This window comes from Ornithorhynchus anatinus, chromosome 7 (assembly GCF_004115215.2).
Source record: "Ornithorhynchus anatinus isolate Pmale09 chromosome 7, mOrnAna1.pri.v4, whole genome shotgun sequence".
Classification (NCBI taxonomy): domain Eukaryota; kingdom Metazoa; phylum Chordata; class Mammalia; order Monotremata; family Ornithorhynchidae; genus Ornithorhynchus; species Ornithorhynchus anatinus.
This window is the reverse complement of record NC_041734.1, coordinates 55,382,940-55,501,860: the sequence shown is the minus strand read 5'-3', so window position 1 is coordinate 55,501,860 and position 118,921 is coordinate 55,382,940. Positions and strand designations below refer to the sequence as shown.

General features: G+C 44.4%; 2 protein-coding genes across 3 annotated transcripts; both read right to left on the bottom strand.

Moving 5' to 3' along the window:
- Positions 1–18,747: 18,747 nt before the first annotated feature.
- BCAS2 (BCAS2 pre-mRNA processing factor) lies at positions 18,748–25,637 on the bottom strand. The gene is made up of 7 exons (XM_029069856.2): positions 25,525–25,637; positions 25,340–25,432; positions 22,821–22,891; positions 21,123–21,284; positions 20,354–20,404; positions 19,943–20,023; positions 18,748–19,166 (listed from the first exon to the last, which is right to left on the bottom strand). Exons 1-7 carry the CDS (start codon positions 25,615–25,617, stop codon positions 19,040–19,042), a joined length of 678 nt encoding a protein of 225 aa, XP_028925689.1. The 5' UTR covers positions 25,618–25,637; the 3' UTR covers positions 18,748–19,039.
- Positions 25,638–31,690: 6,053 nt separating this feature from the next.
- DENND2C (DENN domain containing 2C) lies at positions 31,691–112,183 on the bottom strand. Of its 2 annotated transcripts, none has more exons than XM_029069547.2 (19): positions 112,111–112,183; positions 72,697–73,756; positions 71,983–72,131; positions 70,979–71,091; positions 69,778–69,948; positions 52,513–52,609; positions 47,735–47,779; positions 45,288–45,475; positions 43,870–43,979; positions 41,228–41,297; positions 40,627–40,704; positions 39,099–39,239; positions 38,705–38,853; positions 37,751–37,928; positions 36,910–36,951; positions 36,110–36,215; positions 34,901–35,140; positions 34,312–34,398; positions 31,691–33,830 (listed from the first exon to the last, which is right to left on the bottom strand). In XM_029069547.2, exons 2-19 carry the CDS (start codon positions 73,527–73,529, stop codon positions 33,799–33,801), a joined length of 2,829 nt encoding a protein of 942 aa, XP_028925380.1. In that variant the 5' UTR covers positions 73,530–73,756; positions 112,111–112,183; the 3' UTR covers positions 31,691–33,798. The 2 variants fall into 2 exon arrangements, with proteins under 2 accessions (XP_028925380.1, XP_001507775.2); XM_001507725.4 differs by lacking the exon at positions 112,111–112,183 and adding an exon at positions 75,775–75,862.
- Positions 112,184–118,921: the final 6,738 nt, after the last annotated feature.

Genomic DNA, 118,921 nt, shown 5'->3' with positions numbered 1-118,921 from the left:
TCACCCACAGAGCCACGCTGCTTCTCTATAAATCGGGGAGGAGGTGTCGGAAGGAGCCTGCCTCCAACTGAATAAGTCCTCCCCACAGAGAAAATGATTGTGGAGCCCAGGACCCTTGGTCAGCGTCTGTTGGTAGTGGCTGCAGCTGCTGCCCTTGCCAATAGTTCCAGCCCTCTCCCCGGGCCCGCTCCAATCCAATTCCCAGCTTAGCCTTCTTATGGGCAGCCCTGGAAGGGGTTGGCAGCTGCAGCAGGCGGCAGCGGGAGCACATTACACAGGGGATGGGGGGTGGGGAGGGCTGGGAGGCAGAAGAATGAAGACACAGGGAGAATATTTGCCATGGGAGCAAATGAGTTCTCCAAGGGAGTGGGCGTAGATAGTAGACGGGGACCCAGAATTGAGCTTTGAGGGATTCCCACAGTTAGGGGTTGGAAGGCGGAGGAGGAGCCCGTGAAAAAGACTGTGAATGAGCAGCCCGAGAGATACGAGAACCAGGAGAGGACAGTGTCAGTGAAGTCGAGGTTGGAAAATGTTTCCAGGAGAAGGGGTGGTGGGCAGTATCAAAGACAGCTGAGAGGTCGAGGACGATTAGGATGGAGTACAGGCCGTTGGATTTGGCAAGAAGGAGATAATAATAATAAATATATTTGTTCAGTACTTACTATATGCCAAGCGCTGTTCTAAGCACTGGGGTAGATTCAAGCTAATCAGGTTGTCCCACCTGGGGCTCCCAGACTTAATCCCCACTTTAGAGCTGAGGTAACTGAGGCACAGAGAAGCGAAGTGGCTTCTCCAAGGTCACACAGCAGACAAGTGGTGGAGTCGGGATTAATAATAATAATTTTGGTATTTGTTAAGCGCTTAATATGTGCCAAGTACTGTTCTAAGCGCTGGGGTAGATACAAGACAATCAGGTTGTCCCACGTGGGGCTCACAATCCCCATTTTCCAGATGAGGTAACTGAGGCCCAGAGAAGTTAAGTGCCTTACCCAAAGTCACACAGCTGGCAAGTGGCGGAGCCGGGATTAGAACCCACATCCTCTTACTCCCAAGCCCGTGCTCTTTCCACTAAGCCACACTGCTTCTCATCGGTGACCTTTGACAGGGCAGTTTCTGTGGAGTGAAAGGAGTCAAGGACTGTACAGAAAATTCCCAAGGAAATAACCCTGCACATGAGAGGAAGCAACAACCTTGACATTCTCAAGGTGGAGTAAAATAGAGAATTCATTCATTGAAAGGTTCAGCCCATTTATAAAGGGCTAACATCCATGAAAACCATTCATAACATAGAAGTACTATTTATCAGCACCCATCAGCTGAATCTCTGTTTTGCTTTTCTTCCAGTCCCTTCTGCGTCACCCTGACTTGCTCCCTTTATTCACTCCCCCTTCCCAGTCCCACAGCACTTAGGAACTGTAATTTATTCATACTAAGGTCTGTCTCTGTAGACTGTAAGCTCCTTGTGGGCAGGGAATATGTCTGTTAGATTGTTAGACTGTACTCTCCCATATGCTTAGTATAGTGCTCTGCACATAGTAAGTGCTCAGTGAATATGACTGACCGACTGCACATGTATTTTCTGTCTCCGGGGGTTAAAGATACTTCCTTGTGCTCCTTCTTCAGGTCTCCTTATCCATCAGCAAAGCAGTGGTATTTACTGAGTGCTTAATGCATTCAGAGCACTGTACTTGGGAAAGTACAATACAAGAGAATTAGCAGATGGGTTCCCTGTCCATAATGAGTTTACAGTCTAGAGGGGGAGACAGACTTTAATATGAATAAATCGTTTAAATAATAACGATGGCATCTGTTAAGCGCTTACTTCGTTGCCAGGCACTGTACTAAGTGCTGGGGTCGATATAAGCAAATCAAATTGGATACAGTCCCTGTCCCATGCTCACAGTCTCAGTCCCCATTGTACACATGAGATAACTGAGGCACAGAGAAGTGAAGTGACTTGCCCAAGGTCACAGAGCAGACAAGTGGTGGAGCTTTGGTTAGAATCCATAACCTTCTGACTCCCAGGTCTGTGCTCTATCCCCTATGCCATGCTAATATGTATATAAGCGTTGTGGGGTTGGAGGTGGGGTGAATATCAGATGTCCAAAGGACAGTGTCCTTATCTCAATTTGCTCATCAAAAAGCTACTGCGGGGCATGGCGGGAGGAATGACTGGAGTGCCCTTAGGTACTTGTGCATCTTAGATTGTGTCCCAGGGAGGTGGTGAGGGTGAAGGAGGAGGAGGAGGATCCCCAGCTCTTTTTTATAGCAAGGGAAATCCCTGGTCCTGACTGCAAAGAGAGGGATTCCCCACAGTAGGGGAATTCTCTCTCTCTCCATTGTATCTCTAGGGAATTCTCCCTCAAGCCACCAATACTCCACAGGGAAATCCCAGGGGCAACCTATGGAGGAATAAAGGCAGTGGGAAACTTGGGAATTGGGTTGAATTTCCATTTTACCTCTCCCAACCCAACTTGGGTCATTGCTCACCAACTCCTGAAGAGAGGTAATTGTCTGGAATCTACCTTGCCGTCGAGGGAGCTGCCGTGCAGATTGGGCAAAGAGATATGAGTCTCTTTTGATTGCTCTTTTAAACAATGGTCAAATGGGTGGCAACAGCCAAAAAAATTTAGGCATCATCAGAAAGGAGGTGTGGGGGGGGGCGGGTAAAGCAAATGGCCCAGTGTTGCTGTTATACGTAACCATGGTATGTCTATACCCAAAATATCGCCCATTATGCCACTAGGACAAACGCACAGAAAGAGGAGTCACGGGACGGACCCAGAGCCAGATGTTCAGGCAAGATTTGATGCCACCCACAGAAACAGTTGAGGAATTCAACAGATGAACTTGAATCACAACAGTACACTAACCCCAGCTGAATAAGGTTTCCCTGCAGGTTCTCCCACCAGCCCAGCAGGCTAAAACCAGCAGCAGCTACTGCCAACAGCAGAGAGGCCTCTTCCAGTCCACGGCCAGTAGGATTGAGACCAAACAGATGGTACTGCCTTTGCAGACTTGTGCTGTGGAACTGTGGGATTCTGGCTTTTGGAGGACACCAGATGAACCAAGGTCAGGCCTGAGAGAACTGCTGCCTCCAGCCCTAGATCTGACCCCAGGTTGCTGCTTCTGGAACCATCAGCTGAGCTTGCCTGCTGCTCCCCAGGACATGAGGTCCCACAGACCCTCAGAAAGTCATCCAGATATGAGATGTGAGAGAATGAAATTCTCCTCTAGACTGTGAGCTCGCTGTGGTCAGGGACTGTGTGTCTACCAACTCTTTTGGAGAGTCCTCCCCCAAGTGAGAGCTCACCTCCTCCAGGAGGCCTTCTGAAACTGAGCCCCCCCCTTTCCCTCTGCTCTCCCTGCTTCCCCTCCCCTCTACACTGTGCTCATTGTATATATTATTTATTACCCTATTTGTTAATGTATAATGTTAATGTATATCTCCTTGATTCTATTCATCTTGATGTTGTCTCGTTTCTGTTTCGTTCTGTTTTGCATTGCTGTCTGTCTCCCCGGTTTAGACTGTGAGCCCATCATTGAGCAGGGATTGTCTCCATCTGTTGCCAAATTGTATATTCCAAGTGCTTAGTACAGTGCTCTGCACATAGTAAGCGCTCAATAAATACTATTGATTGATTGACTGCAGTTCTGGGCATCCCATTTTAGGAAGGAAATAATAGAGTCAATCAGTCAAACAATTATATTTCTGTGTGCAGAGCTTTGTGCTAAGCCCTTGGGAAAGAACGATACAAAATCATTAGTTGCCATGATCCCTATCCACCAGGAGCTAGAAAAGAGCCACCTAAATGACTGATGGATATTCCATTTGAGGTTAAACTCAAAAGTAAATATTTCAGTCTCCAAAGATTGCAGGCTCAGAGGAGACATGAATGAAGGCAGGGGCTGTGTTCACCTACTTGACTGTACTGCATTTGCCCAAATGCTCAGGACGGTGCCCTGGACACAGTAAACGCTCAGTAAGTAAATACCAGTCAGTTGCATTTATTGAGCACCTACTGTGTGCAGGGCACTGGACTAAGAGTTGGGGAGAGTACAGTACAACAATAAACAGACGCATTCTCTACAATGAGGTTATAGTCTAGATGGGGAAGCAGACATTAATATAAATGAATAAATGACAGATATGTATATAAATGCTATGGGGCTGGGAGGGAGGAATGAATAAAGGGAGCGAGTCAGGGCGATCCAGAAGAGAGCGGGAGAAGAGGAAAGGAGGGCTTAGAGAAAGGCTCTTGGAGGAGACGTGCCTTCAATAAGGCTTTGAAGGGCGGGAAAGTAATTGTCTGTGGAGTATGAGAAGGGAAGGTGTTCCAGGGCAGAGGCAGAATGTGGTCGAGAGGTCAGTGGTGAGATAGATGACATGAAGGCAGAGTGAGAAGGTTAGAGAAGCAGCGTGGCCTAGTGGCAAGAGCACAGGCTTGGGAGTCAGAGGACATGTGTTCTAATACTGGCCCTGCCACTTGTCTGCGTTGGGACCTTGGGTAAGTCACTCAACTTCTCTGTGCCTCAGTTACCTCATCTGTAAAATGGGGATTAAGACTGTGAGCTCCATGGGGAACAACCTTGTATCGACCCCGTTTGTTGTCTGTCTCCCCCGTTTAGACTGTGACCCCGTTGAAGGGCAGGGATTGTCTCTATTGCCAAATTGTACATTCCAAGCGCTTAATACAGTGCTCTGCACATAGTGAGCACTCAATAAATATGATTGAATGAATGAACAAATAAATACGATTGAATGAATGAATGAACAGTGCATTAAGCACATAGTAAGCACTTAACAAATGCCATCATCATAGAGAAGCAGCGTGGCTCAGTGGAAAGAGCCCGGGCTTGGGAGTCAGAGGTCATGGGTTCGAATCCCGGATCTGCCATTTGTCAGCTGTGTGACTGTGGGCAAGTCACTTAACTTTTCTGTGCCTCATCTGTGCTCCCCTTGACTCTATTTATTGCCATTGTTCTCATCTGTCCGTCTCCCCCGATTAGACTGTAAGCCTGTCAAACGGCAGGGACTGTCTCTAACTGTTGCCGACTTGTTCATTCCAAGCGCTTAGTACAGTGCTCTGCACATAGTAAGCGCTCAATAAATACTATTGAATGAATGAATGAATGAACTTCTCTGTGCCTCAGTTACCTCATCTGTAAAATGGGGATTAACTGTGAGCCGCACGTGGGACGACCTGATCACCCTGCATCTACCCCAGCGCTTAGAACAGTGCTCTGCACATAGTAAGTGCTTAACAAATACCAACATTGTTATTATTATTGTTATCATTATTAGAGGAGCGAAGTGTATGGGTTGGATTGTAGCAGGAGAGTAGCGAGATAAGTTAGGAGAGGGCGATGTGACTGAGTACTTACTTCAAAGCCAAGGTGAGGAGTTTCTGTTTGATGTGGAGATGGCTGGGCAACCAGTGGAGTTTCTAGAGGAGTGGGGAAACATGGCCTGAATGTTTTTGTAGAAAAATAATTGGGGCAGCAGAATGAAGTAAGGACTGGAGTGGGGAGAGACAGGAAGCAGGGAGGTCAACAAGACAGTTGGTACAGTAATCCACGTGGGATAGGAAAAGTGACTGCAGTTTGGTTGGAGAGGAAAGGACGGATTTTAGCGATGTTGTGAAGGTCGAACCGACAGGATTTAGTAATGGATTGAATACGTGGGTTGAATGAGAAAGAGGACTCAAGGTTAACGCCAAGGTTACGGGTTTGTGAGACAGGAAGGATGCTGGTGCCTTCTACAGTGAAGGGAAAGTCAGGGGAGGACAGGGTTTGGGTGGGAAGATAAGTTCTGATTTAGTCGTATTAAAATCTGAGGTGACGGGAGGACGTCCAAGCAGAGATGTCTTGAAGGCAGGAGGAAATGCGAGGCTGCAGAGGTGGAGAGAGAGATCAGGGCTGGAGATGTAGATTTGGGAATCATCTGCACAGAGATGTAGTTGAAGCCTTGGGATCAAATGAGTTCTCCAAGGGAATGGGCATAGATGGAGAACAGAAGGGGACCCAGAACTGAACCTTAAGGGGCTCTCAGTTAGGGGGTGGGAGGCAAAGGAGCCTGTGAAAGAGACTGAGTGGCCAGAGAGATAGGAGGAGAACCAAGAGAGGACAGTGTCAATGAAGCTGAAGTTGGATAATATTTCCAGGAGAATAATGCTGGTATTTGTTAAGCACTACTATGTGCAGAGCTCTGTTCTAAGCGCTGGGATAGATACAGGGTCATCAGGTTGTCCCACGTGAGGCTCACAATTTTAATGCCCATTTTACAGATGAGGGAACTGAGGCACAGAGAAGCTAAGTGACTTGCCCACAGTCACACAGCTGACAAGTGTCAGAGCCGGGATTTGAACCGGTAACCTCTGACTCCCAAGCCCGGGCTCTTTCCACTGAGCTGCGCTGCTTCTCGGGGGTGGTGGTGGGTGGTCAGCAGGGTCGAAGGCAGCTTGAGATATCGAGGAGGCAGTGGGTGGTCGGAGTGATCAGCTGTGTCGAAGGCAGCTTGAGATGTCGAGGAGGATCAGGATGGAGTAGAGGCCACTGGATTTGACAAGAAGATCATTGGTGACCTTTGAGAGGGCGGTTTCTGTGCAGTGAAGGGGACAGAAGCCAGATTGGAAGGAGTCTAGGAGATAATTGGAGGAGAGGAACTGGAGGCAGCGGGTGTAGACAACTCGCTCAAAGAGTTTGGAGAGGAATGGTAGGCGGGAGATGGGGCGATAACTGGATTGATTGACTGATGAAGGGTATGGATTTCCTGTCCTCGCCAGTTCATATTTCACTCTGCTGCCCAGATCGTTTTCCTAAAACGACATTCCGCTCACATCTCTACTCCTCGAAAACCTCAAATGGTTGCCCACTTTTCTCTGCGTCATGCAGAAAATCCTGACAATTGGTTTTAAGAAATATGATCAGGTGTCTACTGCCTACTTATTGTGCCAAGGTTCTTGTCCCTCCCACTTCTCACCTCTGGCTCACATCCACCCCTTGCCTACAACAAGAGAAGTGGCGTGGCTCAGTGGAAAGAGTCCGGGTTTGGGAGTCAGAAGTCATGGGTTCGAATTCCGGCTCTGCCACTTGTCAGCTGTGTGACTGTGGGCAAGTCACTTCACTTCTCTGTGTCTGAGTTACTTCATTGGAAATTGGGAATAAGACAGTTGAGCCTCACAAGGGACAACCTGATTACCCTGAATCTACCCCACCTCTCAAAACAGTGCTCTGCACATAGGAAGCGCTTAACAAGTACTAACATTATTATTATTAACTCCCTCCCCCATATCCAAAAGACCACAATTCTCCTGATCTTCAAAGGCTTCTGAAGTCACAACTACTTCAGGAGGCCTTTCATGATTCATTTTTATTCTTTCCCCCTTGATATGCCCCAGATCTTCATTCACTCCCATGGCTTAAACTACCATCTCTATGTAGATGATTCCCAATTCTATATCTCCAGTCTTGACCTCTCTTCCTCTGCAATTCCTCTTGCCTCAGAACATCTCTACCTCGATGTCCCACTGACACCTCAAATTTATTGTGTTCAAAACTCAAATCCATATCTTCTCACCCAAATCCTTTCTTTTCCATCACCATAAACACTGCCCCCTCTATCTCACAAGCCCATAACCTTGGCGTTGCCCTTGACTCATTTCTCTCATTCCACCCACATAGTCAATCTGTCACCAGATCCTGTCGATTCTACACAACAGTGCTAAAATCCATCCGTTCCTTTCCATCCAAACTGCGGCCATGCTAATCCAAGCACTTATCCTGTCCCAGTTTGACTACTCCATCTGCCTACCTGCCTCCCGTCTCCCCACTCCAGTCCATATTTCATTCTGCTGCACGGATCATTTTTCAAAAAAAAGGTCAGTCTGTGTCTCCTCGCTCCTCAAGAACATCCAGTGGTTGCCCATCCATCTCTGCAGGAAACAGAAACTGCTTACCGTTGGCTTGAAAGCACTCAATCAACTGATCCCCTCCTACTTCACCTCGTTGGTCTTCTACTCCAGCCCAGCTCACGCACTTGGATCCTCTAGCGCCAGCTTACTCACGGGGCTCCGATCTCATCTATCTCACTGCTGTGGCCGAATTTTGGGTGCCAGCTCGGGGTTCGTTACCCTGGTGGGATTGAGAATGAACAGACTGTGGAGAGGTGAGTCAGAGTGCAGAAAAGGGAGGAAAGTGGCTGTCCACCGTTCACCCCAGTGAGATACGAGTGACAAACCGCCCCCATCCTGTCCTCGGTGCGACCTTTTATTGATCATTCGGAGTGCAACACCCGACCTCAGCGTTCTGCTATTTTTAACTTTCATTGCAAACCCGACCGCAATAACTGTTGTTGCCATCTCTTCTTCGCAATAACTGTCATTGCCATCTCTTCTATCTTCCTCTTTCCTTTTTCCCTCTTTGTGGACCTATCCTTGCAACCAGGAACTATAGCCGCGGGGCTGCTATAATGGAGTCTCCTTCCTAAAATGGATCACAATGGTTCATAGCCAAGTAGCTAATCTAACACTGCCAACCCCTTTCCCACATCCTCCTCCTAACCTGAAACACCCTCCCCATCCATATATGCCAGGCTGCCGTTCTCTCCACCTTGAAAGGCCTATGATCACATCTCCTCCAAGAGGCCTTCCTTGCTTAAGCCCTCTTTTCCCCAGCTCCCACCCCCTTCTGTATTGTCTCTTGGATCTTTGACCTTTGGGCATTTGATATTGGTCCCACCGTCAACCCCGCAGCATTTAGGTGCATATCTTTAAATTGTAATAAATCATTTATTTATATTAATGTGTCTCCTGCTTTAGACTATAGGCCTGTGGGCAGGGAACATGTCTGCTAAGTCTGTTGTATTGTACTCTTCCAAGTGTTTAGTACAGTGCTCTGCAAGATAGTAAGTGTTCAATAAATTCCATTAAATGAGGTAGTTAAGTGAGCTATTTCACACCACCCAAACACTCAAGTACTCACAATGCCGTGTAGCACTTCGGAGCATATTTTATATACTCTACTACTTACTTCTAGCTGTACTATCCTCATTTAAAGCACAACTCCTCCAAGAGGCCTTCCCCAACTAAAGCCTCATTTCTTCTTCTGAGAAGCAGTGTGGCTTAGTGGAAAGAGCACAGGCTTGGAAGTCAGAGGTGGTGGGTTTAATCCCGGCTCTGCCACTTGTCTGCTGTGTGACCTCGGGCAAGCCACTTAACTTCTCTGGGCCTCAGTTCCCTCATCTGTAAAACAGGGATTAAGACTATGAGTCCCATGGGGGACAACCTGATTACCTGGCATCTACCCCAGTGCTTAGAACAGTGCTTGGCACATAGTAAGCACTTAACAAATACCATAATAATAATTACTATTATTCTTTTGCCACTCCCTTCTACATATTTCTCCTCCTCGGGCAGGGAGCATGTCTTCCAACTCTGTTATATTGCTCTCCCAAGTAATTAGTACAGTGCTCTGCACACAGTAAGCACTTAATAAACACAAATGATTGTAGACTGTAAACTTGTTTGCAATGAGTGTGTCTTATCAGCTCCAGTATATGGTACTTTCTTGAGTGCTTATTACAATGCTCTGCACACAGTATATAGTCAGTAAATACCATGATTGATTATTATAGTATCTAGATTGTAATCTCCCTGAGGACAATGATCATTTCTACTAATTCTTTTTTATTCTTCTAAACACCCAGGACAGGACTACTGATTGGTTGACAGAGCATGGAATTTTTGTTCACTGAAACACCACAACACTAGGACAAGTGGACACTTATTGGCAGCTTGAAGTTATTAAAAAAAACCAGTTTTTTTAAGAAAATAAATATTTCTCTATCCACTGGGGGGCTAAGCATATGGAATTTGTTGAATTTGTTATGGCAAGTCATACAGGCAGAAAATATGTATTAGATAATCCAAGAAGGATTTGGAGAAATTCATGGACAAGCAGTCCCAAATGGGGAAGGGATAGGACTGTTAGATGAATGTCCTTAGACATTGGGATGGTGGTCAAGGACGGCAACCAGCACCCAATTCCTCCAAGAATTGCTACTGGGCAAGAATGACTATTCAGATGGCTGGATCACACGCTGGACCCAGAAAAACATTTATCTGTGTTCCTCAGCTCTCTACTCCTCAGCTTTCTGGCCTCTTCCCCTGAGTTTAGACTGTGAGCCCGTTATTGGGCAGGGATTGTCTCTATCTGTTGCCGAATTGTACACTCCAAGCGCTTAATACAGTGCTTTGCATATAGTAAGCACTCAATAAATACTACTGAATGAATCGAACTTTTGTATTGTGTCTTTTCAACTTCACAAGACTTGAGTCTGTCCTGCTTTCAAAATAAATCAGTAGGTTTTTTTGTGTCTTTCACAGAAAATAAGGATTATAAAAATGTAGCAGAATGAATCGTCCCAGAAGTCACTCAGTGATACTATGTTTACAGTTTACAAAATCTTTTTCAGTTAATCGGTGGTTCTTAATGAGCACTTACTCTGTGCAGAGCTCTGTACTAAGAGCTTTGAAGAATACAACAATTGATAAACATGATCAGTCCCCCACCCCGCCATCAGGAGCTTATAATATAAAGGGGGGGGGGACATCTATCAGAGCTTTCTCCACCCACTTATTTAAAATGACTTCGAAATTTTCCCGAGTTCTGAATTTGCCCTCCCGAAAGGTAGTCTTGTTAACAGCTGTCTCTGTTGCTATGGTGTACTCTCTCAAACGCTTAGTACGGTGCTTTGCACACAGTAAGCACTCAATAAATATGATTGAATGAGTTGTGACACTTAGCACATCAATATTTTGAAATGTGAACAACAGTAGAGTACTTTATTTTCAACTAAACTAAGTCAATTCATGAACGTGGTTAGGGAAGAGTGACTTGAGGCAATGCATATGATAGGAAGACAAGAGATCTAAATTCTACGCCAGAGACGTTCTGTTTGACATCATGAAAAATTAACTTCTAAACTTCAGTTTTTCCAACTGGAAGGTGGAGGCAATAGGCCTGCCTATCTTGTGGATAATTTGAAAATTTTTTCTACCTAGAGCTCTTCTGAGTACTAGTGAAGTGGGCAAAAGAAATGCATCAAAATTATCTTGAAGTCATTTCTTCCATATTTAAGGACTTGAATAATAATATTTGTTAAGCACTTACTATAAGCTAAGCAGCACACTAAGCGCTGGGGGAGATATAAGATAATCAGATCAGACACAGTCCGTGTCCCACAAGGGTTCACAGTGAAAGTACAAAGGAGAACGGGTATTGAATCCCCATTTTACCGGTGAAGAAATTGAAGCACAGAGAAGTCGAGTGCCTTGTCCAAGGACACCCAGCAGACAAATGGTGGATCCAGAATTAGAACCCAGGTCCTCTGATTTTCAGGCCCGTGTTCTTTCCACTAGCCATACCGCTCCCCATAATACTGTCATTATGTTGCCCGACTTCCTAGAAAGAGATTTATTTCCCTCTCTGGCCCTGCTCCATGGAGCAAGGGAGACTCTCTCAGCTGTTGGTAATAATAATGTTGGTATTTGTTAAGCGCTTACTATGTGCTCTGCATTTGTTAAGCCCTGGGGTAGATACAGGGTAATCTGGTTGTCCCACGTGAGGCTCACAGTCTCAATCTCCATTTTACAGATGAGGTAACTGAGGCACAGAGAAGTTAACTTGGTAGATGATGGCCTGCCACAGCTAGCCCAGCCCACACTTCGGGGCCTGAAACGGGCCAGCACTGGAGCCAAGATGCTCGCTCCGATTTTTGCCCTTCGGGGGGCAGGCCCCGCCGCATTTTGCCGGGCCCCAAAGGCAACAGAAGACAGGCTGAGGTTCCTCCCCTTCCCAGGCCCAGAGCGTCGCAAGACCAAGCCGTACCCTGCCTCACCCCGGGCCTTCCAAATCATTTCAGGGGGTGCCTGGGCTCCAGGGCTGCTGCTACTATTGCATAAATCCAATAGGGCCTGTCCCCACGGGCACTACACCCCTTTCAAGCCCAAAGCTACTGGCTGCCACTGGCTGCTACTGGCTTCTGCTGCTGCTCTCACTGTTACTGCCACATCGAAGCAGCTCTGACTCGACTGGTGCCAGCAGCAACAGCCGAGGAGACAGCCAAGAAGCCAACGCTTTCCTCACTGTTCTGTCCTCTCTCCAGTTTTTTCTTCTCTCCTCCATTCCTTCTGCCCCACCCCCTTAAAGCCTCGCCACTTTAATGCCCCCTCCCCCCCCCCGGAAACACTCTGCCTCAACTATTTCATTGCACCCAAAATGGGGACAAAAAGTTAACACTCCACCCCATCCCCATTGATCCTTAAACTCAGCCTTTCCCCTAGCTGTAATTTATTTTAATGTCTGTTTCCCCACTAGATATAGAGCCCCTGGAAGGTAGGAATCACGTCTGGTTCAGTGCCTGGCACGTAGTAAGCGCTTAATGAATAGCGTGATCATTATTCCAAATCTACTGTATTGCAATCCCCAACAGCTCAAGTGCAGTGGTCAGCACATAGTAAGAACTCAACAAATACCAGTGATGGATTGAAAACGGATAGTCCACATACCTGCATTAGGACACAATTCCATAGGTCAATCAATTATATACCTCTTCTTGGTAAACAAGCCAGGATCCTATTCTGGTATCCACAAGACAAAATACTGATTTTGAAGCATCAACTGATAGCCAGCACATCTTTCTAAAATCCTTTGCCTATGCAAATAGGTGTTGAAGTGTTAAAAGACATCTGTCCCTGGAATCGACCGTCAGCTCACTGTGGACAGGGAACGTGCCGACCAGCTGTTCTATTGTACTCTCCCGAGGGCTTGGTACAGTCTACGCACAGTAGGCGCTCAGTAGATATGACTGATCGCCTGAATGAATTCTACACAGCAGAATTTAAATATGGAAGAATTGGGCTACATCTATTTTTCTTCAAAGGGCTCTTTGGAGAACCAAGTTTATATCCAGCTCAGGGGCACTGTTAAGTAAGGAGAAAGTGTACTTCCTAATTAATCTTGCCATTTTTTGCACTTAAGGGCTGTACACTTTTGGCCCACGGGAGATTTCAGACCGCACTGTGGTTTAACAGTTGTACCACCCCTACCTGCCATATCACTAGAGCAGAATGTGTCCCACATGCACTGGGCATTTAGTGCCAGAAACTCAAAGGAAAAATTAAACCAAATACTGAAAGTAAAACAATTTTAGTCATAAGCCCAGTGGGGGCATTTTACCATCTGGAAATCAGTCTGTAGCTATTTTACTGCTCTTAAAGTAAAAAGTTAAATATTTTAGAAAACTGACAGAAGGCAGAGATTTTTGTGGGTGGCGATGAAGAAGAAATAAGTGAGCAACGTGGGAAAATTACTACACGGACCTCAATACTAATGACTTCTCTTCGAGTCACTTTCTCAACGCTTTTTGACAATAGCCTCATCCTTCTTTTCATGAAGATTGTGGAGTGTTTTCTAAATGTAGCTGCTGCTTTTCACAATGCCTGTGTTAGCAGTAGGAGTAGCGGCTGCATTGGAGTGCGTTTGGTGTTGCTCGCGGCAAGTGAAGGAAGTGTGGCCTGGTGCCAAGAACAGGACCCTGCGATTCAAGTGACCTGAGTTCTGATCCTGGGTTCACTACTCGTCTGCTGTGTCACCTTGGGATAGTCACTTAGCTTCTCTGGGCCTCAGTTCCCTGCTCTGTAAATTTGGGATTAAATACCTGTTCTCTTTCTCCTTTAAACTATGAGCCCCACGTAAGACAAGGACTGTGTCCCACCCGATTTTCTTGTTGCTACCCCAGGCTTGTACAGTGCTTAGCAGATAGTAAGTGCTCAACAAATACACCTCCTCCAGGAGGCCTCCCGAGACTGAGCTCCCTTTCTCTCTGCTCCCCCCTCCCACCCTCTGCTCTTCCCCCTTCCCCTCCCCTCAGCACTGTGCTCATTTGTATATATTATTTATTACTCTATTTATTTTGTTAATGAGATGTACATCTCCTTGATTCTATTTATCCAGATGATGTTGTCTTGTTTTTGTTTTGTTCTGTTTCATTTTGCTGTCTGTCTCCCCTGTTTAGTCTGTGAGCCCGTCATTGGGCAGGGATGGTCTCTATCTGTTGCCAAATTGTACATTTCAAGCGCTTAATACACTACTCTGCATATAGTAAGCGCTCAATAAATACTACCAAATGAATAAATGAACAAATACCACAATTATTATTATCATTATTATCACTAGATGCTTGGAAAATACAGAATAACCAGGTGATGCATTCCCTACCCCCAAGAAGCTATGCTCTAATAGGGACCATTTTCAGATCCAGCACTTAACGTAATAATGATGTACCATACGAATTTTAAAATTAAGCATGCAAGTGTGCAGTAGAATGGGAATTAAATACCTGTTCTCAGACCGTGAGCCCTGTTAGCCAGGGGCCCCATGCAACTCCTCCTCCAGTTCTTCATCTGCAAGCGTTGCTGGGAGCAAGCAATAGAGCTGAGTTTATTGGCTGAGTCCTAGCAGATCCTTGTCCCGGTCAGATTCCCCTCTCTGCCTGACAGACCCACCGACCAACCAGTAAAAGGGACCCAAGACCCCAGCATGCAAGAGGTCAAGAGTATTAATCACAGTAATAATTATAATTATGGTACTTGTTAAGTGCTAAGTATCAAGCACTCTTCTAGCAGCGTGGCTCAGTGGAAAGAGCCTGGGATTCGGAGTCAGAGGTCATGGGTTCGACTCCCGGCTCTGTCACTTGTCAGCTGTGTGACTGTGGGCAAGTCACTTCACTTCTCTGTGCCTCAGTTCCCTCATTTGTAAAATGGGGATTAACTGTGAGGCTCACGTGGGACAACCTGCTTTCCCTGTATCTACCCCAGGGCTTAGAACAGTGCTCTGCACATAGTAAGTGCTTAACAAATACCAATATAATAATTCTAAGCATTGGGGTAGGTTCAAGTTAATCAGGTTGGACACAGTCCCTGTCCCACATGGGACTCACAGTCTTAAATCCCCTTTTTACAGATAACTGAAGCCCAGAGAAGTGAAGTGACTAGCCCAAGTTCACACAGCAGACTCGTGGGGCAAGTCAGGACTGGAACACAGGACCTTCTGACTCCCAGGCCAGTGCTCTATCTACCTAGCCACCCTGCTTCTCGGGGTGAGCTCAAGAAGCCACCCCGGAGACACCCGATGGGGAGAGAGCCCCTGACCCCCCTTTGGTTCACATTTTGTCCCCTTTGGTTCACATTTAGTCCCCTGCGGTTCACACGAGTGCTGGCCAGAGGGTGGACCGACGTTGGCCACTTCCTTCCTAGCCCACCATCCACTGCACAGGCATGGTATATACACTTGGCATGACCGTTCTAATGGGTTTCTTTCTCTCTCAAAATTGTCAGCCTCACCATTGCACATGACTGGTTACTATGGCAACGGTAAAGGTCTAGCTAATAAGTGGTCAACTCCACCTACATCTCTGCAGGGTGCTTAGTCAATTTCAAACTGATCCCAGCAAGTGTATTTTAGTATTGTCTGAGCTGTTCTCTGCCCTTTACAATATGCTGGTCCCCTTTTGTATCCCCCCCCCTCTTAGTACAGTCCTGGGCACATAGTAAGTGCTTAAAAGATACCACTATTATTATTAGCATAGCAGAAATAATAGTGTATAAAAAAATCCCAGTTTCCATGACACCTCTGTGAAATTTTAGTGGCCTAAAGGCATATATGCATTGAAAGTAACAAACCCATATTATATTGTTGTAACTACATATTAATCGGTGAAAAATAGCAAACTCATAACAGTGTAACAATTACGCTTGATTAGCGCACACAAAAAGGCTCATTTCATTATTCTAATCTCTAGGAAAAGGGTCCCTGCTTAATGCTGAGATATTTGATCCCGCTTTCTTTCTTTGAAAAACTCCTCCATTGTATTTTATGCTCCACGAAGGCAGGGATCATGCATACCGATTCTATTGTACTCTCCCAAGGGCTTAGTTCAGCACTGTTCCCAGAGTAGGGGTTCAGAACGATTGATTAACTGATAAGAGCATTTTAATACGGGAGGGATTTGCATTTGAATAACGCTCATTAAATTTAGCAGCAGCAAAGTAGCAGAGGGAGCCAGAAGGTGATACATACTACTGCATTAAACAGTATATATGGTTATTCCACAGATTTGGTTTAAAAATAAGTAGCATGGAGGTAGCAGAAGAATAAAAGCACCAAGGATTGTTTTGTAACAGTGCTATTAAATATCCATTAATCCATTCCAATTATCTAAAGAATGCAGGAGGACATCGGAGACCTTGATGAGTGAAGAGGGCAAAGTCCAGATTGAAAGGAATTACATAGCCCCTTCACAGGGCTTGAATAGGAACCAGGATGTGGGGCCATAGCTGGATGATGCAATGGAGTCCAGAAGCCTTTTCAAAACAAGCTTTTTCACCTGGGTTTATCTGAAGGCGGAGAAGGAGGAGTTGGTGGAAGGACCAGGGTTCCAATCCCAGCTCCGCTTCTTTTCCACTGTCACCCTGGGCAAGTCATTTAACTTCTCTGTCCCGCAGTTACCTCACCTGTGAAAGGGGGGTTAAGATTGGGACAAGGACTGTATCTAACCTGATTAGCGTGTATCTACCTCTGGGTTTAGAACAGCACTTGGCACACAATAAGTGCTTAATACCATAAAGAAAAAAATAAGTGGTTGAAGATAATTTACAAGAGGGGAAGAAGGCAGTGGCCTGGAGCATGAATTGTTAGGTGGGGAGACAGAGCAGTTAGATTTTAAGAGGACACCTGGAGATCTCCTGGGAAGAACACTGTGGTGAATTCGGCCCTTGAGAAAGTTCACATCTGATAGCTTCTGTCTTGTCAACAAAATAGTAAGGTCATCGGGGAACTAGAAGAGGAAGTGGCCACGCTGAGGGCCTCAGCGTGAAATATCTGAAATCAGCAGGAGTCATGGGTAAGGAAGTCAAGGAGGTATGTGTTGTACAGATGAAAATGGAGTAATGAAAATTATGGTATTTGTTCATCACTTATGTGCCAAGCACTCTTCTAAGCACCAGAGCAGATGCAAGATAATCAGGTTGTCCCACGTGGGGCTCACAGACTTAACCCCCATTTTAAAGATGGGGTAACTGTGGCACAGAGAAGCTAAGCGACTTGCCCAAGGTCACACAACGGACAAGTGGCAGAGCCGGGATTAGAACCCACGTCCTCTGACTCCCAAGCCTGTGCTCTTACCACTGGGCCATGCTGCTTCTCCTCTCAGTTATACCATGAGGGTAAATTTGCAGTGGCAGGTTAGATTTCTGGATTTCCGGCAAGATTGCTCAGTGGTGCTTGTGCAGAGCAAAGGAAGCAGATGGGGGAGAATCTAGGATTTGGAAAGACAAGAACCACAGTTGGACAAGTGGGGAGTGTAGTTAGCTCTCCACCTGGTAAACCCAGGACACAACCAGGACTCTCTGAAATGACTTTAATCTCGGAGGCAAGAGGAGATAACACAAATAAATCCCATTCCCAGGACACCAAGGCACCCTGATAAAGCCAATATCCTGTTACAGGTCCTGGGAGTAGTTCGGAAAGTGTTGGGGAATTTCTCCTCCGGGACATTTCCTCACACCCTCTAGTGGTTATTGTACTACAACACTGCCTTAGAGTTTTTCTAAATCTTAAGAGGCTTTGAAACTTTTTAAAGAAATGCCCTGACTAGACTGGACAAGTGGTCAATCCAGTCTCCCAGGATTTAGTCTCAGATCATGGCAACAAATGATGCTCGGAGAAACCCTGGGATGGCTCCCTTCTTGAAGCTCTTTGACTGATGTTATGGGATTTGGGGAATGGCAATTTGCTTCAGAATTCAGCAGTTCAGTTGGTCCAAGCTCTATCTTTATGTAGTTGGCCTCAAACATCCCCTCAACCTTCATCTTTTCAGCTTGAACAGCCCTAATTTCTTCATATCCTCAGAGGGCATCTGCTCAGTCCCTCACCATTTTGGTTGTGCTTCTCTCTACCTTCTCAAACTTTACGGTACTAATGATGGTGCTTCTTAAGCGCTTACAATGTGCCTTCCCTAAGTTGTAGCACACTTTAAAATGTCCCTGGGAGCAAACATGTCAACATTGTCCTCGGAAGGGGAGGTGTCATTTTCCAAAGTGGACAACCATCACATCAGTAATTGGTTTATATTAATGTCTATCTCCCCCCTCTAGATCGTAAGCTCATCGTGGGCAGGAAACGTGCCTACCAATTCTGTTGTACTCTCCCCAGTGCTTAGTACAGTGCTCTGCCCAGTAAACGCTCAGTAAATACCACTGATCGGGACAAAGCACGGGGGTGGGTTCTGCCTCAACTCATTTCCACATGATTTTCAGCTTCTCTACTGACTACAAGCAATGAGGCAGAAAATTTCTCCTGACCTGGTTTAAGGCCCCTCCCACGCGCCTGGCTTTACCCACGGTCCCCCACCGTGCTTGTCTGCTGCAAGAAAAGGAACTTCAGCTTTCACCTTCCTTCCTCCCCTCTAGAACCGAGGTAGGTCACAGAGACAACTAATTCGATCCATCAGTCATTCTGTAATGCAGCAAAGCTAAGTTTCTGGCTGAGTATTCTTATATGGAAACTCAACAACCAAATCTGGATTCAAATTATTTCGGCTAAATGGAAGGCTGTAGGTTGAGAACCCCTCAAAATGTGAAATCTTCAAAGAAACCCATTACTCCAAATCAAAGAGGATTCGGGATGTGTGACATGACATTGTGGTTTATGATGAGTTTTCATTATCAAAACTCTTAACAAGCTAAAAATTTATTTCCGACATAGCATACAGGTTGAATTAAATATAATTCGAAGAATCATTACTTGATACATGGATGCTGCAAGATCCATAACAAAATATATTCCACTCATGAACTACACAATGGCCCCCCCCTACCCAACTCAATGTGCTTTTACCATTCAGAGGATGAAAATCGTACTGAAACCTGGAGACCCATGACAACCCCCACCACTCCTCCCTTCCTCCAGGTTCATTTCCTCAGAAATCCTGCTGGATGTTTTCTTTGTTTGCTTCCCCATGTTGTTGCTTGATTTGGTAGATTTCATTTTCTAGTTGCACAATAGTCCGCTCAATCTCGTAGTTTTTACTGACCAGGGATACCCAACTGGAACAGAACATAAAAAGAGACACACAGTTGTCACCCAATCTTTATGTCCTCTGCTAAGGCAGGCAATAAGAGTAATAGAGTGCTATTAAAATGGAAGGTTGGGTTCTTTTTTTCCAACTTTGACCTTTTTAAAATAGGATTAAAATCAAATGACATTTGAATGATGAGGAAATAAAATGCATTTTTTTCTGTTTATGAAAAACTCACTTCTTTAGAGACAACTCAAAAATTTCCCTGCAAACTTAGCACTTAGCTTTTGGGTTCTCAAGCATTTCCATCCAGAAACCCAACACCCTCCACAGAAGAAACAAGGTCTGGCTGGCAGCATTTATGTGTAACTTCTGGGCTAATGCAAGCTGTGAAAAGAGAGTGTAACAGCTTTTTTTTGGTTTTGTTTTAGTCATTCTGGAGATTATCATGTCCTACCAGAGCTACAGTCTAAATCTGGGCACAAAAGGGGAAAAGTGCTAGGAGGGAAAATGATAAAGGAAAATGGAAGCTAGGTTCTGTCCTAAGCGGTGGGGGTTGGGGGAGGAGATGTGGTGGAGAGAAGCAAGTGTGGAGGAAGGAGTGAGTAGGTGATTGTGGGCACAGCCTCAAAGCTCAGGTCCCTCCACTCCCTCGTTTGCCCCCAACACCCTACTTGGAGAAATACTGCTCTAACCTGTTAACAGTCTCACTTGCTACTCTATCCTCTGGGACATCAGAAGATTGACCTGGAATTAACAGAAAAGAAACAGGCTGCCATAGAGATGGTATTTTTAAATACTCACGTTGACTCCATTTCTCGTAATTTAGAACCAGCAGTGAGCTGCATGTTCTTACGCTGCCAGTTTAGGTCTTGAATATGCTTCCTGTAAGGGAATAGTTAAACACAACTTAAAACTAAAAAGTACTCTGCTATTACCCGCTCAAGTTACTCTATTAAATAATGAGACAGAAGCTCCATTTTAAATAGGTCACACTAGATGGTATTCGGGCAGAGACACCTTAAAGTTATTTTCACCTCAACTTGAGGATTGAATAGATGGAGCAAAGACATAAGGACAGTATAGAAGTCAGTCCCATATTTATATGACAAAAGGATGAATTAAATCAGAAGTTTCATTTAATAGTTAAAATAAACCAAGCTCTACTTCCAAAATGTTGTTCAGATTCCCCTAAATCCAATGTAGAAGAGTTACCTCAGTTTCTGCAGCTCCTTCTGGGCTTGTTCAATCATATGAACCAGATTTCTTAATATTGAAGAAAAATGGGAAAGCACGGTGAGTGGTCGATCGACATTTGCAAATATGCTACAAAGCAAGGTTTACATAAAGACAAATTTTCTTGCCAAAACTCTAGTAGCGGATCACTTGCTCTACTGAAGTCTCAGAAGCAACTTCCTGTGCAGTTCCCCTCTGGCCCTCCTCCTCTAGTGCACAGATGATATCTGAGGGGCTGGGGAGTGCCCACTGGGGGCACCTGGAACTCCCCCCCAAATTTCTTGTTAAGACTTCATGATAATGCTCTATTGGGAGTGACCACACTTGTCAAAAAGTCCTTATAATGAAGCACTGAGGGTAAGCCAATCCTCCTATTCACTCTGAAGTCTTTTAAATTATAAATCATAGCTAAGCTGGCTCCCCAAATTCATCCACTAGCTCCAAAATGTTCTTTTAACTTTGTTTTTCAATTCTAAAATTTTTTAGTGCTGTACCCAAATATTATGGTTAACAAAAACTCAAATTATGACATCTTTATCACTGAAACTGGTCAAAGTGGTCTAGAGTGGGCAGGCGTACTACTAAAGGACAGTGCTATATTTCATCCACATTGCAAAAAAAATGGATTTACTTCTATTAATGAATTTTGGTAATAAGATATTTTCGTGGAGTTAATTCCCTCATTAGTTTTTCTGTGTAGCCTATTAAAATATATTTGAAGAGAAGGATGAGAATGTCCATTACTTACTCATTATATACTTTCCAGGCATTGCAGCCATGTTGAGACATAAGTTCCAGATTCTCTATCCTCACTGCCTGATGCTCTAGCTGAGCCATGGAGTTGTTCACACAGTCCTGCCAGGCAGTGATGTCATTCTTCTGTCCAGAGGATGGGGCTGGAAGTTCATATCTGAAAATCAGGCCAAAGAACCTTGTCATCCCTCATTAACACGACTTCCATGTCAAGCAGCATGACCTAGTGGAGAGTCAGGAGGACCTGGGCTCTAATCCCAGCCCTGCCAACTGCTTGCTTTGTGACCTTGGGCAAATTAAACTTCTCTGTGCCTTAGTTTCCTCAACTGCAAAATGGGGATACCTGTTAATAATAATACCCTGGGGTGTATACAAGCAAATCGGGTTGGACACAGTCCCTGTCCCACATGGGGCTCAAAGTCTCAATCCCCATTTTACAGATGAGGGAACTGAGGCCAAGCAAAGTGACTTGCCGAAGGTCACACAGCAGACAAATGGTAGAGCTGGATTTAGAACTCATGACCTTCTGACTCCCGGGCCCATGCTCTATTCACTAAGCCAAGCTTGTACCTACTTTAGCACTTAGAAGAGTGCTTTTGATACAGAGTTAGTACTTAAATACCACAAAAAAAAATTGACTCAACTACCCAAGGCCACAATCTTGAAATCACCATGGAGATTTTACCCCTTCAACTCATCCTTCTTGCTCCTTAAAATGGCGCTAATTTAAGGGCCTTAGAAATTAAAGGGGGCGATAGGAGTGGGCAGGGAAAACCACTGGATCAAGATGGGAATTCTGGTAAAGCTGGCTGCAGGGGCAGCTGGAGAGAGCTGGTTCTGGAGAGCCTAGTTCTGTCAGCCTCTTCTGTGTTCCGCTGACCTGGTTCTCAACAGGGCCAAGTGGAGAGAGAATGGATCTGGGCTCTAATCCCATCTTTCCATTTGTCTGCTCTGTGACTCTGGCCAGGTCATTAAGCTTCTTTGTACCTCAGTCACCTCATCTGTACAATACAGATGAAATACCTGTTCTTCCTCCTTCTGAGGCTGTGGGCGCCGCGTGGGACAGCGACCTTGTCTGACTTCATTACCTTCTTATATCTACCCCAGCATTTAATACCGTGCTTGAGAAACGCCTCAATTATTATTCTTGCTCTTAGGAGGAGCAGCAGGATGAATGAGGTTTCAGAAACTCCTGATATGCACAGGAGTTTCTGAAAATAACCAGCAACTTCCCTCTGTAAGGTAAACACCAGAATTTACTGAACAGCCATGTACAGAGCACTAATACCAGGTGCTTGTGAGCATACAAAAGTAAAAGACATGACCTTGCCCTTGAGAACTTGCAGTCTAAAGGGGGAGATAATGGACAAACAGAAAACAACAATGAACAGAAGAAAAGCAGATACAATCGGGAACAGCAACAATGAATAAATGAAATAAATCAACAGGTATGTGCACAGATGCTAATGGTGACTGATGGAATGAAATGACCAGCAGAAAAGGGATTTTTTTTTTTAAGAAAGGTTAATGTAAAAGATTAAGCCCAGTGTATACACTTCAGCATATAAATAAGCAGATTCTTTATACGATCCTGTCTGTAAGTTCCACTTGACACTGTCAGATTGTCCTATCCAAGAAAAATCTTGGCAATCGACATTCTACAGCCTGCACTAACCCATGAAAATGGACTCACCGCTTCATGCTGAGGAGTTCAATAGGCTGCCGGGCAGCCAGTCTCTCAAACTCATTTCTCATTATGTCGGTCTGTAGATATAAATCAGGGAGAATTACCTTTCAGTTGGGCGGGAGAATATTAGAAACAGCCAACGTCCAAGATAGCCATTTTAAAAACGGCGCGGTGTTGAGGCACCTATATAGGTAGCTGTGGGTCCTAGAGGAAAGAGCACCGACCTGGGAGTCAGAAGACCTGAGTTCTAATCCCCCTTCTGCCGCTTGCCGCTGTGCTTGGGCAAGTTAACTTCCCTGTGCCTGAGTTCCCTCATCTGTAAAGTGGGGCTAAAACACACGTTCTCTCTCCCTTTTAAGAATGAGAGCCCCATGTGGGACAGGGATTCCATCCGATCTAATTGCAGTATATCACCCTAGAGTTTAATACTGTGCTGGGCACGTAGTTTATAGTACCTAGAAACTGTAAAATCTCCCTCCCATCATATCCGACTCTGACCAGACCCCTACTAGAGATTGTACTCAGTTCTAGATTCTACAATTTGAGGCATGCTAAAATGAGTACCAAAATGAGTCTATAATCAGTCCCTTGCCCCTCCTGACACCACCCCGAATCAATCAATGGTATTTATTATTAGTTGGAGTAACAATAATAATGGTATTTGTTAGGGGCTTGCTATGTGCCAGGTACCATACCAAACTCTGGGATAGATACAAGCAAATCGAGTTGGACCCAGTCCCTGTCCCTCGTGGGGCTCACCGTCTCAATCCCCATTTTCCAGATGAGGTAACCGAGGCCGAGAGAAGTGAAGCGACTTGCTCAAGATCACACAATAGACAAGTGGTGGGCCAGGATTAGAACCGGAGAAGCAGCGTGGCCTGGTGGAAAGAGCCCAGGCTTAGAAGTCAGAGGTTGTGGATTCTAATCTCCGCTCCACCACTTGTCAGCTGTGGGACTTGGGGCGAGTCACTTCCCTGCTCTGCGCCTCAGTTACCTCATCTGTAAAATAGGGAAGAAGACTGTGAGCCCCCATGGGACAACCTGATTACCTTGTATCTACCCCAGCGTTTAGAACAGCGCTTGGTACATAGTAAGCGCTTAACAAATACCATCATCATGGAGAAGCTGCCTAGCTCAGTGGCAAGAGCCCAGGCTGGGGAGTCAGAGGTCGTGGGTTCTAATCCCAACTTTGGGCAAGTCACTTAACTTCTCTGCGCCTGTTTTGTCATCTGTAAAATGGGGATTCAGAGTGTGAGCCCCACGTGGGACAACCTGATTACCCTGTATCTACAACAGCGCTCGGCGCACGGTAAGCAATTAAATATCATCATCATAATAGAGAAGCCGCGTGGCTCAGTGGAAAGAGCCCGGGCTTGGGAGTCCAGAGGTCATGGGTTCGAATCCCATCTCCACCACTTGTCAGCTGTGTGACTGTGGGCAAGTCACTTCACTGTGCCTCAGTTCCCTCATCTGTCAAATGGGGATGAAGAGTGTGAGCCCCATGTGGGACAACCTGATGACCCTGTATCTCCCCCAGCGCTTAGAACAGTGCTCTGCAAATAGTAAGCACCTGCAGCGTGGCTCATTGGAAAGAGCCTGGGCTTCGGAATCCGAGGTCATGAGTTCGACTCCCGGCTCTGCCCCTTGTCAGCTGTGTGACTGTGGGCAAGTCACTTCACTTCCCCGGGCCTCAGTTCCCTCATCTGTAAAATGGGGATTAACTGTGAGCCTCACGTGGGACAACCTGATTCCCCTGTATCTCCCCCAGCGCTTAGAACAGTGCTTGCCACATAGTAAGCGCTTAACAAATACCAACATTATCATTACTATTGTATCTCTCCCAGTGCTTAGAACAGTGCTTGGCACATAGTAAGCGCTTAACAAATACCAACATTATCATTATTATTGTACCTCTCCCAGCGCTTAGAACAGTGCTCGGCACATAGTAAGCGCTTAACAAATACAACATTATTATTGTATCTCTCCCAGCGCTTAGAACAGTGCTCGGCACATAGTAAGCGCTTAACAAATACCAACATTATTGTATCTCTCCCAGCGCTTAGAACAGTGCTTGGCACATAGTAAGCGCTTAACAAATACCAACATTATCATTACTATTGTATCTCTCCCCGCGCTCAGAACAGTGCTTGCCACATAGTAAGCGCTTAAGACCAACATGATCATTATTATTGGATCTCTCCCCGCGCTCAGAACAGTGCTTGGCACATAGTAAGCGCTTAAGACCAACATGATCATTATTATTGTATCTCTCCCAGCGCTCAGAACAGTGCTTGGCACATAGTAAGCGCTTAACAGATACCAACATCACTGTAGTAAGCGCTCAATAAATGCTATTGAATGAATGGTCTTGTGCCTCCCGTGCTCTCTGGCCACTAGGTCGGGCTGCTTCTCCTGGGCCTGCAGAGCGTTTAGTTGAGGGTTTGGGAGGGGAAAGGATGATCACGGCGCGGCCCCCCCCCCCCCCGGCCACAACGAGTCGCGCAACCCCCTTCCCCCCTCCCCACCTCGAAGGCGGAGTAGTCCGGGGCGGGCAGGTAGCTGAGGTAGTTCTTGGTGGGCCGGTATCTGCGCGTCTCCTCCTCCACCAGCGCCGCTGCCTGACGACGGAACATGGCCGCTCAGGGGGGGGCGGGGCCGGGCCGGGCTCAGCGCGGCGCCCCCCGCCCGACTCCCCGCCGCCCGCACTCACCGCCTCCCGCACGCCCGGAGCCTCATAGCCCTGGTCGAAGTAGGGCAGCGCGTCCACCACCACCTCTCCGGCCACCAGCCCGGTGCCCGCCATTCCCGCCCGCCGCCGCCGCCGCCGCCGCCACGACCAGCCCTCCCCTCGGCCTCGCCTCAGCCCCGCGCGCGTGCGCAGACGACCCAACGGCCACTGCGCTTGCGCGCTCGGGCCGCTCTCCCGCCCGCTCCCCGCCTCGCGCGCGTGCGCACACGACCGAACGGCCACTGCGCTTGCGCGCTCGGGCCGCTCTCCCTCCCGCTCCCTCCCCCTCGCGCGCGTGCGCAAACGACCCAACAGCCACTGCGCTTGCGCGCTCGGGCCGCGCTCTCTCGCCCAAACCCCCCCCACACCTCGCGCGCGCGTGCGCAGACGACCCAACGGCCACTGCGCTTGCGCGCTCGGGCCCTGCAACCCAAAGCCGCCGCCGCCGCCGCCGCCGCTCATTCATTCGTCCATTCAGTCGGTTGCATTTATTCATTCATTCAATAGTATTGATTCATTCACTAGTATTGCATTTATTGCAGTAGTATTGCATTTATTGCATTCATTCATTCAATAGCATTTATTCATTCAATAGTATTGCATTTATTGCAGTAGTATTGCATTTATTGCATTCATTCATTCAATAGTATTGAATTCATGAATTTATTCAATAGCATTTATTCATTCAATAGTATTGCATTCATGGCAGTAGTATTGCATTCATTCATTCATTCATTCAATAGTATTTATTCATTCAGTAGTATTGCATTTCTTGCAATAGTATTGCATTTATTGCATTAATTCATTCAATAGTATTGAATTCATGAATTAATTCAATAGTATTTATTCATTCAATTGTATTGCATTCATTGCAATAGTATTGTATTTATTGCATTCATTCATTCAATAGTATTGAATTCATGAATTCATTCAATAGTATTGCATTTATTGCCTTCATTCATTCAATGCATTTATTGCAATACTATTGCATTCATTGCCTTCATTCATTCAATCGTATCGAATTCATGAATTCAGTAGTATTTATCGAGCGCTTACTATGTGCAGAGCACTGGACTAAGCGCTTGGAAGGGACAAATCGGCAACAGATAGAGACAGTCCCTGCCGTTTGACGGGTTTACAGTCTAATCGGGGGAGACGGACAGACAAGAACAATAGCAATAAATAGAATCAAGGGGATGAACATCTCATTAACAAAATAAATAGGGTAATAAACATATATACAAATGAGCAGAGTGCTGAGGGGAGGGGAAGGGAGAAGGGGAGGAGCAGAGGGAAAGAGGAGGGAAAGCGGGGGGAAAGGGGGATTAGTTGAGGGGAGCAAGCGCTCCCCTTCACGTCTCCACCGTTAAACCCTCTTTTCCCCCCATTTCCCTCTGCTCCTCCCCCTCTCCCTTCTCCTCCCCTCAGCAGTGTACTCGTCCACTCAACTGTATATATTTTCATTACCCTATTTATTTGTTAATGAAATGTACATCGCCTTGATTTTATTTATTTGCTATTGTTTTAATGAGCTGTTCATCCCCTTGATTCTATTTATTGCTATTGTTCTTGTCTGTCCGTCTCCCCCGATTAGATTATATCAAAGAGCAGGGACTGTCTCTATGTTACCGATTTGTCCATTCCAAGGGCTTAGTACAGTGCTCTGCACATAGTAAGCGCTCAATAAATACTAGTGAATGAATGAATACATCAATAAGCAGGGACGGTCCCTGCCTTCATCGGGCTCACATTCATTCCATTTACTGCGATTAAGTTGTCTTGTTTTTGTCCGTCGGTCTCCCCCAGTTATTCCTTCATTCATTAATAGTATTTATTGAGCGCTTACTATGTGCAGAGCACTGTACTAAGCGTTTGGAATGTACAATTCGGCAACATATAGAGATAATCCCTGCCCATTGATGGGTTTACAGTCTAGTCGGGGGAGACAAGACAGACAAAAACAATAGCAACAAATAGAATCAAGGGGATGTACACCTCATTAACAAAATAAATAGGGTAATAAAGATATATACAAATGAGCAAATGAGCACAGTGCTGAGGGGAGGGGAAGGAGGGGGAGAAGCAGAGGGAAAGGGGGGAAAGGGGGATTAGCAGAGGGGATGTGAAGTGGGGGGGCAGAGAGGGAGCAGAGGGAAAAGGGGAAGCTCAGTATGGGAAGGCCTCTTGGAGGAGGTGAGCTCTCAGTAGGGCCTTGAAGAGGGGAAGAGAGTGAGTTTGGCAGAGGTGAGGTGGGAGGGCTTTAGACTGTGAGCCTGTCGATGGGCAGGGATTGTCTCTATCTGTTGCCAAATTGTACATTCCAAGTGCTTAGTACAGTGCTCTGCTCATAGTAAGCACTCAATAAATACTATTGAATGAATGAATAAATGAATGAATCCAAGGAGTTTATAATCCGGCGGAGGAGGCGGAAGGCAAAATTACAGGAGGAGGAAGAAGGAAAAATCAATCCTATTTCTTGAGCGCTTGCTGTGTGCCGAGCACTGTACTAAGTGCTTGGGATGTACAATTCGGCAACAGAGACCATCCCTACCCAACAACGGCTGACAGTCTGGGGACGGAAGGGGGACGGGCGAAGGCAGACATCGATGCAAATAAACAGACATCATCAATACAAATCAATAAAATGACAGACATATATATATATAATAATGTTGGTACTTGTTAAGCGCTTACTGTGTGCCAAGCACTGTTCTAAGTGCTGGGAGAGATACAAGACCATCAGGTTGCCCACATGGGGCTCACAGTCTTAAAATCCCCATTTGACAGATGAGGTCACTGAGGCCCAGAGAAGTGAAGTGACTTGCCCAAGGTCACACAGCGGACACATGGAGGAGTAGGGATTAGAACCCATGAACTCTGACTCTCAAGCCCGGGTTCTTACCACTAAGCCATGCTGCTTCTCTATACATAAGTGCTATGGGGCTGGGAGGAGGGAATAGCAAAGGGAGCAAATCAGGCTATTTAGGGGGGAATCCCTCAGAGGCTCTAGTTGTTGGTGCTGAGGGCACCCCCTAGCATAGGGGTATTCGCCACTCTCCACCTCCTGGAGGTCAAACTGACCAATCAATCAGTCTTATCAAATGACGCTTACCTCTGCCACAAAAGCAGGGATCAATCAAACAGGATCTACTAAGCTCTTACTCTGGGTGGAGAACCCTGCAGTAAGCCCTCGGAGAAAGTTCAGTAACCTTAGTGGGCAAGATCCCTGCCTTCAAGGAGTCTATAATTTAGCGGAGGAGGCAGGTAGCAAAATTACAGTAGGAGGAAGAAGGAAAAATCAATCAATCGTATTTATTGCGGGCTTACTGTGTGCAAAGTACTGTACTAAGCTCTTGGGAGAGCACAATATAACAGTTGGTAGACACGTTCCCTGCTCATAACTAGCTAAAAGTATAAAGAAAAAGGGACCCAAAACAGAGGCTGGAGGGTCGTGCACAGATAGGGTAAAAGCAGAGAAAGGACAAGCAAAACAAAACAAAAATAAAAGAGTGAGAGGGGTTGGCCCAAGAGATAAGAGAAGAATCAGGGGAGAACTGTGTTAATAAAACCAAATATCTACACTGGGTCTCCAGAAGAAAGGAATCAGCCACAGTGAAAGCAGCTAAGAAATTGAAAATCAGGATAGAATCCATCAGATTTGGTATGTACAGGGTAATTGGTGATCTTGGAGAGAGCAGCTTTCGTGAAAAATTGAGGGAAACCTGAGGGTAAACAAGGAAGCTGGAGGAGAAAGTGGGTGTATAAAACCCATTTGATGAATCTGTAGAGGAGTAAGGCATCTGTAGAGGAAGCTGGAAGATAAAGTGGAATCCATAGACATTTTAGAACAGGGGAGAGGTGGGTGATTTGGAAGGCAAAGCAGCAATATAGTAAGCAGTTGCAATTGGTAATGGCAATAGTGGCCTGGGCTTTCAAAAGAAGAGGTGAGAAATGCAGGGGGTGGAATGAGTGCTGTGAGGTGATGAATAAAGGGAGGGAGGGAGTGGAAGAAAAGGAAAAGAGGGCTTAGTCAGGGAATAATAATAATGATGGTATTTGTTAAGTGCTTACTATGTGCCAAGCACTGTTCTAAGTGCTGGGGGTAAATACGAGGTAATCAGGTTGTCCCATATGGGACTCGGACTCAATACCCATTTTACAGATGAGGTAACTGAGGCACAGAGAAGTTAAATGACCTGCCCAAGATCACACAGCAGACAAGTGGCCAAACCGGGATTAGAACCCATAATCTCTGACTCCCAGGCCCATGGCTTTGCCACTAGGTCATGCTGCTCCCTCTTGGTGATGGCAAAAAGGAGTAATGACTGTATTGAGGAGCAGCATGGCTCAGTGGATAGAGCACAGACCTGGAAGTCAGAAGGACCTACGCTCTAACCCCAGCTCTGCCACTTGTCTGCTGTGTGACCTTGGACAAGTTAACTTTTCTGTCTACTCACTGTACCTCAATCATGTCTATCTCTCCGACCTCTTGTCTCCATCCTACCTCTGGTCTGAAACGTCCTCCCTTTTCATATTCGACAGACAATTACTCTTCCCATTGGCCGGGTCTTAGAGGTCATGGATTCAAATCCTGGCTCATCCACTTATCAGCTGTGTGATTTTGGGCAAGTCACTTAACTTCTCTGTGCCTCAGCTACCTCATCTGTAAAATGGGGATTAAGACTGTGAGGCCCACGTGGGACAACCTGATCACCTTGTATCCTCCCCAGCGCTTAGAACAGTACTTTGCACCTAGTAAGCGCTTAACAAATGCCACTATTGTTATTATTATTATTAAAGACACATCTCCAAGGGGCCTTTCCTAAGCCCTAATTTCCCTATTTACCACTCCCTTCCGCCTCATCCTGACTTGCTCCCTTTATTCAACACCCCCGGCCCCAGAGCCCTTATGTACACATCTGTAATGCATATATTTATGTTAACGTCTGTCTCCCCCTCTAGACCGTAAGCTCATTTTGGGCAGGGAATTTGTTATATCGTTTTGTTGTGCTCTCCTAACACCTAGCACAGTGCTCTGCACACAGTAAGCACTCAATCAAAACAACCGACTGACTGAGCGAGCTTCAAAGGAGAAAAAGAAGGCAAAGGAGCAGCAAGGAACGTCACTCACCTTCCTCCACTGCTGCTTCAGCAGAACCCTGGCCCATTAATTCACCTCACGCTATTGTCTTCTGGACAAAGTAGTTGCTGCTCCAGCAATAATCCTGACAGAGCGGCCCCCACACCAGTTGTGAATCAGTGTTACTCGACCCTTCTCTTCAAGCCTGGTCCCAAGGGCCATTAGGCTGCAGCAGTGAGGGTCCTCTCCCACCCCTCTGGTCAAGCGCAGCCCTCTGAGGACAAACGGCTGGTGGGACACAAACCTGAAGACTGTGGGCATTCCTCCTTAAACGGGACTTCCAGTTTCTTACTGTAGAGCGGCGTTTCCACCCCGGCTGTCCTGCGGTGCAGGTAAGATGGGGCTGAGCTTCGGGGACACAACCACATAGCCCAGAGACAGTTGACGGTAGCCCCTGGAGCATGGGCTGGGGCTGGGGGCCTAGCACGAAGCTATCCCGCTGCAATCTACCTTCATATGCTCGGCATGAGCTCGAGGACTGAGAAAGGATCTGGAGGGATGAAATCTTGGTGGGGTGGGTGGGGGGTTAGGGCAGCAGAGGGGATAAGAGGAGAGAGTCAGTTGAGGATGACATCTGTAAAATGGGGATTAAGACTGAGCCCCACATGGGACAACCTGATTATCTTGCATCTACCCCAGTGCTGAGAACAGTGCTTGGCACATAGTGAGAGCTTAATGAATACCATAATTATTACTATTATTAAAGGAGGCACGGAGAGGGAGTTGAAGACAGCAGAGGGGGACTGTGAATTGAGCTGAAGAGACAGCAGGGCCACGGGAGGAGGGAGTTGAGGGCAGCAGGGTGTATACAAGTGGGTACTGAGGACAGGAAGATGTGTGATTGTGGGCGGCAGGCATAAGAGTGAACTTGTCAACAGAAAAAAGGCTGAGTGTACTTTGCCCCCCCCGGGCTGTGGTTGATTGGGCTGGATCTGCGCCTTGAGTCCAGTGCACTCTTTGCTGCCACCGCCCACGATTCCCGGGAATACGGACCTGGCAGAAACACGCCACGATGCCACGTGACTTTATTCGAATCTCTCTGGGAGAAAATATCTAAAGTTTTTTAATATTCTTCTTTTGAAAACATAAATCTGTAAACATCTTATACAAGTTTTGCACAACTCTGGCATCGCAACACTCCAGGATCCAACATACTTAAAAAAAAAAAAAAAGCAACAGCTTGAAACAACACACCCTAGGTATTTGGCATGGGGTTATGAGGGTGGAGGGCGAATTCCTAAAGGAAGGTCTTTGTCCTTGAGTCAGGAAAGCATGAGGTCAGAGCTCTTCCTGCTGGCCCTCACCCCGTTTCTGTACCCGCTGAGATCCATTTTACTTGCCGGCAATTCCCGGGCACACATTTCCTTGGGATTGGGCAGTATGGGTGACTGGGACAAGAAAACGAAAGCAGCCCAGCTTGCCTAGGTATAGAGGAGTCTGGTCCTGTCGGAGATGCCACTGTGTGAGTTAGAAAAAGGCCCAGTTCTTGTGAGATGTTAGGTAAACATTTTCCATAAACATGGGCTGAGCTCTCCTCCCTAGTCTTCAGCTGGGGCTGAACCTGTCAAAGCCTCACTACGATGGGTAGCTCACTGTGAAAGATCCTCTACCTTCTCCATTTCCCCCCCCCCGAAAAAAAACAACAACCAATAAACAAAAACACCCAACTAGAACAAGAGTTTATCAACCTTTTTCCGCCACAACCTTCCTATCCCCAAAGTAGGACTTAAGTCCAGGTGTACAGAACACTAAACCAGTGCAATAGCTAATGTTAGCAGAAGCTGTTCTACAGCAGATTCAGGCCCTGCCTGACACTCAGAAATGGAATAGGCTCTGCCTCCTTTGGGGGAATTTTAATTCCAAATACGGACTTGGGTTACACAGTATCGGCCATTAGATCGTGTCTCCTTCAGCTTCTCCCCCTCCGTCATTTTCTCTGACTCTCACACACAAACGCATCCACAGTGAGGACTGCAAGACTGTGGTCTGCTACAAAGGGCCACATGCTCACTAGTAGTGAACGAGTCAGTAAAGTGGCTCTTACTCTAGTAGAAGACATCAGCATTTGTTAAATGTAAATAAATAAGTGTGCTTGTGCCCTTAAGTTCTGCATGGCCATCCAAAACACGGATTTCACAGCTCAGTGTAAATCTCCAGGCCACCTATCTTCACCTCACCCTTCTGTCTCTTTCTTTCAAAGCCTAGTCCTTATTGGGAGAGCTCCCTTACCTACTGCATCCAGAAGGGGGAAAAGGTCTGTCTCCGAGTGAGAGCTTTTTCAGTTATCTACTAAAAAAGATACATTGCTTTATTCACTCTTGTTCAAAACCTCATCCCATGAGGTGCAAAATAATACTTTCCTCCTCAAAGCTGCAATGCTAATCTACCCCAGGAGCGCTTCAGACTAATGGAATGGCAGTTAACAACTGCAACCTCACAAACCAACTGGGTGTGTGTGGTGGGAATAAAATGCTGTAGAGTCAAATGCCATGTCATGCACACGGATGGGAAAAGGAAAGGAGGGGGAGGGGCAGAGTGCTCTTTCTCTGTGACAGACTAAACACCAATGTTGATAAGTGAGACATTTCCTCCATTTGTGGAATGCTCCTTAATTAAAACACACACACACACACACACACTTCTGGTGAACACACAATTTGGCTTGTATCAACCAGCAGAGAGAGTTTGAAGCTGCCAAAACTCAGAGCAGGGAGGTTGGTGCCCAGAGTTAACAGCTTCCTGCCCTTTCACTCCTATTTATTGCTCCAATCTCGGCCTGGTCCTTACACTCATCCACAGTCAGGTTTTAAGTGAACACTTGACGCCACTTTTGTTAGGGAAGGATGAGTGCCCCGTGGCGGGCAGCAGACCGAGAGAATGGGTCTGAACTCCAAGAAACAGAAAACTCCTCTTTAAAAAGAGAGAAATTTCAAGGTGCGGAGTGCAGGACTCATTGGTTTCAGAGTAGGCTAATAAGTCTCTAGTAATTCCTGGGATGGCAACAAGAGAGTCCTCCGAATCTCTGATTTCTCCTGACGAATTGCTCGAAATCTCCAGTGAGTGCCTCCAGCCCTCTGCAGCACTCTCTGTTCCACACGGGTGATAGAGTCAGGCTCTCATTTCTTTTGCAGAAATTTCATTTTGCTTCCTACACGGAAAAAAAAAATGCAAGCAAACATGAACACGAGAAAGCAGACATTCCAAAGTCAGATTTGGGGCTAGCATTTTTCCAGAGGTTCTGCGGCACCCCCAGCCTTCTGTGCCAGGTGATTTCACCTCCTGCCGGGAAGAGAGGAAGGCCTGCTGAAAAGAGGAGTGAGTCAACCAGTGAGCCACGGGCTGCAGATCCAGCTTGAGAGAAGGCTGTTTGCTTTCTGGCTGTGGGAACAAAGGCTGGCTGGCTGGCTCACCCCCCCAACCCCTTCTCTCTCTCCCTCTCTCTTCCTCAATCTTGCCTCCCCACAGAAGTTTGATATCTGAATTACAAAGCCAGGATCTGGCTGTACGGTTCCTCCATTTGGTCTGGTCAGTCTGTTATTCCTATTTCTCCCGAGTCTTCCTTGTCTTCCTTTTCTCACCCTAAAAGTTCTTCGTGGCTCCTTTTGTTAAATACATTGATCACGACTCACCAAGGCTACGGAGGATCCGGTTCATTCCACTGGGCTCAGACTCGGGAATAGTTTCCAAGTATTCCAAGGCACGGACCTCAAACAATCCTATGACAGAAATTCAGAATAGTCATTACGATACAGTCTTTTTTAAGTGCTTATGCTAAACTCTGGGGAAGATTAAAAAATAATCAGAGGAAGCAATATCCCTGTCTCACATGGAATTCCCAATCTGTAAGGTAAATAGTTTAACCCCATTTGACATATATGAAGGAACAGAACCAGAGAAGACTTGCCCTAGTCCAGGCTGGAAGCCTAGGAGGAGGGATTGGAACCCTGGGGTTCTAGCTCCCAGGCCCTTTCCAAAAAGTCACCCGGCCTTCCGGAGTCTGTGTCCTCTCTCTCAGGGGCTGGCGGCTCAAGCGCTAACCTTCGGTTTGCCTCTGTTCCCACGCTAACATTTCTCTTCTTAAAATGGAATGTGACAAACCCTCCCGGCCCAACTTGAAGATCTTGCTCTAATCAAGCTGCCCTGGGCCCGGATCTTTCCGATTTGGGGCTTCCAGAATCATCTGCCCTTTCTCGGAAAAGGACAGGCGAGGGGACTGACCTTTGACCCCGCTCTTGCGCAGCTCCCGGTCTTGGATGAAGCCAGCAAACATCTGAGTCTCCATGAACAGGTCGAGGAAGTGCCGCACGGTCCGGGAGGTGTGGGACTTGCGGAAGGGCTCCCGTTGGAACACGCGCTCTCCACGGTCGGTGACGTTCATGTTCAGAGAGTAATGTCCCACCAGCTCCACGAAGAACCTGACGAAAGCTTCGGACACCAGGCAGTTCAGGGTCACTTCCGCTGTGGGAGGGAAGATGCAAACTGTAGGAGATGGGAAGCTCCAGGGTCGGGGGGGGGCCTGTCGAACTGGGAGGGGGGTGTCAGAACTGAAATAAAATCCACGGGTCAGGTTCAGGCACCAGTCCAGCACTTGCCTGATGAGACAGGAGCAGTTACACCCTCTCTCCAGTGTTGGATCATGGCCCAGTTGATCGATCAATCAGTGATATTCACTGAGCACCTACTGTGTGCAGAGTACGGTCCTGAGTTCTTAGGAGGGTACAAAAAAACTAAGAAGATGTGATCCCTGCTCTCAAGGGGCTTACAGAGTGTCGGGGTAGGAGAGGCTGGAGTGGGTGGCCCAGGCCAAAATGTACTTTCATCACTCACCCAGGGGCCCTGCAAACACCACCTGTGTGCCTCACCTTCCCCTTTTGGACATTACTTTGGCTGCTTTTAACCCAGAAGAGCAGCTGCGGCAAAGGTTAGGAGGTTGGGGGAAGAGGGGAGGAAGATGCTGACGGGTATAGGCCTCTCTGATCTGACAGCCACGGTGAGCATCCTCAGGCTTTTGGCCTGAATGGTCAACCTATTTATTTTTATTAATGATGTGCATATAACTTTAATTCTATTCATTTATAATGAGGCTACTGATACCTGTTTACTTCTTTTGATGTCTGTCACCCCCTTTCTAGACTGTGAGCCCATTGTGGGCAGGAATTGTCTCTATTTGTTGCCGAATTGTACTTCCCAAAGGCTTAGTACAGTGCTCTGCACACAGTAAGCACTCAATAAATACGATTGAATGAATGAATAAATCCTGTCCTTCCTAGACCCAAGGCAAGAAAAACACAGTGGCGATTCTCTAAAACTACCCAAAGCTGAAGCACCGAATTCCATCATTTCCCCCACGTTCTCCACCCTCCCTCCCTCCACCTCTAGCCTTGAGCGAGCACACACCCAACTTTTCCCCACACATCTAAACTCTACCTTGGGAAGCCGTCCGTTCCTGAACTAAGATTTCATTCCGTTCTTCCAAAATTTGCACCAGAGCAGCTTGGAGTTTGGGTGGTAAAATCTCATCTTCATCAGTGACCTAGACGGATGAGATTGTGAGTTTGCCGGGGACCTTGTGCCACTCTGTGGCCAAAGCCAGGAAAAACAGACACAGAGGCTTGGCGCTCTTTGCGGCTGGCAAAGAGGGCTGAGTTTTCCAAAGGAAGATGTCCATATGGGCTCAAAACACCACTACTTCCGGTCACAGGAATGAGGGAGTGTCACCAACAGAAGCATACAATTATCCCACACGTTTAAGTCAAAGCAGCATGGCCTAGTGAAAAGAACACAAGTCTGGGAGTCAGAGGACCTGGGTTCTAATTCCTGCTGTGCCAACTGCTTGCTGTGTGACCTTGGGCACAAGTCACTTAACTTCTCTGTAATTCAGTTCACTCAACTGTAAAATGGGGATTAAATACCTGCTCTCCCTCCTACTTTGACTGTGAGCCCCATGTGGGGCAGGGACTGTGAATCACCTAATTAACCTGTACCTACCCCAGCGCTTAGAACAGTGTTTACCACATAGTCAGCGCCAAACAGATAACATAAACAAAACAAAGAAAGAAAGAAAGGAAGAAAGAAAGAAAGGAGGGAGGAAATGAGAGTGTAATTTAGAATTTTCACTGCTGCCGCAGAGATGGATTCGAAATCTTTAATCTCTCCTTCCTTAATTTACAAACATGTGCTGACCATTGATTAGCTGGGAACAGTATATAACTGGTTTTGCCACTCACCTCCTGCAAAAACTTGTCTGCACAGAGATCGACAATCAGCACCTACAGAGAAAAGGAGAAGGGCAGGTAAAACCAGAGACGCTCATGGAGAGATGCAGCACGGCCTGCTGAACCAGGAAAGCGATTTGCCCAGAGTTCTGGCTCTTACAAGGGCTGGGAAAGATTTTCACTCCCTCTGCTCTACCCCCTCCCCACCCCACAGCACTTGTGTATATATGTACATATTTATTATTTTATTTATTTTATTAATGTCTATGAATCTATAATTCTATTTATTTATATTGATGCCTGTTTACCTGTTTTGATGTCTATCTCCTCCCTTCTAGACTGTGAGCCCGTAGTTGGGCGGGGATTGTCTCTGTTGCTGAATTGTACTTTCCAAGCACTTAGTACAGTGCTCTGCACACAGTAAGTGCTCAATAAATACGGGTGAGTGAATGAATTTTCCTGAAGACAACTCAGGGTCGTGTCCCATTTAAAACCTTTACCCAGAAATGGTCACATACAAGAGTGACACTGTTGTTAGCTGTCATAGGGAACTCTGGGATACTTTTCCAGACCTCATCATTTTGAGACAAATGTACGTAAAAGCCATGATTCCACTAGATTGTGAGTTTAGAAACAGGCCAGGAGTTCTCAGGGATTCACAGGATGAAGCTCACCGTGAGTGGGGAATGGGGCTACCAATTCTGTTACAATGTACTCTCCCAGGCACCTAGTACAGTGCTCTGCACAAAGTAAGCACTCGATAAATACAGTTGGTCGACTGAAAACTCTTCCAGAGTCGAGAGGCTACCTCATATGTACCATTCCTAGTATGCCTCCTCCTCCTTTCTCTCACCTCTTCGATGGGAAGGTCCCAGAGCTGCGGTAAGGAGCAGGATAAGATGCCGATGAGGAACGGGGTAGGCGAGCACACGATGTCGATCATGGAGGCCGGCAGGACGGGAATATAGGTGTGCTGCCATGTGAAGGGATATAAAGTGGCCACCACAGCATGGCCACACTTGGACAAGGTGCTGGTCAGAGGAGAAAGTAAACAAAAATATTTAACGGCGGGGGGGAGGGGAGGGGCACTCCCATCGTGTGGGGTCCCCAGCAACCAGAGTTGAACCGGAGCACGGGCCTCGGGGTCTGAAGGACCTGGGTTCTATTCCCAGCTCTGCCACTTGTCTGCTGTGTGACCTTGGGCAAGTCACTTCATTTCTCTGTGCCTCAGTTACCCCATCTGTAAAATGGGGATTAAATCCTTCCTCCTTCTTAAATTGTGATCTCCATGTAAGGCAGGGACTGTGTCCAATCTGATTATCTTGTATCTTCCCCAGTGATTTGAACAGTGCTTGACACAAAGTAAGCAGTTAATGCATATAATAATAATAATAATAATTATTATGATTAAGTATTGACTATATGTCAAACACTGTTCTAAGCCCTGGGGAAGGAAGGTATAAGGTAATCAGATTGGACACAGTCCCTGTCCCTCATGGGGCTCACAGTCTAAAGAAGGGGGAGAACAGGCCCTGAATCCCCATTTTATAGATGAGGAAGCTGAGGCTCAGAGAAGTTAAGTGACTTGCCCAAGGTCACACGGCAGGCATTTGGGGGATCCTGGAGTCGAACCTAGGCCCTCTGACTCCCAGGCCTGTGCTCGTGCTCCAGAGAAAGACGCACAGAGGTGTCCTCAGACATTTCAACAAAAGAAAAGGAAGTGATTTACCAATAAGAATGGAGTGTCCAAATTGAAGAAGAGATGGGGAAAATGAAAAACAAAAAACAAGATTTTCTTAGTTCTCACCTTAGATTATCAGCAACAAAGATTACTCTTCGTTCCAGCAGAAGGGAGGCACAGACTCTGATGAGATGACACACACTCAGGCACTTAAATAGACACTCAAAATCCACGTGCTCTAGGCGGGAATCCAGGGGTCGGCAGAGCTCAATCGACTGAAGAGACGAGAAGGGAAGAGTCAGGAAGGGGTGCTGTAGAAAGCTTCCTGCCACCACTGCTGGCTCTGCCAGTTCTCATCAGTGTCCTACAGACTGTGAAGGAGAGGCCGTCCACACAGAGGGTCACAGGCCCAACTCCCCACCCAGGTCTCACAGCCCATCTCCTCATTTCCCATCATAAACCTTCCTCTGCAAGTCAAAGGAGCAGTAAATGTGACTTCACAATAGAAACCAAGGCTCACCCCATCTCCTGCCCCAGGGAGGTAACTCTTGACCGTAATTGTTCGCCCAGGGGCCGGGAAAGGTGCCTCCATGACGCTCCTCATGAATGGGTGCACGAGAGCAGGAGACATCTCTCGTCTCTTCTCCACCTCATCTAGAATCTTCAAGAGAAAAAATGGACCTTAGGGTGTTACCGTGTCTCCCCACTTCTCGAGAACCTCCAATGGTTGACTGTCCTCCTCCACCGTCAAACAGAAACTCCTAACCATTGGTTTCAAAGCGGTCAGTCAGCTTGCCCCATCCTACCACCCACCTCACCTCACTAATCTCTTACCACAGCTCAGCCCACACAGTCCACCTCTAGTGCCAGCTTACTCACTTGCCGCTGACCCCTTTCCCACGTCTTCCCCCTAGCCTGGAACTCGCTCTCCAGCCATACACGCCAGCTCACCACGTTCTCCACCTTCAAAGTATTACTAAGGTTCCATCCCCTCCAGGAGGCTTTTCTCAATTAAGCCTTCTTTTCCCCGGTTAACTTTCCCTTCTGCGATGTCTCTGCACTTCAATCTCTCACCTTCGGACACTGGATAGTCCCCCAACCCCCAATCCCACAGCACCTATGTACATACCTTTAAATTATATATTATAAATTACTTTTTTATTCATATTAATGTCTGTCTTCCCTTCTAGACTGTAAGCTCCTTATGGGCAGTGAATGTGTCTAATTCTGTTGTATTGTACTTTCCTGGGTGCTTAGTACAGTGTTCTGCACCTAGTAAGGGCTGCACATATGTTTATTTGATTGATTGATCAGATTGTCAACTAGGAAAGGGGAAACGGAGCTTCAGAATACCAGTCCATGCGACTGGTGAAACAGCATGACCTAGTGGATAGAGCATGGCCCTGGGAGTCAGGAGGACCTGGATTCTAATTCCGGCTCTGCCATTTGTCTGCTGTGCGACCTTGGGCAAATCACTTAACTTCTCTGTGCCTCAGTTTCTTCGAATGTAAAATGGGGATTAAGACTGTAAACTCCACGTGTGACAGGGATTGTGTCCAACCTGACTGATTTTGAACAGTGCCTGGCTCATAGTAAGTTCTTAACAAATACCATAAAATAAAAATGGTTCCACAAGACAGGATCTGGCTTGGGTTTCGAGTCACTGAGGTACTTCTCCGATCACCTGCCGGACTAATGGAGAGAGCGCGTTAGCCACCCGGGCATCAAGACACAGTTCGTAGTTGACTTTCCAACAAAGAAATCGGTGATTCCAGGCAGATTCAGGCTTCCCACTAGAATCACCAATGACCCTGGAAATAAATAAGTGTCCCTCAACCTCTCCCGACCTCTTCAAGAAATCATGCCCTTAGCATCCCCACAGGCCATGCCACCGGGGTGCAATTACTAACCTAGAATATTCTCTAACATAACCTTGAATTAAATATGAGTTCATGCTTCCTACTGGGATCCTCAGAAACCAGAATAGCACTTTGAAGGTTTTGAAGCTTAGGCTGGCCTGCAAGTCCCCTCCAGGCTCCCGGACTCACCTTTGAGAAGAGGTTGAAGCAACCCAAGCGACTAACCATGCAGTACACTTCAGGCAGTCTCTTCCCTTTGCCTTCTGGCTGAAAGGGAAAGCAAAGCAGATGATGACTCTCAGTCAGCCTTACTGCCGGCCACCTTGAAGCATGGAGCTGCAGGAGCCCCTCCCCCACCCCCACTGGAAGCCTGTTGGGAACACTAGAGAGGTCCTGGAAAATAACACCAGCGCTCCTTCTTTCTAAGCTCCGGAGGTCCTCCCGAGGGGCCCCATTTCAGTCACTTAGTGGCTTGGACCTCCTTCTCAGGCCAAGAGCCTCTTGCTTGGAACATTACACCTCATTTCTGAGGTTTAGCCAGGCCGAAATTTAACAACCATGTCAGAAGAACACAATCACCAACTTTCTCAGTTGCTGAAAACCACATTCCCTTCCTCTGGGGCCACTTCTGCTCCAACTCTGGCCTCGGAGCAGCTGCCTGAATCTAGGCACAGCGGTTAAACTCAAGCCACCAGACACTCCTCCAAAATCAGGAGACAGTTACACAGTTCCAGGCCAAACTACAGCTCCCACGCAGAACCCATCTGGCTACCAAGAGAACAACACTTACCAATAGCTTCTTACAGTAACCAAACCACCGACTCCCATCCTCACCCGTCAGCACAAAGGAAAAGGTTTCACTGCAAAGAAAGACAACAGTGAGCAACCCCATTTGGGGCCGAATTTATACAGCTAGGCTACCTGAGGAAACAAACTCAATGCTAGTGCCTGGGCAGGGATAAACCCCTGCAAAAGCCCTCAAGTGGAACTCTCAGGGACCTGGACATTTCCATCTGTTGAGCTGGAAAGGGTCCCAGGCCTAACTCCCTCATGGTGTTATTGCTCACATATGAGGCTTTCATGACTATGCGGCTTTCCCAGCAGTGAAGGACACTAGATCGTGGCAATCAGACAGGGGGCAACTCAGTTTAAGAGAAAAATATGTCTGTAGAGATTGGGAGGAGGATGGATGACAGATCAACAGGGAACGTGTCTACTCACTCTGCTAGATTGTACTGTCCCAAGTGCTTAGTACATTGCCTACTGCATGCTGTACTGCATGCAGTAAATGCTCAATAAGTATTACTGATTGACTGAAACAGGTGAGCATCATTCAGTAAGCGAAAAAAGGAACATCAGGCCATGAGTCCCCTAGACTTGGGGAATGCTATGTTGAGGCAGGATCCCTCTGCCACACACCCTGGAGTAACTTTTTTTTACACGATCAGCCTATCAATCAATGGTACTTACTGAGTGCTCACTTTATGCAGAGCACTGTACTAAGTGCTTGGGAGAGCACAGTACAACAGAGTTGGTAGACACAGACCATGCTCACAAGGAGCTTACAGTCTAAGCATGAAGACCGATATTAAAATAAATTGCAGATGGAGGAAATGGCAGAATTTAAGGCTATGTACATTAAGTTCCGAGAGTGGAGGGAAGGTCGAGTGCTATGGGAGGAAATATGCAAGTGCATAGGTGATGCAGAAAGTCAGGCGAATAGGGGAAATGAGGACTTAGAGAAGGTTTCTCGGAGGAGCTGTGGTTTTAGGAGGGCTTGAAGGTGAGTAAAGTGGTGGTCTGTTGAATATGAAGTGAAGGGGAAGGGAGTTCCAGGCTAACGCGGGGATGTGGGCAAGGAGTCGGTGGCAAGATAGACAAGACTGAGGTAGAGTGAGTAGGCTGGTGTAAGAGGAGCCAAATGCACAGGCTGGCTTGTAGTAGGAGATCAGCGAGATACGATAGGAGGGAGAGTGCACAGATCCCACCGGTGAATGAAGAATTTGGGTTGTAATTTTTGTAATGAGCCTGAAGGAGAAGCAAATTGGAAATATCGATTTGATCTCGCTCCCCGATTTCCTGATGGATTCCATGTCGTCCTAAGTCTTATTTTTCCTCTTGCCACTTGGGGGCGTTTATGACTTTGTTAAGGAAGGAAGCAGATGGAGGAGAACCTCTCTCAAACAGCCTATTTCTCCCTTAATATTGAATTACTTTTAGCATTTTCCATTTTTTTTAACAGCAAAAAGGAAAGCACAGAGAGTGAAACTCAAGATGTCTGCCTAGTTATGCTTCTCTTTATCTCCACACTCTCTCCATTTATCCTTCAACCTAGGGAGGACTTGGGGTTTAGAAACACCCCTTGAAATTCAGCTCCCAATTTTAGCTTATAGCAGGACCAGAGAGCAGAATCCTGAATAATTCTCACGCCTTTGGGAGATTTTTAACTTTAAGTCACAGGGTGGTGGAGATTGCTAATCTCAGGGCATTGTAGCTGGGAAACATTCCTAGAGGAATGTGAACGGCTGGAACTTTGAGATTATAGAAGCAAACCTCAATGGTTTGGTTTGTGGTAAATTCCTGGCTGCAGCAAGAGGTGCAGAACTCAGCCTTTGCAGATGCTCCCAATGGGGAACTTTAGGCAAAGAATCCCTGGACTATGCCTTGATCTGTCAAAAGCCTGAGCTCCCTGAAGGTAAGAATCTTGTCTTCTACCTCTATTGTATGCTCCTAAGTGTTTAAAACCGTCCTCAGCACTTAACAGTCACTCAGTAAATATCATTGATATAGTCAGTCAGTGGACTAGGCAGGAATGGTCAATCATCAATTGACCACCCCGATTTCAATTTAACCACTTGGTTCTTTTTGTGGTCCTCAGTCAACTGCACCCTCGATACATGCAATCTACAGTGCCGAGGCCCAGCAGAACAAAATAGGCATCAACGATATAGAGAAGCAGCGTGGCCTGTGGATAGAATATGGGCCTGGATGTCAGAAGGACCTTGGTTCTAATCCTGGCTCTTCCATTTGTCTGCTGTGTGACCTTGGGGAAGCCCCTTCACTTCTCTGCCCTCATTTCCCTCATCTGTAAAATGGGGATTAAGCCAGTGAGCTCCGTGTAGGACACTGAGTGTCCAATATGAAACACAGTGTTTCACAAAAACCATTAAAAAAAAAAATCAGAGGAGGCTGGGACAGGGGGATGAGGACCTCCTTGTTTTCACACCTATAACTTTTCCAGCTTGATTTTCATGACCTCTGATGAGACCTAAAGCTTCTGAGCAGGGTTGAAAAGGTCCAGTTTTAGGTCTCTCTGAACTACCTGCCACTTTCACACTCCATTTGGCTTGCTACATTCCATGGTACCCTCATTCCCCTTTTCCTTCCTAACTGAAAATGAAAAGTTTGCAACTAGGCAGTCAGTCCACTTACCTCTTGAGCTCTGATGTTGGTATCCAGTCCTTGGAGTCGGGAAAGCAAAATCGGGGGATGACTTTGAGTCTCTCCTCAGTGTCCTTGGACTGCTTAAAGGGATGTTCAGCCTGCAAAAGGCCAATACATTTGGAGAACATTACCTTACACAAGTGAAGGGGGGAAGCCAAGCTTCAGTCAGGCCTCAGGGACAATACTTATTCGATTTGGCAGCAGGCAGTGTACGGTTGTGAATGCAACAGGGTTTCTGTGCATCTTTATGTGCCTTCAAGTATATGGGAATTGCATGGAAAGACAAAGGAAACAACTGGGTGATAACTGACAGATCAGTGATTGAGATGCAGTGAGAAAAAGCAATCCCCTGTTGTAACAAGTTATTCATTTCAGAGAAGGAGTGTGGTTCAGTGGAAAGAGCACGGGTTTGGGAGTCAGAGGTCATGGGTTCTAATCCCGGCTCCGCCGCTTGTCAGCGGTGTGACTTTGGGCAAGTCACTTAACTTCTCTGTGCCTCAGTTACCTCATCTGTAAAATGGGGATTAAGACTGTGAGCCCCACGTGGGACAACCTGATCACCTTGTATCCCCCAGTGCTTAGAACAGTGCTTTGCACATAGTACGTGCTTAACAAATGCCATCATCATCATCCCTTCAGAAACATGAAAGGCCAAGGGCTGCTTCACATTCGGCATGTGATCATGCAGGCCTCAAGTGGGGTTATGAAGCAGAGAACGAGATTTGCAGCCTACTGATATTCAGAAAACTCCAGACCCTATCCGTAATCAAAGAAGCTAGGCCAGAGGCTAATGCTAGAAATGTGCTATTTTGAAATAATGCTATTTTTAGAATCTAGACAGTACACTGGGTAATCATCATCCCCACCATGTAATCTATGCTCCATAATTACTAGTTCGCCGCTTCCTGTAAGAAGGCTAGTCCAAAAGACCCTCTTGTGCAAACTTGGCATTATACTTGACAAAATAGTCTAAATTTAATCTGGTTAAACAGATAGATGTTTAGAAATTCATTAGTTTGGCTAGTCCTGCAAGAAAAACAAGCAGCTGATGAATCAGCTGCAAAACTATCACCTCTCGTGTGACCACTGAAGATTGTAAAAATAAAGACACAACATTTAGCCCTTCCTGCTCTCTCAGATGGAATTTTCTTCAGGAGACTAGAAAGGTGATTTAGTTCCCCCTCTTCTGTAGCTAACGACTGGAGGACTTGTGGCAAAAAGAGAGAAGAGTCACTTACCTCCAGTCCTGTTGCTGGAGGCTGGTCAGAGTCTGCAGTCTGGTTTGGAATCTACCAATTCGGGTTGAACTGAAAGGCGCTACTCCCAGACAATCCCACTCACATGGCCCCGGAGATATTACTGGATGCCGCACTGTAAGAGGACCGCTTGGTCTCCTTTGTACTCACCTTGGTTGGAAACTGCTGTATGACCTGTGGAGTGTATGTTATTTCCGAAGGTTTCTTCTGCAAAGATACCACTACGAAGAGTTCAAAGAGCTGTTGCTCCTGCAACTCGATCAGATCGCGTTCCAGTGTCTGGTAGTGAGGGTTCCTCTTGGATGACTGCTGCAACTGTGCGATGCGTTTATTGCGATCTGGGAAGGAAACATTCAGATTTTGTTAATTTAACTCATCCCTAGAACTCAAGGGTCATTTTTTTTTTTAAAGTGAGACACCACTTTTAGAAAAGTGACTGATCTACCTAATGTCCTGTAGTATATTTATTTTTTAAATTGCTGCTGTCTTGCCATCAGGATCAGGAGACCAAATATACAACTTTAACCGAGGAGCAACCGATTCTACAGAAAACCCAGCACCAGATTTAGAATGCAGACGGAGGTCAACTCTGGTGTATGAAACCAAACCTTGCCAAGTGAGGAAACAATGGGAAGATTTTCATAAATTTTACATGGAGACCACTCTCGCTATGGAAACTTCCTTCTCTTTTTGTTTCTGTGGCATCCGTTACTGAGGAAGAGGCATCAAACCAATTAAATGGTTAAAAATAAAAGACAAAATGTGGAATATAAAGATTCCTTTTTCAATTTCAACACAATTTCACTGTGAGCAATCATACCCCTCAAAACCAGAGTAGATTCTACTTCCAACCACTCGCCCAAAATTTCTCCCCACACTCACAGGAACTTACTAAATAAGGGATGTGGCGGAAACTGCAAAAACTCCCAGAGATTGCAGTCAAACCCAAAGTGCCTCCAGCTCTTGCTGATGTGTGATTCTGACCCAATAATTTCAGGCAAGACAGTCACACAGTGACTCATTTTTGTAATTTTAAAGCAAGACGCATTCCACCCTTTTACACAAATGTTGTTTTGCCAGGGGCTCCAAAACATAAGAGCTTATTTAAAGTATTCCCAGGAAAGAACTATGTCTAAATAGCCCCTTCAATTTTGAATGGGCTCCACGGAATCACTCAGTAAATCCAGGGCTTTGGAGCAAAGCTTGATCCACTGCAAAATGGATGAATTTCAATTACAGTAAGTGGGACATTCAAGATTTGTTTTCAAGTTACTGTGGTGCCAATTACACAAAATTAGTCACCACTAAGCACGCAAACAAAACCTGGTTATCATTCCATGTCCCCTCCAGGTAGACTTTGGAATGAAACTACCTGAAGCCCTGTGGTCCCAGAGATAGAATCCTGGGCTGGGAGTCATGAAACCTGAGTGCTAGAACCGACATCGTCTCTAGCCCTGCAAAACTGGCTCACACCTCCTAACCTTTCTGTACCACAGTGTATCCATCCACTCACTTTGCTCCTCTATCGCCAACCTACTCGCTGTACCTTGATCTCATCTATCTCGCTGACGGACCCTTGTCCGTGTCCTGCTTCTGGCGTGGAACTCCCTCCCCCTTCGTATCGGACACAGCGCCAGTCTCCCCAACCTTCAAAGCCTCATTAAAATCACATCTCCACCAAGAGGCCTTCACCTACTAAGCTCTCATTTCCTCTATTCCCTCTCGCTCTGCGTCACCCTCAGATTTGAACCTTTAGTCACCCCACCCTCAGCCCCACGGCACTTATGTACTTAATGCCCATCTCCCTATCTAGGCCGAAAGTTCCTTGTGAGAAGGGAATGTGACTACCAATTCTGTTACGCGCATTCTACCAAGTGCTTAGTTCAGTGCTCTTCATACAGTAAGTTCTCAGCAGATATCCCTGATTGGTTGAGTGTTAATTGGGAAAGAATGTGTCCTGCGGAAGTTGTATTAGAATTAAGGAACTGAAGTTTGGAGAATGCCACGAGTTCCTTAGAACCAATATGGTGAGAATGGCAGTCAGCAAACAATCCCATAATTTCAAATACCAACATGGAGGAAAGGGGAATCGGGAGCAGTAACGTGGCTCTGTTTTGAATGCCGGAACTGGTCGGGTCAGGGCCGGTACAAGCAGTTAAAAAACTCTGTTCTAAATGTCAAAGACGTCCAATGTAGGGCATTCGGGTGGTGAAAAGATGATGTTCTTAATGCTGAGTATCTCTCTTTTTTTTTTAAACCAAACTTATCCTCGAAATGACGCACACACCCTATGCTGGGCTGCCAGAGACTAAGAGATGCCATACATGTGTCTGGGCATGCACCTCAACCCCACCCCCCTCTGTACATTCCAGTCTAGACGCCACGGACGACGCTCTGAGGGGTATTTCGGGTTAAAAACCATCTCAACCGAACATGACAGATACACGAAGGAGAAAAATCGACCGACGTCACTGGTGAGGGGATGCACTGCCAGAAGGAATCTACACAAGAAAAACATTTAGCAATCAATGCAAATGCTCCTCCACCTCTGATCAAGGTAATCATGAGAAAGGGAGCAGCCCAACTGACTCACTCACTCTTTGGCAGATACTCTGCATCACTTTCGTTCCCACTGGTTTCACCTGAAAGAACAGAAACAACTTCTATTACTATTGTCCAGTGAAATAGGGGAGCATGTCCCCACCCCAAAACCCCCACTTAGAAGAGCTGATAGACAGAGAGTTTCTGCACCTTGCAAGCCTGTCAAAAGGAAGGTATGCATTATTTTCAACGGTTTGCAGCTTCTCTCTCCATCATCTCATTATGGTGATGTTAGTCCAGATGATCAAAACAGCAAATGTGATGTCTATTCATCTAGCTTTCCTCTCCTTTATCTCTGGAGGTCAGTTATGCTACGTTCCAGCTCTGAGGTGTGGTTACAGTCTCAGCTGTTCTTTTTGCTGCTATCCCAAGGTGGGAAAGTGAAGGAAAATGAGATGACACCTCGTCGATAAGTCAAAGGACTGTACTAAAAGTTCCACACAAATGGGGATGTGAATGCAACTTTGAGTGAAAATTTGGGCAGATTGCCTAGGAATGATTGAAGGAGTAAAGTCAAAATAGCTATGAAAAATAGTGCGCAATATATCTAGCTGACCATTCCAGTTGAAGATGTCCCTAAGGGTGATATTCACCTAGAGATGCATTAAGTGACTGAGAAGGCCAATGTGGGAGCTATAGCATGGGAGCAGAGGGCACGTGTAAATGTGGTTTCTTGTTGGGATGTCACGTTTGTTGTTTGACCTGCCTGGTGCTATTTTTGCTTTTGGCTCATCTCATAATCCTTATGAAGCTTCCGCTTCGCTCCTAAATAGCTGCTTCTTTCTTGACTGTCTTGCACCACGCTAGCTTAGCTCTGGCAATCGACTCCCAGTTTTTAACCGGGATGTGGCACTTCTGAGGCTTTAGGTGCCTCAGGTCTAACATAGGAAGGGATATAGAAAGGTCCAGGATTTGTTAAATATATCCAGGACACTAAAAAGATAAAGGAAATGGGTGCCCCTATATTGGATGAGAAGGAAAGCACAAAGAGATAACACAAAAAAGCGGATGAATGATTTTCTTTGTTTGTTTGTTCTCACCGGGTTAGATCAATGGTCCACCTAGCCCAGTATTCTGGGAGGAGAAGTGTAATAATTGCCTTCCTTGACATCCGCCCTTATGGTCAGAGATACATCTTCTATCATCCCTAAATTTACCCTCTAATAATGCATCAAGATTCTATCATTTTGAATTTATTCAAACCTTTTTTGAACATCTAGGTACTTTTGGCTTGCACAACTTTTTCTGGTTTTGATTTCCAAATATTGCTCACCTATGCTAGGTTTTTCCTTTCATTCATACTTCAATAGCTGTTTTCAAGTTTGTTTTGTCCACATTTTTCATATTTTCACAGAATTCCAATCATGTCCCTTCTCAGCTTTTGTCTTTTCAGAATGAGGAGTCCTAATCTTTTTAGTTTAATCCCATACTAAAGCTCCTCTGTTATGTTCTTCCTAAAACCAGCAGGTACAACTGTATACAAAATTCCATAGGTAAATGTACTTCAGTTTTGTCTAGAGAGAAGAATGCTTTTTGTCCTGTTTTCTACAAACTTTCTCATAATATGCAGAATTTTGTTGAAATTTTTGGCTGCCATTGTACCAATTATTTGAATTAGCTGACATAGACTCTGAGGTCTCTTTTCCATGTAGATGTAGTCCATATTATTTTTTCTGGAAGCATTTTTTTTAATGGTATTTGTTAAGTGTTTATTATATGCCTGTATTAAGTGCTGGAGTACATGCAAGTTAATTAGGTTGGACAGAGTCCCTGTCCCAAATAGGGCTCACAGGCTTAATCCCCATTTTACAGATGAGGTAACCGAGGCACAGAGAAGTTAACTGACTTACCCAGCACCACACAGCAGACAAGTGGCAGAGCTCTGATTAGAACCTAGGTCTTCTGACTCCCAGGCTTCTGCTCTTTCCACAAGGCTCCATTGCTTCTCATGCATAGAAGCCTTTCCATGCATTTATTCACTTTGATGCCTATCTGCCATTTGCCTGCCCACTCACTAAACTTTTATGAGACTTTGATGGCATTTATCCACATTAGCAAAGCAAAACACTTGAAACAGCTATTATTCCAAATGTGGAGATTTCAGTGCCCACTCCCCTCTTCAGATCATTCCAGAAAACGTTAAATAAAAATTGTTCACAGCATCAATTCTTCAGGGCCCTTATTATTTAAAACTTTTGATCCAAAGAAATAGTCATTTATCACCACCCTTCATTTCCTATCTTCCTAATCTGGTACCCTACTTCAATATGATCACTTCATTTGTGATCTAAACAGACTAGAGACCATCTTTAATCAGAGGTTGCCCATTCTTTCCTGCAGTTCTGCAACTTTCCCTCTGATGTCCTTCTGAAGTCTTGGGTGGATGCCACTCGGTTCTAGTGACTTGTTTATATTGAGTTTAATAATTTGGTCTAACTGCATGCTTATTATAATTTGATCCAGCATCACAAGGCTACCTGATTTAAAAAAGAATTGGATGTGAGAACATTTCAGGGTGTTAAAATCAATTGAACTTCTTGACAATCTTCTTTTCATTCTTGTGTGTACTTTTTCCCCCAGTTTCATTAAGGGAAGCCACCAATACTCTAGTCAGCTTCCTGTTTTTGATAAATGTGAATAAATTTTTATTATTATAATTTGTGTCCTTTGAAAAGACCTTAGTGCTTTTTGTGCTTTATGTAACTTCACTCATATGATTTCCAGTTTTTAAAGGATATCTTTTCTTAAACTGAAGTTTTACCCAAAAAAAAGCACTCTGGGAATTACATGAGTAAACTGGGAAAATGAGGTCTAGGCCACACAACTATTTGGTGGATTCATTCATTCAATCGTATTTACTGAGCACTTACTGTATGCAGAGCACTGCACTAAGGGCTTGGAAAGTTCAATTTGGCAACAAATAGGGACAATCCCTACTCAACAGTGGGCTCACAGTCTAGAAAGGTGGATGCAACCAGCTGTAGGGATGTTTTCAAGGAGTGGTAATCAATTGATCAAGTCTTAAAAGAGTAGACTAGGGAAGGAGGAAGAGAGTCATGTAAGTAGTGTTTCCTCAGGATTTGGGTCAGGGTTAAAGCTTTAATCAACAATCTATATAATGGGAAAGAGAACATGCTCATTAACATTGCAGAGGACACCAAACTGGGAGGGAGAGGAAGGTATTAACCAGAACCTTTGAAGGCAGGATTAGGAGTCAAAGAGACTTTGGAATATGGGAAAAATAATTAGGCACAGAGAAGTTCAGTAAAGACAAATACTTGGTAATATGTTTGAGACGAATAAATAACTGCATGCACAAAAATAAGACAGAGAAGAATTGGCAAGGTGTGATTATGGCAGGAAAAGATCACAGTCACATTGGATTTCGAGATGATCATGACTTGGCAAAATAATGCTGGATGCAATTATAAGATGTCAAAAAGAAAGCACACTGTCAGGATTCCTAAATACTACAGAGATTGTCGGAATAATGTAGTAATCCTCCAGTACAGTGTCTAGAATTGGGCTTCAAAACTGTAGAGGATATGGAGAACGCAGGAAAGCTCAAAGGCAAGTCAAAAATAGAGAAAAATGTTAAGTGAATCCTATGACAATACATTAGGAATAATTCAGCATGAAATTCTAATCCCAGCTCCACCCCCTGCCCATTTCGTGACCTTGGGGATTTCACTTAACATCTCTGTCCCTCAATTTCCTCAACTGAAAAATGGGGATTCAATACCTATTCTCCTGCCTCCATAGACTATGAGCCCCAACTAGGGACAGGGACTGTGTCTAACCTGATTAACTTATATCTACCCCAGCTCTTAGAACAGTGCTTGACCCAGAGTAAGCACTTAACAAATACCATTAAAAAAATACCATGAAAAAAAGGCTGAAGGGTGATTTAGTAACGGTGTTCAAGTCCCTTGGATAGAGCTGTTCTCAATTTCCGCTGAGGGTAGTTCAAAAGGAAATGGACATGAGGGTTAGTAAACATTGGCATGAGTTACCAAGGGAGATTGTGGGCTATTTTCTAAAAGTCTAAAAATAGGAGAGATTTTCATCTGTCTTGGGTGGTTGAAATGTAATCTTGTCTAAAGGCGGGGGGCACACCAGGTGACCCTTTCAAAGTTTTTTCCAGCACAGTATTCAGATTTTATTCTCAGTCACACTACCATGTAAGAAAAGCAGCACGGCCTAGTTGACAGAGCATGGGGATGGGTGTCAGAAGCACCTGGGTTCTAATCCCGATTCTGCCACTTGTCTGCAGTGTGACCATGGGCAAGTCACTTCATTTCTCTGTGACTCAGTTACCTCATCTGTAAAATGGAGATTAAGACCGTGAGCCCCATGTGGGACAGGGACTGTGTCCAACCTGTTTAGCTTATACCTACTTCAGCTGGTACAGTGCCTGGCTCATTAGGGAGTACTTAAAAAATGTCACCAAAAAAAAAAGTAAGAAGACCCTAGCAATCACTTCTGAATTTACAACAGCCTCCTGAATAATGCAGGGATGCTGAGGGGGTCTTGGGTTGAACCAGTATCATTTGTCACCACGCATTCCAAGAAAAGGGAAACTGAACGAAAGAGAAGACCACAATCTGGGCATTCTGTTCACGTGACACAGTATATTAACTCTGCTTGTACCGACCTCTCCAAGCTGGGATTTAATAATTAATCCTTTCATAAGTCAAACGTTATGCTTTGCTTTTAGTATCGGCCCCCTACTCAGGCAAATATAGGTTAGTGGAGAAAAATTAAGAATTCCTACCTTTGGAGGGAGGAGCTTCCTTCCCAGTATAAGGGTGCAATTTCACCTTTTTCTTTCCTCTCTTGGCATCAAAAATATCCTGTATTTTCAACACAAGCTGAAATCCAAACAGAAAAACAAGAATTAAACCGCGAATAGAAGATGCAACTGCATCCAAAAAGAAGTCCTGGAGGTTTTGTGAACTGGTAAATGGCAGTGTCCCCAAAGAACTATCTGTCACAGGTGCAAGACAGTGGCCTTTTATAAAGATGACACCTCCTAATTCTCCATTTCCCTGGAAAGGGACTAAAACCGAATCACCTGTCAATCAATCACAGAGCACAATACAAAGCATTTAGAGGAATACAATAGAAGGAGAAAGGCACACTCTCTGTCCTCAAGGAGTTTAGAACTTAATAGGGGAGACAAACATGAAATAATTTATAGAATACGATTAGAAAGAATGGATAAGTGAATACATTGGTGTTTAAATTGTAGCATACATAAATTAATATGTACAAGAGTGCTAGAGGTGGCTGAGTGTGCATAAGTGCTTTACTGTAATTGAGAGGATATCACCTGGGGATGTGGAGGAGAAGAAAATTAATCGGGGAATGAATCGCACCTGGAACAGGTGGGATTTCAAGAGAGTTATTGAAGGTGGGGAGAGCAATGGTCTGGTGGATTTGAAGGGAGAGAGAGTTCCATTCCCCTCCAGACTATAAACTCTTTGTGGGCAGGGATTATATCTTCCAACTCTACTGTTCTGCACTTTTCCAAGCACTTAGTACAACACTCTGCACACAGTATGTGCTCAATAAATAGCGTTGACTGAACCTTGGCAAAGGTCTAGAGTCAGGAGAGTCATGAATGAGATACAGTGATATTAACTGAGGAGAAATGAGTGTGAGCTGAGGTGTAAATGGGAGAAAGACGGTGAATAAGTAGAGAACAGAGTAATGGAGAAAGGTGATTGAATGCCCTGAAGCTAATGTCTGAGAGTTTGTTTGATGTGGAGAGGAATGGACAATGGGAGGTTTGGAAGAGTAGAGAGACAGGTGCAGAACGACATTTAAAAACGATAATCCAGGCGACAGATTGAAGTTTGGACTGGAGTGGGGAGAAAAAGAAGAGAGGGAGACCAGTGAGGAGGCTAATATAATACGCTGGCTGGGATTTGATAAATGTATGGACCACTTGAATAAGGAGGAAAGAGTGAATATAGGAAATGAGGAGGACAAAAACCCAGCAGGATTCAGTGGCAAACAAAGTGAGAGCTGAAAGACAGTGATGAGTGAAGATAATACATAATCTCTCCTACCTTGGGCTCTGATTCCATCCTTTCTAACCTTCTAAAAGCACCCCCAACCATTTCCCCTTCCTACTTGCCATCATCAATCGCTCACCCTCTGATGGGATCTTTTCCTTATTCTTCAAACGCGCTCAAGTCTCCCCTATACTTCTAAAGGAAGCTGTCTCTGAATTCTGGGGCACCCAATTCCTCGCTCCATTCCTACCAAAATTCCTCCAACAGATTTTACACAGCCATTGATTCCACTTCCTCTTTTCCAACTCCCTTTCTGATGTACCACAACATTATTTCCATCCTCTTTACTCCACTGAGACCACTTTCTCCTAAGATCCCCAATGACCTCCTACTATTCAAATCTAATTGGCTCAACTCTAACCTAATCCTCCTTGGTTTTTAGCCCAATGACATGTTGACCACTCTCTTCTCCTGGAATCACACCCACCCTCGGTTTTCACTAACTTAGTTCTTTCCTGGTTGTCACTGTGGGCAGGGAACATGTCTACCAACTCTGTAGTATTGTGCTCTCCTAAGTGCTTAGTCTAGTGAGAAGCAGATGATATAAGCAGAAGACAGTGAAGCAGAAGCAGAAAATAGAGAAGCAGCACGGCCTAATGGCAAGAGAATGGGCTTGGGAGTCAGAGATCATGAGTTCTAATTCTGTCTCCACCACTCATCTGCTGTGTGACCTTGGGCAAGTCACTTCACTTCTCTAAGCCTCAGTTACCTCGTCTGTAAAATGGGAATTAAGGCAACCTGATTACCTTGTACCTACCTCTAGCGCTTAGAACAGTGTTTGGCACACAGTAAGCACTTAAATACCATTATATATATATACAGTGCGCTGTACATAGTAAGTGCTCAGTAAATACCACTGATTAATTGACTGATTTTTCTTCTATCTCTCGGGCTTCTCAATCTCTTTTTAAGTTCCTCTTTCAACAATCAATCACACTTATTAAGAGCTTACTATGTGCAGAGCCCTGTACTAAACACTTGGGAGAATACAATATAACACATTTGGCAGACATGTTCCCTACACACAAGGAGCTTACAGTCTAGAAGGGGAGAACAATATGAGTGTTTTGAAAGTCTCTGTTCTGGATCACCTACCCTTCTCATTTTATACTCACTCTGTTGGGAAATTCATTTGGTACCATGTCTTTGGAGGCAGTAAGTAATAGTAGTAATAGTATGTATTTAGCACCTAGTGGGTGCAGAGCACTCTACTAAATGCTAGGAAGAAATACGCTGTTCACAATTAAAGTAAGAAAGGATGGTGAGGGAATGTAAGTTTTGAAACTTTTTAAATTTACAACTACATCATCCTGTCAGAGCAAGTTTTTAAAGTGTATGACTTTCATTCTCTGTACACTGAACCCCAAGATGTATTCCCAATGGTAAGTTCCTTGAGGGCACGGATGTGTCTAGTGCTTAGTACAGTGCTCTGCACAGAGTAAGCGCTCAATAAATCTGATAGATTCATCGACTGCTTACTCTATTGTATTCTCCCATGGAGTACTGTGTTGTGCACATAGTAAGCACTCAATAAATATCTCTGATTTATTGATTCTTTTAATAAGTAACAGAAACCATCAGCCTGGTGGTATTTCAATGGCTATCCAGAAGGGGGACCAAAGTATGATTCTAAGCGGGATGGTCAGTCATTTGGTTTTACACTGGATTCCTGGGTGATCAGCTGATCCATCTCTTGTCCCGATCCCAATTGGAACTGTTGTTTCGACCTTCAATTCTGTTATGGAGCCATACATTTTTAAAGTCCTGTTCCAAAACTGAAACCGGACATTTTTAAGTTTGTTTTCTTTATTTTTGGTACCGAGTTTAGATCGTAAGCTCGTATGGGCAGGGAATTTGTCTGGTAATTCTGTCGTATTGTGCTCTCCCAAGCACTCAGTACAGGGCTCTTCACATAGTAAGTGCTCAGTAAATACCATTGATTGATTCCCCCTCCCATAAGGTCTATGGCTTGGATACCGCTTTAGACTTTATCTTAACCTGGGAGGGAAGCACATTGGCTCTGAAGGGGGGTCCCCTTGAAGAAACACACTATGACTGCATAGACTCACATAGTCTGGAAAATAGTGCTTGTGACTATCACATTAGGCCGTGTTCCCAGTACAACATATGTAATATCATACACACCTTCTTATGTCGTATATGAGAAGGTCTATATTACAGGAAATGGGACTGGAATATTGAAATATTAGAAGAGCAAAGAAATGTGGAGGCACTGTTAGGAGAAAATGCAAGGAGGCTCAGAGCAATGGGAAATACTTTCAGGAAATCTTCTTATATCTTAGATCTCACCAGGTGCAAGATGTGATTTTCTTTCAGGTAGGTACAACTCCAAATGGGTTTGCAGCTGAGATAATATTAATAATAATGGTATTTGTTAAGTTCTTTCTATGTGCTAAGCACTGAAGTGAATTCTGGGGTAGGTGCTAGAGAATTAAGTTGGACACAGTCCCTGTCCCACATGGGGTTTGCAGTCTATGGGGGAGGAAGAACAGGTAATTAATCCCCATTTTACAGATGAGGAAACTGAGGCACAGAGAAGTAGAAAGAAAAGGAAAATCTAGAACCCTGCATGGGCCAGACTCAATCGGTCAAGATCATTTGTTGTGTCTACTATGCGCAGACCACTGTATAGGAGAGGACATGAGAAGAATAAATACTCCCTGACTGAATTAGTAATGCCTGACCTCAAGTTTACCACCTAGCAGGGAAAAGACACACAAATAAATTACAGGTAGGAAGACCTAGGAGAGTATAGAGAAAAATGCAACTGACGGATCGGAGTATCCAAGTGCTTAGGTAGTGTGAAACTGGTGAAATGATTATTTGGTGTGGGGATAAATGAGAATTTAATCACGAAAAGCCATCTAGAGATATTCTCTCAGAAGGGCACTGAAGATGGGGAGAGCAGCCTCTTGGGTCTGCCAGATGTGCAAGAGAGGGAGGAGTTCCAGGCATGAAGGGAATGAGCGAACAAGAGGTCAGGAGTGAGACGGAAGAAAACAAGGCATAATTGAGTAGACTGGTTTGAGAGAACTGATTGAGGGCCTTAAAGCAGATGTTTAGTAGTTTCTGTGTGATGCAGAGAGAAATGGGAAACCATTGGAGGATTTTGAAGAATAGGAAGACATGTGCAGAATAGTGCTTTAAGAAGATAATCCAAGAAGCAGAGTGAAGATGTGGCCTGGAGTGTGGAGAAACCAGAGGCACAGAACTCAGTGAAGAGACTGATGCACTGGTTGAATCGGGATATGAAAAGTGCCTGGACCAGTATGGCGGCAGTTGGAATGGAGTGGAAGGTGTGGATTCTGGAAACGAAGAACCATCACCTACAGGATTTGGTGACACAATAAACATGGGGATTGAGGGAGAGGGAGGAATTAAGGATTATGCCAAGATCATGAGCTGGAGAGGTGGAAAGGATGGTGGTGGATCTCCCTTGCAAAAACAAGTTCCTTGAGAATAGGGATCATGCCTACTAACTCTATTATAACTCTCCCAAGTTCTCAGTGCAATGCTCTGTACAGAATTAGTGCTCAGTAAATACTATTGATTGGTGTCACCTGAGAGGGAAGTGAGATGGAGGAAAAAATTTGGAGGAATGACGAGGAGTTCTGGGCTTTCCCCGTTTATTTTAAGGGGTTGATGGGATATCCATGTAGAAATGTACTGGAGGCAGGAGGATATTCAGGAATGCAAAGAGGGAGAGGGGTCAGGGCTAATGAAGTAGATTTGGGAGTTAACTGCAGAGAGGTGGTAGTTGAAGCTGCGGGAGTGAATAGGGACCCAGAACTGTAGTAATAATAATAATAATAGTGGTATTTGTTATGCACTTACTATATGCCAAGCACTGTTCTAAGTGCTGGGACAGATACAAGATAATCTGGTCAGACACAGTCCCTGTCCCACATGGGGCTCACAGTCTTAATGCCTATTGTGCAGATGAGGCCCAGAGAAGTGAAGTGACTTGCCCAAGATCACACAGCCTACAAGTGGTGGAGCCAGGATACTTACTCACAGTGAGTAGGAGGCAGAGGAAGAGCCAGTGAAAGAGACTGAGAAATATAGCCCAGAAAAAGCAGCGTGGCGCAGTGGAAAGAGCACGGGCTTTGGAGTCAGGGCTCATGAGTTCGAATCCCAGCTCTGCCATTTGTCAGCTGTGTGACTGTGGGCAAGTCACTTAACTTCTCTGTGCCTCAGTTCCCTCATCTGTAAAATAGGGATTAAGACTGTGAGCCCCACGTGGGACAACCTCATTCCCCTGTGTCTACCCCAGCGCTTAGAACAGTGTTCTGCACATAGTAAGCGCTTAACAAATACCAACATTATTATTATTAGGAGAACTAAGAGAGGATGGAGTCAGAAAAACCAAAGCTGCCTGGCCTCAAGTCTCTGGGGTCAAGCCAGATCAGCCCACAGCTGAACCTAGCCAAGTTTGGTGGGCCCCTGGGCCTCCTGCAGTGCATTCTGAAAGGGAGGGGAGATAGCCCAGTGGTGGGCCACTGCTGAAATGGAAATGAACCATAAATAGGCTGAGACATTTCCAAGGAGTGCAGCTGTGTGCACGCAGTTGTTCTGGGACTACCATTCCTAGCAGCCCGCAGGGCAAGTGTGCACAAGCAGCAGCCTTCCCAAAAGTGTCACTTCTGGGACACTTCCAGTCCCGTGGAGACTCAGATGCCATCTAAAAATGAGCCTGAGATGGACTGAGTTCCGTACTTTGAACCCAGGTGCGGCTACAGAAACCCATTTAGGAGTCTCTGTCCAACTGAAATGGCCTCTCCCTCCGTCCCAGGGACCTGGGCAGGAGGCATATATTCCCGAGCCATGCTAGAGTCCCAGAGATACAAGGCTTCTTCAACTGCTTCTCTACTGCTTCTCTCCTGAGGGCAAGTAGTTTGATCTCTAGGTTCTCAGCACATTTTGTAGATTTATTACTTAGACATTATCCTGGGACAGGGCTAATGTTTCATTGCTCCTCATCGGTTCATGTGGCAAGTGAGTGTACCCCAGCCCACTCACTTTCACACTATTGCATAACTGCTTCTTTACATTTTCTGGGAGTGTCTGGGGAGCAGGGACCTACCCCACTTGCATTCTTTCCATGCTGTAGTTGAGGGGAGGAGAGTGGGTGCCAAACCCCTTTACAGAAGGAATGTCTTGGCTCTCCTTCTCCGCTATTCCTCATTCTCATTCCTGATTTTGTAGATGTCAGTCAAGAATAAGAGCTGTCTGGAGCATTACATAAAAGGCCAACAATAAAGAAAATTGTCTATTATTCAGGAGATTAATTTTTCATATTATTTTCTGTGTTTTCTTGTTTCCTTAACGATCTTGGCGATTAGGAGCCTGCTGAGTCATTCAAGGGCAGGAAAAGCAGAATGTGCTTCCAAAATGCAAATTGCTTCCACATTTTTGGATCAGAGGAGTTCGATTTTTGGAAAGATTTGTAAATGAACCCAAAGCAGCAAAGAGTGAACGCTTCGCTCTAAAACCACATTTTCCAACTCTCCCTCCACTCCCCTAACTTCCCAAGCAAACTGGATCGAAGGGGAAAAAAAGGGATATTTAGAGGCAAAGATCAGAGTTAACCCTGATTATCTTGGGAAAGCAAAGACTACTACTGAGTAAGGCTGGAGGACATAGATGAAAAGAATAAGGAAGTGATAAGGACAGAGTAGCTGCTTAATAAATGTCAAATGTCAACAACAAAGGACTGGGCAGGACAAGACTAACACTTAAAAATAATTAGGAAAAGATAAATGGAAAAGGAGGGGGCGGAGGTTCTGATTTAAGCTCTGATCTTTTGGACCATATTTTATGCTGTTGGAACCCACCAACAGTTCTTTGCCGAAAAGGACCCTCACAAAAAATGCCTTCCTGCCCACCAAATCTTCAGGGCCCAGGTTAGACTAAGAGGAGTTTGGCCCTTGATAGGGACAACATATTCAACAATAGGGAGCGAGGAGAAAATATTCAATCCATAGATGGTATTTACTGAGCATTTACTGTGTGCTTGGAAGAATACGATTTAAGAGAGTTGTGTTCCTTGCCCAAAAGGAGTTTACAGTCTAGAGGAGGAGTTTACAGTCTAATACAGTGATTTTAAGTAGGAATTAAATAGCCAATGCAATTAAAATTTATTTGAAAACCTGAGGAGGAAGAACCCAAACCTACTTTCCTACCAGGAATAGATTCCTTTTGGAAGTGGTAGAAAACAGTTGATTGAAATGTTTAAAATAATTCAGACAACTTGGAAATATACTTTTAGCAAATAATCTCACATTGGCCCCGCAGCAAGAGAGAGAAAGGAAGGGCGGGGAGGGGGCATATGGACTAGATCAGTGATTCTCAAACTGTGAGGCCAGTTTCCCTTCCAGGAAAGAATCTAGTCAACACAGGGGAAGTGAATCAAAAATGCTTTTCTTCATATGTTTTTTCCCAAGGAAAGGCCAAAACAGCAACAGGGATTGAATGTAGAACATCCTAGGAGGACTTAATGAAAACAAATTCTCTTGTAGAAACAATAAAGGGCTGTCCCTACTCCTGCCCACTTACTGATCTGAAAGTTTGACTCTCTCTCTTTCTCTTTATCTAAAAAAATAAAATTCAGATAGTGATAGATTTCCCATAAGCACCTACTTGATTTAACATATCCCAGTTACGAAAAGCCTACCACTACAAAAATGATAATTACAGAATTTAGTAAATGTTACTATGTACTATCAATCGATGGTCTTAACTGTATGGTTACTGTGGGCTGAGAGAGCAACCAACTACGCATTTTCTACTAGTAATGATAATTGTGGTATTTGTTATGCGCTTACTATGTGCCAGGCACTGTTCTAAGATCTGGACATAGTCCCTGTCCCATACAGGCCTCACAGTCTTAATCCCCGTTTTACAGATGAGGGAACTGAGGCACAGAGAAGTGAAGCAACTTGCTCTGGGTCGCACAGAAGGCAAGTGGCGGAGCCAGGACAAGAACCCACGTCCTTCTGACTCCCAGGCCCCTGCTTTATCCACTAGGGCATGTATGTGCTAGAATATTCTGGGTGCGCCAGGCTGGGTCTAAAAGCTGCTGCTTAGCCTCTTCAGCCCCTCTTCCCCCGCAGCCAAATGAACCATCTAATAACTGCAGCCTTGCTTCTCTGGAAGCTCTTGGCCTCCCACATGGCAGTCGAGTAAACGGTGAGCCAGCCACGGTGCCTCTGGCACCGGCTCCCCTCCGAACTATTGAGGAGACCCCATCCTGTCCTCGATGTGGGCAGGGAATGTGTCTGTTATATTGTTATGCTGTACTTTCCCAAGGGCTCTGCATACAATAAGCACTCAATAAATAGCATTGATCGACTGTCCTGCCTTCCACCACCCCAGCAGGAAAGAGAACAGCACCTGCACCATGAGGCTTCATATAACTCTACTCTATCCTAATCCTCCTCCACCTCTCAGCCGCCTTCGACACTGTGAACCACCCCCTTCTCTTTGAAACTTTATCCAACTTTGGCTTCACTGTAACCTTGGCATTGTCCTTGACTCATCTCCCTCACTCCACCCACATATTCAGTCTGTCACCCAATCCTGTTGGTTCTATCTTCAGAACACTGCTAAAATCTGCCCTTTCCTCTCCATCCAAACTATTATACTGATCCAAGCACTTATCCTATCCCACCTTGACTACTATCTGCTCCTCGACCTCGCTGCTTTCTGTGTCTCCACACTCCACTCAATACTTCATTCTGCTGCGTGGATCATTTTTTTTTAAAAAAAGTTCAGATCAAGTTTCCCCATAGCTCAAGAATCTCCTCTGGCTGCTCATCCCCCTGTGCATCAAACAGAAACTCCTTACCGTTGGCTTTAAAGCACTCAATCAGCTCACCCCACTCTATCTGACATCACTGTTCTCCTACTACAGCCCAGCATGCATATTTCACTCCTCCAGTACCAGCTAATTCACTATACCCCCACCTCATCTATCTTGCTGCTGATCCTTTTCCCACATCCTCCCCCAAGCCTGGAATTCTTCCCCTGCAGCACCTCTCGCCATATATATACTCCAGACCACCACTCTTCCTGCCTTCAAAGTACTGTGAAGGTCAAATCTCCTCCAAGAGGCCCTCCATGATTAAGCCCTCTTCTCTCTGATTCTTTCTCTCTTCTTCATCGTCTATGCACTTGGATCTGCGACCTTTGGACGTTTGATTTTTGCTCCACCCTCAACCCCTCAGGACTTATGTACATATCTTTAAATTATATATAAATTATGTATTTGTTTTAATGTCTGTCTTCCCTTCTAGAATGGAAGCTCGCTGTGGGCAGGGAACATGTTTGTCAACTCTGCTGTACTGTAGTCAGTCAATCACATTTATTAAGTGCTTACTGTGTGCAGAGCACTGTACTAAGCCCTTGGGAGAGAACAATATAACAAACACATTCCCACAATGAGCAAGTGCTTAATACAGTATTCTGCACATAGTAAACACTTACTGAACAATAGGACTGCTACTATTACTAGTTTTAGTTTGGCAGGTCTAGTCGCAGTAGTATTTGCATCCAGTTGGTGCAGTGCATTGTACCAAGCAGTTGGAAAGTTCATCTGTTCATTCAATCGGATTTATTGAGCGCTTACTATGTGCAGAGCACTGTAGTAAGCGCTTGGAATGTACAATTCGGCAACAGATAGAGACAATCCCTGTCCGACAAAGGGCCACAGCCTAAATGGGGGAGACAGACAACAAAGCAAAATAGAACAAAACAAAACAAGTGACCCATTTGCTGCTCACAGAAGCTTACACTGTAATGTGGAGATGATATATAAACATATTTAGATATAGAATAGTCAAAATACATATCACAAAGCAAACAATAAACATATGTACAAAAATGTTGAGGATGGATATAAATGAAGTTGTAGGTACTAGAGATGGCTAATGGGTTTATACACTCTACAGTATATGAATGACCCGGAACCAGGGTGGCCTAGGGGAGAGAGCACAGTCTTAGGAGTCAGAAGGGCCTGGATTCTAATTCTGACTCTGCCACTGGTTTCATTTGTGACCTTGGGCAAGTCACTTAACTTCTCTGGGCCTCGGTTATGTCATCTAGAAAATCAGGATTACGACTGTAAGGCCCATGGGGAACATGGACAGAGTCCAACCTACCCCAGCATTTAATACAGTCCCTGGCACAGAGTCAAGGCCTAACAAATACCATACAAGAAAAAAGTCTTTTTGGAGCAGGTGGTAGGCCTTGAATGTGGAGAGAGCTGTTGTCTGTTGGATTTGTAGAAGGAGGGAGTTCTAAGCAGGGGTAACAGCATGAGTGAAAGAACAGAGGCGGGAAAGAAAAGAGCAAGATATAGTTAGGTTAGTTTGGGAAGAACAAAGAGAGCAAGTGAGGAACTGTGGGTGAAGAAGGGAGACATGAAAAGTGGGGCAAGTTGGTGGCGACCTTCGAAGCCACACTTGAGGAGTTTTTGTTTGTTGTGCAGGGAGACACAAAGCTGATGAAGGATTGTGAAGAGAGGAGAGATGTGGGTCAAGCGGCACATCAATAATATTATACAATATGTAATATATTAATAATGTATCTCCCCATCTAGACTGTAAATTCATTGTGGGCAGGGAGTATGTCTGTTACAGCGTACTCTCCCAAGGGCTTACTACAATGCTCTGCACACAATAAGTTCTCAATAAATACGACTGACTAATATGATCCATGCAGCAGCGTGGGGAGGGGAGAGAGGCTGGAGGCAGGGAGACCAGCAAGGAGGTTGATACAATCCCTGACTATAGTACCAGGGATTAGGGTGGAGGGCAAGGGATAGGTCTGGGAGATGCTATGTACAAAAAACCAGCAGGACTTGACAGTGGATTGAATGTGCTGGTTGAAAGACATCAAGGAATCAAGGATGACAGTGACATCGTGGGGTTCCAGGTCCGGGAAAGTGGTGGCTCTATGAACTGGTTTATGGGAAAATATGAGAAAGCAGATCCGCTTTAGATATACTGAGTTTGTACTAAGATAAATGAGGTAAGGGGGGGCAATTCCCTGGCAGTTGCACAACCTCAGAGAGTACAGTCACAGCATTTATAATTCCGCTGGTGCTGCAGGAAAAATCTCTCTGAAGCATGCGGTGATGGAGGCCGGGAGAGTAGTGATGCGGGCAATCTCGTGATCTTTCCGTTTTTTTCAAGTCTTGGATCTGGGAGCTTATCAAAGGTCTTTTGAAACTCTAAATATGTTATGTCTATTGGTTCTCTTCAACCGGTGTGCCGGGCTTCTTCAAAGTGAGGGAGTCCATAGCCTTTGTGGACTGGACCAGTAGGCATCCCCAACCCTTGGAGCCAGGTGTGGGGAGGGAGGCAAGAATGGAGCCCAAAGCAGCTTGGCTTAGTGGATAGAGCCCAGGCCTCTGAGTCAGAAGGACTTGGGTTCTAATCCTAGCTCTGCTACATGTCTGCAGGGTGACCTTGGGCAAGTCACTTCACTTCTCTGGGCCTCAGTTACCTCTGTAAAATGGGGATTAAGCGTGTGAATCCCATGTGGAGCAGGGACTGCATTCAACCTGATTAACTTGTATCTACCCCAGTGCATAGAACAGTGCTTGGCACATAGTAAGTGCTTAACAAGTACCATAATTATTAAACTTTCCGTTCTATTTTTTGCCTTCTGCTGGAGGGCCAGGGGCCTTGTCCCAGAAGCTGGCGGAGCAAGCTGGAGCTTGTCCCCCCCTTAGCCTGCCCAGACAGCCTTCTGGATGCTCTGTGGTTGAGACAGGTGTCTTGCCTTTGAAACCACTGTGGCAGTCCTGCAAACCCCAAGAGGCCACTCTGCCGGACTGTCACATCCCTCTCATCTGGGCGGCAATAACTCTGGGTTAGCTGGCCCAACCTGGGCTCACTGCCCAAACCATTGCTGCGTGACTGATTATGGTGGGACTGAAAATGGCAATGATGGCATGGCAGCAGAGGGTATATCACCTCCCCTTCTCTCTTTTCCATCCTCTTGTTTTCATTCATTTATTCATTCATTCAATCGTATTTATTGAGTGCTTACTGTGTGCAGAGTACCTGGGAGAGTACAGTACAACAATAAACGGACACATTCCCTGTCCATAACGAGCCTCTTATTCCACCACACTCTCCCCACCTTCAAAGCCTTATTAAAGTCACATCTCCTTTTCCCTTTCTCCCCTTCTCCCTCTCCTTTCTGCATCACCTATGCACTTGGATCTGTCCCCTTTAAGCCCTTGATATTCACCCCACCCTCAGCCCCACCACACAATGTACATAGCCATAATTCCTTTATATTGATCTCTGTCTCCACCTCTAGCCTATAAACTCTCTGGGGGCAGGGAACGTGTCGGCCAATTCCATTGCATTGTACTCTCCTAAGTGCTTAGCACAGTATTCAATACATACCATTGATTGATTATTCCTTCTCTCCCCCTCCCTTTTCTTCTACTTGTTCACCCTCTTCCTTTTTCCTCTCTCCCTGTTCCCCTTTCTTTCCCCCTTCTTCCCACTAATCATCTTTCCCTTCTCTCATTCCTTCTTTCTTACGCTTCTCTGAGGGAAGAGATGATGTCTACTCATTCTACTGTACTTTCCCAAGCTCTTAATTCTGCCCAAAGCAGGCACTCCATAAATATTCTTAATTGATCCTCTCTCTCTTGTTCCCTATTCCATTCTCTTATTGCTTGCTCCCCATTTCCCCTCCTGGCTCTATCCACATACAGTTTAACCTCTTCAAACAACTTTAGGGGATTTATTGAGGCCCAATTTCCCTTTACAGAAACACTATTGCCTTTATCCCAACAGGAGGTGGTTTTTTAAGTGCTCATTAATCCTACACTTAATTGTTGATTCTGCAAATGTGGTTGGAATAGAAGGGAGACTCTCCAGTCTGTAATACCCTTTTCATAGATGGGAGTGACAATTAAGATACCTCTGTGTCTTGGTATCATAGCTGCTGGTTCCCACTCCTGCCAGAAACTCTGCCTTTTCCACTGGGTTCCTTTACAACTCTTGTGGGATGCTTCTGGTCCAACTAAATTGCTTGTACCTAGTAAACTGTTTACACCAAATATCCTGTCTGGTCACCTCAGTTTGATTCAGTTCCTCTGACCCATATGCTAGAAAATGTAACTTGGGTGTGGGGACCTTCCTAACTTCCTCCTCTATAAAGGCTGAACTAGAGGATACCCTGAACCTCTCTGTTATCTCCTTTGCACCCCTTAAGAGCACCTTTAACCACCTTCATTCCTAGTCAGCTCTGAACTCCTGTTATAGTGGAATTTTTTTTTATTCTTAGGTCTGGTATCCCCTGCAATGTACTCTGCAAATTCATTTCTGGCCCATCTGATTTCTTGGTGGCATCTGACCTACCTTCCAGTCTTTATGGACTTTCCTGTTCTCACTTGGAGGAGCTTTATATTTTTTAAATGTTTCCCTCCAACAACTTCTTGAAACCTGCCCATTAGCTATGCAGGGTTTCTGTTTGGGCAACTTGTTTTTCTGTCCTGCAGCATACATTTTGCCTGGGCTGCTGAGATTGTGCTTTTTAAAGCCTCCAAGTGTCCAGTCCTTTGTGCTTCTTTGTTCACTCTTAGAGCTTATTTAAACTATGGTTTGAACATTTTCTAAGTTTCCTTTTCTAAAATGAAATATTCTCATTTTGGGATTTTGGGGTCTCTTCTTACTATCAAATTGTGGTCACTTTTGAAGAATGTATGCTACTATAGAAGAATACCTCCTATTCTAGATCCTGACCTCTACTCAGAATTAAATTGGGGTCTAGCCTAGAAAAGAGAAGGGTACAGTTGCTTAAAAAACTACTTTCAAAAATATGAAGGATTTTTAAGAGCACGTTAGCCAGTTATTGTCCACAGAAGATCAAATAAGAACCTTAGGCAGCATGGCCTAGTGGGGACAGCAAAGGCCTGGGAGTTGGAAAGACCCAGGTTCTAATCCCGGATCTGCCAACTACTTTCTGTATAACCTTGGACAAGTCACTTAACTGCTCTGAGCCTCAGTTTCCTCAATTGTAAAATGGAAACACCTGTTTTCCCTCCTAGACTGTGAGTCCCTGAGGGACATGGACTGTATCCAACCTAATTAACTTGTATCCCAGAGCCTAGAACAGTGTTGGACACACAGTGAGAACTTAACAAATAAGTTAAAAAACAAAACAAAAAAACCTTCTCTGTGCCTCAGTTACCTTATCTGTAAAATGGGGATTAAGACTGTGAGCCCCATGTGGAATGTGGACTCTGTCCAACCTTATTAGCATGTCACTACCCCAACATTTAGTATAGGGCCTGGCATATAGTTAGTACTTGACAAATACCACAAAAATTTTAAAAAAAGAAGAAAAAGCCTTAAATAAAAACAGAATATATTTCAGTCAAACATGAGAAAAATCTTCTAAAATAGGGTAACAAAGCACAAAAGTAGATTTTTAAGTCTCTTTTCCAAGACCTTTAAAAAAAGGACAAAAAACAAAACAAAGAAAAAACATTTCCTTCAAACTGAAGGTAGAGAAATAGACCCAATAATCTTTTTTATTTTCATGGCATTTGTTAAATGCTCACTATGTGCCAGCCATTGTTCTAAGTGCTGGGATAGATACATGATAATCAACTTGGACACAGCCCTCTCCTACATGGGGCTCATAATCTTAACCCTCATTTTACAGATGAGGTAACTAAGGCACAGAGAAGTGAAATGACTTGCCCAAGTTCACAAAGCAGATAAGTGGCAGAGTCAGCACCCAGGTCCTTCTGACTCCCATGCCTGTGCTCTATCCACTACACCACACTGCTTGCAGCTCTGGGATTCTAAGAGACCCTGAGGTAATATCCAACCAGGAAACCTATTCTTTCAGTAGCAGCAGCAATAAGGCACATGCTTAATCAACCAGTAGGTAAGACTGTCAGAAAGGGAGAGGCTGATAAGAAGGAAAGGAAGAAGAGGAAACAGGAAGAGTTGAGGGTGGGGGTGAAAGGAAGATGGAATGAAGTAGATTCAGTTCCTCTGTGTAGGGACAGAGAAAGTAAATGTCAGTTTGGCTTTTTCACTAAAAGCTTGTATCTCCCCCAGTGCTCAGTACAGTGCCTGGCACATACTTAGCGGATACCAAATACCATAGAAAATATGATGTTTCACAGAAAAATTTAATTAGGATTGCCATACAGCCACCTGTCCTTGATCGGCCTCTCTATCTGAAGACGTGGCTGGACCAGCTGCCCTCCCCGGGTTTCCTTCCAGCTCTGAGGGAAGCCTGATTTTGTTGCCTCCTTCTGGCTCTCACAGGCCAGCAGCACACTGCTCTGTAGTCCTAACACTTCTTAAAAGCCCCAATTTAACAAGGTTCTAAACATGCACACGAGAAGGGATAAATAAGTGTTCAATGAGACACAACAACTCCTCAGCACTTTTTTTCCAATTACGTACGTTCCTATGTTCCTAACCCTCTCTCTGTAAAAAAGGGAGTGGGAGGAAATAGAACTGAAGAATTAAAACAATTATGAAACAGGATCATTCCAATGGAGCCACTCATTGACTTTTGAACCATGAAGCAGCTGCAAGGGGTTTTTTTTAAGTGTTAAAATGGGAAATACAAGCCAATGTATTAAATGACTGAACCAAACTCGCCCAAACATGACCGAGGCAAAGGGCAAGTAGTAAAATGATCTCAATTTTGCTGTACTACATCATATAACAAATGGTAAAATCTTACGTATATATATAATAGACAACAATATTTAATAGGGGATGGCATGAAAGCATTATTTAACATGTCTAACAAGTAAGAATTTTTTTTTTTTATCCCAAAGGCATTCCCAGTACTCCCTTCTTGTTAAATACAGAAAGTCTGCCAGGATTTAAGGCCGAACCTCGGCTAATTCCAGGGTCAGCTAATTCCAGTGTCTCAAATTTAGCAGCTCTAGTCTAAATAATCATCATCATCATCATCATAACTGTGGTATTTGTTAAGCACTTACTATGTAATAATAATAATAATAATGTTGGTATTTGTTAAGCCCTTACTATGTGCAGAGCACTGTTCTAAGCGCTGGGGTAGACACAGGGGAATCAGGTTGTCCCACGTGGGGCTCACAGTCTTAATCCCCATTTTACAGATGAGGGAACTGAGGCACAGAGAAGTTAAGTGACTTGCATGGATAAAGTACTGTACTAAACGCTGGGTAGACAAGATAATCGGATCCTACATGGGACTCACATTCTAAGTAGAAGGGAGAACAGGCATGGAATCTCCATTTTGCAGATGATGAAACTGAGGCACAGAGAAGTGGAGTGACTTACCCAAGGACACAGAGCAGGTAAGTGGCGGAGCCAGAATTAGAACCCAGGTCCTTTGCTCTTTCCACTTCCTGGAAGCCTCTGCTCCCTGATCCTCCCTCCATTTAGAAAATAAATTTTACCTCAAAACATACCATGTTGTGACTGTCCCCCAAAACTCACTTTTTTTTTTTTTTTAGAACATTTAACTTTCTTTCCTGCAAGTGTAATTTTGTGCCCCATTCAGTTTCATTGGCATTGTAAACACTGGGAATCTCCTGATACAAATACATTCATTTTATCTTTTTTAAGGGTAAAAGTGAAAGGGACCAAACTGAAGCTGGGCTGAGAGTACGATTTGGGCTTTTAACCGCCCTTTGAACAGGCCATTAATGTTGAAGCTAGTTGGCTAACAGACTAAGGTTCAACTTCATAACTTCATTACTCAGGCTTGCAAATAGCAACTCATCCACTTGCCTAAAGTGAGGAATAAATTATGCTAGAGTTGCAGTCAAGGAGATGACCCGTTCCAAACCTTATATTCAGCCCCAACTTATTCAGATTTGGTATCACATTTCTGTAGAACAACAATACCGAGGTATCAAAGAAACAGGAAGACTTTGGAATTGTTCTTACCCTTGGGAGACTTTTTCTTTTCCTGTTTGCTACTTCTCCGGCTCGGAAGAGCTTCCATTCAGTCAAAGTAACAGGCAAAGTGGTATCCTTTGAAAACTTTGAACGCAAATAAGCTTGTGAGCTCTTCAGTTCCATAGTCTTGCGATGAAGGAAGGGAGGCTTAGGAGGAAGCTAGGGAAAAAGACGATCATAAGTAAATGGTTTCCCTGAATCTTATATTTACAATCCTAGAGCTGAGGACAATTATACACCTGGAAGGAATCCACAGTCATCTAGTTCATTTTCTGTGGGCAGGGAATGTGCCTGTCAACTCTATTGTACTGTGCTCTGCACACAGTTAAGTGCTCAGTAAATACCATCAATAATGATGATTTTTTTTTTTACTCCAATATGACACTTCCCTCAAGACATAACAGAAAAGTAACATTCATTCCTTAAAAATGTCTATTAGCCCCACTTGGAAGCACATTTCAGCCTTTCCCAATGCTTGCGGTCAGGAAGTTTTTCTTAACATCTAACCTAAATACTTCCTGTTGCAATTTACACCTTTTCCTGTTCGTTCCAGTTTGAAAAGAGAAATAACTTGTTCAGATACATTCACGTCAAACTCAAGGAAGACTTCATTTCAGTTTAGTGGTTGGAAGCTGGTATTCAGTGGCACCCGGCATGACTTTGGAACTTTACTGCCTTTTGGTAATTCCGGGTGTTATCATCTTTGATTAAATTGTGAAGGGTGGGAGCGTAGTTTAAGCTTGGTTGTGAGTTCTGGCTCTCTTACTGTTAGGTGGGTCCTCACCCCCCGGCAATTCCCCAGAAAAAAGCAAGGAAGTATTCCTTTGAGGAGCAGCGTGGCTCAGCGGAAAGAGCCCGGGCTTGGGAGTCAGAGGTCATGGGTTCTAATCCCAACTCTGCCGCTTGTCAGCTGTGTGACTTTGGGCAAGTCACTTCACTTCTCTGGGCCTCAGTTCCCTCATCTGTAAAGTGGGGATTACGACCGAGCGCCTCACGTGGGACAGCCTGATTATCTTGTATCTACCACAGCGCTTAGAACAGTGCTCGGCCCATAGTAAGCGCTTAACAAATACCAACATTATTAATTATTATTATTATTGCTTTAGATCCATTTAATTTTCTCTTTCCTGTGGGAACAGAGAGAGGGCTTGAATGTTTCATTTCAGTAGTCAGGCTACGCTGCTTATACCTTGGGTGGCTTGAAGGTATTTTTGGGGGGCGGCAGCTTCCACATTGAGGGGGCTTTCCATACAGGTAAAGGTGATGCTTTGACATCTTCATATGGATTTTCTTTGGTGGGATCTAGAAATCAAACAAGGAAATATGAAAAAAAAAGAAAGAATTAGTGAAAGTAAGGTCAGTACAGCTAACAGGAGAAATGAAATGTGAACCGACAGGTTCCAAGACTTGTAATCTGCTACAGGGAAATGGGCTTCATAACCCTAGTAACCCCACTCAATCCTATTAAACACCCAGGCGCCAGATTCAACAATAGGCATAAGATAGTACCCTACAACCACCCACTTTCTATCCAGACAGCCCACTAAGTCAGTCACACCATCCACTGAAGAAAAAGTAAATTACCCATTGGTCATTTGGATTTTTCCCTAGGGCAAGGAGTGACTGGTTGTGGAAGAAAACCCCACCCTACACTTAAGGACTTCACTGAGCAAATAATAATACACCCCAATTCTCCTGCTTGAACTCCCAAGGGTGCTGTAAGACACTCTCGGGAGGCCATCCTCTCTCCCACTAATCCCCTGGTTCCAACACTTCCTTTCCCCACCTGAGATAGACACAGGAGACTCCTTAAGTGGAGTTGGGCAAGCATAGCAATGCTCAGCAATCAATCAGTGGTATTTATTGAGCCCTTACTATGTGCAGAGCACAGAATTGCTGAGTCCATGTCTGACCTCCCTCAGCTGATTTGCCAAAGGTTCGTATGACTGGGTTCGCAAAAACCCAGGGTCAGGGAAACAACTTCCCATCCCAAGGTAAATAGGCACAGGAATTCCAAAACATCCCTCTGCAGGCTGTTTTCTCTCTTGCAGTGGGGAAAGAATCAGGTTTGTTATATATTTATAATAATAATAATAATTATGGTATTTGTTATGCACTTACTATGTACCAAGCACTGCTCTAAGCACTGCAGCACTGTTCTAAGCGGTGGCTCCAGACCAAACAGATACCTACAGATAATATCTTCATAGATGTTATCCTCAGACTGGGTGTAGTAAAGTGCTGTTCCAGAATTTCCTCCAAGTTCTTCTTGGATCTTTTGGGTGTTTGTAATTGCCAGACGATTTCTGAAGTGTTGGATGTCTTCAAACTCGAATGATTTCCTAGAGCAAGATGGAACACTTTCAAACGATTCTTCTTAAGAAATCATTCAGAATCAGTGTAAAAAAGAACAGAAATTGAAATGCAACCAAAAGCCCTGGATGGTGATGCTACTGCTAAAGGGTAAGAATAGTGAGTAAATACCTAAAAAGTGAGAGGCTAGGCTGTTTTTTGTGACTATGCTGAGAAAAGACGTCTTGGCTTTTGGCCAGTCATTTTAGCATCTCTTGGAGAACAGTTCACATAATAATGAAAGGGATGCTAAAAATTTGGCACCTCTCAATAATTAACTAAGCTTTGGAATTTATCAAACCAATTTCTCCAGTCTTTTAGAGATGTTGAACAGAACCCTTTTTTGTGACTCTAAAGCCCGAACATTTACACGGTTCCTTTCATCTTAGGTTGAGTCTTTTCCTGTTCAATTATTTTTCTCCTCAAGCAGTTCAGTCCACTTGGGTTCAAATTAGGATTATAATCTGAGGAAGAGACTAGGGAGGAAGGTTGGTAGGAAGGGGCATCGGCTACATCGCATAGGTCACCAGCTGTAAATGTCAACAATAAACAAACCTTTTGGATCTCCTTCTGATTTTCCCCCCATACTTCCTTGGTTCAGGTCCCTGGACCGATGGCACAGGTGGTTCTGGACGAGCTCTTTCCAGTGGCTCAACACAATATTCCCTCCCACAGTTATCTTTAAAGGGCACACTATCAATTTCTGATAAATATCTGAATGTCCTTCGAGGTTTGGGCAGAGGGTTTATAGAAGGTCCAGCTTCCTGTCCCTCAGGGTCAGAGTAAATATTTTCCAAGCTCTTGGTAATTCCATTTTGACTCTCCAGAACACTGAAATTCAGTCCTTTCTCTGTTGAACCACAATTTTCTCTTTTTCTTTTCAAGTCGAAAGCCAAATCCAGGACTTTATCTGGAGGAAGTGCTTCTATTTTTTTCCAAAGTACTCGTGAGGTATAGAAGTTTCCTGGAGGCAATGTCTTCTCTGGATCTAAAACATCATCTCCCCAATTTTCATTTTGTTTGACCTGAGAGCAAACCAAATCGGTTTCTACCCCATTCTTAAGGAAATGTATGGTGTTGCTAAAACCATAGCTCTCATTTTCATCCTCATTTTGATCCTGGTTTTTAATATCTTCCCTAAGTTCCAAACCGAGGCTACGTAAATGAATGAGATCTAATTTCTTGTTCCCTTCCCTAGAATCAGGTTTTGGTTTAGGAAGGACATCCTGATCACAATTGTATTTCACGCCAAAGTCTTTCAGTTGCTGCTTCTCTGGGGTAGATCCCCCACTAGTCCTTCCTTCCCACTGAGAAATTTTTTGCTTGATATTCTTGCAATGGCTTCTTGACAGTGTCTGTACGGAAGACCGAGAGAAACCACCATCCATGATCCCTGTTCAGTGCGCTGTCGAGTGACTGAGGTTCTACAGCGACTCCATTGCAAGCACCACGTCGATACTGTTTTCGTGTCTCCTGAAGAGTTACAATTCCAAGAAGCTTATTCTTGTCCTTTCACCTGCAGTTTAGAAATCTCTTCGCTTTCAACCAAAAAAACCTCACAGCTCTGATGGACTGTTTTTCTGAGAATACTGTAAGAGCAGGCTGTACATCAGTTCTGTTGTAAACAGAAGAAAGAATAGGTTAATACTCCCAAATGGTTACCATTTGTTCATTTATATCCCAGATGTACTTGGGCCCTCTCCAATCCAGCAAGGCCCCTATATAAAGTGAGCCCCAGGACAAAGGGATTTGGTTGGGCCCAACAGCTGACTCTCCCTGAAAGGGACTCAACTTCACTTCTTCATTGATTCAGTCATATTTATTGAGCACTTACTGTGTGCAGAGCACTGTACTAAGCTCTTGGGAGGGTACGCTACAACAGTAACAGACATATCCCCTACCCACAATGAGCTTACAGGCTAGAGGGTGAGAAAGACATTAATACAAATAAATAAATTTCAGATAAGTACATAAGTATTGTGGGGCTGGGAGTGGAATGAATAAAGAGAACAAGTCAGGGGAGATGTCTACCATGAACTGTGTCCAACCTGATTTGCTTGTATCCACTCCAGCACTTACTACAGTGTCTAGACCATAGTCAGTACTTAAAAAATACCATTATCATTATTATTATCTACATCAGTGCTTTGGCAAATAGAGAATGACTAATAAATACCATAGTATAACATGCAAAACAAAATGTGGGGACTTGAACATACACCGATTTTTAAAATTATTTGTTGCCTCATCCAGTTTGGGGCAGGTAATACGAAAAGGAGTAAGTTTCGGATTCTGTAGGACCCAAGTCCGACCTTGCAGAGCTCCACTGAGTAAAGATGCCTCAGTTATTTAATATGGCAAATCAAAGAAATCCCAAAAGAATGAGGAGAGCAATAATGATGAGATATTCAGCTTTAGTCTTCGCAGGCTTCAACTTGCCACTTTAAAATAACAAGGGTATATTTCATTTCCTTCTACTATATATATGAAAATTTCTGAAATGATTTGTGCAGTTTTAAAAGACGATAGCAGTAGTCCTAACTGCATTTATTGTGCACCCACTTCATATGGTGCACTGTACTAGGTACTTGGAAAGTACAGAATAATGATCTGATACATTCCCCACCACAAGGAGCTTACACTCTAATGGCAGAGACAAACATAAAAATATTTACAACTAGAATGGTCAAATAAAAAGTTGAGTGGGCATATGTTCACGGCTGTTAAGGAGGATGTAGCAGCGTAGCCTAACGTATAGAACACGGGCCTGAGAATCAGAAGGAACAGGTTCTAATTCTAGCTCTGCCACTTGTCTGCTGTGTGACCTTGGATAAATCACTAACTTCTCTGTGCCTCAGTTACCTCATCTGTAAAATGGGGATTAAGACTGTGAGCCCCAAGTGGGACATAGACCGTGCTCCAGTTGTTTAGCTAGTATCTACCCCAGTGCTTAGAACCATGCATGGCACTTAATGAACACTGTAAAAAAAAAAAAAAAGAAGTAAATAAGTTCCTAAGTGCTAGACTTAACTGAAGAGATGATATGCCTCAGGTTGCTGAGAAATTAATTGGAGATGAGCTTTTTGGAGGGATTTTAATATGGAGAGAGCTGTGGTGTGTCTGATATGACGACGAAAGGAGTTCCAAGCAGGGATAACAGCATGAACGATGAGATGGTGGTGGGCGAATCAACAGCAAGGCTCGGCTAGAAGATTGGCTAGAAGCACTGATGATTTTACTTGTAATCAAATCTTTACCAATCCTCCTCCAAAATGCATTCACAGAGATCCAATAAGTAAAACTCACCATACAAAAAGTAAGGCCGCATCTTGAAGACAGAGAGGCTTCAGCAAACAGTGAAAGCTTGAGCAAATTTATATGTAATTATGGCAAAAGCCCACTTTCTTCCTCCCTCTTTCCATTGCTAGGACAAGTCAAAAAATGTGCCAGCCCTAACAACACCAGTTCTCAGGATTTCACCCTACCTATATTAAACCCTCCCCACAGAGCCCATTTTAGAGTTGTCTGCCTACAAGGCCAGCAGCAACCTGATCCTCATCTTGAACTTCACAGGACCGTGCTGTCGCACCCCCTAATCCAAACCAATGAGTGCTACAGAAAAATAATACTTACATTCAGTTCTCCATTCCTTCCTTTCACACTCCCTCCACCGGTTCGGTCCTGTAAGCTGTTTCCTCACTGTGGAATCTGGCAGAAAACCACCCCCTCCTCTACTGAACGAGAGACCTGATCTCCAGTTCTACTGTATACTAGTTATAAATAGCAACTGACTCAAAACTTCCTGAGCCAGGGGTCATCCTTCCTTAAGCTTTGTCTGCGTGGCCTTGATTAGCAGGCAGGAAAGTGTCTCGGCCTCTTCGTTCCCGCAGCTGACCAAAACTGATAAAAATATGTCATTTTCTAGGCACGTTTTCCAGGCAATTCTGCTGATCAGAACTTTCATCAACCTTCCTGTCATCTTTACTTAGAAGCCTACAGAAAAGTTGGATCCACAACTCCATAGGGCCTAGCTCAGATCTAGCTTGCCTTACATGTAAGGCTGATAGTAGGAAAAGAAAAAGATTACTAAAAAGTGATTACAATTTAAGCACTGTATTCCAGGAAGACATGCATGGAAAAGGGGGCGCCACATTGTTACACGGAATAAGGAAGAGGGAGGGAAAAGTATTTATGTCAGGAACAATGAACGTATTGCTGGTTAAAATTCTGCATTAAAGAAATGGAAACGGCAGCAGCGAGCAGGAAAAAATCTTTCCAGTAAAAAATTATTTTGCAGATCACTTTGCTTGCCCTAGGACACTCTTTCTCAACCTGGGGGCTGGCAAGTTCCAAGGGTTTTCAAGTCTTGTGTTACAAAATTCTGTATATCGGTTTGATGGGGGCCGCACTACACTGGAGCCTTTTGAATAGTATGAGCCTAGCTCTTCCTGAGCCTTCTCCTAAGCACTCTTTCATTCCTTAAGATCTATGACAAAATGCACACTTTTTTTTTTAAACAAATGGAAAGGTGATGGATACGACTGGAAATTTCAAACTCTAGTGCAAGAATTCTCTAATGGGACAAAGATCTCCCAGTGAAGAGGTGCTTATGGAGCATGGATATTGGATGGAGACATTCTTAAAAAGCCAGCCATCTTTAGCTCTAGAAGTCATATTCATATGACTTGCACTTGCATTAAAACTTTGAAAAGCCAGAAGAGGAAATCCTTCAAACTCATACTGCAAATGTCACACTGTTCCTACATGACTATGCTCGACTTTCAATAACAACAGTGACAAGAGATGACTTTTTTCTTTTAAAAGCACAGGATGAGAAAGTTTGAAAGAAGTCAGAAATTGGTTCAATAAGTTTCATAAGATTTCTCCTGTAATAACAACTGTGGTATTTTTTAAGCACTTAATATATGTCAGGCACTGTACTAAGCGCTGGCTTAGTTGAAAGAGCACTTGCTTGGGAATCAGAGGTCATGGGTTCTAATCCTGGCTCTGCCATTTATCATTTGTGTGACTTTGGGCAAGTTACTTAACAACTGTGTGCCTCAGTTATCTCATCTATAAAATGGGAATTAAGACTGTGACCCCCACGTGAGACAACCTCATTACCTTGTATCTACCCCAGTGCTTAGAACAGTGCTTGGCACATAATAAGTGCTTAACAAATATCATCATTAATATTATTATTATTACAAGCAAATCAGGTTGGACACAGTCTCAATCCCCATTTTACAGATGAGGTAAATGAGGCAAAGAGAAACAAAGTGACCTGTCCAAGGTGCCACAGCAGACATGTGGCAAAGCCGGAATTAGAACCCATGACCTTCTGACTCCAGGCCAGTGGTCTATCCACTATGCCATGCTGCACCTTGACTCTTCTCCTGCCTCTTGAGGAGTGAAAGAGAAGAGTCAAGGACGGAGCAAGCAGGAAGATTAAATGTCTGCCTACTGAGAAATGAGTTAATACACCCAGGGACAGTCTTTGTGCATGGATGTTCAAGGGATGGTTTTCATGCATCATAGTTATCAATCACAACCACATATTAGGATTAAAAGAAAAACCATCTCAGTGGCATCATTTTTTAATACAAATTACAACTATATAGAGTCTCACTAGAAATATAAAAATCAAGTGTAAAATAAGGAATTCAGAAGTCTTTGCAAAATAAAGACATGGGGCTTCTTAGATATTAACCCAAGAATCCGACTGAATTCCGGAGGTAACATCAGTCCAGAGAAAATGCGTTAACTGTTTTTTCAGTTCTCATTTAGTGGAGAACAAAGCGCAGTCTCTTCATTAACACTTCACTCCTCTCAAGATAACCTACTCACTGTGTCTCTTTTTCATCTCTTCCGTCAGTGATCCCTTGCCCATGCCCTTCCAGGCCGCGGCTGGAACTCCCTACCCCTTCATAACCAACGGACAACTGCTCTCCTCATCTTCAACTCCCTTCTGAAACTGCATCTTCTCCAGAAAGTCTTCCTTGATTAACTTCTAATCTCCCCAGTTGGTATTTCCTCACCTGCCGCTTCAGGACATAGGCACATAGGCACTGAAGTACCCACAATTTTCTGCAGCACTTACCTATAATAATAATGATGGTATTTGTTAAGCGCTATGTGCCCAGCACTCTTCTAAGTGCACTGCCTCCTCTGTGTAAATCTCTTCCGGTGTGAGTCTTCCCCACTAGATTCAGACTTCTTGAGGATAGGGATTGGAACATTTAATTCCACTGTACCCTTTTAAGTGCTTAGTACTATGCTCATTACATGGTAGGAATTCAACAAACAACACTGATTGATTGAAAAAGGAACTGAAAGTAGACATTAAAATGGACAGGGATTGTGTCTACCAACTCTATTTTACAGTATTTTCCCGAATGCTTAGTACAGGGTTCTTGCTCAATAAATGTCACTGACTGATTGAGCCATCAGTCCTCCCCACAAAAAGCAAAACTGCATAGAAGCAAGCTAGTATTCATGCTGATATTCAAGCTAATGTTCTGATGGCTTCTTATGCCACTGAAAAAAAAATAAAGATACACAGAGCCTGTGAGCTGTTTCTTAGATTTTAATAATTTCCATTTCATTTTCTATCCCACTTAGATATTTACTTTCAGCAGAGAAACACCAGAAGTAGCCTAGCCTAGTAGAAAGGGCACAGGCCTAGGAGTCAGAGGATCTAGATTTTAGTTCCAGCTCTAATTGCTTGCTGTGGGATCTTCGACAAGTCACTTACCTTCTCTGTGCCTCAGTTTCCTCATTTGTAAAATGGGGATTCAAGGCCTGCTCTATCTCCTACTTAGGCTGAGAGCCCCACAGGGGACAGAGACAGAGTCCAGCCTGGTTGACTTATAACTACCCCAGCACTTAGAACTTTGCTTGACACATAATAAGTGGTTTTTTAAGGCATTTGCTAATCGCTTACTATGTGCCAGGTACTACACAGAACACTGGGGTAGATACAAGCTTATCAGGTTGGACACAGTCCCTGTCTCCCTTAGTGTTCACAGTCTTAATCCCCATTTTACAGATGAGGTAACTGAGGCACAGAGAGTTAACTGACTTACCAAAGTCACACAGCAGACAAGTGGCAGAGCTGGGATAAAAACCCAGGTCCTTCTGACTCCCAGGCCCATGCTCTATCCACTAGACAACACTTAATAAATACCATTATAAAAAAAGAACTAAAAGACAACTTCAATTATAGCACCTCAACCTGGAAAATGATTCATTACAGAATTCACAAGCGTAATTTCTGAGTTCCACCTGCTAGAATCATTGCACTAAAGTGGGATAATATGAATCTATCCCTAATTCGCAGCTGCACGATAACACAGTTAGTTTTCTTGGAGGAGGAAGAGGGTACAAACCTATTCATGCTTCATTTTGCAATCCAAATCATCTACCATGGGAGATGGGTCTTTCCCAAATAGTCATTTCTCAATCTATCATGATTATTTACTATGAGAAAATAATGAGTGTCTCATTCTCCAAAACTCTAAGATTTACTTCAATTTTGTAAGCCAACCAATCAACAGTATTTATTAAGCACTTTCTCTGTGTATATCATTGAGCTAAGAGTTTGGAAGAGTTGGCAGACACAGTCCCTGCCCATGACGTGCTTACATTTTAAAGGGCAAGAGAGCCACTACAATAAATTACGGGTATGCATGTGTTTTATAAAACAATTGCTACAGGGGGTACTGATATCCACATTATTCTTGAATAGGCTTCTAACAAACTTGTTCACCAACATGTATTTTTATGTCTTTTTCTAAAACTTTTAGCATACTGTACCAAATGCTAGTAATTCAGATGAGCAATTCCAAAATGTTTTCACCCTGTCAAAGAAGTCGGAGAACACTCTGAGCATTTTCCATTCAAAAAAAAATCCCAACAGGATTCAATTTCCTCCAACTGATCCAAGATAAAATGTTGCCAATACTATTTAAGCACAAAATACTCTTCTTTGCTGAGGTCAGGCCCACCCAGTACAGGTGCAGCTGTTCCTCTATTAACCCACTGTTTTTATGGGTTATTTTTTTAATGGTATTTGTTAAGTGCTTACCATGTATCGAGCATGATTATAAGCACTTGGGTAGATACAAGTTAATCAGGTTGGACACGGTCCCTGTTCTACATGGAGCTCACGGTTCTAAGTAGGAGGGAGAACACATATTTAATCCCCATTTTATAGATGAGACAACTGAGGTGCAAAGAAATGAAGTGACATGCCCAAGGTCACCCAATGGACAAGTGGCAAAGTCAGGATTAGAATCCAGGTCCTCTGACTCTCAGGCTTGTGCTCTTTCCATTAGGCCATCCTGCTTCTCTTGTTAATGAAATTTCTGAATCTCATCCAGTTTAAAAGTATCAACACAAGTCCCTTCACATTCAATCAATCATTGGTATTTATTGAGTGTTTACGGTGTGCATACCACTGTACTAAGCGCTTGGGAGAGTACAATATATCCAAGTTGGTAGACACGTTCTCTGCCTACATTCTTACCTTCTCACTGTGCCTTGATCTCGCCTGTCCAACCATCAACCCCTGATCTATGTCTTACCTTTGGCCCGGAACGCCCTCCCTCCTCAAATCCGCCAATCACTCTTCCCCTCTTTCAAAGCCCTACTGAAGGTTCACTTCCTCCAAAAGGCCTTCTCAGACTAAGCCTCCCTTTTCCTCAGCTCTCCCTCCCTTCCACGCCACTTTGACTCACTCCTTTCTGCTCTTCCCTCCTCACAGCACTTATGTATGTATATATCTAGAATTCTATTTATATTGATGTGTGTTTACTTGTCTTGTGTATATATCTATAATTTTATTTATATTGATGCCTCTTTACTTGTTTTGGTGTTTGTCTCCCCCCTTCTAGACTGTAAGCCCGGTGTGGGCAGCTACTGTCTGTCTTTATTGCCGAACTGTACTTTCCAAGTGCTTAGTACAGCGCTCTGCACACAGTAGTGCTCAATAAATATGACTGACTGAATACGCTCAGTATTAAAATGTCAGAGGCCAAAATTGGCACTTTCTGTTGGGGTGCCAGCTCCAGGAAGGCCACTGCCCCCATAGGATTGGCATTACTGGGACCAAGCCATTTGTTTCACCCCCACAGCTTTTGATCAGGGCAAGCAGCTGTAGCTAGCTTGTTCCACCCCTCGGAGCCAGATCTGTGGGGTGTGGGGGGGAATTCTGACTCTTCCTGGTTGGCCGTGACTCTCAGGTGGAGCCCCAGGACCCAGCAGAGTTCCTCTCACCCCTGCTGGGCTTCATGACCAGGCCCAAGACTCCCCTGACAATGCCAATCAAATGGCAGGGAATCCAGTTTAGCTCACCTACTCCGGGTCTCTTGCCGAAGCTTCAGCTGCTTGTCTGGCATAGGTGGCAGAAGGCAGCGGAGTGGATGGGACAACTGAAGGGGAGTTCTCGCTCCCTATTCTCTCTCACTTCATCCTCTCTCTTTCCCTTTTCCCTCCTCTCCTGTTCCCCTCATCCTTTCTCCCTAATCTTTCTTTACTCTTGTTACTCAGTTCCTTTTTTTCCCTTCTCAACCCTTTGGAGTAACAACAACAAAAATAACTTCTGGTATTTGTTAAGTGCTTATTATGTGCCAAGCACTGTGCTAAACCTGGGGGTAGATCAATACAATCAGATTGGGAATAGTCCCTGCCTCACATGGGGTTCTCAGTCTAAGAGAGAGGGAGAACAGATACTGAATCCCCATTTCACAAAAGAGAAGACATAGGGAAGTTAAGTGACTTTCTCAAGGTCACACAGCAGGTAAGTAGCAGAGCCAAGACTAGAAACCAGGTCTCCCAATCTTGTACTTGTACATCAGGCAATCCTATTTTCCTGTTTCTTCTTTTTCCTTCTGCAGCACCGTGGGCTAGTGGAAAGAGCAAGGGCCTGGGAGGCAGAGGACCTGATTTCTAATTCCTCTCCACCACTTGCCTGCTGTGTGACCCTGTGCAAGTCACCACTTCTCTGTGCCTCAATTTTCTCAACTGTAAAATGTGGATTTAGTACCTGTTCTCCCTCCTACTAAGACTGTGGGACATGGACTGTGTCTGACCTGATTAGCTTGCATGTATCCCAGCACTTAGAATGGTGCTTGACATATAGTAGGTGCTTAACAAATGCAGGTAAAAAAAAAATAAATAAATCATGCCCCTCCTCCCTCCCAGCCTCCCCTTTGCCCTGTTGCCTTCTGGCCCCACACACTTTAGGCCATTCCCTGAATCCCATCTACGGTGATTGGAATCCCGATCCAACATTCTTGCCTCTGGCCAAGGAACATGGCGGGTATCCATCTCATCTGTGATCTGGCCAGGCAGCCTGAGAAGGGCTCCAGGAGGCCTGGCCAGGGGAGAGATAGGGGATGTGGGAAAGTGAGCTGAGCGCTCCTCTCACTCCAACTGGCTCTGAGCTGAAGTGGAGGACCTTTCCTTTTAAGCTTGGCCGGGACTCTGGAGGGAAGGTGGGGGTTTATCTCACCCCTACTGGCCCCTGGAATCCAGGCTGGAGCTTTCTGTTGCCCACTGGACTCTGGTGCCGGCCAGGGCTTTGTTGGTGTTCCACAGTGAGTTCAGGGATTCTCGTTCCCTGTGGCCTCCCCACTGGAAGTGAGAGGGGACATTCCCACCTAAGAGTCACTCATCTCATCCTGCCACGCCCAATCACGTGAAAACACATGTTCTAGCAGAACTGAGTGTTCTGCAACTCTTTAAGATCTTACAACTGAGACCTGGATGTCACACACTCATACTTTGACGCATCTAAACAATCTGAGATATCTCCTTTGGTGATGAATCCTCCAGAGAGAAAGCCTGCTGTTGAATTGTAAGTTTGAAGTAAACGCTACATCATGTCATTGCTCCAGGGAAAATTGTTCAAAACCACCAGTTTCAAGGTAGGTGCCAGAATGACTGCTTATCGCTCTGTGCAATCCCAGCTTTCCAGCTTGTTTTAGGAGCACTGCCAAGGGTAACTGGACTGACTGCTGATGTTGTCAGTGTGCAAGCTTGAGTGGAGAGGTGTTTTTAAAAATCTGAGGAAGAGATGTATAGATGGGATCAAAAGCTCCCCAGCCTATTGCACCAAAATACAGTTCCTCTCAGCAGAGAGGATTTTTCACAATGCTGCAAGCGATTCTCACTAGTTTTCTTCTTACTCATGTAGCCCAAGATGGGTCAAAATAGTTGCAGATAGTTGCTTCTCTATCAGAGGCAGATAGAGAAATTAAAAAAAATATGTTAACATAGAATAAGCACACTGTCCATGGTTAATGATAGACAAAATGAACACAAAGGGCAATGGATATACAAAAGGAAACCCATACACAGGCAAGCATTCAGACAGACATATACACAGAAAAAAGTATGCATAACAGGGATGCTCTCAGAAACAAACATATTCATAGGACTATCTACAGTTGAGGACACCTGATAGGGAACAAGAGAGAGGTGCAAAAAGTCAGATAGTCACGAACATCTTGCAGTAACAGAATGGGAATTTCTTAGCAATATGTCTTGGTTTTACAAAGATCTCAAAGGGATTTTGCACATATTATTTCACTATCTGCACAAAATCTCTACTGAGGAAAATAATAATGAATAAGGCAGGTTGACATGGAATATTCTTGACCTGGGAGCACAGGCACCAATTCCACAAGGGCAGAGGAAGTGATCACCCCCATGGGACTGGTACAGGGAGGGTGAAGGTACTGGCTTTACGCCTCTAATTTTTTGGGCAGAATGGGCAGCTGGAGTTGACTCCATCCCAGCCCTTGAGAAAGGATCAGGGGTGGAGCCAGGAGAGCAGCTACAAAATGATGATGATGAGGACGTCACTGCCCCTTGAAAAGCAACTCAGCTCCCAGCAATGGAGTTGGGCTGCTTGGTGGCTGCTGTACCCTTTGAAGTGGCCAGTGGATCCTGGTCTCAAAGTGACTGGCACTAGTGTGGCCCTATAAGGGGCAGGTTGCTGTCCTGGTGGCTCTGGGCCATGACCCTTGGTCCGTTCCCAGCGGACCCCCACACCAGGCTACCTGGGTAGCTTGAGCAGAGGTGAGATGGGAGGAGCCTTTATCCTCCAAAGCTTCAGTTTCTCAAGCTCAGTCTCCATTGGCACTCAGCCCCATTGAAGTGGCAGAGCAGGAGGAGTAGTTCAAGTGAATTGCTCTTGCTTTCTCTTCCCTTCATCCTCTTTGTTTTTTTTAAAGTATTCATTAAATGCTTACTATGTGTCAAGCACTCTTCTAAGCGCTGGGGTAGATGGATACAAGCTACAGACCCCCTACAGGACTCACAGTCTGCTTCCTTTCCCTCTTAGTCTGGATGCCCCTGTTTTCCTTCTTTCCCTCTCTTCTGAGCTCCATCCCCTCAAACTTCCACCCTTAATGCCTTTCCCCCTTGATGCTCCACCCCCAAGTTCACTCCTATGATTAAAATGAAAAGTTGGCACTCCATTCTGAGGCACATAATCCAAATGTTTTACCCAGAACAAACTCAAAGGTGACTGAGGGGAGGCATGACCAGTAAGGTGAGGGAAAGGCTTCTTGGAGGAAATAATTTTGGGGGGAAGCCCATCCTCTAGATTGTAAACTCATTCAGACCCATTTTGGATCCACTTGGACACGTTTCTAGTTCAACAGGTTATCACTGCTATTTATCACTGAAAGTCCTTGAGAGACAGACATCCAGGAGTTGTTCTATGCTGAGGTCTGCAATGTAGGCATATACAAGAAGGAATTCAGACTATTATGAATATTGGTGCCCAGACCATGAGGGGAAAAGACCGGGGTCGGGGGGTTGGGAGGGGATGAATCCCACAACTCTTGATGCCCGTCTACTTGCTTTGTTTTGTTGTCTGTCTCGCCTCTTCTAGACTGTGAGCCCGTTGTTGGGTAGGGATTGTATCTATTTGTTGCTGAACTGTACTTTCCAAGCACTTAGTAAAGTCCTCTGCACACAGTAAGCACTCAATAAATAAGATTGAATGAATGAATGAACTGTTTGAACTGGGCTTCCAGCTTCGTTCACCCCAAGTTTCCTACCAGATCCAAGAATTTCCAATCAGGGCTGAAAAGACTCAAATGCTCTTTGGCCTATTGGCTGAAAGCTGCCTCCTCCCATCTCCCTTGAATCACTGACGCTTTTTTGCTTGCACAATCAAAATGAAAAACTGACACCTACGATTATGAACCATTTCTCAGAGTTGAAACAGTGCTACGGACTAACACTACGCTTAAAAGATCCTGAGATTTGGTAACAGAGAGCACCATGGGAACCCTTCACATAACCAGAGATTCTTATCAACAATTCAGAGCTTAGTACTGTCTCTGAATTCTACCACTAGGAACACTAGCCAAAGTTGCGCAAATAGAGGAAAGCCAGATAAAGAAAGCTTTAGGTTCGTTGACAGATAGAGTAAAATAGCACCAGTAAAATAACACCAGTCCAGCCAAATTAAAGATGTACAAAGTAGTAATAGTCTTCAGTCTTCTAGGTGACTGTGATTTGAACTTATCACAGACGGCCTATCTGGCTTCTCAAGTGTTTCAAAAGCATCTCCTGAAGGTCAAATTCATCATGAAATAGTAAGACTGAATCACCAATAAAAGTCTTGGGATACAGTCAGCTCACCAGCATTGAGGTATGGTTCACTTGCTGCATAGTTCTGCTATATGGGCCATATGAGAAGAATGGATGCTAGCAAGATACCTAAGCAACTGCTTTATGGAGAAGCAGTGTGGCTCAATGGAAAGAGCACGGGCTTGGGAGTCAGAGGGCATGGGTTCTAATCCTGACTCTGCCGCTTGTCAGCTGTGTGACTGTGGGCAAGTCACTTCACTTCTCTGTGCCTCAGTTACCTCATCTGTAAAATGGGGATTAAGACTGTCAGCCTCACGTGGGACAACCTGATTACCCTGTATCTACCCCAGCGCTTAGAACAGTGCTCTGCACATAGTAAGCGCTTAACAAATACCAACATTATTATTATTAAAATAGGGAAGGCAGAGGAATAATGTAAAGGTATATTGAAGATAATTGCAAACAGTGTGATATAGCAGTGGACCGTTGGGACACAAGAACAGGATAAAGCTCAGCAGGTACTTGAAAGCTTGGCAGGAGAAGCTGCATGGCCAAGTAGAAAGAGCACAGGCATGGGAATCAGAGGACTTGGGATCTATTCCCGGATTTGCCACATGCCTACTGTGAGAGATCGGGCACTCACTTAATTTCTCTGTGCCTCAGTTTCTTCTACTGTAAAATGGGGATTCAATACCTGTTCTCCCTCCAACATAGACTGAGCCCCATGTTGGACAGGGGCTGTGTTCAACTTGCTCAATTCCAGCGCTTAGTACAAGTGCTTGGTAAATAGTATCCATTCAATAAATAACATTATGATTACATACCATTATCATTATTATGACGTACTGTCTTTGAGGAGAAGTTTCAGGAAGATCAGGATGCCATGAGGCAGACTCCTAATCACTAAAGCTACCACAAATGTAATAGCGTGGCAAAGGACGATCTTTATATGTACACAGTGTGGAACGAATTGTTGATAGTGCAGAGTTGGGGACTCACCAGGCAAGCAGGTCTAAAAAGCATAATCTTTGAATATGAAAGACATATGTTTAAAATTCTCAAAAACATTGGCATTCCCATTCTGGAAAGAAAGGTCTCTTACAGCTTGAAACTGATAAACTTAATTGGACTTTGAGATTTAGTAATGAAATCTTGGGGGGCAGGGGAGAACAATAAACAGGAGGAAGCCTGCACCGACTGGGAACAGCTGAGGTGTTGGTGCTATTTGCCAAACACCTGAGAAAAACACTGTGCCAGCTTATTCCATCTAAGCCTGTTAGGACAGGCCTTCTAGCCTTCTGAAGAAAGAGCTGTACTAAAAGAAGCCAATTTCATTGTACTGACATTGTAATAATGACTTCCTATAAGCAAAAAACTGCTAAGTACCCACTTTTGTGTTGAGTTTTTAGCTAGAAAACCTAATCCCTCTGACATTAAAGGCAAATTTCATAAACTTTGCTTTGTTTTCACCACATCAGTAAAATAAGGTAAAGAACAAACATCTCACAAAGAGTTGGAAATGGCATAGAGCGGACCTGGGAGTCAGAAGGTCATGAGGTCTAATCCCAGCTCCGCCACTTGTCTCCATAAATACGAGTGAACGAAAGATTTGCTAGCATTGGCTCGCCTCTCAATCTCTTTTCTCATTTCCCCATAAGCTGTATTTGTATTGTACTCTCCCAAGAGCTTAGCACAGTGCTCTGCACACAGTAGGCACTCAATAAATATAAATGAATGAAAAAGCTCTGTTCACTCAGTCCCCTCCTTTTTGTTCTCCTCAGGTGGGCTCTACCACTGTCCTGATGACTTTGTGGCTTTGGCTGGTTTTACCCTTCTTGCATCCAACCAACCGGCCCAGCTCTCCACCACCTTCTGCCTAGCCTCACTGGGGCCTTCCAATTCTGAGCCACTTGCCTGCTGTAGAACCTTAAGGAAGTTACTTAATTTCTCTGTGCTTCAGTTTCCTCAAATATATGATAGGGGATCCAACACCGGCTCTCCCTAACATTTAGAGTCCCAGATGGTGCTTTGATTGTACTTGCATCTATTCCAGTGCTTGGCATGGGATCTAATCAACAATTTCCAGTGCTTGGCATTGGAATTACTATTTTATTATTAGAGACCCTAGACCTATCATCTCTATTCCCAGGTTCCTCGGCTGCTGGCTAGCCTGGAGTCCCTCTCCCACCACCCCCTGCCCAATTGATCTTTTTTATCCTGACTCCACTCCATTCCACTCCACTGGATTCTCATTCTCTTTTTTCTTGCCATCTCTCAGCTCTCTCTTGGCCAGATTCCACCATCCCCTAACTACTTCCTCCAGAACTGCAGCGTGGCTCAGTGGAAAGAGCCCGGGCTTGGGAGTCAGAGGTCATGGGTTCGAATTCCGGCTCTGCCACCTGTCAGCTGTGTGACTGTGGGCAAGTCACTTAACTTCTTGGGCCCTCAGTTCCCTCATCTGTAAAATGGGGATGAAGACTGTGAGCCTCATGTGGGACAATCTGATTACCCCAGCGCTTAGAACAGTGCTCTGCACATAGTAAGTGCTTAACGGATGCCAACATTATTATTATTATTATTCCTACCACGGGGCTCTACATCTCCTCATCCTCTGACAGTAATCATAGAAAACCGTCAAAGGTCGAGACAGGAGGGAATGTTCAACATATGGAAATGGAGCTTTAGGACTTTAGCACTTCCTTAAATAACTTTTTGATCTGGAACCATGTAGTTGTTCTAGTTCACTATGACTTGGCACAAGGCAAGGTGCAGAGGAAAGAAATTATAACATAACTTTCAGAAAAGTAAAGACAACAACAAAACTTTGTAACAAAAGTTACAACAAGATATTCAGTACCATTTGGGTGGAAGTTATTTATTTATACTAATATCTGTCTTCCCCTCTCTACTGTTAGCTTGTTGTGGGCAGGAAAAGTGTTTATCCACTCTATTGTATTCTCCCAAGTGCTCAGTACAGTGCTCTGCACACAGTAAGTGCTCAATACCATTGATGATAATGAAGCAATATTCAATTCATATTAGATACCTATTACACAAGCAGAAATAACCATGTCCCCACCCCCTGCTTCATGCCTCTCTGTCATTGATCCTTTTCCTGACTACACCCACAGCAGCCGGATTCCTTGTGAGCAGATATCATTTCTGCCAACTCTACACTGTACTCTCCCAAGTGCTTAGCACACTGCTCTGCACACAATAAGCATTCAATCAATACCTTTTTTATCGCATTTGTTAAGCATTTATTATGTGCCAGGCACTATACTAGGTGCTGGGGTAGATACAAGCTAATCAGGTTGGACACAGTCTTAATCCCCATTTTAGAGACCAGGGAACTGAGGCTCTGAGAAATGAAGTGACTTGACTAAGGTCACACAGCAGACAAGTGGTGGAGCCATGTAAGTCCTCTGATTCCCAGGCCCACGCTCTTTCTACTAGGCCATGCTGCTTCCCATTACTTGATTGAATCTCTTGCCAGGGGCCAGCTCTGTCCTCTCTTTTTCCCCAGCTGGTCTGGATGCTTTGGTTCCAGCCCTTCTGCCTTCCCAGCTTCTTCCACCTCTTTCTTGCTGACCTTCTTTCTCTTTTCTCTTCCCCCTGCCTTCCCATGTCCTAACACTACCAGCCAATAGCCACCTGGATCTCCCACTGAGCCAATCCCAGAGCTCAGAAGGAACCCGGATGAAGACAAGGAATACTTCACATTTACACACCTACACCTATAAAGAGTGTCCAATTAAACATGCTCTAAATATTCATATTTGTACATATTTATTGCTCTATTTTATTAATGATGTGTATACATCTATGGTTCTATTTATCTATTTTGATGGTAGTGATGCATGTCTACTTGTTTTGTTGTCTGTTTCCCACTTCTAGACTGTGAGCCCGTTGTTGGGTAGGGATTGTCTCTATCTGTTGCCGAACTGTACTTCCCAAGCACTTAGTACAGTGCTCTGAACACAGTAAGAGCTCAATAAATACGACAATGAATGAATGAACTACCAGATGAAAAAGAAATAGCTTTCACACCAAAGTGAAAATTCTGGAATTTCAATTCTGATAAAAAGAATAATGCAACAGAACAGTGATTTTTCAACCAATTTGGAAACTGTTCTCCTGGAGTACCACCCCTATACACAAAGAGATATTCATGGAGCTGGAGCAAAGGAAATGAAGCAACAGCAGCCAGAGCAGATGAAAAAGAGAATCTTTTCTTCCTGCTACTAATTCTTCAGAGTTCTTGACTCTAGGCTGCAGGGTCCTTTGCTGGGTTTCTAGGCAGAAGCAGAAACTCTGGGAAGCTGGCCAAAGTGGCAGCCACGGGAGCCGTTTTTCTTCAGATTCCTTAACTTTTTGCTGAGCCCCTCATGAGGGGCTCAGCAAAAAGCTGCTCTTCAACAGCAGGAACTGCAGCACTTAAGGCCGTAGAGGCTGTCAGCTCGCTGTTGGCAGGGTACCTGTCTGCCAACTCTTGTATACTGTACTCTCCCACGTGCTGAGTACAGTGCTCTGCACACACTAAGCGATCAGTAAATACCACTGGATTGATGGTATCCCCTACAATCTTTGAAAGTAGCCACAGGAGTATGGACACAAAGAATATTTCAACCTGTGGATACTTAAAATTTCTTGAAATTGCTAGGCTTGGCACTAGAGCCTCCATGCTAGCAAGGTTGTTGAAGTCATGGAGGAGCTCCAGCTACACAGGGCAGCTTTTCTCTCCAGCTCCACCCAAAACAGGTTCCCTAGAGAAAGCAAAGTTTCCAATGTTGGGAAGCTTGTGCCAGTTTCTCACCAAGGGCTCTTGAACCATTTGCCCAAAGACCATCCGCTCCAAATAAGGTTTAAATTAATATTTTACCACTGATAATTTATATAATTTGGGTTTCCTTTTATTGCTCTTCGATCATATTCTTATTGTTCCACGTGCCTGTCCTCCTCGATTTAGTTTACGAACTCCTTGTGGGCCAGCGAATATGTCTTAAATGAGTTTTGTATAATCACTCCTATTCGTTGTTCAGTTCCTTGCCACAATGAAGTACTTAATAAATGTTATTAACAACAACAACAACAATAATAATAATAATGGCTGCAGAATGATTTGGTTGGGGATAGGTTGGCAGAAAAATCCACTGGGGCAAGTACTGTAGGCTGGGCAGAGAATGCATCTGTTGGTCATTGTATTGCACTCTCCCAAATACTCAGTACAGTGCTTTGCACACAGTAAGCACTCAATAATGTGACAATGAATGAATGACATGGGTCTTAATCCCTTATTCAGTCACTTGACTCCTGTGTAATCTTGGGCAAGTCACTTAACTTCTCTATATTCAGTCTCCTCATCTCTAAAAATGGATTAAAGACCTGTTCTCCCTCCTCAGATGATGGTATTTGTATTTGTTAAGCGCTTACTATGTGCACAGCACTGTTCTAAGCGCTGGGGTAGACACAGGGGAATCAGGTTTTCCCACATGGGGCTCACAGACTTCATCCCCATTTTACAGATGAGGTAACTGAGGCACAGAGAAGTGAAGCGACTTGCCCACAGTCACACAGCTGGCAAGTGGCAGAGCCGGGATTTGAACTCATGACCTCTGACTCCAAAGCCCGGGCTCTTTCCACTGAGCCACGCTGCTTCAGATGTATGCTGAGCTCCATATGGGGACAAAATTCCGGTACTCCCTCGTCTTTAGGACTGAGAGTCCCCTGAGGGACAGGGACTATGTCAAATTCAATTGCATTTACTGAGCGCTTACTGTGTGCAGAGCACTGTACTAAGCACTTGGGAAGTACAATTCAGCAACAGATAGAGACTATCCCTGCCCACAACAGGCTCACAGTCAAGAACGGGGGGAGGCAGAAAATCTGTTTATATTGTATATACCCCAGTGCTTAATACAGTTCTTGGCATGTAGTAAGTGCTTAAAAAATAGTATCATTATTATTATTTTGTGGAGAGTGCAAGTTTCTTAATGGGAAGTTTCTTAAATGGGAATGCTAGCTTCTTAACTACATTTCTCATATTACTTCTGGAAAAGGATACATTAAAATATAACAGCAATTCTACATTTTATCATAATTCCAACTTAAGGACATCTTAAAAGCTCAACCCCATCTCTAAAAATTAGGCTATAATATAAGATAATAAAAGTACTCCATGCATCTTTAAACTTTTTTTTTTTTTAAGAAAAACATCTTTCTTATCCCAGTGCAATAGGATTTACCATCAGTGGCTAAATGCAAAAGTCTGCGGGGCTATTTCTTCATCATCATTAGTATTTATTGAGTGCCACTTTGTGAAGAACACAGTAGAAGGCACTTGGAAGTTATCCAATAAAATTAGAGGATGGAGCCCCTGCACTTAAGGTGCTTACAGCCAATTTTAAATAATCAAAATTTCCCCAACCCTAAAAGGGAATTTGCCTTACTATATTTCAGTTTTTGGTATGTTTGAATGTGGTCCTTTTAGATTAGATGGATAGGTTCATGATTAAAACAACAATGCGCTAATTAACTGTTTACCATTGGATCCTGGTAGCATACGGAAGATGACTCATTCTTCTCCCAAAACTGCCAGAGTTTTGAAAGCTAAATTACAAAGATTAAAAAAAAGTAACAACAACCAAAAAAGGATTAATTAATAATAATAATGTTGGTATTTGTTAAGCGCTTACTATGTGCAGAGCACTGTTCTAAGCGCTGGGGTAGACACAGGGGAATCAGGTTGTCCCACGTGGGGCTCACAGTCTTAATCCCCATTTTACATATGAGGTAACTGAGGCACAGAGAAGTTAAGGGACTTGCCCACAGTCACACAGCTGACAAGTGGGAGAGCTGGGATTTGAACTCATGACCTCTGACTCCAAAGCCTGTGCTCTTTCCACTGAGCCACGCTGGGATTAGCAAAATACCTTCTCCTAAATTCACTTTTCACTGCTCTTTTAATACTCTATCTTCAAAGCGACCATATACAGGATATCAGCATCCTTAGCCCATTCCTAAAAGAGGAAACAGCCTCATAGTAGCAGAATGGTTTTCAAAAATAGCAAAAGAACTTAAAAAAAAAAGAAAAAAATTAAAGCACCACTCTAAATCATAAAGCATAACAAATACTAAAGTATTTTAAAGAAATTAGCACACACTACACAAATTTACTCTCACACTTCATATTTTAACTTCAGTATAAACAGTGGGAATTAAATAAGAGTCATCCCACAGAGGGCCTGTTAAACTCACTAACTAGAGTGGAATTGTTTGTAGCATGTGTAAACTCATAAAGCAGATTGTGGTGTAGGAAGGGGTAGGTAACTTCAGTTCCCTTTACGCAAATATCCAAAAGATTTATATCAAACTTATTTAACCTTTTCAAACTCGAGACTTATGAAAGTTTTAAAAGCTGAGGAATGGAAATACTAGCCAATTTCATTCAATGAGATTTAAATGAAGAATTTTGGCATAAGAGTCAAGGAAGAAAATTTCTTAATACTAATCCTGGGACTATCTTACTGTTGCTCAGGTTGTTAATGACCTCTTCCAAAAAATAAACAGTTTTTTACATAACAGTCCCCCTATATGCACAATTTCCCTTGTTATTACAGAAGCATAGAATAATGTAAACCACAAGAGGCAAGGTACCTTTTGGGCAAAGAGCACATGCAGCATGCTCCCCAGAGCAGATTACTATACTTAGGTGAATACATAAATTTGTCAGAATTAGTTCGGGCTCCAAAAGTGAGCCGCTCTGTGATTTACATTACCTCATGTGTAAAATGGAGAAAACAATGCTTGGCAAGCATTTATCCCATGGGGTTGCTGTGAAAATGAACCCAATGCCACACCAGTAAATTTTAAAAAACCCAAGATGAATTAAAAGCCATAAAATGTTATCTCACCATCATTTAAAAATAGATTACTATGGCGTGTTAACAATTATAATGGCATCGGGAGAGAAACTTGAGTCTGCGTCCATTGCTAAATACCTCTGTTCTCACACTGTTCTCCTATGTGCAACTCAAATGTTTTCCTTCATAATCTCTATAGGAGGGATAATTGTACTACAGCATGCAATTTTGAATTTGACCTCTGAAGCCACTGCCCCACTGGTACAACAGCCAGACAGTCAGCTGGGTCTTTTGAAACACAAAAATAAGGTGTGGTACTAATAAGCTTTGTTGAAGAAGAAAACAGGCAACATTTCTTTGGCAAGAAGAAACAGGCTAGTACATGTCTATAAGGTGAACTGACATCTATCTGCTTAGTCCTTTGGTTCCTAGGGGCAGGAGAACCAGAAAGGTAAGCTTTCCTACTTGCAAGGGAAACATCATGAAGATCAAGTTCTTCAAAAGGTCCCACATTCCTCATTAGCCGGATGTGGGTCTATCATATAAAACCCCATTACTGTTTCTTCTGGGCACATTAAATCTGAATTCTAAGAATTCTTTCTACAGCGAGATAGTTAATAATAATAATAATAATGATAATACTAATTAGCCTCTCTGCCGGTCTCTCAGACTCTCTCCGTTGCCATCTTTACTACAGTTTGCGGATGATCCTAAAGCATCGTTTGGTCCACATCTCTCCTCAAACCTTCCACCGGCTCCTTGTGTCTCTTCTCATCATATAAAAACTCCTATTGGTTTCAGAGTTCTCCAACATCTGGCCCCACCTTACCTATCATCTCCTCACCCACTATTCCCTAATTCCTGTTGATATTCCTCTCAGGCCAATCCTTACTTGCAACTCACCCACCTCCATCCCCTTTCTCACACTGTCCCCCTGGCTTGGACTTCCGTCCCTACAGGCAGATAATAATAACTAAGGTACTTGTTAAGTGCTTACTACATGCTAAGCACTGTTCTAAGCACTAGAGTAGATACAAGTTGATCATATTGGAGAATATCTCTGTTCTACAAGGGGCTCACAGTATAAATATGAGGGAGGAGGATTTAATCCCCATTTTACAGATGAGGTAACTGGGACACAGAGAAGTTAAGTGACTTGCCCAAGGTCACACAGCAGACAGGTGGCAGAGTCAGGATTAGAACCCAGGTCTTCAGACTCCCAGGTCCATGCTCTTTCCATTAGGCTATGCTTCTTCTCAATCACAGCTCTCCCCGCATTTGAAGCCCTCCTAAATTCCCATTTCCTCCAATGAATGTCCCAGAACCCTGAGCCAGCCATAGCCTCTCTTCTGCCTACTCTAGCACATATCCATGAGGGTGTAAATTAATTTGTGTGTCTACTCACTCCCTCCTACTTAGGCTGTGAGCCCCATGTGGGACACGGCCTGTGTCCAACCTGATTAACTTGCATCTACCCCAGCACTTAGAACAGCGCTTGGCACATAGTACGCGTTTAGCAAATACAATAATAACAGTAATAATAATAATAACTAGAACAAAGTTCTTCTAGTATATAATAGCATTATATATAGTATATACATACAATAATATATAATCAGTAGGCCAACAGTTTATTTTTCCTGTCAGAAGGAAAAAAGGATCATTCCCAGAATTTGCCAGTGGTAATCAAGTGAGGGTTTTAAAATCATAGTTTACACCAAAACAGTCCAATAAAGCAGTACCAAATTTCCATATGATCCTGAGATCTATTTTCTTATTTATATCTTGGCCAAATCACAGAAGTGGAGTGTTTTCTACACAGCTGACTTTTTCTCTTTAATAAGCAATTGTTTTGATGACATTAAGAACTGAATTGTTGATGGTTTTTAGAATTTAGATTTCAGAACTGCTTTTTATTAATCTATCAATGAATGGAATACATTGAATGCTTACTATGTGCAGGGCGCTGTACTAAGAGCTTGAGAGAGTGCAATACAACAGAGATAGCAGACATGTTCCTCGCCTATAACGAGCTTATGGTCTAGAGAGAGCTAGTGAAAAGTTCATTCCTACCCAAATACATTATCAGGTGAAATTTCTTGCAGATAAACTGTGATTATTTTTAATCTACTCTGAAATCTGGAGAAAATTAATAACATAAAAAAGAGCCCTGTAAAATGTAGTATTATCCAATCAATCCCTCCCCTCTCAGAATGGCACCTGGAGAGTTTCCAGTACTCTCCCAGTCTCAGCTACAGGAGAGAGAGTCGACGTAGAGGCCCACCCATTCCATTCCTAGCTTGGGCAGTGGCTAGCAAAGGGAAGGCAACCTCCTTCAAGTCAAAACTCACCTGTGCTGGGCAGCAGCAGCAGGGGAGAGAATCGAGGGTGGAGACAAGTTTACTGCGTGAAAATAGGTAATGGTAAACCACTTCCGTATTTTTACCAAGAAAACTCTATGGACACCCTACCAGAACGATTGCAGATGGAGAGTGGGAGAGATGTGTCCATGGTGTCGCTATGGGTTGGAAACAACTAAACAGCGTAAGACAAGACAATCGATCCCTTCCCAACCTTGAGCACAGTGTAGACAGTTCTGCAGTCCAAACCTCACAGTTAACAAGCAAAACTGATAACAGGAGAAGAGACTCTAGACTGTTCTCCCTGTAGACTATAAGCTCTTTGTTGGCAGGGAATGTATCTAACGACTCTGTGGTATTGTACTCCCCCAAACACTCAGTACAGTACTCATTAATGATGTGTATACATCTATGCTTCTATTTATCTATTTTGATGGTATTGATGTCTGCCTACTTGTTTTGTTTTTGCTGTCTGTCTCCCCCTTCTAGACTGTGAGCCCATTGTTGGGCAGGGATTGTCTCTATCTGTTGCCGAATTGTAAATTCCAAGCTGTTAGTACTGTGCTCTGCACATAGTAAGCGCTCAATAAATACGACTGAATGAATGAATGAATATTCTGCACCCAGTAAGCAATCAATTAAACCACACCCTTTTACTCATCCCTCCCTCAGCCCTACAGCATTTATGTAGATATCTGTAATTTATTCGCATTAACGTCCATCTACCCTTCTAGACTGTAAGCCTGTTGTGGGCAAGGGAACGTGTCTAACAACTCTATTATATTGTACTCTCCCGCGTACTTAGTACAGTGCTCCGCACATAGTATGCGCTCAATAAATATGATTGCTGATTATTAAAAGAAAGAGAATTGGAAAAACAGGCTGTTCACCTAAAGACTGAAGCTCGTGGACAGGAATCGCAGCCTCCTGGGTAGGAAGGAGGAGCCAAACCTGCTGCTTGGAGGAGCAGAAGACTGGGAGTCAAATCAATCCATCACACAATCATTTTCATTGAGCGCTTACTGTGTGCACAGTTTTAAGCTCTTGGGAGAATACCCTATAACAGAGCACAAAGTTTTGCTCAGATAGCCCAGGCAGGATGGAGCTGGGATTAGAACCCAAGTCATCTGACTCCCAGGTTCGTGCTCTATGCACTAGGTCACGCTGCTTCTCTTGTCCCCTGCCTGCCAGAGCCTAAGCAGGAAAGGGAACCCCGATCCTAATTTTTCTGCTCCTCTAAACTGAGGGGCAGAGTAAGTGACCAGCATAAATCCCCACTCTGCTGTTTGTTTGCTGTGTGAATGTGGACAAGCCACTTAACTTCTTGGTGCCTCAGTTACCTCATCTATAAAATGGGGATGAAGACTGTGAGCCTTTTGCGGGACAGGGACTGTGTTTAACCTGATTAGCTTGTATCTATCCCAGAGTTTAGTACAGTGCCTGGCACATAATACGTGCTTAACAAATACCATAAAAAGCATAAATGCACTTGATCCAGCTCATCCCTAACTACCTGATGCAAAGCTGACTTGGGGAGAAGACTCTCTGAAACTGGGTCCTACACATGTTAGAAATGTCTCTCAAGAAAGATAACTTGAAGGAAGGGAAAGGGTCCTCTTGATCAAGGGTAAAAGTTCTTGCAGATTCCCAATTAACCAATTATTTGGTACCTCTGAGGTGAGTTGGGAGGCCACTACTTCACTTGCATTACAGGCCCTTGCAGCTCCCCCAGCGGCACCTCTTACACTCAAGGTAAATTTCCCAAAGGTCAGGTGCACCTTTATCATTTTTTCAATCATTAAAAAGCTCACAGCTGGCTCTCTGGAAGTCAGGGATTTGCCCTCCACCTGTGCTGAATGACCTAACCTGCACTCAGATGACCTTGCCTGCAGAGAGACAGAGGAGGGGAGGGGAAGGGAAGAGGTGAAGAGAGGCTGAGGTGACAGATCCCCTGTGGGGTCCCAATCCCCAGACCTTCATCTAGCTTCCTCCTGCCACTCTCCTCTCCAGCAAGTAGATGAGGCATCAAATCTAGGAAGTTCTGAAACGTAAGATCTCCTTACCCAACGAGGCCTAGACTGAGCAACAATGGGCCAGTGCTTCTTTCTACAGCAGGTGGAAAAGGCTTCCAAACTATTAAGTAGATGGTATCGAATGAGGATGCGGTAGAATCTATAATGTGAAATTTAAAACACCTAAGGAAAGTTCACTTCTTCTATAGCTCCTGCTGAGGTGTTGGTGGCAACGGAGGTAATGAGCAGTGTGGCCTAAAAGAAAGGACATGGCCCTAGAAATCAGAGGACCTGAGTTCTAGTCCCAGTTCTGCCACACGTCTGCTGTGTGGCTTGGGCAAATCACTTAACTTCTCTGGGTCTCAGTTACCTCATCTTTAAAATGGGGATTAAGACTGTGAGCCCCACTAGGGACAACCTAATAGCCTTGTATTTAACTCAGCACTTAGAACAGTGCTTGGCACATAGTAAGTGCTTAACAAATACCAACATTATTATCTGCTATCTACCCCAGTGCTTAGAACAGTGCCTGGCACATAGTAAGCATTTAACAAATAACATCTAAAAAAGTTCCAAGATTTTAGCTGTGTCCCCTAGAGAAACTGAAGGAATTCTCTGTGACCAGGAATCTCTCTGAGGGATGCACAGTCATTTTTTTATGCTGGGAGAGCGTCCTCATCAATCGGTCATCAGTTTAGCCATTTTTTTCAATTACTGTAGTGTTGAAAGGAAACGGAAAAATGCAATATCAGAGATATGGCTGGGAAAAAAGGAGTTCAATCTGGACCATGATTGTGCGATCATTTTAGTTTTTTGCAATAATGTTTTGGAACAAGGTGCAAAGAGAATAGGGAAAGCATGTAATACCACCCAAGTGTAATGGACTTGAATTAACTAATAAATCAGCCAAAGGAGTCAAAGCTCAATCTTCTACCAGACCACTTCAGTTGCTGTTAGTTCTAATTTCTTGTAAAAAGTTTTCTCCCCTCAGAATTCTAAGGGAAGAAGCTAGCAATAAAGTCTAATGTCAAATTTTTCACAAGAAAAGGACTCCTGATTTTAGGTGCTGCTGCCTACAAGTAAACTAAAATTTAGAAGGCTTGGTTTCTATTCCAGTGTGGTCAATGGCTCATTGTGATACCAGGCAAGTCCTTCGACCCTGAGGTCGCAATTCCTTAAATTTAAAAGAAAACAAAATTCTTCCTTGATTAATGAGAGTTACAACTCTATAAAAATATTCCATTATACAAATATTCTGGCCAGACCTCTCCATAAAACAATCAAAGTTGGCAGTCAAGATACCACTTCCTAAAAAAATTTAAAAATGAAGCTTAGCATTCAAAGTTCAACTGTTTTTCAGTTGAGAAAAATATTAAAATACACAAAGTATGTTTCTTATTCTCATAATTCAAACTTTTAAGGTGTTTTGCTCAAAATACAAATTTGTGAACTGTTATGAGAGTCAATTAAATGCAAAAGAAACCATAAATTGTGAAAGAAAAATGATGCCAAATCAATCATAAAATATGAAATCCTAACTATACTCTCCTGAAGTTAAAAAGCAATATTAATACACATCTTAAAAATTAATAACATCTGTCTTAGCTTTTGCCTTTTCTTTTTTACATTTGGCCCACTAATATGAGGAATAATGTCCCAGTCCTGATTCTTCACTCAGAATACTTAGGTTTTAAAATGACAAATTTAAATTGGATTGTCCCTCTGCTGGCTCCCTTCTAGATAGTTGGTATGGAATAAAAAGCAACAAAATCCTTATCCCAGAAAACATTTTGAGCTTAAAATTTTTTCCAGAGATCCACCATCAATTTATGAGCCTTTAAAACTAAAAAAAGACTAAAATATACACAAGACATTCCTGTTTTGCCCATTTTAAATCTGCTTCAAAATCAATAAAAAGAGAAACATAGTCCTTACATTCTACAAACAGAACTTTAGATAATTTCCATTCTGATTTTATACCATTTGACTATACATAGGATGAGAGATGGTATTTTATTTAAATAGTTATCAAAAGTATCATGCATCAAATCCTTTTAAGTTATCTCGGAAAGCACATGGAGCAAGTCTGGAATAAGTTAATCAGTTCCCCACAGGAAGCTATCTACACTCAAACAACTCATCTAAAAGCAATCAAATCCACTATCTTTGAACAAGGATACATTTCCCCACTCACTGCAAATTTCAAGAGATTTTTCCAGCAATTTAAATGGGAAAATTGTTTCCTACCAAATTTGGCTCATCTTCCTGAATAGAAAATATTGACCGTGGATGAAGCAGCATTACAACCCTCCTTAAGTATCCACTTACCCAATGTTTTGCAGATTCATTACTGAGGAACAACTTTTTTCCCTTCCCCCACTAATGGGATTTTCTCCACAATCCATTCTAATCTCATTAGGATTTAAATTCACTCTGATCCTCCCCCGCCCCTGCCCAATAAAATTCATCTCCCTCCTCTGCCCTTTGCCACTGTCCAGTCTATTTTATTATTAATGTTGGTGTTTGTTAAGTGCTTACTATGTGCAGAGCACTGTTCTAAGCGCTGGAGTAGTCCCATGTGAGGCTCATAGTCTTAATCCCCATTTTACAGATGAGGTAACTGAGGCCCAGAGAAGTTAAGTGACTTGCCCATAGTCACAGCTGACAGGTGACAGAGCCGGCATTCGAACCCATAACCTCTGACTCCCAGGCCCGTGCTCTTTCCACTGAAACTTTTTATGGGCCATATAGTAGATTTATATTTTCCCTGGCATCTGTGCTCTCAATCTATTTTCAACAGACAAGACAAGGCATACCAACAGAAGAAGGTGTCAAAATGCTTAGAGGTGAAGAATGTATGATATTGATATCTAAAATCCCCACAATGAGTACCCTTTCTTCTCATCCCAGGTTTTCTTCCCTTTCCTCAAAAGTCTGTTAGGCAAATGGTACTCCAGTGTTTAGAACTGTGCTTGGCACACAGCAAGCACTTAACAGATACCATCATTATTATTATTACTCCTAGTCACCTTACAGGACTCAGTTTAAGAGGAAGCAAAACATATTTACATTTGTCAAAACCTAGGCAGATCCGGGAAGGGTAGCAGCCTCCCTTTGCCTGTGCTTGTGCATTCATGCTAGGTGCATGACCTGACATGGAGCTGCATTAACAGACAAGGGAAGTTTGGATTGTATCCGTTTCCTCTCCTGAGACCACGCTCAAACCAGGACTCCAACTACATGCTTCTGGCTAAGTTTAATGGGTCTATTCCATCTGATAACATAAACTCACCTCTAAGAAGTTCACTGTCTTCGGTTCTCCTGATCTTCTTCCTGGGTTTAACCACTCTGTCAGTCTCCTCTGCTTGCTGTTCAACCTCCCCTTACTTTTTATCAAAGTATGCCTCCAAACATATTGTTTTGAGTCCTCTGCTCATTTTATTCCATACTCATTCACTCAGCCTCTCCCACTTCAGTCCATCCTATATTCAGAACTCACTACTCCCCTTAAACATCTCCAATCAATTGTATTTATTGAGGGCTTACTCTGGCTCTTCATTTTCTTTGCCGTGATAATAATAATGATGATAACAATAAGGCATGTTAATTGCTTACTATGTGCCAAGTACTTTACTAAGTGCAGGGGCAGATGGAAGATAATCAGGCCGGATGCAGTCCTTGTCCCATAGAGGGTTTGCAGTCTGAAGGGGGGAGTAAGATTTAATCCTCATTTTATAGATGAGAAAACTGAGAAAATGCACTCATCTTATCCCATCTAGATTACTGCATCAGCTTCCTTGCTGACCTCCCAACCTCCTGTCTCTTCCCACTCCAGTCCATACTTCACTCCGCTGCCCAGATCATCTATCTATAGAAATGTTCAGGACATACCACCCCAGTCCTCAAAAATCTCTGGTCGTTGCCTATCCACCTCCATATTAAACAAAAACTGCTCACCATTGGCTTAAAAGCTCTCCATCACCTTGCTCCCTCCTATCTCACGTCACTTCTCTCCTTCATACTCTGCTCCTCTGGTGCTAACCTTGCTGTGCCTCGATCTCACCTGTCTCGCCACTGATGCTTGGCCCACGTCCTGCTTCTGGCCTGGAATGCCCTCCCTCTTCAAATCTACCAGACAATTACTCTCCCCCGCTCAAAGCCTTATGGAAGGCACATCTCCTCTCAGAGGTCTTCCCTGACTAAGCCCCGCTTTTCCTCATCTCCCACTTCCTTCTGTGTCACCCTTACTTGCTCCCTTTGCTTTTCCCATCCTCCCAGCCCCACGGCACTTATGAATATATCTGTAATTTTAAGTATTGGTATTGATATCTGTTTATCTGTATTGATGTCTATCTTCCCCCCTCTAGACTGTGAGCTCATCGTGGGCAAGGAATGTCACTGCTATTGTTGTATTGTACTTTCCCACGAGCTTAGTATGGTGCTCTGCACACAGTAAGCACTTAACAAATATGATTGAATGAATGAATGAGATAATCAGAAGTTAAATGACTTGCCCAAGGTCATACAGCAGGCAGAGGACCCAGGTCCTCTGACTGCCAGGGCTGGGCTCTTTCCACCAGGCAGGCTGCTTCGCCCTGAATTACACAGAAACTGCTACACTTTGGATTTAAAGCCCTCCATTCTACTCCCTTCTTCCAGTACAGCTCAGCTTGCACTCTTCACTTTTCCCAAGTCTGTCATTCACCATTCTACTGTCTCTGACCCACTGCTTCTCCTTTCCTCCTGCATGGAGTTCCTGCCTTCCTCAACTCCACAAAACCACTTCTCCCTTCTCATTCAAGGACTCCCTAAAACCTTCTTGGTTTTGTCATCCATCACCCATTGAAAACACTCCTGTGAATTTACTTATTTTTAATTGTCTACTTTTTTGTTGTTGTTGTTTTGACCTCAACTCCTACCTGTCATGAATCTGCCATCTGTATCATCATTGCTATGGCCACCCAGCTTGTCACCAACAAATGGGCCAGGGGCAAGAGGACAGACAGAACCTCTTGAGCAACTGGTGGTTGAAGGGAAGAAACTGGGGACTGCTGAGCTATCACTGCAGCTACCCCAGCATCCAGAAAATACAACTGGGCAACATAGGGTGTGTAACGTACAGGGCCTGGGGAAAACAGGGATGAGGAAGGGAAAAAAGAGAAGGAAAGAGGAAAAGAAGGTCTAGGCTAAGAGCAGGCTGTCACCATGGCAGGTAAGCAAAATGGAGGACTCACTCCCTTTCTTCCTGCTCCCACAGTCATTGCTGGGATTTGAGCAATCGTGGTGGGAGGCAACAACAGTAACATTAGCAGCAGGAGTAGCAAGGGGTCCTGGCCATGGAGGAGTCTTCCCTGTTTTTCCTCTACTACCACCACAACTCCAGGGTTGACCTCAACATCCGAGATTATTTCCACTGCAATTCCAGGCTGCCACTCTGGCTGAAACTGGACCTCAATGGGGCCTGCCACTCAGATGGTCAGGTGGCAGTCAAAATTACAATTTCAGGAGTGGCTCACAATGTGGAACATGTGGAGATTTTAACCAACAAGGGCCAAACACACAGAAAAGCAGAAATACTTTTGGGACAATTACATTCAGAAAAATACACATGGCGATGCATAGATAGGGAGTCGCAAATATCTGGTTGGACATATAGAGAGAGACATGTAGACATATACACGGACACACAGAGGAGCAGTGTGGCCTAGTGCTTAATTCACGGGCCTGGGGGTCAGAGGACCTGGATTCTAATCCTGACTCTGCCATTCATCTGTTCTGTGACCTTGGGCAAGTCACTTAACTTCTCTGGGCCTCAGTTACCTCATGTAAAATGGGAATACGAGTGTGAGCCCCACATGGGACCCGGGCTGTGCCCAACCTGATAACCTTGTATTTGGCACAGAACCTGTACCTAGCACACAATAAGCGCTTAAATTCCATTAAAAACAAATCCAGAAACATGCACAACATGTCCCCAGAGAAAGACACGCTGGAAAGTATACAGACACAAGAGAACCCTCATACAATGACAGACCAGCTACAGAGAGAGAAAGTGAGACTCAGCAATCCCAAAGAGATAAACACAGGGAGGAGTCAAGAAATCAGAAAACAAAGAGCAGGGGGAGGGGGAGAGAAGAAAAGGAGATAAGTTTCAGAGAACTATAGTGACTAAATTTCTGGGTCCTCAAAGTGGAATGAAGTAAGGGTTCTGAGGGGCATCTCTGATGGTGGGAGTTTTATGGAGACAGGATACAAAAGAAGGGAAGAAAAATGCACGAAGGGAAAACTAAATAGAGATTAGAAACAGAGTCGTCATCATCATCATCAATGGTATTTACTGAATACTTATTATGTGCAAAGAACTGCACTAAACACTTGGGAGAGAGGCAACAGAGCTTTCTGTTTGTCTGTTAGTATGGTATTTGTTAAGTACTTACCATGAACCAGGAACTGTACAAGTGCTGGGGTAGATAGAAACTAATGAGGTTGGACACAGTCTCTGTCCTCCATAGGTAATCACAATCTTAATCTACATTTGACCTAAGAGGGAACTGAGGGACAGAGAAGCTGAGTGACTAGCCCAAGATTACACAGCAGACATGGGGCAGAGCTAGGATTAGAACTCAGATCCTTCTGACTCCCAGGCCTGTGCTCTATCCACTAAGCCACACTGCTTCTCCCTATGCCATGCTGCTTGTCAGAGTTGGCAGACATTCCCTGCCTGCAATGCATTTACAGTCTAGAGTCAGGGTGAAACAGGCACAAACATCCACATACTCAGAAAGTAGGTGGGGGAGGAACAGAGGTGACATACACACATACTCACACACACCCCCAAAAAAAGCAACAAAAAAAAACACTCACAGACACACTCATCCTGACAATCTTGTGCTCTGTGGCAGGTAAGCAGAAAGAGAAGGAGCTAAGTTATCTTTCTTTTGCAGAAGTCGCTACCAGGAGCTTTACTCAAGAGCTTCTGTAGATGTCACCACCTCAACCGCCACTGCTTAGCTGTTGGAAGCTGTTCCAGGTCGGTTTCTAGCATACAGTTCCAGCCATACTGGAAAGCTCTGGGAAACAGGCTGCAGAAGTTGCAAACCCAGTAGAAGCAGGACTGCAGCCAGGGCTGGAGTGGTGAAAGGAGAAGTTCGATCGCCTCTCCTCTTTCTCGCTTACTTTCTGTGGTTGCCCCTTGCTGAGCTCACTGTCACCACTGGCTTAGCCACTCCTGCCACCCTGGCCAAAAGCAGGATTTTAGAGATTTTAAAGATCATTTTCTACAAAAACATTCAGGACATGTCACCCCACTCAAAAAACTCCAGTCATTGCCCATTTACCTCCGTATCAAACAAAAACTCCTCGCCGATGGCTTTAAAGCACTCAATCATCTTGCCCTCTCCTACCTCACCTCGTTACTCTCCTACTACAACCCAGTCCGCACATTTCGCTCCTCTAATGCTAGCCTTCTCATTGTGCCTCAATCTCATCTATCTCACCCGTGTCCTGCGTCTGGCTTGAAACGCCCTCCCTCCTCAAATCCAAAAGACGACTACTCTCTAAGGGGTTTCAAAGCCTTACTGAAGGCACATCTCCCCCAAGAGGCTTTCCCCAACTCAGCTCCCTTTTCCTCTTGTCCCACTCCCTCCTGAGTCACCCTGACTTGCTCCCATTGTTCTTCCTCCCTCCCAATCCCACAGCATTTAGGTACATATCTGCAATTTATTTATTTATATTAATGTCTGTCTCCTCTCCTCTAGACTGTAAGCTCTTTGCTGGCAGGGAACGTGTCTGTGTTTTGTTGTATTGTGCTCTCCCAAGTGCTTAGTACAGCGCTCTGCAAACAGTAAGCATTCAATAAATATAACTGACAATGAATGAATGGAGATCCCATCCAACTATTTTTTCAGGTGGTGGGACAGATGGCTGACATTCATTGCTGCCTTAAGTGATGCAGTCTCAATGATCATGCTTGGGGAAAACCGAAGGAGATTAAGTGATAACATCATAAACTAATGGAAAGAGCATAGGCCTGGAAGTCAGAAGACCTGGGCTTTAATCTTGGCTTCACCAACTGCCTGCTGTATGACCTTGGGCAAAACACTTGACTATTCTGAACCTCAATTTCCTCATCTGAAAAATGAGGATGAAATACTTGTTCTCTCTCCCACTGAGGCAGCAAACCCCATATGAGCCAGGACCTGTGTCCAAGCTGATTAACTTGTATCTACAGCACTTAGACTGCTTGATACAGAATAAACATTTAACAAATATCATTATCATCATTATTATTATTATTGTTACTGGGAAAAGAAAGGATTAGAGTAAGAACATGTAGGTGGGAAGAGACTGGGAGAAAGGGAATTCCCAACTCCTACAACTCCTGGTCTTTCAGTACTATTAGTTAGCATTTTTCCTGAATCAAGTCATGTGTTTTTGGCTTAATTTCTGTGAGCTCTCTCTATGAATTATTTCTCAATTACAATTACTCAGGAAAGTTGAAAACAAAATGTTCTAATACTGAACAGTATAGAAGCAGCACGCTTCAGTGGATAAAGAAAGGGCCTGGAAGTCAGAAGGAGCTGGGTTTTAATCCCAGTTTTGCCACTTGTCTGCTGTGATCTTGGGCAAATGACTTAATTTCTCTGTGCTCAGTTACCTCATGTGAAAAATGGGGATTTAGGATATGCATCCCATATGGGAGAGGGACTGTGTCCAAGCTGATAAGCCGTATCTACCCCAGCACTTAGTTCAGTGCTGAGCACATAGTAAACGCTTAACAAATACCAAAAAAAAGGAGTTCCTCTCTCAAGTCAAGAGTTATGTTGAGGCTTTGTTCTGAATTACATCATTATTTAATAATTATGGTACTTATTAAGTGCTTACCATGCTTCATGCACTGTACTAAATGCTGGGAATTTATGAACGATTGCTTCAACGGGTAATAAAGGAAAGCATTAAATTCCCTCCGCCAAACTCACTCTGCAGTATTTCCATCTTTTGTTTCTGATATCATTTTTGCTGGCTTTCTATTAGTATTTTCCATTACTGGGCTTAATGCACGTATTGGGAGAGGCAGCATGCCTCATGGAGAGAGCACAGGCCTGGGAGTCAGAAGAACCTGGGTTCTAGTCTGGCTCAGCCATTTGTTTAATGTGTGACTTTGGGCAAATCACTTCACTCCTCTGTGCCTCAGTGATCTCATCTGTAAATTGAGGATGAAAAATGTGAACCCCATGAGGGCCATGGACTGTATCAAACCTGATTAGTTTGTATCTGCCTTAGCTAATCAGGACAGTGCCTGGCACATAATAAACTCTTAACAAATAGCATAATTTTTTTTTTGAAGCCATAGTTTCTTAAAGTATGAGGGTGGAGCAGTACAGTAAATCAAAGCTTTGGTCATTTAGTAATTAATTTTATTAGTAATAATAATAATGACATTTGTTAAATACCTACTATGTTCCAGACATCTCACTAAGCGCTGGGGTGGATACAAGCAAATTGCGTTGGACAAAGTCCCTGTCCCACGTGGGACTCAGTCTCGAACCCCATTTTATAGATGAGGTCACTGAGGCACAGAGAAGTGAAATGACTTGCCCGAGGTCACAGAGCAGACAAGTGTAGTGCGATTAGAACCTATGACCTTTTGGCTCCCAGGCCCATGCTCTATCCACTATGCCATGCTGCTTCTCAAATTCATCCTTGCCTGCTACAATTCTTACTCTTTTTCACTGAGCAACATTAATAATAATAATGTTGGTATTTGTTAAGCGCTTACTATGTGCAGAGCACTGTTCTAAGCGTGGGGGGAGATACAGGGTAATCAGGTTGTCCAACGTGAGGCTCACAGTTAATCCCCATTTTACAGATGAGGTAACTGAGGCACAGAGAAGTTAAGTGACTTGCCCACAGTCACAGAGCTGACAAGTGGCAGATCCGGAATTCAAACCCATGACCGCTGACTCCCAAGCCCAGGCTCTTTCCACTGAGCCATGCTGCTTCTCTAAAGCATTCTCTAAGCATTTACCTGTCCAGTCATCAACTCCCATTCCCAATGCTCACGTCAATTATGCCAGGCCTTTAACTCTCTCCAGAAAATTCCAGTGACCCCACCATTATTATCTCTCCTTTGATGACCTTCCCAATTACACGAACGCAAGTCGCCTCAACTTCCCAATTCCCTCCCAATCTTACATCCTCTCTCTCATCTTTTCCAGCCACCTTTCAAGATATCACCCACCTACCTTCAAAATCTATCCCCTCTACCTTTGACTCTTCTCGCCTCCTAAAACATTTGTAACCCTGGCCTTTTTCCCACCCTAACCACAATCTTCAATTACTCTTTCATAGCTCCTTCCCTTCAGCCACCAAACATGCTCACATCTTCCTTATACAAAAAGAGTCTTCTCTGGCTCCCAGCTACCGCCCCATCTCCCTGTTCCTATTCCAAACTTCTCGAACAGGTTATACCCGCTACCTCCACTTCCTCTCCTCCGATTCCCTTTTTGATCCTCTACCAACTGGTTTCTGCCCCCTTGATTCCACTGAGACTACACTCTCCAAGGTCACCAAGGTCATTGCCAAATACAACAGATTCTACTTTCACCTAATCCTCCTTGACCCCTCAGCTGCCTTCGCTACTCCTAGAAATGCTACCTAACCTTGCCTTTCTCAACACAGTCCTCTTCTGATTCCCCTCTTCTCCAGCCGTTCTATCTCCATCTCCTTCACTGGCTTGTACTTAGCCTCGCACCCTTTAACTGCTCTGTATTCCCTTCTCCTCATTTTACACACATTCCTTTAAGAGCTCATTCTCTCACACGGCTTCCATGACCATGAATGACTCCCAAACTCCCCTTACTCTCCCCACTTCTCACCACCTCTGCACTCTTGCACTTCCTCTTGCCTCCAGATGTCTCACTGACACCTTGAGCTCCAATTTTCTAAAACTGAATTCTTCATCTTCCCTCCCCTATTTCCTCCAATTAATTTTACCATCACAACTGACAACACAACCATACTCCCTGACTCAGCAGCTAACAGTCTTGGCATTATTCATGACTCCTTCCTCTCTTTTTAAATCTCATAGTTGGTCTGTTCCAAATCCTGTCTGTTTTAGCTCCACGACATTTCCCAAATCCATCCCTTCCTCCCCATCCAAATGGCCACCTCCTTGGTTCAGGCACTTGTCATGGTCAGGCTTGGCTACTCTGTCGACATCCCCAATGGTCTCTCTCCCTCCAGTCTCTCCCCTCGCCATTCCTTCTGCCCAGATCACTTTCCTAAATCATTGTTCTGCACATATCTCCCCACTCTCTTCAAAGCTTCAGTGATTACCCATTCCTCTCCGTATGAAGCAATAACTCCTGATTATAGGCTTCAAGGCACTCAATCAGCTCTCTCCCCCTTATCCACTCGTCCCACGATACCCCAGCTTGCCGTTTTCATTTCTCTCAAACGACAAAACTCACTGTGCCTTGTTCACCGTCTCTTCCATCTCCGACTCCCCTGTGCCACCTTCCTGCCTGCCTGGAACTCCATCTCTTCAAATCTGCCAGGCCACAACTCATCCCAATTTCAAAGCGTTCTTGAAATCAAATCTCATCCAGAGGCTATAGCTGATCTATTTCTCTTCCACCCAGGTCACGTCCCCTCAACTACCACTTCAACCAGAGTCAGAATAATGTACTGCTCAGGGAGATGAAACCCACAGACCTTGGGTTAAGGCAGAGGGGGGGTGGGGGGAGGGGAGGAGGACCTGCCCCAAACTCCCGATAAGCAATCCCCCCATGGGCACCTGAGCTTCTGCCATTATGGTAGCCCTTGACCCACTACAAGTTGCCATTAAGTGTGGCTGGATGGAGCATGTTTCCCCAATAATTACTTTCCATCCAATGCTGGAACTCCTTCCCTTCCGCACAGCTCTGGCCTAGTGTGGGGGACAATCTAAGCCTGTGGCTCACCTCCATGGTCAAACAAAGCAGCTGGAAACTGCAGCCTTGCCTCCCTGCACACTCTCAGCCCCCTGCACCATGGTCCAATTGAGCTCCAACTGCCTGCCCCTGGTATGCTGCAGGAAGAGAGATGACGAATGAGGCCTCATATAGCTCCAGGAAGGCTAGTGGTTATGGAAGCTATTGCTGTGGTAACAGGTGTGCCAGGTCTCTGAATTATAAGGAGCCTGAAATTCTACTCCTCTAGCCCCAGCTCCCTATTACTGTTTTTACTCTATGTATATGTTCTTGTCCCTTATGCTGTTTAATGTTTTATTGTTTCATTGCCCTCGATGCATCTTTCTCCAGTCCTCTCCCCAACCTATATTCATAGGTGGTGAACCCCTAGAGGGCCGGGATCTGTGTCTAATTACCACCTATATACTCTTTCCCAGCACCTTGTACAGTGCTCTGCACACAGTAACCACTTAATACTCCAACAGATGGAAAAAACCACTATTATTGCTATTGCAATACCACTCTTGGGATGTCTCCTGACCTGCTCTCTTTAGCAATGCATGGTAGTATCCAGCCCCTGTTATCCTAGGAAGCATCTCAAAGTTCCTGGCCCAAGGAAAAAAAGTGAACAAGAGCAATATGGTAAAGAAACTATTCATTTCTCCCTCTAGTCAGGAATTTAGAGACACTCCCTGGGCAGACAGGACTTACTGGTCTTAAAAAGGGGTCAAGACTTGGTCCTCCACTTCCAGGGCTGTCAAGTGGCAGCTGGCCTGCCCTTCAGGTCTGTGGCCCACTGGACATGGCTGCCCTAATCAAAGGCCCCAGGCAGCTGTTCCCGTGGGCTGCCCACCCACGGAACCTTCCTTCCTCACCACGGGAAGGCATTGGAGAACTCTGCCAGGAAGCTGAATGCTTGGTTAGAAAAGTCTGGATGTCAACAAGCCTCCCCATTCCAGTCATCGTAAGGTCGGGGGTGGCGGGGGGAATCCTCTCCTAGATATTCCTGGACAGCTTCCTCTGCTTCTGTGCTGCAGTTGCCTAATGACATCACATATAGCATGACGAGGTGATGTCACACACGGCATGAAGCCTCACGAGATGAACTACCCCAAGGTGCCGGGAAGGGTTGATTCAGCCCTGCCTCTGCATTTCTATGCCACCTGTGAATTTATGCCCTTGTACGTGCTTTTTTTACTTTTTATCTTACATGCCCTATTTAAGTACTTATCGATATACCATTTTTCTTTTTTCCTCTTCCATCCGTAAGTGTTGTCTCCCACACCGGACCGCAAGCTCTTGGAGGGCAGGGATTTTAACGCTACTAGACTCTCCCAAGTGCGGTAATCTCTGCACACATGCTGAATAAATACCATTGACTGAAAAACACACACCCAATCATATAATTTGAGGACCACACATTTATAGATGAGTTCACATTTTAACCATTTCATCCATCTAGACTGTAAGCTCACTGTGGGCAGGGAACGTGTCTACCGACTCTCTTTAATTGTACTCTCCCAAGTGCTTAGTACGGTGCTCTGCCTACAGTAAGCACTCAGTAAATATGGCCGATCTACTGATCCACACTCAGTAAATATGACCGATCTATTGATCCACAATCTCTCTCACTTTGCTGCTGATGCATACGATGCATGAAGCTGCAGTACTGCAATTCTTGGCATTTTCTTTTCCCCCATTTACAGATACAGAGAAAGCCATTACTACGTCAAAACCATGGTACAGCTAGCTCTGTGTGTGAAGGCAACAGGATGCCTGGAAGTACCATTTGATGACTGCTCTCTTTGACCCCGATCTTAATCATTAGGGTTATGATATCTAATGCTCCCAATATCCCCTCTGTATCCCTATTTTTTTCTCTGGAAACCCATTCAAGGAACATAAAAAATTCCATCAATCCATCTGGTCAATCTTTCTTTTGTTTTTTGTTTTTTCCTAAACCATTTGTCATTGATGCCTTCTTAGTATTAATGAATGCTTTGTTTTCAAAGGGAAATCATTCAGATGTGAACATGGGACTACACAGGCCGTTTTCAGCAAAGAACTACTGAATTTGAAATGATCAGCATTAATATGAAATCCATTCCTGATTGCTCACACATGCATACATGTTTGGTTGGTCATTCCGTTTGTACATTTCAAAGAGCTTTACCTTTCACTGTCAAGGAATCCTTGGAGAGGCATCCCTCTTTCAGTTATCTGAACTGCATGACAAATTGTTATCTATAAAAAAGAAAGATTCACAATTAGGAAAAATAGTTATAATTTAAAAATTATAGTGATTATGGAGTATTTTGGCTGGGTAGAAATGAGGAAAAAAACCCACATCATACTGGATGACCAAAAAAGTGGGAAGGAATTAGAACAGTTGGCAAAGCACGAGCAATACTGAAGATTTTCCTATAAGAATGGTAGCTACATCAACACATGGATTGAAATTGTGAGCCCCATGTGAGACAGGGACTGTGTCCAACCTGATCTGCTTATAACCACTCCAGTGCTTAGTACAATGCCTGGCACACAGTTAAGCACTTAATAAATACCATAATTATTATTTGGAAAACATCTGATAAAGGAAAATGCCCTACATATTATATGGTAGTGCCCCAGAATGCCACTTATGGATTTGCAGTTGCAAATATGATGCATCACATATCAGATGACCACTAATGTTTTTTCTTTGTCCAAGTAATTTTCTTGTTCATTTTTTCCAGAGTATGACCCTCAAGTGAATATTCAGAATTGAAACTAGAGGATGGGATCAGTAGGCCCCATAGTTTGAGCTGCCAAGACAAAAACATTCCAATTTGGGGTTTGCCAAGCCTGCAAAAGCAAAACAATGACTGCTCTACTTGAAACTCATCTGCATGAGACAGCTGTGGTCTTTTCAACCAAATAGTATACTTGGTCATTTTTACTCCTGCCAAATCTGAATCATAGTCACGATTAACATGCATTGACTTTTCCACAAGGAATGGCTTCATTCACCTTCTTTGACGATGAATATGTCTCTTTATAAGCCAGAAAAATATGAGTCTACAACTGCTGCACGAAATTCTGAAATGAAATGAAACATTCACAACTTTGCCTGGATTTTTACAATTGGGATACACAAATTCATTTCAACCCAACAAACTAGAATAACTGACTTTAAGATTTACTTGGAAATTTGCTAATGTAAAAGGTACGAAGGCCAGAATAAAGTGAATTGAACATGATAGACACTCAGTTGTTGGCAATAATACATTTTAATCTGTTTTACTGTTTTACCTATGGCAACTTAGATTTTGTATTTTTTCCAGGGAGCAATGAAGGCATTAAAATAACTTTGCAGAGTTGTCTTGAATTTCCCATGCCTAAGACAAAATAAACGTCAGAGACTGATTCCCTTACATAAAAAGTACTTCACCATCTCAATAATGAGTCAAAGGAGTCATACTCATAATATGTGTCTACGTTGCAGAGGGGGTGCGGCGTCAAGACGAGGCCGGCCCCCCGACAACCAATTTCCCATCAACCCCTTGTTCGGTGTGGCAAGAGAGAGGACACATCAGGAGTGAGGTCTTTTGGACATATTTAAAATGTGTTCTTTGCATTCAGAAAAGATATTGCTGACAGTGAATTTCACTTAGGGGTGCACGTGTGGCTTAAAAGGCCAATGCGGGATCCACAGTCCTGGCCTGTAAAGCTATCCCTCACTACATGTTTACGGTTTGCAGCCCCGGCAATGTTTTCTCTTTTGTCTCCTAGTTTCTCATTTCTCATGCAGGTTTTACTTGCAGAAAGCCATTCTTTTCTTGAAGGCCATTCATCTTGCAGGTTTATCGGGTGCAACTGACATCCAGGTTTCAGCTGGGAATGCAACACTGCCTGAGACTTTGCTTTACCATGTCTTTATAATGCACCTTCTGCCCTCCCTGCTCATGGGTTCCCAATTTTGGCTCTTCACGCGACTTCACAACTTCACAAGTTGTTCAAATTGTAGGAGGCGGGAAAGCCTGTGACATATACCCTCTTCCACCCCACCAAACAGCGAGTAAGGCTGCCAGAAGCCCCTTGTTTCCTTCAAAGCACACCAGCCTGGGGCTTGGTTCCCTCATCTGCCATTAGCCATTGGGGCAGGGAAGGATTTCCACACTGACAGTGCATGGCCTCCACAAATTCTAGAACGTTGGGAGGACTGAGGCTGTGGCTAATGTTAGACTCTGAGCTGCAAACTGCTTTCTGGTCAGTGTCCTCCTGGTCTTGTACTTTTCACTTTCCTGACCTTTCATATTGTTCTCGTGCTATTATAACCATCTTTTCTTAGGGGTCTGTGGCCAAACCTCCCCGACAATCTTATATTGTGAGTCCTTTCAGGTACATGAACTCTGCCTAATCCTCACCCGGACATGTGTTTCCCTGCGCTTAGTCCGGTACTTTATGGAAAAGTATCAGTCTTTTTTTTCTGAACTCCCCAAGTGTCTAGTATAGTGTACTGCTCCAAGTGGGCACTCAAATACCATTACTACTGTAGTAAATGCTTAAGAAATACTATTACTCCTACTAGTAAAGGGATATAACTGCTGCTTTGAGTCTTCATTCTTTGGGAAGACTATCGGATATTTTAAAAATAAGGTTCAGTGGAAGCGAAAGCTTCACCAGTGAAATCAGAGAGAGACGAGATGCAAATCTTTACATAAAGCATTATAATGCTTTTGATGTTAGCCAAACGAGAAAACAATTGAAATTTCCCTTTACCTCTCCACACCTTTCAGTGTGCTTTCCCAGTCTGAGATGCAGCAGTTATAATAGAGGTACCAAAGTAAAGGAATTCATCATGCTTTCTTTCCTCAGGCTAGAAATGGTGTCCCCATAGCACCAACTGTAAAGGCACGTTTGGTCCCGTACGATCTGCTCCAAAACAAATGGTACGGGGAGCTCCCTGCAGCACTCTATTTAGACACAGTGTCCTGAATGAAAGAGTTCCTACCACTTCCCTACCACAACTCCAAAGACATTTAATGTGGTCTTCCCAATGCAATCTAGTGGCTCGAATTGAAATTAGGGATCGGGTTCTATTTTCAATCATGTCTCTGACTCAGAAGGGGACTCTGAGCAAATTATTAACTTCTTTGTGCCTCAGTTTCCAAACCTATAAAATGAGAATGTTTCCCTGAATCCAATCTCATTGGGAAATTGGGGGGATGAATGAGGATGCCTATAAAGTGCTTTGATCATCTCAGAAGAAAGGTGTCATATATATTTGTATATACATACATATAGAGTGCTATTACTAATAATGAGAGCATTTTAAAAGACATGCCTCTGTCAAATAATAAAGCAGTATGATCATAGATCAAAGCTTTTTCTTAAGCTTTTCTGATAAGTATTTAATTCAGTCTACACTTGCCACAAAATGATTAGAGAAGAAAAGTGTAATTGGTTAGAATCTAGTCTGTCAGTTTTGTACCACAAAGGCTGACCACTCTGAAGATCTTGACACCACACTTTGAATACCTTCACCTTCCTGAACCTGATCATTTTACCTGTGGGCTAAAAGGTCAGACATTTCAATCTCCTCATGAAAATCATCACCAACTTCATCATTAAGGTAAAACCACAATTGTCATAAACAGTTTCCTCCTACTTAGGAACAAAAGGAACCTCAGTCGTTCAACAGGAAAAAAATGCTTTCACCTATAAAGGGTAATTAAGTCACAGTTTGGACATGTCCTCACCCAGTCTTGTAATACCAGTTTATTTCTACGATGAGTTCTTTACCACCCTCTCTACTAATGGAAGATCAGCACTGTGGGAAGGTTATGATACAAGAGACACTCCATTCATAAGGTAAACCAGGAATCTTATTCGAAGAGCATATGACTTGTGGGAGGGAGGGAATGTTTAAAACTAATATTTAAAAAATTAAAAATGACAAACTCTCACCAAAACTGTCAAACACATGTGCTATTAAAACTTAAAAGAAAATCCCAAATTGATATCTACTAATACAGTACTACTCTCTTTATTAATTCACTTTGTTGTTCAATGGTTTAAGGTGCCCAGGTCAATTCTTTTTCAGGGCTGCAACTATCACAAGACTCTTCAGGCATCACTTTGTTTTTTTAAATCCCTATTTCTTCCTTTGTTCTTAGTTTAGAATATTCTCTATTGTTATATCACCATACAATAGAAAGGTCAAATGACGTAATTACTACATTTCCTGAGTTTTGCTCGGATCCCACTTCCAAAGCTATCCCTATAAGATTCCACTAGCTATTAAAACACTATTACCTTCCCATATTTTCTCCCTCTTCCTGGAGCCATGGCCCAGTTGTTTGTGGGCAGAAGCAGTCCAAAATGACTGATTACCCGGGGACTTTCTTTTGGGCACCTGAAATCTATTAGCAGCCCTCCTGACACACACCACAGACTTTCCCCATCACATGTCCCCCTCTCCACTTCCAATCCACCTACCTTCAGAGATTAACTTTGAGGCTCCCACTCCATTCTGTACCATTTATCTCATTTTCTTCACACAAAAGAAGCCTTTTCCAGCCCCATACCAATAAACACCTCTGACTAGTTGTCAAACCCCTCACCTTTTCTCTAAATTCACTGGCTCTAGGCCAGCCCTGGGGCTGTTTCTTGGCATTTCAACTTTACAGCAATTCTCACAGAAAGTGTGGCCTTGGTGTATTCTAGGATACCTAAGTTTTTGGTCATGAGTCCCATCTCTGGGGTTAATGTCTGTATTTATTCTTAGGAAGCTAAAAACAACTTGCTCTGTACATAATAGTGCATCAAGCTGAAACGCTTCCTCCTGATGTTAATCACCAAAAGCTTATCGCTATCTCTACGCAGACTTGCTATGTCTACACCAAATATATGCATGGAGAGCTAACATTCTCACATTTAGCCATCAAGTGGAAAATCGACAGGTGTGAGAAAACAAAGCCTCCCACGAAGAATCCTTAGCAGGGGAAGGCAGCCTAGTGAATCTTGATACAAATACCAGAGAACAGATGTCAGAAACAGCGAATGAAAGAAACACAGGGAAGAGACGGGCTTCGTATCCACACTTTAATATCGGCACCGACTCTACCTAATTCACCGCACCGAAGTGATGTTCCATTTCGCAGTGCCCGATTTGGGACTTTAATTCAATCGATCAGCAGGACAGAATTAAAGCCCCAGCGTGGCTTAGCGGCAACAACCCGGGTTTAGGAGTCAGAAGGCGTGGGTTCTAATCCCGCCTCTGCCACGTGACAGCTGTGTGACCTTGGTCAAGTCACTTAACTTCTCTGGGCCTCAGTTCCCTCATCTGTAAAACGGGGGTGTCCCCCGTGCGACAACCTAATTCCCTTGTCATCTACCCCAGCGCTTAGAACAGTGCTTGTCACAGGGTAAGCGTTTAACAAATACCAACATAATTACTATTTATTATTATCACATCATAAACTTCTACTTATGAATTGGGTGTTTTTCCGTTGGGGGGGGGGGGAGGGCGGTTTAGTTGAAGTCCTTAGAATTCAACGATTTTAATTGGCTCCTCGGGAATTAATCCCCACGCCCCCAAAGCGACCGGACACCAAATTACTGCCCCCTTCTTCCAAAGTTCAAAAACGTTTAAAACGGGCCAATTTTCGATGAATGGCTTCGCGAAAAGAAGGGGTCACCGTATTTCTCTCTCTTTTAAGTCGGCATTGAGGGCCTGAAGAGGGTCTAGGTGTCTGTACCTAGGTGTGTCCGCTCGGTGGTCTGTACTGAGCGCTTACCCTGCGCAGAGCGCTCGGGGAGAGCTCCCCGGAGGCTCACCCTTCTACTTCCCTACCAAATTACAGGAGGGGGGGGGAAAACGATCTGCTTTCTGCCTCTGCCTGAGGTTTCGAGACTTTCGTAAACTAGGACTGCTCCCCGAATGCCGAAGAGGCCAACGGGTGGAGGGAGGCGCTTGGGGGAGAATGGAGCAGCAGGAGGAAAAGCAGCGTGGCTCAGGGGGAGTCAGAGGTCATGGGTTCGAATCCCGCCCCCGCCGCTCAGGGCGAGTCACCTCTCTGGACCTCGGTTCCCTCAGCCGTAAAATGGGCATCGATAATAATGATTTGGAATTAATAATGTTGGTATTTGTTAAGCGCTTATTATGTGCAGAGCACTGTTCTAAGCGCTGGGGTAGACACAGGGGAATCAGGTTGTCCCACGTGGGGCTCACAGTCTTCATCCCCATTTTGCAGATGAGGGAACTGAGGCCCAGAGAAGTGAAGTGACTTGCCCACAGTCACACAGCTGACAAGCGGCAGAGCTGGGATTTGAACTCATGACCCCTGACTCCAAAGCCCGTGCTCTTTGCAGCACTGAGCCTCGGCGCTGGGTGCCAAGCACTGTCCTAAGCGCTGGGGTAGATAGAAGGTAACGAGGTCGTCCCACGTGGGGCTCACGGCTTAAATCCCCATTTTCCAGACGAGGTCGCTGAGGCCCAGTGAAGTGACCGTCAGCCCCACGTGGGACCACCCGATCCTCCCGGCGCTTCGAACTGGGCTTGGCACGTCATGAAGATGCGGATTTTCCCAGGCGGGGGAGGTGAGTCCCGGCGGAGGGTGGGGTCCGGTGGTTGGGGTGGGTCAGGAGGGCGGGGGGACCCTCTGCCCCAAGGGGAGAACTTCTTTCTGCCTTGGTTTCCCCCCTCGCACGACGGGCCGGGAAAGGGGGAGGAGGGAGGGTGCGCGATCGGGACCCCCCGGGGTCCTACCTGGCCCCGGCCCGGCTGCTGCTGCTGCTGGTGGTGGTGTTGCTGCTGTTGCTGCTGCTGTTGCTGCTGTTGCTGCTGCTGTTGCTGCTGCTGCCGCCGCCGGCCCCGGAGGCTCGGCTTGGGTTCTCCGCCGCCTCCCCCGGCCCCGCCCCGGCCCCGCCCCCCGACGCCGATTGGTTGAGACGGCCGCCGCTCGGGCTGGCCCCGCCCACTCCCGCCCTCGGGCTGGGGC

Bases quoted from the DNA above. Each gene is read 5' to 3' on its own strand.
- DENND2C (XM_029069547.2), bottom strand. From the start codon at position 73,529: ATGGATGGTGGTTTCTCTCGGTCTTCCGTACAGACACTGTCAAGAAGC. The intron at 69,949-70,978 runs GTATAAGCAGCG...CTTTTTCCCTAG, and splicing joins ATACCTTCAAGCCACCCAAG to CTTCCTCCTAAGCCTCCCTT. The intron at 43,980-45,287 runs GTGAGTACAAAG...GGCCTTTTGCAG, and splicing joins TACAGCAGTTTCCAACCAAG to GCTGAACATCCCTTTAAGCA.
- BCAS2 (XM_029069856.2), bottom strand. From the start codon at position 25,617: ATGGCGGGCACCGGGCTGGTGGCCGGAGAGGTGGTGGTGGACGCGCTG. The intron at 25,433-25,524 runs GTGAGTGCGGGC...TTCCGTCGTCAG, and splicing joins CTCCGGGCGTGCGGGAGGCG to GCAGCGGCGCTGGTGGAGGA. The intron at 19,167-19,942 runs GTGAGTATTTAA...GTTCTGTTCCAG, and splicing joins TTACGAGAAATGGAGTCAAC to TTGGGTATCCCTGGTCAGTA.